Genomic DNA, 144,179 nt, shown 5'->3' with positions numbered 1-144,179 from the left:
TGAATATGAAGGAAAATGATGTTTTAGGTGTTCTGCATGTAGCGAATTGCATGAACAGCATATTAGACCAAACTGTGCATTTCAGCTCAGAAACAGCATTTGAAGCTCAGGAAAATCAGGAAGGCAACATTGACGTAAATTTCATGTTGACACACAAAGTTCTTCTTCAGAATGACTTGAAATGTGATAAATATGAAGGCAGATGATGTTTTCGGTGTTCTGCATGTAGCGAATTGCATGAACAGCATATTTGACCAAACTGTGCATTTCAGCTCAGAAACAGCATTTGAAGCGCAGGAAAACCAGGAAGGCGACATTGACGTGAATTTCATGTTGACACACAAAGTTCTTTTTCAGAATGACTTGAAATGTGATAAATATGAAGGCAGATGATGTTTTCGGTGTTCTGCATGTAGCGAATTGCATGAACAGCATATTTCACCAAACTGTACATTTCAGCACAGCACCACCATTTGAAGCGCAGAAGAGTCATGAAGTTTGATTTAACGTGAAGTTCATGTTGACAAACAAATTTCTTCCTCAGAATGACTTGAACTGTGATAAATATGAAGGAAAATGATGTTTAAGGTGTTCTGGATGTAACAAATTGTAGGGGCAACATATTTGAGCAAAATGTCAATTTGAGCTCAGAAACAGCATTTGAAGAGCAGGAAAATCAGGAAGGCAACATTGACGTGAATTTCATGTTGACTCACAAAGTTCGTCTTCAGAATGACTTGAAATGTGATCGATATGAAGGAAAATGATGTTTTAGGTGTTCTGCATTTAGCGAATTGCATGAACAAAATATTTGACCAAACTGTGCATTTCAGCTCAGAAACAGCATTTGAAGCGCAGAAGAGTCATGAAGTTTGATTTAACGTGACGTTCATGTTGACTCACAAAGTTCCTCTTCAGAATGATTTGAAATGTGATCAGTCGGAAGGCAAATGATGTTTGAGTTGACTTGGTTTGAAGGAATCGCATGAACAAGCATTCACGTGAAGTTCATGTAGACAGACAAATTTGTAACTCAGAATGACTTGAAATGTGATAAATTTGAAGGAAAATTATGTTCAAGGTGTTGTTTAAGTAAGGAATTGCATGAACAGCATATTTGACCAAACTGTGCATTTCAGCTCAGAAACAGCATTTGAAGCGCAGGAAAATCAGGAAGGCAACATTGACGTGAATTTCATGTTGACACACAAATTTCTTCTTCAGAATGATTTCAAATGTGATCAGTAGGAAGGCAAATGATGTTTGAGTTGACTTGGTTTGAAGGAATCGCATGAACAAGCATTCACGTGAAGTCCATGTTGACTCACAAATTTCTTCATCAGTATGACTTGAAATGTGATAAATATGAAGGCAGATGATGTTTAAGGTGTTGTTTATGTAAGGAATTGTATGAACAGCATATTAGACCAAACTGTGCATTTCAGCACAGCACCACCATCTGAAGAGCAGAAGAGTCATGAAGTTTGATTTAACGTGAAGTTCATGTTGACAAACAAATTTCTTCCTCAGAATGACTTGAACTGTGATGAATATGAAGGAAAATGATGTTTTAGGTGTTCTGGATGTAACGAATTGCAGGGACAACATATTTGACCAAACTGTGCATTTCAGCTCAGAAACAGCATTTGAAGAGCAGGAAAATCAGGAAGGCAAAATTGACGTGAATTTCATGTTGACTCACAAAGTTCTTCTTCACAATGACTTGAAATCTGATAAATATGAAGGCAGATGATGTTTAAGGTGTTGTTTATGTAAGGAATTGCATGAACAGCATATTTGACCAAACTGTGCATTTCAGTTCAGAAACAGCATTTGAAGCGCAGAAGAGTCATGAAGTTTGATTTATCGTGAAGTTCATGTTGACTCACAAAGTTCTTCTTCAGAATGACTTGAAATGTGATCAGTAAGAAGGCAGATGATGTTTAAGGTGTTGTTTATGTGAGGAATTGCATGAACAGCATATTTGACCAAACTGTGCATTTCAGCTCAGAAACAGCATTTGAAGCGCAGGAAAATCAGGAAGGCAACATTGACGTGAATTTCATGTTGACTCTCTAAGTTCCTCTTCAGAATGACTTGAAATGTGATCAGTATGAAGGCAGATGATGTTTAAGGTGTTGTTTATGTGAGGAATTGCATGAACAGCATATTTGACCAAACTGTGCATTTCAGCTCAGAAACAGCTGTGCAGGAAAATCAGGAAGGCAACATTGATGTGCAGTTCATGTTGACACACAAAGTTCTTCTTCAGAATGACTTGAAATGTGATCAGTATGAAGGCCGATGATGTTTAAGGTGTTGTTTATGTGAGGACTTGCATGAACAGCATATTTGACCAAACTGTGCATTTCAGCTCAGAAACAGCATTTGAAGCGCAGAAGAGTCATGAAGTTTGATTTAACGTGAAGTTCGTGTTGACAAACAAATTTCTTCCTCAGAATGACTTAAACTGTGATGAATATGAAGGAAAATGATGTTTTAGGTGTTCTGCATTTTGCGAATTTCGTGAACAGCATATTGGACCAAACTGTGCATTTCAGCTCAGAAACAGCATTTGAAGCGCAGGAAAACCAGGAAGGCAACATTGACGTGAAGTTCATGTTGACACACAAAGTACTTCTTCAGAATGACTTGAAATGTGATAAATATCAAGAAAAATGATGTTTTAAGTGTTCTGGAAGTAACGAATTGCAGGGACAACATTATTGGAGCAAAACGTCAATTTGAGCCCAGAAACAGCATTTGAAGAGCAGAAAAGTCATGAAGTTTGATTTAACGTGAAGTTCATGTTGACAAACAAATTTCTTCCTCAGAATGACTTGAACTGTGATGAATATGAAGGCAGATGATGTTTAAGGTGTTGTTTATGTGAGGAATTGCATGAACAGCATATTTGACCAAACTGTGCATTTCAGCTCAGAAACAGCATTTGAAGCGCAGGAAAATCAGGAAGGCGACATTGACGTGAATTTCATGTTGACACACAAAGTTCTTCTTCAAAATGACTTGAAATGTGATAAATATGAAGACAGATGATGTTTTAGGTGTTCTGCATGTAGCGAATTTCATGAACAGCATATTTGACCAAACTGTGCATTTCAGCTCAGAAACAGCAATTGAAGCGCAGGAAAATCAGGAAGGCGACATTGACGTGAATTTCATGTTGACACACAAAGTTCTTCTTCAAAATGACTTGAAATGTGATAAATATGAAGACAGATGATGTTTTAGGTGTTCTGCATGTAGCGAATTGCATGAACAGCATATTTCACCAAACTGTACATTTCAGCACAGCACCACCATTTGAAGCGCAGAAGAGTCATGAAGTTTGATTTAACGTGAAGTTCATGTTGACAAACAAATTTCTTCCTCAGAATGACTTGAACTGTGATAAATATGAAGGAAAATGATGTTTTAGGTGTTCTGGATGTAACGAATTGCAGGGACAACATATTTGAGCAAAATGTCAATTTGAGCTCAGAAACAGCATTTGAAGAGCAGACAAGTCATGAAGGCTACATTAACGCGAATTTCATGTTGACACACAAATTTCTTCTTCAGAATGATTTGAAATGTGATCAGTAGGACGGCAAATGATGTTTGAGTTGACTTGGTTTGAAGGAATGGCATGAACAAGCATTAACGTGAAGTTCATGTTGACAGACAAATTTGTAACTCAGAATGACTTGAAATGTGATAAATATGAAGGAAAATGATGTTCAAGGACTTGTTTATGTAAGGAATTGCATGAACAGCATATTTGACCAAACTGTGCATTTCAGCTCAGAAACAGCATTTGAAGCGTAGGAAAATCAGGAAGGTAACATTGACCTGAATTTCATGTTGACACACAAAGTTGTTCTTCAGAATGACTTGAAATGTGATAGATATGAAGGAAAATGATGATTAAGGTGTTGTTTATGTAAGGAATTGCATGAACAGCATATTTCAAAAAAACTGTGCATTTCAGCACAGCACCACCATTTGAAGCGCAGAAGAGTCATGAAGTTTGATTTAACGTGAAGTTCATGTTGACAAACAAATTTCTTCCTCAGAATGACTTGAACTGTGATAAATATGAAGGAAAATGATGTTTAAGGTGTTCTGGATGCAACAAATTGCAGGGGCAACATATTTGAGCAAAATGTCAATTTGAGCTCAGAAACAGCATTTGAAGAGCAGGAAAATCAGGAAGGCAACATTGACCTGAATTTCATGTTGACTCACAAAGTTCGTCTTCAGAATGACTTGAAATGTGATCGATATGAAGGAAAATGATGTTTTAGGTGTTCTGCATTTAGCGAATTGCACGAACAACATATTTGACCAAACTGTGCATTTCAGCTCAGAAACAGCATTTGAAGCGCAGAAGAGTCATGAAGTTTGATTTAACGTGAAGTTCATGTTGACAAACAAATTTCTTCCTCAGAATGACTTGAACTGTGATAAATATGAAGGAAAATGATTTTTTAGGTGTTCTGGATGTAACGAATTGCAGGGACAACATATTTGACCAAACTGTGCATTTCAGCTCAGAAACAGCATTTGAAGAGCAGGAAAATCAGGAAGGCAAAATTGACGTGAATTTCATGTTGACTCACAAAGTTCTTCTTCACAATGACTTGAAATCTGATAAATATGAAGGCAGATGATGTTTAAGGTGTTGTTTATGTAAGGAATTGCATGAACAGCATATTTGACCAAACTGTGCATTTCAGTTCAGAAACAGCATTTGAAGCGATGAAGAGTCATGAAGTTTGATTTATCGTGAAGTTCATGTTGACTCACAAAGTTCTTCTTCAGAATGACTTGAAATGTGATCAGTAAGAAGGCAGATGATGTTTAAGGTGTTGTTTATGTGAGGAATTGCATGAACAGCATATTTGACCAAACTGTGCATTTCAGCTCAGAAACAGCATTTGAAGCGCAGGAAAATCAGGAAGGCAACATTGACGTGAATTTCATGTTGACTCTCTAAGTTCCTCTTCAGAATGACTTGAAATGTGATCAGTATGAAGGCAGATGATGTTTAAGGTGTTGTTTATGTGAGGAATTGCATGAACAGCATATTTGACCAAACTGTGCATTTCAGCTCAGAAACAGCATTTGAAGTGCAGGAAAATCAGGAAGGCAACATTGATGTGCAGTTCATGTTGACACACAAAGTTCTTCTTCAGAATGACTTGAAATGTGATCAGTATGAAGGCCGATGATGTTTAAGGTGTTGTTTATGTGAGGAATTGCATGAACAGCATATTTGACCAAACTGTGCATTTCAGCTCAGAAACAGCATTTGGAGCGCAGAAGAGTCATGAAGTTTGATTTAACGTGAAGTTCGTGTTGACAAACAAATTTCTTCCTCAGAATGACTTAAACTGTGATGAATATGAAGGAAAATGATGTTTTAGGTGTTCTGCATTTTGCGAATTTCGTGAACAGCATATTGGACCAAACTGTGCATTTCAGCTCAGAAACAGCATTTGAAGCGCAGGAAAATCAGGAAGGTAACATTGACGTGAAGTTCATGTTGACACACAAAGTTGTTCTTCAGAATGACTTGAACTGTGATAAATATGAAGGAAAATGATGTTTAAGGTGTTCTGGATGTAACAAATTGCAGGGGCAACATATTTGAGCAAAATGTCAATTTGAGCTCAGAAACAGCATTTGAAGCGCAGGAAAACCAGGAAGGCAACATTGACGTGAATTTCATGTTGACACACAAAGTTCTTCTTCAGAATGACTTGAAATGTGATAGATATGAAGGAAAATGATGTTTTAGGTGTTCTGCATTTAGCGAATTGCACGAACAACATATTTGACCAAACTGTGCATTTCAGCTCAGAAACAGCATTTGAAGCGCAGAAGAGTGATGAAGTTTGATTTAACGTGAAGTTCATGTTGACTCACAAAGTTCTTCTTCAGAATGACTTGAAATGTGATCAGTATGAAGGCAGATGATGTTTAAGGTGTTGTTTATGTGAGTAATTGCATGAACAGCATATTTGACCAAACTGTGCATTTCAGCTCAGAAACAGCATTTGAAGCGCAGGAAAATCAGGAAGGTAACATTGACGTGAAGTTCATGTTGACACACAAAGTTCTTCTTCAGAATGACTTGAAATGTGATAAATATCAAGAAAAATGATGTTTTAAGTGTTCTGGAAGTAACGAATTGCAGGGACAACATTATTGGAGCAAAACGTCAATTTGAGCTCAGAAACAGCATTTGAAGCGCAGACAAGTCATGAAGTTTGATTTAACGTGAAGTTCATGTTGACAAACAAATTTCTTCCTCAGAATGACTTGAACTGTGATGAATATGAAGGCAGATGATGTTTAAGGTGTTGTTTATGTGAGGAATTGCATGAACAGCATATTTGACCAAACTGTGCATTTCAGCTCAGAAACAGCATTTGAAGCGCAGGAAAATCAGGAAGGCGACATTGACGTGAATTTCATGTTGACACACAAAGTTCTTCTTCAAAATGACTTGAAATGTGATAAATATGAAGACAGATGATGTTTTAGGTGTTCTGCATGTAGCGAATTTCATGAACAGCATATTTGACCAAACTGTGCATTTCAGCTCAGAAACAGCAATTGAAGCGCAGGAAAATCAGGAAGGCGACATTGACGTGAATTTCATGTTGACACACAAAGTTCTTCTTCAAAATGACTTGAAATGTGATAAATATGAAGACAGATGATGTTTTAGGTGTACTGCATGTAGCGAATTGCATGAACAGCATATTTCACCAAACTGTACATTTCAGCACAGCACCACCATTTGAAGCGCAGAAGAGTCATGAAGTTTGATTTAACGTGAAGTTCATGTTGACAAACAAATTTCTTCCTCAGAATGACTTGAACTGTGATAAATATGAAGGAAAATGATGTTTTAGGTGTTCTGGATGTAACGAATTGCAGGGACAACATATTTGAGCAAAATGTCAATTTGAGCTCAGAAACAGCATTTGAAGAGCAGACAAGTCATGAAGGCTACATTAACGCGAATTTCATGTTGACACACAAATTTCTTCTTCAGAATGATTTGAAATGTGATCAGTAGGACGGCAAATGATGTTTGAGTTGACTTGGTTTGAAGGAATTTCATGAACAAGCATTAACGTGAAGTTCATGTTGACAGACAAATTTGTAACTCAGAATGACTTGAAATGTGATAAATATGAAGGAAAATGATGTTCAAGGACTTGTTTATGTAAGGAATTGCATGAACAGCATATTTGACCAAACTGTGCATTTCAGCTCAGAAACAGCATTTGAAGCGTAGGAAAATCAGGAAGGTAACATTGACCTGAATTTCATGTTGACACACAAAGTTGTTCTTCAGAATGACTTGAAATGTGATAGATATGAAGGAAAATGATGATTAAGGTGTTGTTTATGTAAGGAATTGCATGAACAGCATATTTCAAAAAAACTGTGCATTTCAGCACAGCACCACCATTTGAAGCGCAGAAGAGTCATGAAGTTTGATTTAACGTGAAGTTCATGTTGACAAACAAATTTCTTCCTCAGAATGACTTGAACTGTGATAAATATGAAGGAAAATGATGTTTAAGGTGTTCTGGATGCAACAAATTGCAGGGGCAACATATTTGAGCAAAATGTCAATTTGAGCTCAGAAACAGCATTTGAAGAGCAGGAAAATCAGGAAGGCAACATTGACCTGAATTTCATGTTGACTCACAAAGTTCGTCTTCAGAATGACTTGAAATGTGATCGATATGAAGGAAAATGATGTTTAAGGTGTTCTGCATTTAGCGAATTGCACGAACAACATATTTGACCAAACTGTGCATTTCAGCTCAGAAACAGCATTTGAAGCGCAGAAGAGTCATGAAGTTTGATTTAACGTGAAGTTCATGTTGACAAACAAATTTCTTCCTCAGAATGACTTGAACTGTGATAAATATGAAGGAAAATGATTTTTTAGGTGTTCTGGATGTAACGAATTGCAGGGACAACATATTTGACCAAACTGTGCATTTCAGCTCAGAAACAGCATTTGAAGAGCAGGAAAATCAGGAAGGCAAAATTGACGTGAATTTCATGTTGACTCACAAAGTTCTTCTTCACAATGACTTGAAATCTGATAAATATGAAGGCAGATGATGTTTAAGGTGTTGTTTATGTAAGGAATTGCATGAACAGCATATTTGACCAAACTGTGCATTTCAGTTCAGAAACAGCATTTGAAGCGCAGAAGAGTCATGAAGTTTGATTTATCGTGAAGTTCATGTTGACTCACAAAGTTCTTCTTCAGAATGACTTGAAATGTGATCAGTAAGAAGGCAGATGATGTTTAAGGTGTTGTTTATGTGAGGAATTGCATGAACAGCATATTTGACCAAACTGTGCATTTCAGCTCAGAAACAGCATTTGAAGCGCAGGAAAATCAGGAAGGCAACATTGACGTGAATTTCATGTTGACTCTCTAAGTTCCTCTTCAGAATGACTTGAAATGTGATCAGTATGAAGGCCGATGATGTTTAAGGTGTTGTTTATGTGAGGAATTGCATGAACAGCATATTTGACCAAACTGTGCATTTCAGCTCAGAAACAGCATTTGGAGCGCAGAAGAGTCATGAAGTTTGATTTAACGTGAAGTTCGTGTTGACAAACAAATTTCTTCCTCAGAATGACTTAAACTGTGATGAATATGAAGGAAAATGATGTTTTAGGTGTTCTGCATTTTGCGAATTTCGTGAACAGCATATTTGACCAAACTGTGCATTTCAGCTCAGAAACAGCATTTGAAGCGCAGGAAAATCAGGAAGGCGACATTGACGTGAATTTCATGTTGACACACAAAGTTCTTCTTCAAAATGACTTGAAATGTGATAAATATGAAGACAGATGATGTTTTAGGTGTTCTGCATGTAGCGAATTTCATGAACAGCATATTTGACCAAACTGTGCATTTCAGCTCAGAAACAGCAATTGAAGCGCAGGAAAATCAGGAAGGCGACATTGACGTGAATTTCATGTTGACACACAAAGTTCTTCTTCAAAATGACTTGAAATGTGATAAATATGAAGACAGATGATGTTTTAGGTGTACTGCATGTAGCGAATTGCATGAACAGCATATTTCACCAAACTGTACATTTCAGCACAGCACCACCATTTGAAGCGCAGAAGAGTCATGAAGTTTGATTTAACGTGAAGTTCATGTTGACAAACAAATTTCTTCCTCAGAATGACTTGAACTGTGATAAATATGAAGGAAAATGATGTTTTAGGTGTTCTGGATGTAACGAATTGCAGGGACAACATATTTGAGCAAAATGTCAATTTGAGCTCAGAAACAGCATTTGAAGAGCAGACAAGTCATGAAGGCTACATTAACGCGAATTTCATGTTGACACACAAATTTCTTCTTCAGAATGATTTGAAATGTGATCAGTAGGACGGCAAATGATGTTTGAGTTGACTTGGTTTGAAGGAATGGCATGAACAAGCATTAACGTGAAGTTCATGTTGACAGACAAATTTGTAACTCAGAATGACTTGAAATGTGATAAATATGAAGGAAAATGATGTTCAAGGACTTGTTTATGTAAGGAATTGCATGAACAGCATATTTGACCAAACTGTGCATTTCAGCTCAGAAACAGCATTTGAAGCGTAGGAAAATCAGGAAGGTAACATTGACCTGAATTTCATGTTGACACACAAAGTTGTTCTTCAGAATGACTTGAAATGTGATAGATATGAAGGAAAATGATGATTAAGGTGTTGTTTATGTAAGGAATTGCATGAACAGCATATTTCAAAAAAACTGTGCATTTCAGCACAGCACCACCATTTGAAGCGCAGAAGAGTCATGAAGTTTGATTTAACGTGAAGTTCATGTTGACAAACAAATTTCTTCCTCAGAATGACTTGAACTGTGATAAATATGAAGGAAAATGATGTTTAAGGTGTTCTGGATGCAACAAATTGCAGGGGCAACATATTTGAGCAAAATGTCAATTTGAGCTCAGAAACAGCATTTGAAGAGCAGGAAAATCAGGAAGGCAACATTGACCTGAATTTCATGTTGACTCACAAAGTTCGTCTTCAGAATGACTTGAAATGTGATCGATATGAAGGAAAATGATGTTTTAGGTGTTCTGCATTTAGCGAATTGCACGAACAACATATTTGACCAAACTGTGCATTTCAGCTCAGAAACAGCATTTGAAGCGCAGAAGAGTCATGAAGTTTGATTTAACGTGAAGTTCATGTTGACAAACAAATTTCTTCCTCAGAATGACTTGAACTGTGATAAATATGAAGGAAAATGATTTTTTAGGTGTTCTGGATGTAACGAATTGCAGGGACAACATATTTGACCAAACTGTGCATTTCAGCTCAGAAACAGCATTTGAAGAGCAGGAAAATCAGGAAGGCAAAATTGACGTGAATTTCATGTTGACTCACAAAGTTCTTCTTCACAATGACTTGAAATCTGATAAATATGAAGGCAGATGATGTTTAAGGTGTTGTTTATGTAAGGAATTGCATGAACAGCATATTTGACCAAACTGTGCATTTCAGTTCAGAAACAGCATTTGAAGCGCAGAAGAGTCATGAAGTTTGATTTATCGTGAAGTTCATGTTGACTCACAAAGTTCTTCTTCAGAATGACTTGAAATGTGATCAGTAAGAAGGCAGATGATGTTTAAGGTGTTGTTTATGTGAGGAATTGCATGAACAGCATATTTGACCAAACTGTGCATTTCAGCTCAGAAACAGCATTTGAAGCGCAGGAAAATCAGGAAGGCAACATTGACGTGAATTTCATGTTGACTCTCTAAGTTCCTCTTCAGAATGACTTGAAATGTGATCAGTATGAAGGCAGATGATGTTTAAGGTGTTGTTTATGTGAGGAATTGCATGAACAGCATATTTGACCAAACTGTGCATTTCAGCTCAGAAACAGCATTTGAAGTGCAGGAAAATCAGGAAGGCAACATTGATGTGCAGTTCATGTTGACACACAAAGTTCTTCTTCAGAATGACTTGAAATGTGATCAGTATGAAGGCCGATGATGTTTAAGGTGTTGTTTATGTGAGGAATTGCATGAACAGCATATTTGACCAAACTGTGCATTTCAGCTCAGAAACAGCATTTGGAGCGCAGAAGAGTCATGAAGTTTGATTTAACGTGAAGTTCGTGTTGACAAACAAATTTCTTCCTCAGAATGACTTAAACTGTGATGAATATGAAGGAAAATGATGTTTTAGGTGTTCTGCATTTTGCGAATTTCGTGAACAGCATATTGGACCAAACTGTGCATTTCAGCTCAGAAACAGCATTTGAAGCGCAGGAAAATCAGGAAGGTAACATTGACGTGAAGTTCATGTTGACACACAAAGTTGTTCTTCAGAATGACTTGAACTGTGATAAATATGAAGGAAAATGATGTTTAAGGTGTTCTGGATGTAACAAATTGCAGGGGCAACATATTTGAGCAAAATGTCAATTTGAGCTCAGAAACAGCATTTGAAGCGCAGGAAAACCAGGAAGGCAACATTGACGTGAATTTCATGTTGACACACAAAGTTCTTCTTCAGAATGACTTGAAATGTGATAGATATGAAGGAAAATGATGTTTTAGGTGTTCTGCATTTAGCGAATTGCACGAACAACATATTTGACCAAACTGTGCATTTCAGCTCAGAAACAGCATTTGAAGCGCAGAAGAGTGATGAAGTTTGATTTAACGTGAAGTTCATGTTGACTCACAAAGTTCTTCTTCAGAATGACTTGAAATGTGATCAGTATGAAGGCAGATGATGTTTAAGGTGTTGTTTATGTGAGTAATTGCATGAACAGCATATTTGACCAAACTGTGCATTTCAGCTCAGAAACAGCATTTGAAGCGCAGGAAAATCAGGAAGGTAACATTGACGTGAAGTTCATGTTGACACACAAAGTTCTTCTTCAGAATGACTTGAAATGTGATAAATATCAAGAAAAATGATGTTTTAAGTGTTCTGGAAGTAACGAATTGCAGGGACAACATTATTGGAGCAAAACGTCAATTTCAGCACAGCACCACCATTTGAAGCGCAGAAGAGTCATGAAGTTTGATTTAACGTGAAGTTCATGTTGACAAACAAATTTCTTCCTCAGAATGACTTGAACTGTGATAAATATGAAGGAAAATGATGTTTTAGGTGTTCTGGATGTAACGAATTGCAGGGACAACATATTTGAGCAAAATGTCAATTTGAGCTCAGAAACAGCATTTGAAGAGCAGACAAGTCATGAAGGCTACATTAACGCGAATTTCATGTTGACACACAAATTTCTTCTTCAGAATGATTTGAAATGTGATCAGTAGGACGGCAAATGATGTTTGAGTTGACTTGGTTTGAAGGAATTTCATGAACAAGCATTAACGTGAAGTTCATGTTGACAGACAAATTTGTAACTCAGAATGACTTGAAATGTGATAAATATGAAGGAAAATGATGTTCAAGGACTTGTTTATGTAAGGAATTGCATGAACAGCATATTTGACCAAACTGTGCATTTCAGCTCAGAAACAGCATTTGAAGCGTAGGAAAATCAGGAAGGTAACATTGACCTGAATTTCATGTTGACACACAAAGTTGTTCTTCAGAATGACTTGAAATGTGATAGATATGAAGGAAAATGATGATTAAGGTGTTGTTTATGTAAGGAATTGCATGAACAGCATATTTCAAAAAAACTGTGCATTTCAGCACAGCACCACCATTTGAAGCGCAGAAGAGTCATGAAGTTTGATTTAACGTGAAGTTCATGTTGACAAACAAATTTCTTCCTCAGAATGACTTGAACTGTGATAAATATGAAGGAAAATGATGTTTAAGGTGTTCTGGATGCAACAAATTGCAGGGGCAACATATTTGAGCAAAATGTCAATTTGAGCTCAGAAACAGCATTTGAAGAGCAGGAAAATCAGGAAGGCAACATTGACCTGAATTTCATGTTGACTCACAAAGTTCGTCTTCAGAATGACTTGAAATGTGATCGATATGAAGGAAAATGATGTTTTAGGTGTTCTGCATTTAGCGAATTGCACGAACAACATATTTGACCAAACTGTGCATTTCAGCTCAGAAACAGCATTTGAAGCGCAGAAGAGTCATGAAGTTTGATTTAACGTGAAGTTCATGTTGACAAACAAATTTCTTCCTCAGAATGACTTGAACTGTGATAAATATGAAGGAAAATGATTTTTTAGGTGTTCTGGATGTAACGAATTGCAGGGACAACATATTTGACCAAACTGTGCATTTCAGCTCAGAAACAGCATTTGAAGAGCAGGAAAATCAGGAAGGCAAAATTGACGTGAATTTCATGTTGACTCACAAAGTTCTTCTTCACAATGACTTGAAATCTGATAAATATGAAGGCAGATGATGTTTAAGGTGTTGTTTATGTAAGGAATTGCATGAACAGCATATTTGACCAAACTGTGCATTTCAGTTCAGAAACAGCATTTGAAGCGCAGAAGAGTCATGAAGTTTGATTTATCGTGAAGTTCATGTTGACTCACAAAGTTCTTCTTCAGAATGACTTGAAATGTGATCAGTAAGAAGGCAGATGATCTTTAAGGTGTTGTTTATGTGAGGAATTGCATGAACAGCATATTTGACCAAACTGTGCATTTCAGCTCAGAAACAGCATTCGAAGCGCAGGAAAATCAGGAAGGCAACATTGACGTGAATTTCATGTTGACTCTCTAAGTTCCTCTTCAGAATGACTTGAAATGTGATCAGTATGAAGGCAGATGATGTTTAAGGTGTTGTTTATGTGAGGAATTGCATGAACAGCATATTTGACCAAACTGTGCATTTCAGCTCAGAAACAGCATTTGAAGTGCAGGAAAATCAGGAAGGCAACATTGATGTGCAGTTCATGTTGACACACAAAGTTCTTCTTCAGAATGACTTGAAATGTGATCAGTATGAAGGCCGATGATGTTTAAGGTGTTGTTTATGTGAGGAATTGCATGAACAGCATATTTGACCAAACTGTGCATTTCAGCTCAGAAACAGCATTTGAAGCGCAGAAGAGTCATGAAGTTTGATTTAACGTGAAGTTCGTGTTGACAAACAAATTTCTTCCTCAGAATGACTTAAACTGTGATGAATATGAAGGAAAATGATGTTTTAGGTGTTCTGCATTTTGCGAATTTCGTGAACAGCATATTGGACCAAACTGTGCATTTCAGCTCAGAAACAGCATTTGAAGCGCAGGAAAATCAGGAAGGTAACATTGACGTGAAGTTCATGTTGACACACAAAGTTCTTCTTCAGAATGACTTGAAATGTGATAAATATCAAGAAAAATGATGTTTTAAGTGTTCTGGAAGTAACGAATTGCAGGGACAACATTATTGGAGCAAAACGTCAATTTGAGCTCAGAAACAGCATTTGAAGAGCAGAAAAGTCATGAAGTTTGATTTAACGTGAAGTTCATGTTGACAAACAAATTTCTTCCTCAGAATGACTTGAACTGTGATGAATATGAAGGAAAATGATGTTTTAGGTGTTCTGCATGTAGCGAATTGCATGAACAGCATATTAGACCAAACTGTGCATTTCAGCTCAGAAACAGCATTTGAAGCTCAGGAAAATCAGGAAGGCAACATTGACGTAAATTTCATGTTGACACACAAAGTTCTTCTTCAGAATGACTTGAAATGTGATAAATATGAAGGAAAATGATGTTTTAAGTGTTCTGCATGTAGCGAATTTCATGAACAGCATATTTGACCAAACTGTGCATTTCAGCTCAGAAACAGCATTTGAAGCGCAGGAAAATCAGGAAGGCGGCATTGACGTGAATTTCATGTTGACACACAAAGTTCTTCTTCAAAATGACTTGAAATGTGATAAATATGAAGACAGATGATGTTTTAGGTGTACTGCATGTAGCGAATTGCATGAACAGCATATTTCACCAAACTGTACATTTCAGCACAGCACCACCATTTGAAGCGCAGAAGAGTCATGAAGTTTGATTTAACGTGAAGTTCATGTTGACAAACAAATTTCTTCCTCAGAATGACTTGAACTGTGATAAATATGAAGGAAAATGATGTTTTAGGTGTTCTGGATGTAACGAATTGCAGGGACAACATATTTGAGCAAAATGTCAATTTGAGCTCAGAAACAGCATTTGAAGAGCAGACAAGTCATGAAGGCTACATTAACGCGAATTTCATGTTGACACACAAATTTCTTCTTCAGAATGATTTGAAATGTGATCAGTAGGACGGCAAATGATGTTTGAGTTGACTTGGTTTGAAGGAATGGCATGAACAAGCATTCACGTGAAGTTCATGTTGACAGACAAATTTGTAACTCAGAATGACTTGAAATGTGATAAATATGAAGGAAAATGATGTTCAAGGACTTGTTTATGTAAGGAATTGCATGAACAGCATATTTGACCAAACTGTGCATTTCAGCTCAGAAACAGCATTTGAAGCGTAGGAAAATCAGGAAGGTAACATTGACCTGAATTTCATGTTGACACACAAATTTCGTCTTCAGAATGACTTGAAATGTGATAGATATGAAGGAAAATGATGTTTTAGGTGTTCTGCATTTAGCGAATTGCATGAACAACATATTTGACCAAACTGTGCATTTCAGCTCAGAAACAGCATTTGAAGGGCAGAAGAGTCATGAAGTTTGATTTAACGTGAAGTTCGTGTTGACAAACAAATTTCTTCCTCAGAATGACTTCAAATGTGATAAATATGAAGGCAGATGATGATTAAGGTGTTGTTTATGTAAGGAATTGCATGAACAGCATATTTCAAAAAAACTGTGCATTTCAGCACAGCACCACCATTTGAAGCGCAGAAGAGTCATGAAGTTTGATTTAACGTGAAGTTCATGTTGACAAACAAATTTCTTCCTCAGAATGACTTGAACTGTGATAAATATGAAGGAAAATGATGTTTAAGGTGTTCTGGATGTAACAAATTGCAGGGGCAACATATTTGAGCAAAATGTCAATTTGAGCTCAGAAACAGCATTTGAAGAGCAGGAAAATCAGGAAGGCAACATTGACCTGAATTTCATGTTGACTCACAAAGTTCGTCTTCAGAATGACTTGAAATGTGATCGATATGAAGGAAAATGATGTTTTAGGTGTTCTGCATTTAGCGAATTGCACGAACAACATATTTGACCAAACTGTGCATTTCAGCTCAGAAACAGCATTTGAAGCGCAGAAGAGTCATGAAGTTTGATTTAACGTGAAGTTCATGTTGACAAACAAATTTCTTGCTCAGAATGACTTGAACTGTGATAAATATGAAGGAAAATGATTTTTTAGGTGTTCTGGATGTAACGAATTGCAGGGACAACATATTTGACCAAACTGTGCATTTCAGCTCAGAAACAGCATTTGAAGCGCAGGAAAATCAGGAAGGTAACATTGACGTGAAGTTCATGTTGACACACAAAGTTCTTCTTCAGAATGACTTGAAATGTGATAAATATCAAGAAAAATGATGTTTTAAGTGTTCTGGAAGTAACGAATTGCAGGGACAACATTATTGGAGCAAAACGTCAATTTGAGCTCAGAAACAGCATTTGAAGAGCAGAAAAGTCATGAAGTTTGATTTAACGTGAAGTTCATGTTGACAAACAAATTTCTTCCTCAGAATGACTTGAACTGTGATGAATATGAAGGAAAATGATGTTTTAGGTGTTCTGCATGTAGCGAATTCCATGAACAGCATATTAGACCAAACTGTGCATTTCAGCTCAGAAACAGCATTTGAAGCGCAGGAAAATCAGGAAGGCAACAATGACGTGAAGTTCATGTTAACACACAAAGTTCTTTTTCAGAATGACTTGAAATGTGATAAATATGAAGGCAGATGATGTTTTAGGTGTTCTGCATGTAGCGAATTTCATGAACAGCATATTTGACCAAACTGTGCATTTCAGCTCAGAAACAGCATTTGAAGCGCAGGAAAACCAGGAAGGCAACATTGACGTGAAGTTCATGTTGACACACAAAGTTGTTCTTCAGAATGACTTGAAATGTGATAAATATGAAGAAAAGTGATGTTTTAAGTGTTCTGGAAGAAACGAATTGCAGGGAAAACAATATTGGAGCAAAACGTCAATTTGAGCTCAGAAACAGCATTTGAAGCGCAGACAAGTCATGAAGTTTGATTTAACGTGAAGTTCATGTTGACAAACAAATTTCTTCCTCAGAATGACTTGAACTGTGATGAATATGAAGGCAGATGATGTTTAAGGTGTTGTTTATGTGAGGAATTGCATGAACAGCATATTTGACCAAACTGTGCATTTCAGCTCAGAAACAGCATTTGAAGCGCAGGAAAATCAGGAAGGCAAACATTGACGTGAATTTCATCTTGACACACAAAGTTCTTCTTCAGAATGACTTGAAATGTGATAAACATGAAGGAAAATGATGTTTTAGGTGGTCTGCATGTAGCGAATTGCATGAACAGCATATTTGACCAAACTGTGCATTTCAGCTCAGAAACAGCATTTGAAGCGCAGGAAAACCAGGAAGGCAACATTGACGTGAAGTTCATGTTAACACACAAAGTTCTTTTTCAGAATGACTTGAAATGTGATAAATATGAAGGCAGATGATGTTTTAGGTGTTCTGCATGTAGCGAATTTCATGAACAGCATATTTGACCAAACTGTGCATTTCAGCTCAGAAACAGCATTTGAAGCGCAGGAAAATCAGGAAGGCGACATTGACGTGAATTTCATGTTGACACACAAAGTTCTTCTTCAAAATGACTTGAAATGTGATAAATATGAAGACAGATGATGTTTTAGGTGTACTGAATGTAGCGAATTGCATGAACAGCATATTTCACCAAACTGTACATTTAAGCACAGCACCACCATTTGAAGCGCAGAAGAGTCATGAAGTTTGATTTAACGTGAAGTTCATGTTGACAAACAAATTTCTTCCTCAGAATGACTTGAACTGTGATAAATATGAAGGAAAATGATGTTTTAGGTGTTCTGGATGTAACGAATTGTAGGGACAACATATTTGAGCAAAATGTCAATTTGAGCTCAGAAACAGCATTTGAAGAGCAGACAAGTCATGAAGGCTCCATTAACGCGAATTTCATGTTGACACACAAATTTCTTCTTCAGAATGATTTGAAATGTGATCAGTAGGACGGCAAATGATGTTTGAGTTGACTTGGTTTGAAGGAATGGCATGAACAAGCATTCACGTGAAGTTCATGTTGACAGACAAATTTGTAACTCAGAATGACTTGAAATGTGATAAATATGAAGGAAAATGATGTTCAAGGACTTGTTTATGTAAGGAATTGCATGAACAGCATATTTGACCAAACTGTGCATTTCAGCTCAGAAACAGCATTTGAAGCGTAGGAAAATCAGGAAGGTAACATTGACCTGAATTTCATGTTGACACACAAATTTCGTCTTCAGAATGACTTGAAATGTGATAGATATGAAGGAAAATGATGTTTTAGGTGTTCTGCATTTAGCGAATTGCATGAACAACATATTTGACCAAACTGTGCATTTCAGCTCAGAAACAGCATTTGAAGGGCAGAAGAGTCATGAAGTTTGATTGAACGTGAAGTTCGTGTTGACAAACAAATTTCTTCCTCAGAATGACTTCAAATGTGATAAATATGAAGGCAGATGATGATTAAGGTGTTGTTTATGTAAGGAATTGCATGAACAGCATATTTCAAAAAAAACTGTGCATTTCAGCACAGCACCACCATTTGAAGCGCAGAAGAGTCATGAAGTTTGATTTAACGTGAAGTTCATGTTGACTCACAAAGTTCTTCTTCAGAATGACTTGAAATGTGATCAGTAAGAAGGCAGATGATGTTAAAGGTGTTTTTTATGTGAGGAATTGCATGAACAGCATATTTGACCAAACTGTGCATTTCAGCTCAGAAACAGCATTTGAAGCGCAGGAAAATCAGGAAGGCAACATTGACGTGAATTTCATGTTGACTCTCTAAGTTCCTCTTCAGAATGACTTGAAATGTGATCAGTATGAAGGCAGATGATGTTTAAGGTGTTGTTTATGTGAGGAATTGCATGAACAGCATATTTGACCAAACTGTGCATTTCAGCTCAGAAACAGCATTTGAAGCGCAGGAAAATCAGGAAGGTAACATTGACGTGAAGTTCATGTTGACACACAAAGTTCTTCTTCAGAATGAATTGAAATGTGATAAATATCAAGAAAAATGATGTTTTAAGTGTTCTGGAAGTAACGAATTGCAGGGACAACATTATTGGAGCAAAACGTCAATTTGAGCTCAGAAACAGCATTTGAAGAGCAGAAAAGTCATGAAGTTTGATTTAACGTGAAGTTCATGTTGACAAACAAATTTCTTCCTCAGAATGACTTGAACTGTGATGAATATGAAGGAAAATGATGTTTTAGGTGTTCTGCATGTAGCGAATTCCATGAACAGCATATTTGACCAAACTGTGCATTTCAGCTCAGAAACAGCATTTGAAGCGCAGGAAAATCAGGAAGGCAACATTGACGTGAAGTTCATGTTAACACACAAAGTTCTTTTTCAGAATGACTTGAAATGTGATAAATATGAAGGCAGATGATGTTTTAGGTGTTCTGCATGTAGCGAATTTCATGAACAGCATATTTGACCAAACTGTGCATTTCAGCTCAGAAACAGCATTTGAAGCGCAGGAAAACCAGGAAGGCAACATTGACGTGAAGTTCATGTTGACACACAAAGTTGTTCTTCAGAATGACTTGAAATGTGATAAATATGAAGAAAAGTGATGTTTTAAGTGTTCTGGAAGAAACGAATTGCAGGGAAAACAATATTGGAGCAAAACGTCAATTTGAGCTCAGAAACAAGTCATGAAGTTTGATTTAACGTGAAGTTCATGTTGACAAACAAATTTCTTCCTCAGAATGACTTGAACTGTGATGAATATGAAGGCAGATGATGTTTAAGGTGTTGTTTATGTGAGGAATTGCATGAACAGCATATTTGACCAAACTGTGCATTTCAGCTCAGAAACAGCATTTGAAGCGCAGGAAAATCAGGAAGGCAAACATTGACGTGAATTTCATCTTGACACACAAAGTTCTTCTTCAGAATGACTTGAAATGTGATAAACATGAAGGAAAATGATGTTTTAGGTGGTCTGCATGTAGCGAATTGCATGAACAGCATATTTGACCAAACTGTGCATTTCAGCTCAGAAACAGCATTTGAAGCGCAGGAAAATCAGGAACTCAACATTGATGTGAAGTTCATGTTGACATACAAAGTTCTTCTTCACAATGACTTGAAATGTGATCAGTATGAAGGCAGATGATGTTTAAGGTGTTGTTTATGTAAGGAATTGCATGAACAGCATATTAGACCAAACTGTGCATTTCAGCTCAGAAACAGCATTTGAAGCGCAGGAAAATCAGGAAGGCGACATTGACGTGAATTTCATGTTGACACACAAAGTTCTTCTTCAAAATGACTTGAAATGTGATAAATATGAAGACAGATGATGTTTTAGGTGTTCTGCATGTAGCGAATTTCATGAACAGCATATTTGACCAAACTGTGCATTTCAGCTCAGAAACAGCATTTGAAGCGCAGGAAAATCAGGAAGGCGACATTGACGTGAATTTCATGTTGACACACAAAGTTCTTCTTCAAAATGACTTGAAATGTGATAAATATGAAGACAGATGATGTTTTAGGTGTACTGCATGTAGCGAATTGCATGAACAGCATATTTCACCAAACTGTACATTTCAGCACAGCACCACCATTTGAAGCGCAGAAGAGTCATGAAGTTTGATTTAACGTGAAGTTCATGTTGACAAACAAATTTCTTCCTCAGAATGACTTGAACTGTGATAAATATGAAGGAAAATGATGTTTTAGGTGTTCTGGATGTAACGAATTGCAGGGACAACATATTTGAGCAAAATGTCAATTTGAGCTCAGAAACAGCATTTGAAGAGCAGACAAGTCATGAAGGCTACATTAACGCGAATTTCATGTTGACACACAAATTTCTTCTTCAGAATGATTTGAAATGTGATCAGTAGGACGGCAAATGATGTTTGAGTTGACTTGGTTTGAAGGAATGGCATGAACAAGCATTCACGTGAAGTTCGTGTTGACAAACAAATTTCTTCCTCAGAATGACTTCAAATGTGATAAATATGAAGGCAGATGATGATTAAGGTGTTGTTTATGTAAGGAATTGCATGAACAGCATATTTCAAAAAAACTGTGCATTTCAGCACAGCACCACCATTTGAAGCGCAGAAGAGTCATGAAGTTTGATTTAACGTGAAGTTCATGTTGACTCACAAAGTTCCTCTTCAGAATGACTTGAAATGTGATCAGTAAGAAGGCAGATGATGTTTAAGGTGTTGTTTATGTGAGGAATTGCATGAACAGCATATTTGACCAAACTGTGCATTTCAGCTCAGAAACAGCATTTGAAGCGCAGGAAAATCAGGAAGGCAACATTGACGTGAATTTCATGTTGACTCTCTAAGTTCCTCTTGAGAATGACTTGAAATGTGATCAGTATGAAGGCAGATGATGTTTAAGGTGTTGTTTATGTGAGGAATTGCATGAACAGCATATTTGACCAAACTGTGCATTTCAGCTCAGAAACAGCATTTGAAGCGCAGAAGAGTCATGAAGTTTGATTTAACGTGAAGTTCATGTTGACAAACAAATTTCTTCCTCAGAATGACTTAAACTGTGATGAATATGAAGGAAAATGATGTTTTAGGTGTTCTGCATTTTGCGAATTTCGTGAACAGCATATTGGACCAAACTGTGCATTTCAGCTCAGAAACAGCATTTGAAGCGCAGGAAAATCAGGAAGGTAACATTGACGTGAAGTTCATGTTGACACACAAAGTTCTTCTTCAGAATGACTTGAAATGTGATAAATATCAAGAAAAATGATGTTTTAAGTGTTCTGGAAGTAACGAATTGCAGGGACAACATTATTGGAGCAAAACGTCAATTTGAGCTCAGAAACAGCATTTGAAGAGCAGAAAAGTCATGAAGTTTGATTTAACGTGAAGTTCATGTTGACAAACAAATTTCTTCCTCAGAATGACTTGAACTGTGATGAATATGAAGGAAAATGATGTTTTAGGTGTTCTGCATGTAGCGAATTCCATGAACAGCATATTAGACCAAACTGTGCATTTCAGCTCAGAAACAGCATTTGAAGCGCAGGAAAATCAGGAAGGCAACATTGACGTGAAGTTCATGTTAACACACAAAGTTCTTTTTCAGAATGACTTGAAATGTGATAAATATGAAGGCAGATGATGTTTTAGGTGTTCTGCATGTAGCGAATTTCATGAACAGCATATTTGACCAAACTGTGCATTTCAGCTCAGAAACAGCATTTGAAGCGCAGGAAAACCAGGAAGGCAACATTGACGTGAAGTTCATGTTGACACACAAAGTTGTTCTTCAGAATGACTTGAAATGTGATAAATATGAAGAAAAGTGATGTTTTAAGTGTTCTGGAAGAAACGAATTGCAGGGAAAACAATATTGGAGCAAAACGTCAATTTGAGCTCAGAAACAGCATTTGAAGCGCAGACAAGTCATGAAGTTTGATTTAACGTGAAGTTCGTGTTGACAAACAAATTTCTTCCTCAGAATGACTTCAAATGTGATAAATATGAAGGCAGATGATGATTAAGGTGTTGTTTATGTAAGGAATTGCATGAACAGCATATTTCAAAAAAACTGTGCATTTCAGCACAGCACCACCATTTGAAGCGCAGAAGAGTCATGAAGTTTGATTTAACGTGAAGTTCATGTTGACTCACAAAGTTCTTCTTCAGAATGACTTGAAATGTGATCAGTAAGAAGGCAGATGATGTTTAAGGTGTTTTTTATGTGAGGAATTGCATGAACAGCATATTTGACCAAACTGTGCATTTCAGCTCAGAAACAGCATTTGAAGCGCAGGAAAATCAGGAAGGTAACATTGACGTGAAGTTCATGTTGACATACAAAGTTCTTCTTCGGAATGACTTGAAATCTGATAAATATGAAGGAAAATGATGTTTTAAGTGTTCTGGATGTAACGATTTGCGGGGACAACATTATTGGAGCAAAATGTCAATTTGAGCTCAGAAACAGCATTTGAAGCGCAGACAAGTCATGAAGGCTACATTAACGCGAATTTCATGTTGACACACAAATTTCTTCTTCAGAATGATTTCAAATGTGATCAGTGGGAAGGCAAATGATGTTTGAGTTGACTTGGTTTGAAGGAATCGCATGAACAAGCATTCACGTGAAGTCCATGTTGACTCACAAATTTCTTCATCAGTATGACTTGAAATGTGATAAATATGAAGGCAGATGATGTTTAAGGTGTTGTTTATGTAAGGAATTGTATGAACAGCATATTAGACCAAACTGTGCATTTCAGCACAGCACAACCATTTGAAGTGCAGAAGAGTCATGAAGTTTGATTTAACGTGAAGTTCATGTTGACAAACAAATTTCTTCCTCAGAATGACTTGAATGTGATGAATATGAAGGAAAATAATGTTTTTGGTGTTCTGCATTTAGCAAATTGCATGAACAACATATTTGACCAAACTGTGCATTTCAGCTCAGAAACAGCATTTGAAGAGCAGGAAAATCAGGAAGGCAACATTGACGTGAATTTCATGTTGACTCACAAAGTTCTTCTTCACAATGACTTGAAATGTGATCAGTATGAAGGCAGATGATGTTTAAGGTGTTGTTTATGTAAGGAATTGCATGAACAGCATATTAGACCAAACTGTGCATTTCAGCACAGCACAACCATTTGAAGTGCAGACAAGTCATGAAGGCTACATTAACGCGAATTTCATGTTGACACACAAATTTCTTCTTCAGAATGATTTGAAATGTGATCAGTAGGACGGCAAATGATGTTTGAGTTGACTTGGTTTGAAGGAATTGCATGAACAAGCATTCACGTTAAGTTCATGTTGACAGACAAATTTGTAACTCAGAATGACTTGAAATGTGATAAATATGAAGGAAAATGATGTTCAAGGACTTGTTTATGTAAGGAATTGCATGAACAGCATATTTGACCAAACTGTGCATTTCAGCTCAGAAACAGCATTTGAAGCGTAGGAAAATCAGGAAGGTAACATTGACCTGAATTTCATGTTGACACACAAATTTCTTCTTCAGAATGACTTGAAATGTGATAGATATGAAGGAAAATGATGTTTTAGGTGTTCTGCATTTAGCGAATTGCATGAACAACATATTTGACCAAACTGTGCATTTCAGCTCAGAAACAGCATTTGAAGGGCAGAAGAGTCATGAAGTTTGATTTAACGTGAAGTTCGTGTTGACAAACAAATTTCTTCCTCAGAATGACTTCAAATGTGATAAATATGAAGGCAGATGATGATTAAGGTGTTGTTTATGTAAGGAATTGCATGAACAGCATATTTCAAAAAAACTGTGCTTTTCAGCACAGCACCACCATTTGAAGCGCAGAAGGGTCATGAAGTTTGATTTAACGTGAAGTTCATGTTGACAAACAAATTTCTTCCTCAGAATGACTTGAACTGTGATAAATATGAAGGAAAATGATGTTTAAGGTGTTCTGGATGTAACAAATTGCAGGGGCAACATATTTGAGCAAAATGTCAATTTGAGCTCAGAAACAGCATTTGAAGAGCAGGAAAATCAGGAAGGCAACATTGACGTAAATTTCATGTTGACACACAAAGTTCTTCTTCAGAATGACTTGAAATGTGATAGATATGAAGGCAGATGATGTTTTAGGTGTTCTGCATTTTGCGAATTTCGTGAACAGCATATTGGACCAAACTGTGCATTTCAGCTCAGAAACAGCATTTGAAGCGCAGGAAAATCAGGAAGGCAACATTGACGTAAATTTCATGTTGACACACAAAGTTCTTCTTCAGAATGACTTGAACTGTGATAGATATGAAGGCAGATGATGTTTTAGGTGTTCTGCATGTAGCGAATTGCATGAACAGCATATTTGACCAAACTGTGCATTTCAGCTCAGAAACAGCATTTGAAGCGCAGGAAAATCAGGAAGGCAACATTGACGTGAATTTCATGTTGACTCACAAAGTTCTTCTTCAGAATGACTTGAAATGTGATCAGTATGAAGGCAGATAATGTTTAAGGTGTTGTTTATGTAAGGAATTGCATGAACAGCATATTAGACCAAACTGTGCATTTCAGCACAGCACAACCATTTGAAGCGCAGACAAGTCATGAAGGCTACATTAACGCGAATTTCATGTTGACACACAAATTTCTTCTTCAGAATGATTTGAAATGTGATCAGTAGGACGGCAAATGATGTTTGAGTTGACTTGGGTTGAAGGAATGGCATGAACAAGCATTCACGTGAAGTTCATGTTGACAGACAAATTTGTAACTCAGAATGACTTGAAATGTGATAAATATGAAGGAAAATGATGTTCAAGGACTTGTTTATGTAAGGAATTGCATGAACAGCATATTTTACCAAACTGTGCATTTCAGCTCAGAAACAGCATTTGAAGCGTAGGAAAATCAGGAAGGTAACATTGACCTGAATTTCATGTTGACACACAAATTTCTTCTTCAGAATGACTTGAAATGTGATAGATATGAAGGAAAATGATGTTTTAGGTGTTCTGCATTTAGCGAATTGCATGAACAACATATTTGACCAAACTGTTCATTTCAGCTCAGAAACAGCATTTGAAGGGCAGAAGAGTCATGAAGTTTGATTTAACGTGAAGTTCGTGTTGACAAACAAATTTCTTCCTCAGAATGACTTCAAATGTGATAAATATGAAGGCAGATGATGATTAAGGTGTTGTTTATGTAAGGAATTGCATGAACAGCATATTTCAAAAAAACTGTGTATTTTCAGCACAGCACCACCATTTGAAGCGCAGAAGAGTCATGAAGTTTGATTTAACGTGAAGTTCATGTTGACTCACAAAGTTCTTCTTCAGAATGACTTGAAATGTGATCAGTAAGAAGGCAGATGATGTTTAAGGTGTTGTTTATGTGAGGAATTGCATGAACAGCATATTTGACCAAACTGTTCATTTCAGCTCAGAAACAGCATTTGAAGCGCAGGAAAATAAGGAAGGCAACATTGATGTGCAGTTCATGTTGACACACAAAGTTCTTCTTCAGAATGACTTGAAATGTGATCAGTGTGAAGGCCGATGATGTTTAAGGTGTTGTTTATGTGAGGAATTGCATGAACAGCATATTTGACCAAACTGTGCATTTCAGCTCAGAAACAGCATTTGAAGCGCAGAAGAGTCATGAAGTTTGATTTAACGTGAAGTTCATGTTGACAAACAAATTTCTTCCTCAGAATGACTTAAACTGTGATGAATATGAAGGAAGATGATGTTTTAGGTGTTCTGCATTTTGCGAATTTCGTGAACAGCATATTGGACCAAACTGTGCATTTCAGCTCAGAAACAGCATTTGAAGCGCAGGAAAATCAGGAAGGTAACATTGACGTGAAGTTCATGTTAACACACAAAGTTCTTTTTCAGAATGACTTGAAATGTGATAAATATGAAGGCAGATGATGTTTTAGGTGTTCTGCATGTAGCGAATTTCATGAACAGCATATTTGACCAAACTGTTCATTTCAGCTCAGAAACAGCATTTGAAGCGCAGGAAAACCAGGAAGGCAACATTGACGTGAAGTTCATGTTGACACACAAAGTTGTTCTTCAGAATGACTTGAAATGTGATAAATATGAAGAAAAGTGATGTTTTAAGTGTTCTGGAAGAAACGAATTGCAGGGAAAACAATATTGGAGCAAAACGTCAATTTGAGCTCAGAAACAGCATTTGAAGCGCAGACAAGTCATGAAGGCTACATTAACGCGAATTTCATGTTGACACACAAATTTCTTCTTCAGAATGATTTGAAATGTGATCAGTAGGAAGGCAAATGATGTTTGAGTTGACTTGGTTTGAAGGAATCGCATGAACAAGCATTCACGTGAAGTCCATGTTGACTCACAAATTTCTTCATCAGTATGACTTGAAATGTGATAAATATGAAGGCAGATGATGTTTAAGGTGTTGTTTATGTGAGGAATTGCATGAACAGCATATTTGACCAAACTGTGCATTTCAGCTCAGAAACAGCATTTGAAGCGCAGAAGAGTCATGAAGTTTGATTTAACGTGAAGTTCATGTTGACAAACAAATTTCTTCCTCAGAATGACTTGAACTGTGATGAATATGAAGGCAGATGATGTTTAAGGTGTTGTTTATGTGAGGAATTGCATGAACAGCATATTTGACCAAACTGTGCATTTCAGCTCAGAAACAGCATTTGAAGCGCAGGAAAATCAGGAAGGCAAACATTGACGTGAATTTCATCTTGACACACAAAGTTCTTCTTCAGAATGACTTGAAATGTGATAAACATGAAGGAAAATGATGTTTTAGGTGGTCTGCATGTAGCGAATTGCATGAACAGCATATTTGACCAAACTGTGCATTTCAGCTGAGAAACAGCATTTGAAGCGCAGGAAAATCAGGAAGGCAAACATTGACGTGAATTTCATGTTGACACACAAAGTTCTTTTTCAGAATGACTTGAAATGTGATAAATATGAAGGCAGATGATGTTTAAGGTGTTGTTTATGTAAGGAATTGTATGAACAGCATATTAGACCAAACTGTGCATTTCAGCACACCACAACCATTTGAAGTGCAGAAGAGTCATGAAGTTTGATTTAACGTGAAGTTCATGTTGACAAACAAATTTCTTCCTCAGAATGACTTCAAATGTGATAAATATGAAGGCAGATGATGATTAAGGTGTTGTTTATGTAAGGAATTGCATGAACAGCATATTTCAAAAAAACTGTGCATTTCAGCACAGCACCACCATTTGAAGCGCAGAAGAGTCATGAAGTTTGATTTAACGTGAAGTTCATGTTGACTCACAAAGTTCTTCTTCAGAATGACTTGAAATGTGATCAGTAAGAAGGCAGATGATGTTTAAGGTGTTTTTTATGTGAGGAATTGCATGAACAGCATATTTGACCAAACTGTGCATTTCAGCTCAGAAACAGCATTTGAAGCGCAGGAAAATCAGGAAGGCAACATTGACGTGAATTTCATGTTGACTCTCTAAGTTCCTCTTCAGAATGACTTGAAATGTGATCAGTATGAAGGCAGATGATGTTTAAGGTGTTGTTTATGTGAGGAATTGCATGAACAGCATATTTGACCAAACTGTGCATTTCAGCTCAGAAACAGCATTTGAAGCGCAGGAAAATCAGGAAGGCAACATTGACGTGAATTTCATGTTGACTCTCTAAGTTCCTCTTGAGAATGACTTGAAATGTGATCAGTATGAAGGCAGATGATGTTTAAGGTGTTGTTTATGTGAGGAATTGCATGAACAGCATATTTGACCAAACTGTGCATTTCAGCTCAGAAACAGCATTTGAAGCGCAGAAGAGTCATGAAGTTTGATTTAACGTGAAGTTCATGTTGACAAACAAATTTCTTCCTCAGAATGACTTGAACTGTGATGAATATGAAGGAAAATGATGTTTTAGGTGTTCTGCATGTAGCGAATTGCATGAACAACATATTTGACCAAACTGTGCATTTCAGCTCAGAAACAGCATTTGAAGCGCAGAAGAGTCATGAAGTTTGATTTAACGTGAAGTTCATGTTGACTCACAAAGTTCTTCTTCAGAATGACTTGAAATGTGATCAGTAAGAAGGCAGATGATGTTAAAGGTGTTTTTTATGTGAGGAATTGCATGAACAGCATATTTGACCAAACTGTGCATTTCAGCTCAGAAACAGCATTTGAAGCGCAGGAAAATCAGGAAGGCAACATTGACGTGAATTTCATGTTGACTCTCTAAGTTCCTCTTCAGAATGACTTGAAATGTGATCAGTATGAAGGCAGATGATGTTTAAGGTGTTGTTTATGTGAGGAATTGCATGAACAGCATATTTGACCAAACTGTGCATTTCAGCTCAGAAACAGCATTTGAAGCGCAGAAGAGTCATGAAGTTTGATTTAACGTGAAGTTCATGTTGACTCACAAAGTTCTTCTTCAGAATGACTTGAAATGTGATCAGTAAGAAGGCAGATGATGTTTAAGGTGTTTTTTATGTGAGGAATTGCATGAACAGCATATTTGACCAAACTGTGCATTTCAGCTCAGAAACAGCATTTGAAGCGCAGGAAAATCAGGAAGGCAACATTGACGTGAATTTCATGTTGACTCTCTAAGTTCCTCTTCAGAATGACTTGAAATGTGATCAGTATGAAGGCAGATGATGTTTAAGGTGTTGTTTATGTGAGGAATTGCATGAACAGCATATTTGACCAAACTGTGCATTTCAGCTCAGAAACAGCATTTGAAGCGCAGAAGAGTCATGAAGTTTGATTTAACGTGAAGTTCATATTGACAAACAAATTTCTTCCTCAGAATGACTTAAACTGTGATGAATATGAAGGAAAATGATGTTTTAGGTGTTCTGCATTTTGCGAATTTCGTGAACAGCATATTGGACCAAACTGTGCATTTCAGCTCAGAAACAGCATTTGAAGCGCAGGAAAACCAGGAAGGCAACATTGACGTGAAGTTCATGTTGACACACAAAGTTGTTCTTCAGAATGACTTGAAATGTGATAAATATGAAGGCAGATGATGTTTTAGGTGTTCTGCATGTAGCGAATTTCATGAACAGCATATTTGACCAAACTGTGCATTTCAGCTCAGAAACAGCATTTGAAGCGCAGGAAAACCAGGAAGGCAACATTGACGTGAAGTTCATGTTGACACACAAAGTTGTTCTTCAGAATGACTTGAAATGTGATAAATATGAAGAAAAGTGATGTTTTAAGTGTTCTGGAAGAAACGAATTGCAGGGAAAACAATATTGGAGCAAAACGTCAATTTGAGCTCAGAAACAGCATTTGAAGCGCAGACAAGTCATGAAGTTTGATTTAACGTGAAGTTCATGTTGACAAACAAATTTCTTCCTCAGAATGACTTGAACTGTGATGAATATGAAGGCAGATGATGTTTAAGGTGTTGTTTATGTGAGGAATTGCATGAACAGCATATTTGACCAAACTGTGCATTTCAGCTCAGAAACAGCATTTGAAGCGCAGGAAAATCAGGAAGGCAAACATTGACGTGAAGTTCATGTTGACACACAAAGTTCTTCTTCAGAATGACTTGAAATGTGATAAACATGAAGGAAAATGATGTTTTAGGTGGTCTGCATGTAGCGAATTGCATGAACAGCATATTTGACCAAACTGTGCATTTCAGCTCAGAAACAGCATTTGAAGCGCAGGAAAAACAGGAAGGCAAACATTGACGTGAATTTCATGTTGACACACAAAGTTCTTCTTCAGAATGACTTGAAATGTGATAAACATGAAGGAAAATGATGTTTTAGGTGTTCTGCATGTAGCGAATTGCATGAACAGCATATTTGACCAACCTGTGCATTTCAGCTGAGAAACAGCATTTGAAGCGCAGGAAAATCAGGAACTCAACATTGATGTGAAGTTCATGTTGACACACAAAGTTCTTCTTCAGAATGACTTGAAATGTGATCAGTATGAAGGCCGATGATGTTTAAGGTGTTGTTTATGTGAGGAATTGCATGAACAGCATATTTGACCAAACTGTGCATTTCAGCTCAGAAACATCATTTGAAGCGCTGGAAAATCATGAAGGCAACATTGATGTGAAGTTCATGTTGACACACAAAGTTCTTCTTCAGAATGACTTGAAATGTGATCAGTGTGAAGACAGATGATGTTTTACGTGTTCTACATGTAGCGAATTGCATGAACAGCATATTTGACCAAACTGTGCATTTCAGCTCAGAAACAGCATTTGAAGTGCAGGAAAATCAGGAAGGTAACATTGACGTGAAGTTCATGTTGACACACAAAGTTCTTCTTCGGAATGACTTGAAATCTGATAAATATGAAGGAAAATGATGTTTTAAGTGTTCTGGATGTAACGAATTGCAGGGACAACATTATTGGAGCAAAATGTCAATTTGAGCTCAGAAACAGCATTTGAAGCGCAGACAAGTCATGAAGGCTACATTAACGCGAATTTCATGTTGACACACAAATTTCTTCTTCAGAATGATTTCAAATGTGATCAGTAGGAAGGCAAATGATGTTTGAGTTGACTTGGTTTGAAGGAATCGCATGAACAAGCATTCACGTGAAGTCCATGTTGACTCACAAATTTCTTCATCAGTATGACTTGAAATGTGATAAATATGAAGGCAGATGATGTTTAAGGTGTTGTTTATGTAAGGAATTGTATGAACAGCATATTAGACCAAACTGTGCATTTCAGCACAGCACAACCATTTGAAGTGCAGAAGAGTCATGAAGTTTGATTTAACGTGAAGTTCATGTTGACAAACAAATTTCTTCCTCAGAATGACTTGAATGTGATGAATATGAAGGAAAATGATGTTTTTGGTGTTCTGCATTTAGCGAATTGCATGAACAACATATTTGACCAAACTGTGCATTTCAGCTCAGAAACAGCATTTGAAGCGCAGGAAAATCAGGAAGGCAACATTGACGTGAATTTCATGTTGACTCACAAAGTTCTTCTTCAGAATGACTTGAAATGTGATCAGTATGAAGGCAGATGATGTTTAAGGTGTTGTTTATGTAAGGAATTGCATGAACAGCATATTAGACCAAACTGTGCATTTCAGCACAGCACAACCATCTGAAGTGCAGACAAGTCATGAAGGCTACATTAACGCGAATTTCATGTTGACACACAAATTTCTTCTTCAGAATGATTTGAAATGTGATCAGTAGGACGGCAAATGATGTTTGAGTTGACTTGGTTTGAAGGAATGGCATGAACAAGCATTCACGTGAAGTTCATGTTGACAGACAAATTTGTAACTCAGAATGACTTGAAATGTGATAAATATGAAGGAAAATGATGTTCAAGGACTTGTTTATGTAAGGAATTGCATGAACAGCATATTTGACCAAACTGTGCATTTCAGCTCAGAAACAGCATTTGAAGCGTAGGAAAATCAGGAAGGTAACATTGACCTGAATTTCATGTTGACACACAAAGTTCTTCTTCAGAATGACTTGAAATGTGATAGATATGAAGGAAAATGATGTAGCGGTACTACGTTATGATTTATTGCTCTCGTTATCAATAATTGGGGCACCACCCTAGATCTCTAGGGAAAAAATTAATATTAATAAAAAATTAATATTCATAAAAATTTTGATCAATCTCATATCAAAAAGTCTTGAATCCTCGGTTAAATTGACCACATTCTACACAAAGAAACACAAGACTGTAATTTGGTCTATAATGAGGTATTTATTAACTATTCTATGAAAATAATGACAAGTGAACTATGTACAATGTAGATATGGTGTGTGTGTGTGTGTGCGTGCAGGACTACGTGTGTGCGTGGAATGTGGGAGTGTGTGTGCATGTGTGAGGGATGTGGAAGTAGGTGCGAGAGAGAAGGAAATATGGTGAGGATTAGCCAGAGCTAACCTGACGAGGTAATCGGTAATTTGGATTAAGAATTCTAATGATTTGTAAAAGAATAAATTGATTAAATGAATTAATTGACCAAGCGGTTAGTACATCACCCATAGAATGGAATCAGAGCAAACTCAGCTGGAGTTATTGAAGTGAACCGTCATGGGGCTGGGACTTGCGAGGCCTTCAGATTATGCACACGGTCTGGACCGGCAGGTTCGGAACGGTGCGTCGTCGTCGTTGTGGCCACGCCTTGATGTCCTGCCGCAGGTTGATCGGTTCTATGCAAAGACCTGGTCCAACAGGTCTCCGTAGTTCTCAGCTGAGTGCTTAAAAATGATGGTTCTCAGGCTTTAGCCAAGAAAAATGGGTGTTGATGAAAAACGGTCAAAATTAAGAAAAATAAATGCTGGTTCTGAATCGGTTCTTCAGATTAAACGAATAACGAGCAAAATGTCTCCTTAAGTTACAAAAATGTTAAAAGATAAATAGTTAACAAACTTAGATGATGAGGGAATTTCAAAGATAGGAAAAACGCGCTTTAGGTAAGAAAATAATGAGAGAGACTTTGGTCGGCCTCTCAGGAAGAGAGGGGTAAGAGAGAGGGTCGGTAAGAGAGTAAGAGAGAGCGATGATGTGGGCTACGGCTGACTTTATCTGTGGGTCCAGCTAAGGGGAGGACCTGGGCGGAGAGAGAGAACTTTTAGGCGCGAGTCTCTGGTGGAATTTGGAATGTCTTTGTTCTCACAGAGTAGAGAAGAAAGAGGAATCCAGAATGGATTAAAATATGATATTACACGCGCAAAACACGATCTGTCTATCCCACCATATTCAGTTGTGTGAAAGAGACAGGCATGTTCCTAAATGTGTAGATTATTACATATGTTCATATGATGTGAATCATTTCATTCATAACTATATGTTTATGTTTATGACATTAAAAATATATATCACAGTGAAAATATCACAACAAGTCAGAGATTTGGCAACAGGTAAATACAATGGTCATCATTCAACCTAAATGGAGAGGAAATTCAGAGGTTAATAAGGGAATTCAGTCCAAAATCCTGTGGGAGAGGTCAATTAACAAGGCATTTCGATATCTAGGCTTCTGTCAAAGATATAAATATCATTTTTGGATATGATGTACAACATAATCTCACTATAACTTTGGTAATCAGGAAAGAACAAAATAAATCTCAGAAATATGAACTTTGAAGTAATTAGTCTCTTCAGCTAAAGAGTGTGTCTCTCTCTGTTCCAGCCTCCTGCCATAAAGTTTTACGACTTGTTATCTGATCTGTGGAATGCAGAGACGTCTCCGGCTGAGGGTCTCCTAAAGCTGAAAAGGGATTTTAGCATGAAAGTTCATTAAACAAACATCCATAGCATATAATTGAAAGTCATTGTCTTTTAAAAAGAAGAAGTTATTCCAGGGGTTTAAATGTTCACAGGAGCTCCATCCTTCTGTGAATGAAAACCTACAGAAATACAAATGTCTCAATCCTCCTATAGAGATGGGTGTTGGTCAGTGCTGGAGAGAGGGAGAGCTTATCTGAGTTTTGATCAGCTCAGGAATTCCAGGGCCTTTGCAGTCTTGCTACATATTCCCCCACTTTGGAGCGATGTTCGTTGTATCAGACGAACTTCGGTCCAACATCAAGGTCATCCGTGGTGTCAGGATCAAACTCAGATGCTGCTCTGATTCAGGGCTGATGTTTATTAGTATCAGGAACAGGAATCCTAAGGGTTAGTGGGTTAGCTTCTGAAACAGCTTTATTACTGACTAGTAAGGTAAAGTAAAAGAATCAAGATTCTAATAAAGAGTAGATAAGTCCTATGGGCTTAGAGAATAAAAATAAAACAAAGTAAGGTAAATTAAAACAAACCTAAAGCTATATATGCCACTTCTGAAAAATGTAAATCCTTACAGAAGTGTTAGATCATGGTTAAATTGTCATTTAACCGTATGAGAGGTGTAATTGTCAGTAGTAATGAATCCAAGGTGTTCTGTTAGAGTGAGAAGGTAGATGTATGATTTACCTAAAGCTGGTGTCTTGAAACGTGTCAGACAGAAGTATATTTATCTACTGGGTGAGCAGACAACCTGGAAAACAGAGAGTTATGAATTCACAGTACTAGCAGTGATAAGAGACGCGAATCTTATGTTAACGAGAATCAAAACAGAGGCTGCAGTCAGTTGTGCACTTGATACGATGGGTTTAACCCCCACTTGTACCTACGGAGTTTAACGAGGGTGCTAATAAAGATATTAAAGGGTGAACTTGACTGAAGACAAGACACCTGTGGTTGAGAGGACCTCAAGTGATTTTTTTTCTGAGTCTGAAAGGAAGGAAAACAGCTCTGTTTATGTTAGTTTTAGTAAACTGTCTTGGTTTGTTGTGATTATATTTTTTTTTAATTTGGTAATTTCCTGACAATAATTTGATTGTATGGTTGTTTGTTTGTCAAAGTTAGGCTTATGATTGTAAAGTTATTTATTTCCTTTTATCTCTGCTAATTCTACAGTTGAATTTGTAAACTTAGTAATTTATTTCTTTGCCTGTTAATTTTACAATTGGATTCGTAAAATGAAGTTATTTATTTTTGTCTGTTCTACACCTGTTGTTTTTCTCTAGGACGTTTAGTTTTTCCTAATTATCTATTTAGTTCTGGTATGAGATCTGACTGATTTATTGCTTCCCATGCAGTCTTTATGAAGTTTTGGTGCGATTTTTATGTATTCATTTAAAGTGGACGGGTTTTTGTCCCTATCGATTTTGTTTTGATAGATTACAGGATAGATTTTGTCCTTGATCCTGTAGTTGTCAGACCATTGAGGGAGGAGCTTTCGATCGAGCTTACCCCCACTTAGTTTAGTGTTCTCAGGTGGTTGGGCAGAGAGGTAGGACCATGTTTTGTCCCCCACTTGGTGGTTATTTTGCGTGAGGTTTTGGTCACTTACATCAGTCGTATAGTGGGAAGCTGTGTGAGCTGTATCAACACAGGCTTCCTCTGGCTGGAAGAGCAGGTGCAGTAGTAGAATCCTTGGTCTACCTGTCATTATTTTAAGGAGTGGAACTTTGGTCACTTCATGTGGAGTTCCTGTGATGGCTATCAGAAGTAGGAGTTGTCTGGTTTTAAACTTTCTGTGGTTGGCTTTTCCTATCTGACCTGAAGTCTGGTGAACAGTGTGCAGGCTGGGATTTGCCCATGGTGATTCATGGCCGTGTGTCAACGTCACCCCCCTGTGGTTTTGGGTCACCACGAACGAAGGTGAAGAGAGAGGGCCAAAAGCATGAAAAAGTAGGCCGATGAACACCAGAAAAGTGGCGAGGACAGTAGAGAGGAGCCAAAAGTGAGAAGCCGAGGAGAAGTGCAGAGAGCGCAGAGTGTAGGTATTAGCACTCACAAGATCTGGAACCGGGCCCTGTGTGTCACAGTCAAGTGAAGGCAGGGTCATAAGGTCAGAGTCAGCTGCCAGGGAGACCAACACAGGAGAGTGAGTGGCCTGTGGGGCAGCAGAGGGAGGGCGAGTGAGCTCACTGGCCATCAGGGTGGGCGGGTGGGCACAAAATCCTGGGCTGGGCTGACATGTGGAGGCACCTGTCCAAGGAGTGTCCACAGGAATGTTCTGGATGGAGAGAGGAAGACCAGGGTCTAGTGGAAGCTGGAGGTCATGCAGTGCTGCCCTGCTGGTGCACTTGAAACCTGCAGTTTCAGTGACATATTCAGACTGTGGACAGAGGTGGGTTGCAGGAGTGGAGTCATCCACTGTGCAGAGGAAGATGTCATATGGGCTCTGTGGCGTCCGTCGGGTGTCGCCTGTCATGCCTGTGTGCTCTAGGCTGTAACTCTGTGTCACAGTGTCATCAGGAGCTGCGATTGGCAGAGGCTGGTGGACCTGTGCATAGATTACAGAGCGTTTAAAGTCAATCGTGGGTTCAAAGCGGTTGAGGAGGTCCTTCCCCATAAGGAAAGGAGTGTTGTCCAGAGATGACACATACACCGGATGGATCAGGGTCATGTGTCCTATCGTGAGCGTTAATTCAGCCCTAGTGGACAACGTGACCGTCGTCTGTGCATATGGCTGGATGTTTAAGTCACAGAACTGACAATCAGACTTTCTACCTGTCCTGTGCAGTCTGTGCTGTAGTTCCTGGAAAAGAGGGAGTGACATTATTGTGATGTCGGCTCCAGTGTCCAGAAGTGCGTCCTGATCCAGGACACCTTCAATGTTTATCGGTAGGAGAAATTGTCGGCCTGTTCCTCCCTTTTCAGTGAGGTGGCTCAGGAATGTCATAGGACCAGTGAATGCATTGTTCTCAAAATTGTCATCATCAGAGTCTGGTTGGACTTCTGAGAGCGCACTGAGGGGTTCTCGGTCATCACCCCCCTGTTGGGAATCTAGCGTGTCAGTCTCAGGGTCTGAGTCAAAGTCAGGTTCATCAGCTTCCCAGTTTGACATATTTTCTGTGTCATCTGGTTGGCTGGCAGGGTTGTCATATTCATGGTTGGAGTGTTCAGTCATGCATTGTTGTAGGTCTGAGTAGAATTCTTCTCCAGCCGTGGTTGAGGGACTGAAGGACTCCGTGGAGGAAGACACAGATGTTACAGAGTCACGCTCTGACTTCTCTCGTGTTTTCCGGACCTCTTGGAGCAGCTGTTTAAGGTTCTTTACGTCTTCTTGGGAAATGTGAGGGATGTCAGACTCACTTGTTCCACTGACGTGGTTCCGTCTGGGTCTGCCTTTCTCATCATTCCTATGCGAGTAGTTGTCACGGGGTGCACCACGACTGTGATGTCTGTCCCAACGGTTTGACCATCCCCTTCGTGGGTGACCTGGGGGCCGAGTTTGGTCAGGAACAGGTTTCATGTGGTCCTGGCGGTTGCCAGTCCAAGGTGGTTTGACAGGTTTGTGGGCCTGCCTAGGTCCTTGAGGTGAGGACTGTTTCGGTGTTGAGTCAGGCCGCTTAGCTAGTGGTGGATGAGTAATCCGACCACGTGAATTGTGGCCTGAAGTTCTTTCAAGCTCCATCAGTGAGGGAGGGCTGTCAAGACGCAGAACGGTGTTATGTTTTGCTGATCTGGACTGACTCTGTCTCTGTTTAAAGAAGCCTTTTGCAGCCAGCTCACGTAGCTGTCGGCTATCTAAGGAGCGTGGGCAAGCCGACACTCCAAGGTGGTAGCTAGTAGTAGGATGCAGGTGTTCAACAAAGAGAGATTTGAATTGCAAATCTTCCTCCATTCCGGGTTTGTTTTGGGATCCAAAGTAGGCTAGACGTAGCCTGTGGTAATATTGATGGGGATTCTCTGATCGTCCCTGTTTGACCCGAAGGGCAGGTATCAGGCCAGTGTCTGGCATGAGGTCGCGGTATTCCTCTTTCAGGGCCTGACACAGCTTTTCAAAATCAGTTCTGACAGTGAGAGGTTGGCGGTCGATAAAGCTGCTGACATCACGACTGGATGTCATCTTTACCAGACAAATCTTGTCATCTACTGAGGCGAGTGGACGCCTCTTCAAGAAGAAGTTGATGTCAGACACGTAGGTTAGGATGTCATAGTTGGAGTCATTAAAATTTGGTTCAAAACGCTTTATGTGTCTAGCTATGCTGTCTAAATCACGGACTGTGGAACCCTGGGGTAATGGGTTACCTGAGTCCAAGGAAGACTGAGGAAGAGGGGGTGTTACAGCTCCGTCCAGGTGTGCACTGACATCCTGGAGACGGTTGGCCGGCTCCTGTGTAGGCAAACGAGAGGGAGATAAAAACGGTTTTCTCTGAGCTGCTGGAGGAGATGAGGTGTATCTCCCCGGTTCTGTGAGCTCAGCTTCAAGTTCAGCTAGCTCTTTTGGTTCGATCTTTTGAATTTCTAGTGGTTCTGCAGCTCTGAGTTCAGCGTCCTGCAACTGTCGTTCGAGGTTTGCCACATAGCTGCTGTTGTCTTTGATTTGAGATTTGAAGTCATTGTTTTCAAACACAGCTTTCTTTAGAAGGTGTTCGGTTTCTGTATAGTCCTTCTTGGACTGTTCCAGCTCTGTCTCTACAGTTTGAAGCTGGGTTTGTTGGTTAGAAATTGCTTCTTGCAATCGGTCATTTTCTGTCTTTAATTGATGTATTTCTTGGTTTGATTCAGCATTTTTGCTTTGAAGTTGAGTGATTTGGGCTTCCGATTCAGCAACACGTGTCTGGGCTTCTACCCTAGCTTGGTGTTCTTGCCCTATCTTGGTTTTAGTAGTTTGGTTCTGCTTTTTTAATAGTTCATTTTCCTGATTGCGGGCTTTTAGAGTTTTTGTTGTTCTCTCTAAGAGTTGAAAAGTGTTTTGAAGTTGTGCTGACATCACAGCAGCCATTTTCCCTAAGATTTTTGACAAAGTTTTTTTTGTTTGTGTGTTTTTGAGATCGCTTCCGTCAGGAGCTCTGTCATTTTGGTTTCAAGGGTAGAAGGACCAACATTTTGGATTTTTCCTACATATCCAGGTAACATGTCTTCAGTCAAGCCACTTAAAGCGTCATCTAAGCTCATCAGGGGGTCACTGAGGTCAGACGCATCTGGGGCCATGTCTTTTAATGAGAGCAACGGACAAATGTTACAAACAAATCTACAACGAAACAATTTTAGCACAAGTTGGGCTGGAAAAGTTCTGTTTTTGGAATCGGAACAACCATAACAACAAGTGAGATTATTCAAATGCAGTTAGATGTTCTCCAAAAGAAGAGTTTAAATAATTTGGTCAACAGCCTGGATTTATATACATTTGTTTTTGTAAGATTAATTGTTTCAGTGTTCAAGTTTAGAAGCTCAATTATCATAGGTAAAGGAGAACTAATTCAGCATTGGTTAGTTAAAGGCATTCAGTTGTGTAAAACCATTTAACTATGAAAAAGTTTCAAAATAAACATTAAATTGCAAGCTTGATTATGCACATTAAATGTTTACTTAAAATGTGCTCAACTGATTAGTTGATGCAAAAACAACTCACTTAACTTGGTTCAGAATCTGAACTGAAAATCAAAAAGTGAATTAAAATTCAATAGTGGGTTAAAATCAATTGAATAAGTGCATGAAATGTTTAATAATAGCTCTTAACTACAATAGTTCAGTTTTACATTCAAAAATAAGTCATGCTTTTCGATTAAAATGCGTTTCAATGGCTTACATGTATTAGAAATTGCAGAGTTTCTGCTTTAAGAGTAATACTTCAAAACAGCCACAAGATGGTGCCACTGGGCTTGTTCTTAATTTGGTGGTTGAAGACCGGGCTAATGCTAGTTAGCTCGCTGCTAATGCTAGTTAGCTCGGCGGCTAATTGTGCCTTATTTAATAAAATTAGGTCGCTGCGGATCTTAGCAAACAGCAAACGAAGGTTATATTTAACCAAGCAAAGAATGTGTGTTGGGCACGAGACAAATGCTAAATTACCTCAAGCTGCCGAAGCAGAGTTAGCAAGTTCGGTTAGCTACTCCGAACGCTAACTGGGAGGCTTTTGAACAAACTATGCGTTCCGGACGTTTCATCGGTAAGGCATAGCACTGTTCATGAATTTCAGGCCTTATTTTTAATTGTTTTAGTCGACAAATAAACGGTATCAAGATGGATAAAAACTTTTCGAAACAACTCAAAGAGCTCAGGCTAGTTTAGTTAGCAACACAGGGACTGACTGCAGCTTCAGCTGACGTCACGGATCAACAGCGCTCACGGCAAAACAGATTAATAAAACACAAGTGCGTCCACTAATGTTATCAATCCGACGTGATATAAAAACAAAACAGCGTTTCAAGCAGTAAATTACTTACACAATTTGATTAAAGGAAGACATATGCTCACACAGCAGATAAAGAACCAGTGTATGTGAATGAATGGCAGAGGGAGGCTTCAGCTCCCGGTGATTAAATAGTGTTTCTTTGTGCAAAAAGTGGTTTTTAATCGGCCTCGGACGGGGAACCAATATATGTAGCGGTACTACGTTATGATTTATTGCTCTCGTTATCAATAATTGGGACACCACCCTAGATCTCTAGGGAAAAAATTAATATTAATAAAAAAATTAATGTTCATAAAAATTTTGATCAATCTCATATCAAAAAGTCTTGAATCCTCGGTTAAATTGACCACATTCTACACAAAGAAACACAAGACTGTAATTTGGTCTATAATGAGGTATTTATTAACTATTCTATGAAAATAATGACAAGTGAACTATGTACAATGTAGATATGGTGTGTGTGTGTGTGTGCGTGCAGGACTACGTGTATGCGTGGAATGTGGGAGTGTGTGTGCATGTGTGAGGGATGTGGAAGTAGGTGCGAGAGAGAAGGAAATATGGTGAGGATTAGCCAGAGCTAACCTGACGAGGTAATCGGTAATTTGGATTAAGAATTCTAATGATTTGTAAAAGAATAAATTGATTAAATGAATTAATTGACCAAGCGGTTAGTACATCACCCATAGAATGGAATCAGAGCAAACTCAGCTGGAGTTATTGAAGTGAACCGTCATGGGGCTGGGACGTGCGGGGCCTTCAGATTATGCACACGGTCTGGACCGGCAGGTTCGGAACGGTGCGTCGTCGTCGTTGTGGCCACGCCTTGATGTCCTGCCGCAGGTTGATCGGTTCTATGCAAAGACCTGGTCCAACAGGTCTCCGTAGTTCTCAGCTGAGTGCTTAAAAATGATGGTTCTCAGGCTTTAGCCAAGAAAAATGGGTGTTGATGAAAAACGGTCAAAATTAAGAAAAATAAATGCTGGTTCTGAATCGGTTCTTCAGATTAAACGAATAACGAGCAAAATGTCTCCTTAAGTTACAAAAATGTTAAAAGATAAATAGTTAACAAACTTAGATGATGAGGGAATTTCAAAGATAGGAAAAACGCGCTTTAGGTAAGAAAATAATGAGAGAGACTTTGGTCGGCCTCTCAGGAAGAGAGGGGTAAGAGAGAGGGTCGGTAAGAGAGTAAGAGAGAGCGATGATGTGGGCTACGGCTGACTTTATCTGTGGGTCCAGCTAAGGGGAGGACCTGGGCGGAGAGAGAGAACTTTTAGGCGCGAGTCTCTGGTGGAATTTGGAATGTCTTTGTTCTCACAGAGTAGAGAAGAAAGAGGAATCCAGAATGGATTAAAATATGATATTACACGCGCAAAACACGATCTGTCTATCCCACCATATTCAGTTGTGTGAAAGAGACAGGCATGTTCCTAAATGTGTAGATTATTACATATGTTCATATGATGTGAATCATTTCATTCATAACTATATGTTTATGTTTATGACATTAAAAATATATATCACAGTGAAAATATCACAACAAGTCAGAGATTTGGCAACAGGTAAATACAATGGTCATCATTCAACCTAAATGGAGAGGAAATTCAGAGGTTAATAAGGGAATTCAGTCCAAAATCCTGTGGGAGAGGTCAATTAACAAGGCATTTCGATATCTAGGCTTCTGTCAAAGATATAAATATCATTTTTGGATATGATGTACAACATAATCTCACTATAACTTTGGTAATCAGGAAAGAACAAAATAAATCTCAGAAATATGAACTTTGAAGTAATTAGTCTCTTCAGTTAAAGAGTGTGTCTCTCTCTGTTCCAGCCTCCTGCCATAAAGTTTTACGACTTGTTATCTGATCTGTGGAATGCAGAGACGTCTCCGGCTGAGGGTCTCCTAAAGCTGAAAAGGGATTTTAGCATGAAAGTTCATTAAACAAACATCCATAGCATATAATTGAAAGTCATTGTCTTTTAAAAAGAAGAAGTTATTCCAGGGGTTTAAATGTTCACAGGAGCTCCATCCTTCTGTGAATGAAAACCTACAGAAATACAAATGTCTCAATCCTCCTATAGAGATGGGTGTTGGTCAGTGCTGGAGAGAGGGAGAGCTTATCTGAGTTTTGATCAGCTCAGGAATTCCAGGGCCTTTGCAGTCTTGCTACAATGATGTTTTAGGTGTTCTGCATTTAGCGAATTGCATGAACAACATATTTGACCAAACTGTGCATTTCAGCTCAGAAACAGCATTTGAAGGGCAGAAGAGTCATGAAGTTTGATTTAACGTGAAGTTCGTGTTGACAAACAAATTTCTTCCTCAGAATGACTTCAAATGTGATAAATATGAAGGCAGATGATGATTAAGGTGTTGTTTATGTAAGGAATTGCATGAACAGCATATTTCAAAAAAACTGTGCATTTCAGCACAGCACCACCATTTGAAGCGCAGAAGAGTCATGAAGTTTGATTTAACGTGAAGTTCATGTTGACAAACAAATTTCTTCCTCAGAATGACTTGAACTGTGATAAATATGAAGGAAAATGATGTTTAAGGTGTTCTGGATGTAACGAATTGCAGGGGCAACATATTTGAGCAAAATGTCAATTTGAGCTCAGAAACAGCATTTGAAGAGCAGGAAAATCAGGAAGGCAACATTGACGTGAATTTCATGTTGACTCACAAAGTTCTTCTTCAGAATGACTTCAAATGTGATAGATATGAAGGAAAATGATGTTTTAGGTGTTCTGCATTTAGCGAATTGCACGAACAACATATTTGACCAAACTGTGCATTTCAGCTCAGAAACAGCATTTGAAGCGCAGAAGAGTCATGAAGTTTGATTTAACGTGAAGTTCATGTTGACTCACAAAGTTCTTCTTCAGAATGACTTGAAATGTGATCAGTAAGAAGGCAGATGATGTTTAAGGTGTTGTTTATGTGAGGAATTGCATGAACAGCATATTTGACCAAACTGTGCATTTCAGCTCAGAAACAGCATTTGAAGCGCAGGAAAACCAGGAAGGCAACATTGACGTGAAGTTCATGTTGACTCACAAAGTTCTTCTTCACAAAGACTTGAAATGTGATCAGTATGAAGGCAGATGATGTTTTAGGTGTTCTGCATCTAGCGAATTGCATGAACAGCATATTTGACCAAACTATGCATTTCAGGTCAGAAACAGCATTTGAAGAGCTGGAAAATCAGGAAGGCAACATTGATGTGAAGTTCATGTTGACACACAAAGTTCTTCTCCAGAATGACTTGAAATGTGATCAGTGTGAAGGCAGATGATGTTTTAGGTGTTCTGGATGTAACGAATTGCAGGGACAACATTATTGGAGCAAAATGTCAATTTGAGCTCAGAAACAGCATTTGAAGAACAGACAAGTCATGAAGGCTACATTAACGCGAATTTCATGTTGACACACAAATTTCTTCTTCAGAATGATTTGAAATGTGATCAGTAGGAAGCCAAATGACGTTTGAGTTGACTTGGTTGGAAGGAATCGCATGAACAAGCATTCACGTGAAGTTCATGTTGACAGACAAATTTGTTACTCAGAATGACTTGAAATGTGACAAATATGAAGGAAAATGATGTTCAAGGACTTGTTTATGTAAGGAATTGCATGAACAGCATATTTGACCAAACTGTGCATTTCAGCTCAGAAACAGCATGTGAAGCGCAGGAAAATCAGGAAGGCAACATTGACGTGAATTTCATGTTGACTCACAAAGTTCTTCTTCAGAATGACTTCAAATGTGATCAGTATGAAGGCAGATGATGTTTAAGGTGTTGTTTATGTGAGGAATTGCATGAACAGCATATTTGACCAAACTGTGCATTTCAGCTCAGAAACAGCATTTGAAGCGCAGGAAAACCAGGAAGGCAACATTGACGTGAAGTTCATGTTGACTCACAAAGTTCTTCTTCACAAAGACTTGAAATGTGATCAGTATGAAGGCAGATGATGTTTTAGGTGTTCTGCATCTAGCGAATTGCATGAACAGCATATTTGACCAAACTATGCATTTCAGGTCAGAAACAGCATTTGAAGAGCTGGAAAATCAGGAAGGCAACATTGATGTGAAGTTCATGTTGACACACAAAGTTCTTCTCCAGAATGACTTGAAATGTGATCAGTGTGAAGGCAGATGATGTTTTAGGTGTTCTGGATGTAACGAATTGCAGGGACAACATTATTGGAGCAAAATGTCAATTTGAGCTCAGAAACAGCATTTGAAGAACAGACAAGTCATGAAGGCTACATTAACGCGAATTTCATGTTGACACACAAATTTCTTCTTCAGAATGATTTGAAATGTGATCAGTAGGAAGCCAAATGACGTTTGAGTTGACTTGGTTGGAAGGAATCGCATGAACAAGCATTCACGTGAAGTTCATGTTGACAGACAAATTTGTTACTCAGAATGACTTGAAATGTGACAAATATGAAGGAAAATGATGTTCAAGGACTTGTTTATGTAAGGAATTGCATGAACAGCATATTTGACCAAACTGTGCATTTCAGCTCAGAAACAGCATGTGAAGCGCAGGAAAATCAGGAAGGCAACATTGACGTGAATTTCATGTTGACTCACAAAGTTCTTCTTCAGAATGACTTCAAATGTGATCAGTATGAAGGCAGATGATGTTTAAGGTGTTGTTTATGTGAGGAATTGCATGAACAGCATATTTGACCAAACTGTGCATTTCAGCTCAGAAACAGCATTTGAAGCGCTGGAAAATCAGGAAGGTAACATTGATGTGAATTTCATGTTGACTCACAAAGTTCTTCTTCAGAATGACGTGAAATGTGACAAATATGAAGGAAAATGATGTTTTAAGTGTTCTGGATGTAACGAATTGCAGGGACAACATTGTTGCAGCAAAATGTCAATTTGAGCTCAGAAACAGCATTTGAAGAACAGAAGAGTCATGAAGTTTGATTTAACGTGAAGTTCATGTTGACAAACAAATTTCTTCCTCAGAATGACTTCAAATGTGATAAATATGAAGGCAGATGATGATTAAGGTGTTGTTTATGTAAGGAATTGCATGAACAGCATATTTCAAAAAAACTGTGCATTTCAGCACAGCACCACCATTTGAAGCGCAGAAGAGTCATGAAGTTTGATTTAACGTGAAGTTCATGTTGACAAACAAATTTCTTCCTCAGAATGACTTGAACTGTGATAAATATGAAGGAAAATGATGTTTAAGGTGTTCTGGATGTAACGAATTGCAGGGGCAACATATTTGAGCAAAATGTCAATTTGAGCTCAGAAACAGCATTTGAAGAGCAGGAAAATCAGGAAGGCAACATTGACGTGAATTTCATGTTGACTCACAAAGTTCTTCTTCAGAATGACTTGAAATGTGATAGATATGAAGGAAAATGATGTTTTAGGTGTTCTGCATTTAGCGAATTGCACGAACAACATATTTGACCAAAGTGTGCATTTCAGCTCAGAAAAAGCATTTGAAGCACAGAAGAGTCATGAAGTTTGATTTAACGTGAAGTTCATGTTGACTCACAAAGTTCTTCTTCAGAATGACTTGAAATGTGATCAGTATGAAGGCAGATGATGTTTAAGGTGTTTTTTATGTGAGGAATTGCATGAACAGCATATTTGACCAAACTGTGCATTTCAGCTCAGAAACAGCATTTGAACTGCAGGAAAATCAGGAAGGCAACATTGATGTGCAGTTCATGTTGACACACAAAGTTCTTCTTCAGAATGACTTGAAATGTGATCAGTATGAAGGCCGATGATGTTTAAGGTGTTGTTTATGTGAGGAATTGCATGAACAGCATATTTGACCAAACTGTGCATTTCAGCTCAGAAACAGCATTTGAAGCGCAGAAGAGTCATGAAGTTTGATTTAACGTGAAGTTCATGTTGACAAACAAATTTCTTCCTCAGAATGATTTAAACTGTGATGAATATGAAGGAAAATGATGTTTTAGGTGTTCTGCATTTTGCGAATTTCGTGAACAGCATATTGGACCAAACTGTGCATTTCAGCTCAGAAACAGCATTTGAAGCGCAGGAAAATCAGGAAGGTAACATTGACGTGAAGTTCATGTTGACACACAAAGTTCTTCTTCAGAATGACTTGAAATGTGATCAATATGAAGGCAGATGATGTTTAAGGTGTTCTGCATGTAGCGAATTGCATGAACAGCATATTAGACCAAACTGTGCATTTCAGCTCAGAAACAGCATTTGAAGCGCAGGAAAATCAGGAAGGCAACATTGACGTAAATTTCATGTTGACACACAAAGTTCTTCTTCAGAATGACTTGAAATGTGATAAATATGAAGGCAGATGATGTTTTAGGTGTTCTGCATGTAGCGAATTGCATGAACAGCATATTTGACCAAACTGTGCATTTCAGCTCAGAAACAGCATTTGAAGCGCAGGAAAACCAGGAAGGCAACATAGACGTGAAGTTCATGTTGACACACAAAGTTGTTCTTCAGAATGACTTGAAATGTGATAAATATGAAGAAAAATGATGTTTTAAGTGTTCTGGAAGTCATGAATTGCAGGGAAAACAATATTGGAGCAAAACGTCAATTTGAGCTCAGAAACAGCATTTGAAGCGCAGACAAGTCATGAAGTTTGATTTAACGTGAAGTTCATGTTGACAAACAAATTTCTTCCTCAGAATGACTTGACCTGTGATGAATATGAAGGCAGATGATGTTTAAGGTGTTGTTTATGTGAGGAATTGCATGAACAGCATATTTGACCAAACTGTGCATTTCAGCTCAGAAACAGCATTTGAAGCGCAGGAAAATCAGGAAGGCAAACATTGACGTGAATTTCATGTTGACACACAAAGTTCTTCTTCAGAATGACTTGAAATGTGATAAACATGAAGGAAAATGATGTTTTAGGTGTTCTGCATGTAGCGAATTGCATGAACAGCATATTTGACCAAACTGTGCATTTCAGCTGAGAAACAGCATTTGAAGCGCAGGAAAATCAGGAACTCAACATTGATGTGAAGTTCATGTTGACACACAAAGTTCTTCTTCAGAATGACTTGAAATGTGATCAGTATGAAGGCCGATGATGTTTAAGGTGTTGTTTATGTGGGGAATTGCATGAACAGCATATTTGACCAAACTGTGCATTTCAGCTCAGAAACATCATTTGAAGCGCTGGAAAATCATGAAGGCAACATTGATGTGAAGTTCATGTTGACACACAAAGTTCTTCTTCAGAATGACTTGAAATCTGATAAATATGAAGGAAAATGATGTTTTAAGTGTTTTGGATGTAACGATTTGCAGGGACAACATTATTGGAGCAAAATGTCAATTTGAGCTCAGAAACAGCATTTGAAGAGCAGACAAGTCATTAAGGCTACATTAACGCGAATTTCATGTTGACACACAAATTTCTTCTTCAGAATGATTTCAAATGTGATCAGTAGGAAGGCAAATGATGTTTGAGTTGACTTGGTTTGAAGGAATCGCATGAACAAGCATTCACGTGAAGTCCATGTTGACTCACAAAATTCTTCATCAGTATGACTTGAAATGTGATAAATATGAAGGCAGATGATGTTTAAGGTGTTGTTTATGTAAGGAATTGCATGAACAGCATATTAGACCAAACTGTGCATTTCAGCACAGCACAACCATTTGAAGTGCAGAAGAGTCATGAAGTTTGATTTAAGGTGAAGTTCATGTTGACAAACAAATTTCTTCCGCAGAAAGACTTGAACTGTGATAAATATGAAGGAAAATGATGTTTTAGGTGTTCTGGATGTAACGAATTGCAGGGACAACATATTTGACCAAACTGTGCATTTCAGCTCAGAAACAGCATTTGAAGCGCAGGAAAATCAGGAAGGCAACATTGACGTGAATTTCATGTTGACTCACAAAGTTCTTCTCCCCAATTACTTGAAATGTGATAAAGATGAAGGCAGATGATGTTTAAGGTGTTGTTTATGTAAGGAATTGCATGAACAGCATATTTGACCAAACTGTGCATTTCAGCTCAGAAACAGCATTTGAAGCGCAGGAAAATCAGGAAGGCAACATTGACGTGAATTTCATGTTGACTCACAAAGTTCTTCTTCAGAATGACTTGAAATGTGATCAGTATGAAGGCAGATGATGTTTAAGGTGTTGTTTATGTAAGGAATTGCATGAACAGCATATTAGACCAAACTGTGCATTTCAGCACAGCACAACCATTTGAAGTGCAGAAGAGTCATGAAGTTTGATTTAACATGAAGTTCATGTTGACAAACAAATTTGTAACTCAGAATGACTTGAAATGTGATAAATATGAAGGAAAATTATGTTCAAGGTGTAAGTAAGGAATTGCATGAACAGCATATTTGACCAAACTGTGCATTTCAGCTCAGAAACAGCATTTGAAGCGCAGAAGAGTCATGAAGTTTGATTTAACGTGAAGTTCATGTTGACACACAAAGTTCTTCTTCAGAATGACTTGAATGTGATGAATATGAAGGAAAATGATGTTTTAGGTGTTCTGGATGTAACGAATTGCAGGGACAACATAGTTGAGAAAAATGTCAATTTGAGCTCAGAAACAGCATTTGAAGAGCAGGAAAATCAGGAAGGCAACATTGACGTGAATTTCATGTTGACACACAAAGTTCTTCTTCAGAATGACTCGAAATGTGATAAACACGAAGGAAAATGATGTTTTAGGTGTTCTGCATGTAGCGAATTGCATGAACAGCATATTTGACCAAACTGTGCATTTCAGCACAGCACCACCATTTGAAGCGCAGAAGAGTCATGAAGTTTGATTTAACGTGAAGTTCATGTTGACACACAAAGTTCTTCTTCAGAATGACTTGAAATGTGATCAGTGTGAAGGCAGATGATGTTTTAGTTGTTCTGGATGTAACGATTTGCAGGGACAACATTATTGGAGCAAAATGTCAATTTGAGCTCAGAAACAGCATTTGAAGAGCAGACAAGTCATGAAGGCTACATTAACGCGAATTTCATGTTGACACACAAATTTCTTCTTCAGAATGATTTGAAATGTGATCAGTAGGAAGCCAAATGACGTTTGAGTTGACTTGGTTTGAAGGAATCGCATGAACAAGCATTCACGTGAAGTTCATGTTGACAGACAAATTTGTTACTCAGAATGACTTGAAATGTGATAAATATGAAGGAAAATGATGTTCAAGGACTTGTTTATGTAAGGAATTGCATGAACAGCATATTTGACCAAACTGTGCATTTCAGCTCAGAAACAGCATGTGAAGCGCAGGAAAATCAGGAAGGCAACATTGACGTGAATTTCATGTTGACTCACAAAGTTCTTCTTCAGAATGACTTCAAATGTGATCAGTATGAAGGCAGATGATGTTTAAGGTGTTGTTTATGTGAGGAATTGCATGAACAGCATATTTGACCAAACTGTGCATTTCAGCTCAGAAACAGCATTTGAAGCGCTGGAAAATCAGGAACGTAACATTGATGTGAATTTCATGTTGACTCACAAAGTTCTTCTTCAGAATGACGTGAAATGTGACAAATATGAAGGAAAATAATGTTTTAAGTGTTCTGGATGTAACGAATTGCAGGGACAACATTGTTGCAGCAAAATGTCAATTTGAGCTCAGAAACAGCATTTGAAGAACAGACAAGTCATGAAGGCTACATTAACGCGAATTTCATGTTGACACACAAATTTCTTCTTCAGAATGACTTGAAATGTGATCGGTAGGAAGCCAAATGATGTTTGAGTTGACTTGGTTTGAAGGAATCGCATGAACAAGCATTCACGTAAAGTTCATGTTGACAGACAAATTTGTAACTCAGAATGACTTGAAATGTGATAAATATGAAGGAAAATTATGTTCAAGGTGTTGTTTAAGTAAGGAATTGCATGAACAGCATATTTGACCAAACTATGCATTTCAGCTCTGAAACAGGATTTGAAGCGCAGGAAAATCAGGAAGGCAACATTGATGCGAAGTTCATGTTGACACACAAAGTTCTTCTTCAGAATGACTTGAAATGTGATCAGTGTGAAGGCAGATGATGTTTTCAGTGTTCTGGATGTAACGATTTGCAGGGACAACATTATTGGAGCAAAATGTCAATTTGAGTTCAGAAACAGCATTTGAAGAGCAGACAAGTCATTAAGGCTACATTAACGCGAATTTCATGTTGACACACAAATTTCTTCTTCAGAATAATTTCAAATGTGATCAGTAGGAAGGCAAATGATGTTTGAGTTGACTTGGTTTGAAGGAATCGCATGAACAAGCATTCACGTGAAGTCCATGTTGACTCACAAATTTCTTGATCAGTATGACTTGAAATGTGATAAATATGAAGGCAGATGATGTTTAAGGTGTTGTTTATGTAAGGAATTGCATGAACAGCATATTAGACCAAACTGTGCATTTCAGCACAGCACAACCATTTGAAGTGCAGACGAGTCATGAAGTTTGATTTAACGTGAAGTTCATGTTGACAAACAAATTTCTTCCGCAGAAAGACTTGAACTGTGATAAATATGAAGGAAAATGATGTTTTAGGTGTTCTGGATGTAACGAATTGCAGGGACAATATATTTGACCAAACTGTGCATTTCAGCTCAGAAACAGCATTTGAAGCGCAGGAAAATCAGGAAGGCAACATTGACGTGAAGTTCATGTTGACTGACAAAGTTCTTCTTCACAATGACTTGAAATGTGATAAAGATGAAGGCAGATGATGTTTGAGGTGTTGTTTATGTAAGGAATTGCATGAACAGCATATTTGACCAAACTGTGCATTTCAGCTCAGAAACAGCATTTGAAGGGCAGGAAAATCAGGGAGGCAACATTGACCTGAAGTTCATGTTGACACACAAAGTTCTTCTTCAGAATGAATTGAAATGTGATAAATATGAAGGAAAATGATGTTTTAAGTGTTCTGGATGTAACGAATTGCAGGGACAACATTATTGCAGCAAAATGTCAATTTGAGCTCAGAAACAGCATTTGAAGGGCAGACAAGTCATGAAGGCTACATTAACGCGAATTTCATGTTGACACACAAATTTCTTCTTCAGAATGATTTGAAATGTGATCAGTAGGAAGCCAAATGATGTTTGAGTTGACTTGGTTTGAAGGAATCGCATGAACAAGCATTCACGTGAAGTTCATGTTGACAGACAAATTTGTTACTCAGAATGACTTGAACTGTGATAAATATGAAGGAAAATGATGTTTTAGGTGTTCTGGATGTAACGAATTGCAGGGACAACATATTTGAGCAAAATGTCAATTTGAGCTCAGAAACAGCATTTGAAGAGCAGGAAAATCAGGAAGGCAAAATTGACGTGAATTTCATGTTGACTCACAAAGTTCTTCTTCACAATGACTTGAAATGTGATAAATATGAAGGCAGATGATGTTTAAGGTGTTGTTTATGTAAGGAATTGCATGAACAGCATATTTGACCAAACTGTGCATTTCAGCTCAGAAACAGCATTTAAGCGCAGGAAAATCAGGGAGGCAACATTGACCTGAAGTTCATGTTGACACACAACGTTCTTCTTCAGAATGACTTGAAATGTGACAAATATGAAGAAAAACGATGTTTTAAGTGTTTTGGATGTAACGAATTGCAGGGACAACATTATTGGAGCAAAATGTCAATTTGAGCTCAGAAACAGCATTTGAAGAACAGACAAGTCATGAAAGCTACATTAACGCGAATTTCATGTTGACACACAAATTTCTTCTTCAGAATGACTTGAAATGTGATCGGTAGGAAGCCAAATGATGTTTCAGTTGACTTGGTTTGAAGGAATCGCATGAACAAGCATTCACGTAAAGTTCATGTTGACAGACAAATTTGTAACTCAGAATGACTTGAAATGTGATAAATATGAAGGAAAATTATGTTCAAGGTGTTGTTTAAGTAAGGAATTGCATGAACAGCATATTTGACCAAACTATGCATTTCAGCTCTGAAACAGGATTTGAAGCGCAGGAAAATCAGGAAGGCAACATTGACGTGAACTTCATGTTGACTCACAAAGTTCTTCTTCACAATGACTTGAAATGTGATCAGTATGAAGGCAGATGATGTTTTAGGTGTTCTGCATCTCGCGAATTGCATGAACAGCATATTTGACCAAACTGTACATTTCAGCTCTGAAACAGCATTTGAAGTGCTGGAAAATCAGGAAGGCAACATTGACGTGAATTTCATGTTGACACACAAAGTTCTTCTTCAGAATGACTTGAAATGTGATAAATATGAAGGAAAATGATGTTTTAGGTGTTCTGGATGTAACGAATTGCAGGGACAACATATTTGACCAAACTGTGCATTTCAGCTCAGAAACAGCATTTGAAGCGCAGGAAAATCAGGAAGGCAACATTGACGTGAATTTCATGTTGACTCACAAAGTTCTTCTTCCCAATTACTTGAAATGTGATAAATATGAAGGCAGATGATGTTTAAGGTGTTGTTTATGTAAGGAATTGCATGAACAGCATATTTGACCAAACTGTGCATTTCAGCTCAGAAACAGCATTTGAAGCACAGGAAAATCAGGAAGGCAACATTGACGTAAATTTCATGTTGACTCACAAAGTTCTTCTTCAGAATGACTTGAAATGTGATCAGTTTGAAGGCAGATGATGTTTAAGGTGTTGTTTATGTAAGGAATTGCATGAACAGCATATTAGACCAAACTGTGCATTTCAGCACAGCACAACCATTTGAAGTGCAGAAGAGTCATGAAGTTTGATTTAACATGAAGTTCATGTTGACAAACAAATTTGTAACTCAGAATGACTTGAAATGTGATAAATATGAAGGAAAATTATGTTCAAGGTGTAAGTAAGGAATTGCATGAACAGCATATTTGACCAAACTGTGCATTTCAGCTCAGAAACAGCATTTGAAGCGCAGAAGAGTCATGAAGTTTGATTTAACGTGAAGTTCATGTTGACACACAAAGTTCTTCTTCAGAATGACTTGAATGTGATGAATATGAAGGCAGATGATGTTTTAGGTGTTCTGGATGTAACGAATTGCAGGGACAACATAGTTGAGCAAAATGTCAATTTGAGCTCAGAAACAGCATTTGAAGAGCAGGAAAATCAGGAAGGCAACATTGACGTGAATTTCATGTTGACACACAAAGTTCTTCTTCAGAATGACTCGAAATGTGATAAACATGAAGGAAAATGATGTTTTAGGTGTTCTGCATGTAGCGAATTGCATGAACAGCATATTTGACCAAACTGTGCATTTCAGCGCAGCACCACCATTTGAAGCGCAGAAGAGTCATGAAGTTTGATTTAACGTGAAGTTCATGTTGACACACAAAGTTCTTCTTCAGAATGACTTGAAATGTGATCAGTGTGAAGGCAGATGATGTTTTAGTTGTTCTGGATGTAACGATTTGCAGGGACAACATTATTGGAGCAAAATGTCAATTTGAGCTCAGAAACAGCATTTGAAGAGCAGACAAGTCATGAAGGCTACATTAACGCGAATTTCATGTTGACACACAAATTTCTTCTTCAGAATGATTTGAAATGTGATCAGTAGGAAGCCAAATGACGTTTGAGTTGACTTGGTTTGAAGGAATCGCATGAACAAGCATTCACGTGAAGTTCATGTTGACAGACAAATTTGTTACTCAGAATGACTTGAAATGTGATAAATATGAAGGAAAATGATGTTCAAGGACTTCTTTATGTAAGGAATTGCATGAACAGCATATTTGACCAAACTGTGCATTTCAGCTCAGAAACAGCATGTGAAGCGCAGGAAAATCAGGAAGGCAACATTGACGTGAATTTCATGTTGACTCACAAAGTTCTTCTTCAGAATGACTTCAAATGTGATCAGTATGAAGGCAGATGATGTTTAAGGTGTTGTTTATGTGAGGAATTGCATGAACAGCATATTTGACCAAACTGTGCATTTCAGCTCAGAAACAGCATTTGAAGCGCAGGAAAATCAGGAAGGTAACATTGATGTGAATTTCATGTTGACTCACAAAGTTCTTCTTCAGAATGACGTGAAATGTGACAAATATGAAGGAAAATAATGTTTTAAGTGTTCTGGATGTAACGAATTGCAGGGACAACATTGTTGCAGCAAAATGTCAATTTGAGCTCAGAAACAGCATTTGAAGAACAGACAAGTCATGAAGGCTACATTAACGCGAATTTCATGTTGACACACAAATTTCTTCTTCAGAATGACTTGAAATGTGATCGGTAGGAAGCCAAATGATGTTTGAGTTGACTTGGTTTGAAGGAATCGCATGAACAAGCATTCACGCAAAGTTCATGTTGACAGACAAATTTGTAACTCAGAATGACTTGAAATGTGATAAATATGAAGGAAAATTATGTTCAAGGTGTTGTTTAAGTAAGGAATTGCATGAACAGCATATTTGACCAAACTATGCATTTCAGCTCTGAAACAGGATTTGAAGCGCAGGAAAATCAGGAAGGCAACATTGATGCGAAGTTCATGTTGACACACAAAGTTCTTCTTCAGAATGACTTGAAATGTGATCAGTGTGAAGGCAGATGATGTTTTAGGTGTTCTGCATGTAGCGAATTGCATGAACAGCATATTTGACCAAACTGTGCATTTCAGCTCAGAAACAGCATTTGAAGCGCAGGAAAATCAGGAAGGTAACATTGAGGTGAAGTTCATGTTGACACACAAAGTTCTTCTTCAGAATGACTTGAAATCTGATAAATATGAAGGAAAATGATGTTTTCAGTGTTCTGGATGTAACGATTTGCAGGGACAACATTATTGGAGCAAAATGTCAATTTGAGTTCAGAAACAGCATTTGAAGAGCAGACAAGTCATTAAGGCTACATTAACGCGAATTTCATGTTGACACACAAATTTCTTCTTCAGAATGATTTCAAATGTGATCAGTAGGAAGGCAAATGATGTTTGAGTTGACTTGGTTTGAAGGAATCGCATGAACAAGCATTCACGTGAAGTCCATGTTGACTCACAAATTTCTTGATCAGTATGACTTGAAATGTGATAAATATGAAGGCAGATGATGTTTAAGGTGTTGTTTATGTAAGGAATTGCATGAACAGCATATTAGACCAAACTGTGCATTTCAGCACAGCACAACCATTTGAAGTGCAGAAGAGTCATGAAGTTTGATTTAACGTGAAGTTCATGTTGACAAACAAATTTCTTCCTCAGAATGACTTGAGCTGTGATAAATATGAAGGAAAATGATGTTTTAGGTGTTCTGGATGTAACGAATTGCAGGGACAACATATTTGAGCAAAATGTCAATTTGAGCTCAGAAACAGCATTTGAAGAATAGACAAGTCATGAAGGCTACATTAACGCGAATTTCATGTTGACACACAAATTTCTTCTTCAGAATGATTTCAAATGTGATCAGTAGGAAGCCAAATGATGTTTGAGTTGACTTGGTGTGAAGGAATCGCATGAACAAGCATTCACGTGAAGTTCATGTTGACAGACAAATTTGTAACTCAGAATGACTTGAAATGTGATAAATATGAAGGAAAATTATGTTCAAGGTGTTGTTTAAGTAAGGAATTGCATGAACAGCATATTTGACCAAACTATGCATTTCAGCTCAGAAACAGGATTTGAAGCGCAGGAAAATCAGGAAGGCAACATTGACGTGAATTTCATGTTGACTCACAAAGTTCTTCTTCACAATGACTTGAAATGTGAACAGTATGAAGGCAGATGATGTTTTAGGTGTTCTGCCTCGAGCCAATTGCATGAACAGCATATTTGACCAAACTGTGCATTTCAGGTCAGAAACAGCATTTGAAGCGCTGGAAAATCAGGAAGGCAACATTGATGTGAAGTTCATGTTGACACACAAAGTTCTTCTTCAGAATGACTTGAAATCTGATAAATATGAAGGAAAATGATGTTTTAAGTGTTCTGGATGTAACGATTTGCAGGGACAACATTATTGGAGCAAAATGTCAATTTGAGCTCAGAAACAGCATTTGAAGAGCAGACAAGTCATTAAGGCTACATTAACGCGAATTTCATGTTGACACACAAATTTCTTCTTCAGAATGATTTCAAATGTGATCAGTAGGAAGGCAGATGATGTTTAAGGTGTTCTGCATGTAGCGAATTGCATGAACAGCATATTTGACCAAACTGTGCATTTCAGCTCAGAAACAGCATTTGAAGCGCAGGAAAATCAGGAAGATAACATTGACCTGAATTTCATGTTGACACACAAAGTTCTTCTTCAGAATGACTTGAAATGTGATAGATATGAAGGAAAATGATGTTTTAGGTGTTCTGCATTTAGCGAATTGCATGAACAACATATTTGACCAAACTGTGCATTTCAGCTCAGAAACAGCATTTGAAGGGCAGAAGAGTCATGAAGTTTGATTTAACGTGAAGTTCGTGTTGACAAACAAATTTCTTCCTCAGAATGACTTCAAATGTGATAAATATGAAGGCAGATGATGATTAAGGTGTTGTTTATGTAAGGAATTGCATGAACAGCATATTAGACCAAACTGTGCATTTCAGCTCAGAAACAGCATTTGAAGTGCAGGAAAATCAGGGAGGCAACATTGACGTGAATTTCATGTTGACTCACAAAGTTCTTCTTCAGAATGACTTGAAATGTGATCAGTATGAAGGCAGATGATGTTTTACGTGTTCTGCATCGAGCGAATTGCATGAACAGCATATTTGACCAAACTGTGCATTTCAGGTCAGAAACAGTATTTGAAGCGCTGGAAAATCAGGAAGGCAACATTGATGTGAAGTTCATGTTGACACACAAAGTTCTTCTTCAGAATGACTTGAAATGTGATCAGTGTGAAGGCAGATGATGTTTTAGGTGTTCTGCATGTTGCGAATTGCATGAACAGCATATTTGACCAAACTGTGCATTTCAGCTCAGAAACAGCATTTGAAGCGCAGGAAAATCAGGAAGATAACATTGACCTGAATTTCATGTTGACACACAAAGTTCTTCTTCAGAATGACTTGAAATGTGATAGATATGAAGGAAAATGATGTTTTAGGTGTTCTGCATTTAGCGAATTGCATGAACAACATATTTGACCAAACTGTGCATTTCAGCTCAGAAACAGCATTTGAAGCGCAGAAGAGTCATGAAGTTTGATTTAACGTGAAGTTCGTGTTGACAAACAAATTTCTTCCTCAGAATGACTTCAAATGTGATAAATATGAAGGCAGATGATGATTAAGGTGTTGTTTATGTAAGGAATTGCATGAACAGCATATTAGACCAAACTGTGCATTTCAGCTCAGAAACAGCATTTGAAGCGCAGGAAAATCAGGAAGATAACATTGACCTGAATTTCATGTTGACACACAAAGTTCTTCTTCAGAATGACTTGAAATGTGATAGATATGAAGGAAAATGATGTTTTAGGTGTTCTGCATTTAGCGAATTCCATGAACAACATATTTGACCAAACTGTGCATGTCAGCTCAGAAACTGCATTTGAAGCGCAGAAGAGTCATGAAGTTTGATTTAACGTGAAGTTTGTGTTGACAAACAAATTTCTTCCTCAGAATGACTTCAAATGTGATAAATATGAAGGCAGATGATGATTAAGGTGTTGTTTATGTAAGGAATTGCATGAACAGCATATTAGACCAAACTGTGCATTTCAGCTCAGAAACAGCATTTGAAGCGCAGGAAAATCAGGAAGATAACATTGACCTGAATTTCATGTTGACACACAAAGTTCTTCTTCAGAATGACTTGAACTGTGATAAATATGAAGGAAAATGATGTTTTAGGTGTTCTGGATGTAACGAATTGCAGGGACAACATATTTGAGCAAAATGTCAATTTGAGCTCAGAAACAGCATTTGAAGAGCAGGAAAATCAGGAAGGCAACATTGACGTGAATTTCATGTTGACTCACAAAGTTCTTCTTCAGAATGACTTGAAATGTGATAAACATGAAGGAAAATGATGTTTTAGGTGTTCTGCATGTAGCGAATTGCATGAACAGCATATTTCACCAAACTGTGCATTTCAATACAGCACCACCATTTGAAGCGCAGAAGAGTCATGAAGTTTGATTTAACGTGAAGTTCATGTTGACAAACAAATTTCTTCCTCAGAATGACTTGAACTGTGATAAATATGAAGGAAAATGATGTTTTAGGTGTTCTGGATGTAACGAATTGCAGGGACAACATATTTGAGCAAAATGTCAATTTGAGCTCAGAAACAACATTTGAAGAGCAGACAGGTCATGAAGGCTACATTAACGCGAATTTCATGTTGACACACAAATTTCTTCTTCAGAATGATTTCAAATGTGATCAGTAGGAAGGCAAATGATGTTTGAGTTGACTTGGTTTGAAGGAATCGCATGAACAAGCATTCACGTGAAGTCCATGTTGACTCACAAATTTCTTCATCAGTATGACTTGAAATGTGATAAATATGAAGGCAGATGATGTTTAAGGTGTTGTTTATGTAAGGAATTGCATGAACAGCATATTTGACCAAACTGTGCATTTCAGCACAGCACAACCATTTGAAGTGCAGAAGAGTCATGAAGTTTGATTTAACGTGAAGTTCATGTTGACAAACAAATTTCTTCTTCAGAATGATTTGAAATGTGATCAGTAGGAAGGCAAATGATGTTTGAGTTGACTTGGTTTGAAGGAATCGCATGAACAAGCATTCACGTGAAGTTCATGTTGACAGACAGATTTGTTACTCAGAATGACTTGAAATGTGATAAATATGAAGGAAAATGATGTTCAAGGTGTTGTTTATGTAAGGAATTGCATGAACAGCATATTTGACCAAACTGTGCATTTCAGCTCAGAAACAGCATTTGAAGCGCAGGGAAATCAGGAAGGCAACATTGACGTGAATTTCATGTTGACTCACAAATTTCTTCTTCACAATGACTTGAAATGTGATAAATATGAAGGCAGATGATGTTTAAGGTGTTGTTTATGTAAGGAATTGCATGAACAGCATATTTGACCAAACTGTGCATTTCAGCTCAGAAACAGCATTTGAAGCGCAGAAGAGTCATGAAGTTTGATTTAACGTGAAGTTCATGTTGACAAACAAATTTCTTCCTCAGAATGACTTCAAATGTGATAAATATGAAGGCAGATGATGATTAAGGTGTTGTTTATGTAAGGAATTGCATGAACAGCATATTAGACCAAACTGTGCATTTCAGCTCAGAAACAGGATTTGAAGCGAAGGAAAATCAGGAAGGCAACATTGACGTGAATTTCATGTTGACTCACAAAGTTCTTCTTCACAATGACTTGAAATGTGATCAGTATGAAGGCAGATGATGTTTTAGGTGTTCTGCATCTAGCGAATTGCATGAACAGCATATTTGACCAAACTGTGCATTTCAGCACAGCACCACCATTTGAAGCGCAGAAGAGTCATGAAGTTTGATTTAACGTGAAGTTCATGTTGACAAACAAATATCTTCCTCAGAATGACTTGAACTGTGATAAATATGAAGGAAAATGATGTTTTAAGTGTTCTGGATGTAACGAATTGCAGGGACAACATATTTGAGCAAAATGTCAATTTGAGCTCAGAAACAACATTTGAAGAGCAGACAAGTCATGAAGGCTACATTAACGCGAATTTCATGTTGACACACAAATTTCTTCTTCAGAATGATTTCAAATGTGATCAGTAGGAAGGCAAATGATGTTTGAGTTGACTTGGTTTGAAGGAATCGCATGAACAAGCATTCACGTGAAGTCCATGTTGACTCACAAATTTCTTCATCAGTATGACTTGAAATGTGATAAATATGAAGGCAGATGATGTTTAAGGTGTTGTTTATGTAAGGAATTGCATGAACAGCATATTAGACCAAACTGTGCATTTCAGCACAGCACCACCATTTGAAGTGCAGAAGAGTCATGAAGTTTGATTTAACGTGAAGTTCATGTTGACAAACAAATTTCTTCCTCAGAATGACTTGAACTGTGATAAATATGTAGGAAAATTATGTTTTAGGTGTTCTGGATGCAACGAATTGCAGGGACAACATATTTGAGCAAAATGTCAATTTGAGCTCAGAAACAACATTTAAGAGCAGACATGTCATGAAGGCTACATTAACGTGAAGTTCATGTTGACAGACAAATTTGTTACTCAGAATGACTTGAAATGTGATAAATATGAAGGAAAATGATGTTCAAGGTGTTGTTTATGTAAGGAATTGCATGAACAGCATATTTGACCAAACTGTGCATTTCAGCTCAGAAACAGCATTTGAAGCGCAGGAAAATCAGGAAGGCAACATTGACGTGAATTTCATGTTGACTCACAAAGTTCTTCTTCAGAATGACTTGAAATGTGATAGATATGAAGGCAGATGATGTTTAAGGTGTTGTTTATGTAAGGAATTGCATGAACAGCATATTTGACCAAACTGTGCATTTCAGCTCAGAAACAGCATTTGAAGCGCAGGAAAATCAGGAAGATAACATTGACCTGAATTTCATGTTGACACACAAAGTTCTTCTTCAGAATGACTTGAAATGTGATAGATATGAAGGAAAATGATGTTTTAGGTGTTCTGCATTTAGCAAATTGTATGAACAACATATTTGACCAAACTGTGCATTTCAGCTCAGAAACAGCATTTGAAGCGCAGACGAGTCATGAAGTTTGATTTAACGTGAAGTTCGTGTTGACAAACAAATTTCTCCCTCAGAATGACTTCAAATGTGATAAATATGAAGGCAGATGATGATTAAGGTGTTGTTTATGTAAGGAATTGCATGAACAGCATATTAGACCAAACTGTGCATTTCAGCACAGCACCACCATTTGAAGCGCAGAAGAGTCATGAAGTTTGATTTAACGTGAAGTTCATGTTGACAAACAAATTTCTTCCTCAGAATGACTTGAACTGTGATAAATATGAAGGAAAATGATGTTTTAGGTGTTCTGGATGTAACGAATTGCAGGGACAACATATTTGAGCAAAATGTCAATTTGAGCTCAGAAACAGCATTTGAAGAGCAGGAAAATCAGGAAGGCAACATTGACGTGAATTTCATGTTGACTCACAAAGTTCTTCTTCAGAATGACTTGAAATTTAAATAGAGAGAGGAAAAACCTCAAAAATCAATAATTCTGGTTCTCTAAGACATAGAATGCTCAATTTCGGATATCTTTAAAGTGAACGGTTTTCTGTCACTTTGATAAACCTGAAAATTCAAAATACACATCAGAAATATGAATTTGAAAAGGTTCTTTGTCTCAGTTCAGTTCCAGTCTCCCTGTGCTCCAGCCTTCAGCCATAAAGTTTTATGACTGTTATCTGATCTGGTGGAATGTGGAGATGTCTCCGGCTGAGTGTCTCTTAAAGCTGGGAAGGGATTTTAGCATGAAAGTTCATTAAACAAAGCATCCATAGCATAAAAGTGAAAGTCATTGTCTTTCAAAAAGAAAAAGTTATTCCTGGTGTTTAAATGTTCAGCAGGGACTCCCTCTTCCTGTGGATGAAAACACACAGAAATACATATGTCCCAATCTTCCTGTTGGGAGAGAGTTCTGGCTTATCTGAGTTTCATCTGGAATTCCAGTGGCCTTCACTGTATAAATACACAGGAATGGTTGACACTAAGCAATTCTCTTATTGGAAGATGAATAGCTCTTTATTGAGGCATGACAATGTCAAACATGAACTTAGTAGAATTTTCAGTTTCATTGGTTAAATGCTCTGAAGGAAGAAAATTATGGAAAAATTTGGGAACTCCTTAAATTTGAAATTGGTGGATTTTTAAGAAGATATGGAAGTGAGTTAGCCAAATCTAGACATAAAAATGAGGAGAAAGTAATCATAGATATGTCTTTGGCTCGCATTGCACCAGAAAATCTTTCACATGATGAAAAAATAAAATGAATTGAACTTCAAAACACTTTAGATGATATATATATAAGGTTAAAGCAGAGGGTGCTTTTGTTAGATCGAGACTGAAGTGGCTTGAACACGGTGAACAAATTACTTCCTATTTCTTTAAACTGGAAAAAACTCATGCTAAGTACAATGCCATGTCTCAAATGAATATTGATGGAGTTGTGACTGAAAGTAAGAGTAGTATTTCTGAGTTTTGTTATAGCTTCTTTTCCTCACTTTATAAAACCAAGTTTGACAAAGATACAATGGATAGACTGTTTCAATGTGTTGATTTTACAAACTCTATAACGGAGGAAGAGCGGTTGATGTGTGATACCCCTCTTGCACAACAAGAAGTAATGGATTCAATGATGCAACTTAAGAGTAATAAGTCACCTGGAGTTGATGGTATTGTTTCAGAATTTTATAAAGATTTTGCCGATCTTTTGGCCCCATTTCTACCCGTTAAGCTCCAGTGTCCCGCTGGCGGTATACTTACTAATTTGCATAGGAATTTAAAGAATGTCCGAAGGCTGCAAACGCGATTATACAAACACTATACGCCGATGGAAAGCTTAGATTCTCATGAATCCGCCGGTATAAACCACTTTCAGATGTGATTACCACAGTGGGTAACATAAACACATTTGTCCGACAAACAACGAATATCCATCCATCCGTTCTCTATACACGGCTTCAACGTACACAGCGCGACTCACATTTCCGGGTTCATTATTACACACAGATGAAAATATTCCACAAAAAACAGCCATAATCCAACCTTGGACATCCAGACGACACAAGTCAGTAAACTATTTTGTCCAAAATATGTCCTGAAGTCGGTATATAATCCACGAATCGGTCGTTTTCAAGGAAATGCACCTCGCGATGCGCGTCCAATATTCCCTGTACTTCTCGTCATCTTTATATAACTTTATTCTTAAGTTTGTATTCAATCAAATTGGAGGACTCCCGTTTTTGTTGGTTTGCAGCTACCAAATAAACAAGATACCCCTAAAACTATCCAATTATCACTAACAGGTTTTGTTGTCATGGAAAATGGCTTACAAGCACAATTTCTCTCCACATAGGTATTATCTCTGGAATAATGGGGATATACTGCATAAAAATAAAAGCATTATTTTTAACAGCTGGTTTAGTAGCAAAATTTACTTAGTCTCACAGCTTCTGACCTCTAGTGACCTCTGTTTTTTTTTTTCAAGATGGCGCCGTGTCAGCGGCAGCCAGTTACAGCAGCTCCTGTTAACTCTAGGTGTTTTTAGATATTTCTTGTAGTTTTTCACTTTCTTTCTATTCTATTCTTCAGTTGGGTGGATTGCATTTGAACAGCGCAGGAATGGATGTACAGATTGCGCTTCCGCTACTTTTTCTAATCTTTTTTTTTTGGAACTCTCAAGTTTCTCAGCTGGCGAACCATTCAAACACGGAGCCATTGTTTACAGTCGCGACCAGTTGTTGGCGCTGAGCCAGGCAAGACAGCCGCAGTGGGAGAGACCAGACATCCCAGCGGAGCTACGGAGAAGAAGGAGGGGATGCAGGGCAGGAGCAAAAAAGCGGGAGAAGCGGGAGAAGAGGAGACACTACAAGCCGTCCGTTCTGTCCTTCATAATGGGAAATGTACGGTCTCTCCTGAATAAGATGGATGAGTTGGTGGGGCTGACCAAGGAGCTGTGGGAATAGAGGAAGAGCAGCCTATTGATTTTCACCAAGACATGGCTGAATGAATGGACTCCAGACTCAATCCTAACTCTGGATGGCTTTAAACTCGTCAGAGCGGACCTAGACGAGAAGAAGAAGAAGAAGAGCGGTAAGAGAAAGGGAGGGGGTCTGGCGATGTATGTGAACGAGAGGTGGTGTAATTCTGGACACATTAGCGTTAAACAGTGTCTGTGCACTAAGGATGTTGAATTACTGGCGGTCAGTCTGCATCCGTTCTATCTGCCCCGAGCGTTTTCACACGTAATAGCTGTTACTGTGTACATCCCACCATCTGCTGATGCTGCTACAGCCGGTGAACTCATCCACAGTGAAGTGTCCCAGCTGCTCTTATTATCATCTCAGGAGACTTCAATCATGCATCGCTCTCTGCCACTCTCCCCACTTTCACACGTACGTGATGTGCCAGACTAGAAACAGTAAAACTTTGGACCTACTGTATGCTAACATCAAAGATGCATACAGCTCCTCACCCCTCCCTCTGCTGGGCTGCTCAGATCACAACCTGGTGAGACTGCAGCCCATTTACATACCAAGGGTGAAGAAACAACCCCCCATAAGGTATGTGAAGAAGTGGTCTGACGAGGCTTCTGAGGTGCTCAAATCAGCTGCAGGACTGCTTTGAGACTACAGACTGGGATGTGCTGTGTGGCCCACATGGAGAGGATATCGACACACTGACAGACACTATTACTGAATACATTAACTTCTGTGCTGAGAATATCATACAGACCAGGAAAGTACGGTGCTTCTCTAACAGCAAACCCTGGGTGACCTCAGAACTGAAGACCCTGCTGAAGGAGAAGTGGCATCTTTTCATTCCTAACACATTATCCATTCCATATCAATGCTAATATCCAGTTTGTTTTTTCCCCATATTGAAATATGATGCGGGGCTGCAAAGTGGCCGAGTGGTTAGCACTTTTGCCTTGCAGCAAGAAGATCCCCAGTTCAAATCCCGGGGTGGGCCTAGGATCTTTCTACATGGAGTTTGCATGTTCTCCCTGTGCATGCGTGGGTTTTCTCCAGGTAGTCTGGCTTCCTCCCACAGTCCAAAAATATGCTGAGGTTAATTGGTTACTCTAAATTGCCCGTAGGTGTGAATGTGAGAGTGTTTGTTTGTCTGTATGGGAGACCCCAGTGTTTACAAACAGTGACGTCACAAAGCCACGTGATTACCGCGCTGGTTGGCAAGAGGAACCAGAGGAACAATGGCTGACAATAACAATGTGAACTATACTTCTGTGAAATTGTCCGATTATGCTCAATCCTTATCACCTGAGGCCTGACAAAGATACGTGAGTAAGCTGAGATATCAGGGAAACAGTAAAACCTTGCCAGATCCCTACAATTTGAAGACTGGGTGGGTTGACGATCCTTCATTGTGGCCGGACATTTCCTTCACCGACATTTATTTTTACTTGATCGACACCCCTGGGCAGTTCACCCACCCAAAAATGTATAATTATGAATTATAAATAATATATCTTCTGTTAATCTTCAACAAGATGTCAAAGAAACGTCAAGAAGTTGCTGTATTTTTTATCTGTAGTATGGCTTCTATGTAACAGTAACAGACCCACAGCACTGGTGATCTAAAGGACAATTCTAAAAAACGATCGCTAGACGCATACAGAAACAAATATGGTTACAAATATGAGGCTTCTGGCTTAAGATGTTATTGAATATGCTTCATTCGACTTTAGTATACTTTCATCGCCTAAAAAGCGATCAGTAACACATGACAATACTGAACCAAACTGAAAGTGTAGAGATCGCTTCACACGAAGGAACGCTTCGTACGACTAACAACTACACATGATATTACCATTGTGGTAAATACATGTGCAATTTCATTCATGAAAAGCGATAACTTTACGTATTTGTTTCAAACCCGATATCGTTCTCATAGCAAGCCGTTATGTTACTGCTGGTTCTTGCCAACCAGCAGCGGTCTCGTACCACGTGACCATAACAAATGACGACACGCTGGCTTTTCCCATATGTAGCCCTGAGACAGACTGGTGACTTGTCCAGGGTGTCCCCTGCCTTCGCCCGAGTCAGCTGGGATAGGCTCCAGCACCCCCCGCAACCGTAGTGAGGATAAAGCGGTGTACAGAGAATGGATGGATGGATGTTTGCAAAGACGATATTGGGGTCTATAGCCATTTTGAAAAGGCTCTAAGTAAGGTTCCTGACTTAGTTGGATTATGTTCATTTTTTCATTTCATATTATAGAATAACGTTACTTTTAAACCGACAACTAAATCAGACAAATATGGTTTTACAGTGCTGACATGTTTCAACTGCATCTGCAGTCTTCTTCAGAGCGTCATCCTATGTGTAGTGACGTGTCCTTGTCCTAGCAGTTCCATGAACTGGGATGAGGAGACCTACACCCTCTCGCATACCTGGGATTCCATCCTCCAGAGACCACCGGATGGCAGGGGGCATGGCCGGTCTGACAGGTTCTGACAGATCTGTCAGATCAGTCATCACAAGCCAGATGACGCTTTGAAGAAGACTGCAGAAGACAGCCGCAGTGGGAGAGACCAGACATCCCCTGGTGCTGACAAACTCAAAGACTCATTCTGTTTGAAACATGTCAGCATGGTAAAAACCACTTATCCGTTATTTATACACCACTGGGCCAACCCGGTCTCACGGGGATTCGTGAAACTGTCACGTAAGTTTTAGTTTCGGTTTCGTGCGCACCAACACGATTTCGTCATGTTTTTCGTGCCGCTCACCACGAAATGTTTTTCGCTGTGGTAATCACATCTGAAAGTGGTTTATACCGGGGGATTCATGACGATCTAAGCTGTCCATCGGCGTATACTGCTTGTGTGATCGCGTTTGCGGCCGCCGGCCGCCGGACATTCTTGAAATTCCTATGCAAATTGGTAAGTGTACCACCGGCTTATGGTTAGGTTATGGTTATGGTTATGGTTAGGGTTATGTTTAGGAACGATGTCATGCAAAATATAGCGTTGGATTCGCCACGGTTTTACATTAAAAATATAATATACACATTCTTTTGAAATACGTTCTGAGTGGCACGAAAAGTCCGCCGTTTAAAATACATTGGTGCGCATTTCGTGGTGAGCGGCACGAAAAACATGACGAAATCGTGTTGGTGCGCACGAAACCGAAACTAAAACTTACGTGACAGTTTCACGAATCCTCGTGAGATCGGGCTCACTGGGCGCATGTGGTGTATAGATAGGATAGGCTGGATAGGACTTGTCCGTCAGTCTAGCCTTCTTTAACCCTTACCTCAGGTTAAGTCTGGTCCAGCTCTCCATTTAAAGGGTTAGATTCTATCTGCCTATTAGAATTTCACCTAACAGGATTCAGCAGAATAATTAAGCTGGAGTCGAGGGACACTCGCCTAGGTTCTGACTGCCTTACATTCAAACGTCTCACCCCTCTTATCTGATAAATGCTCTCTCACTAAGCAGCCCTTCTAAGTAGTAGAATCGATTTATCAATCACGTTTGTTAGCGGCAGCTTCCCTCTAAGGACTGCATGCACTTGGTGCTATTCCTAGGTTGGTTTTAGAGGTTTGGAAGAAACTAACCTCAGGGGTAATGTTTAAACACTCTCAAATTGGACTAAGTAACCTTTAAGAACCATTAGATTTAATGCACACAATCAGCTTAACTTTTTACCACTATGCAGAATTAGTGGTTCATAATAATTTCATTAGGCTTCTCTTTGAATGCAATATAGCGTTTTATTAAGCAGAATTAGCAGGGGCACAGCATCAATTCATGATTGAACAATTAATTATTCCTGATTACTAAAAATTATACTAAAGTAACTAAATTGAGCGTACCTGACAATCTTCTCTAATTAGTAAATTTAGGAGAGAGAGCGAGCAGCGTGGCCACTACTGTATCACCCAGTCTTGACTTGCGTCTGGGAGAATTCCTCAGTTATCCAGTAGACTCAGTATGATGTCTTCTTAGCGGACAAAAAGATTTCTTCCCTCAGCAGGAGGAGCGGAGGAGTCCCGTAAGCCAATCGTGGTCTGGCAGTTATCTCTGGAGGCAGCTGGAACGTTAGTGCTTACGCCTCAGCTGTCTTCTTCTGTTGGATGGTGGTGGTGGAGAACCCTTGTCTTTCCAGGCTGTAGTGGGTCACTGGGTCTCCCAGCCCCGGGGAAGGGAACAGACCTGTGCTGTTGCCTCCTTCGCCTCTCTGGATGTAGTCGGTTCTTCCCTCTGTTGGTCTCGTCTGGATAACAGCAAACCTCTTAGGACTCTCCGTCTGGCAGAGTGTGGTCCTCACGTATTGATCAAAGTCAGAAAAAGACTTTGCTTCTAACGATGATCTCAGCGATCTCTGGAGCCTAAGTCCTGCGTTGTCTTCGCGTCTCTAGGGTAATAGATGCGGTGAAGAATCTTCAGAACTCCGGCCAAGTTCCCCTTTGCAGCTCCGGCGAACGACTCCCGTTCAGTGCTTGTAGCACTGCTCCTTTATACTCTCTCTCCTACACACATCTCTAACTAGGTACGCCCCTTGACACTTTCTAACTCTTGCAATCACTTGTTATCACATACATCAGTAATACAGAAGTCATGTTTTTGCAGCAAATACACAGCATCCACATTCTGTTGTTAACACACACACATTTCAACAGGCCCTCCTGGGTTTCCCCAAACTTCCCCTTTTTCTGAGGAGGTTGCTGTGTCATGGTGACTGCTGCTTCTGCACTTCTGCTTTCTCAAGGCCTGCACACACACAGAGCTTGAACAGGGATTACTTTACACAGAATCACTCTTTAAATCATTCTTCTTAGTCTAAACATAATAAATCAGCTGAATCATCACTTTATTCAAATCAACACTAGAATATATGTATTTCTTAGCAAGCATAATCATATGGTTAACATGTTTCTTTGTTAGATCTTTATTTGTCTGCTTCAAAACCTTTGTTACCTTAAGGCCTAAGTGGGCCTGAGTGCTCTCTGAGACCTCAACATCTGCATCTCACTTGACAGACTGGACAGGTGGCCTGTCTGTCGCAGGGCTACATACACAAAAAATCACATGCATTCACACCTTCGGGCAATATAAAATAATAAATTAACCTCAGCATACTTTCGGACTGTGTAAGGAAGCTGGACAACCCGGATGAATGCACAGGGAGAACATGCAAACTCCATGCAGAAAGATCCTGGGAAAGCCAGGACGTGAACCAGGGATCTTCTAGCTGCACGGTGAAATTGCTAACTACTACGTCACTGTGCAGTCCAGGTAAAACCATGCTTTCCTTATTTAGTTGTCGGGTTAAAAGTAACGCTATTTTACCTCCCTAACTTGTTCAAGTCAGTGATTTGTTTTTTCAGGCCTTTCCTGAGCTCTTCTGGTCAGGGGCATCACCCCAGGAGATGCACAGGATGTGAGCGAATGTTTAGTTTCACAAACAGCTAACATAAACTGAGAAATTGCTTTTCCACTTTTTGGACAGATATATATTTATTCAGAGATACTTTACTGTGTAAATGTTTTAGGCCATGGTGGCCATGACTTTTGCTCACAACACAATAATTCAGGGCTGCCAACTTGTGACCAGACCTTAGAGTGGGATTTGGTTTATGCTGGATGCTGACGGGGGGCCTAGTGGCCCTCCCCCAGAAAATTTTGAAAGTTATTGATCCTATTTCCTGCATTCTGGTGTATTTTAAGAGCATTTTGTTAAAATCTTATTAGAGAGATAAGGTTAAGGGATAATAAAAAACACTGAGCTTAAAACCCCCCAGAAAAAAACAGCAACGGCAAGCAGTATTGAAAATGGTTCTTCTTGTAAAATATGTATGCAAGTTCTGTGTGCGCAACACATTTCAGTATTTTCCATAAACATATGCATAATTGAAATAACTCCAGCAACCACTTTGTAACTTTTGTCTTGAAGGATTCTAATGCATACACTCAACAGATTCAAGTTCACCACATCAGCCAACTAAACAATAAAAAATACTTTAGCAAAAACAAATGTAGGATTTCTTGATGTATGTTTGTAAAAGTTTTCTCCACCAATTATAACTAAGATTATAATAATGTTTTTCCACCAATACTAATGAAGGGTTACTGTTTGCTCAAATGGGATTAATGGTTTTATACAAAATTATTATATAGTCTACCTGATATACGACCAGCGAAGTATTTAGATTAGACAAATATAATAATTAGCCTATGAAACACTTCTTGTTGCGCTGTCAAGAAGAGCTTCAGGAATTGTAAGGGGGATTATTTAGCTTGAGAGGTTATGTATGAAATTGCGGTAGCTGGAATCTATACAAGTTAGGGACCAAAATGTGAACAACAAAACAATTAAGGCACTGAACTTATATTTATGTACATTTATTAAACTAAACTAAACAATAACAACAATAACGCACATTAAGACGAACAACAACAACACAAAACAAATAAGATGGTGAGATGTGAATGATGGGAAAAGGAAGGAAGGAAAAGGAAGGAAGAGAACACAATATTTCAACTGGGATTAATATTACACTTGAAATATGATGTTCTGAGGGAAAAGGGATAAATAGACCATACCTGAAAGCAGTCGTCAATTTGATATTAGGCTAATTTATTCGCCTTTGAATTTTATCTTTGGAAAGATAATTTGAGAAAGTTGCACCAAGTTCCAGTGATTGAAAGGTACTTGCATGCCGTGAGGATGATGCTGCTGCTGCCTCAGTGGATGGTCCGGTTGGCCTTTGTTGATGTGGGTTGGAACAACGGTGGACAGAGTGGAGCCTCAGAGTCTGGAGAACTCTTGAGTTGGAAGCCTCTGACGACAAAGGAGAGTTCTTTCTTGGAACAGAGGATTCTGATGGTGCAGGAGGACTCTTGACTGTGATGGTAAAAGGGGACTCCAAGTAGGAAAAGAGACTCCAAGTGGTAAAACAGACTCGGGGTGGTAAAAGAGGTCTCGGGGTGGTAAAAAGAGACTCTACATGGTAAAACAGACTCAAAATGGTGCTTTCAGATGTGGTCTTTTAAAGTGTGCATTTGCATATCATTAACTCAGCAGGGGTCTGGCACATCCTCCATCAGTGAGGGCTGATGTCCAGATGTCCCTCACAGAGCTACATTTTCAGGTGATTTCTGTAACTTTCCAAAATATTGAAATTTGGTGAACAGGATGTATCTTGGTGCATTACTGACAGATAGCTGATTAAAATGATACCAAACATGATCATATGTGACTGGCAGACATGTTGAAATTATGACATTGATATCAAAACAAATAAAACAGGATTCAAGACAAGGCAAGATATAGGTTGACCATAAAGTTATTAGAAAGTTCACTTGTTCGGTAAAACGAATGTACATGAACCAGATAACTGTCATGAAGTCCAATGTATTCTCTATCAGCATAAATTAACTAAGGTTATAGTATTATCCCATAATGGTGTATAATAATGTGACCTTAATTATTTATTTATTTATGACATATTTGGGCCGGGCTAATTTGGCTTGTATATCTCTCTCTTGGCCATCTCCACTTTCCAATCGTTACTTTCCTAAATAAAAGCTCAAGTTAAATAAATCTTATATTTTGCACCTAATCATATGTGAATGAGCTCAGCTGCTGTTTCACTGTGTGCATCTGATGCTGGAGCTGATGCTCCAGAAGGAAGTCACCCCAAAGATGGTCAAAAAAAAAAGAGTGCACACCTAACTCTATGAACAACCAGAACCTTCAAAGTGCGTTTCAGACTAACTGGCTAGCTAAGTAGCAGCGTCTCATGCTGCCTCCTGTATCGAGAGCAACCTAGGTTGCAGGGAAAACGTGGACTGGTTTTCAGTGATGCGGTTGTGCTCTATATGAACAAGTGGAATGGATTGGATAGCGACGCACTGGGTCGGACTCTCCACCTTCCACTATGAAGTGAAGGGAAACTAAGATTTATGATCATATTTAAGTTAATAATGACTGGTTATGTGATTATTTATTTAAACTCATATTCTGGTCTGAAGCCTAAAATAGGCCTAATGACACCACTGCTTCTGGCCATGCTGTTGTAGTGTATGTGGCTGATTCTGTTGAGTGCATAGACTACCTGTAGAGGCCATATTTTTTCCCTACCTTTTATTAATCCTCAGAGGGAAATTCTGTTTTTCTCAAATCCCCCTAATTGGTGGGGTCAGAGCGCAGGGTCAGCCATGGTACAGCGCCCCTGGAGAGGAACGGGTAAGGGCCTGACAGTAGCCACATCGCGGTTTGAACCTCTGGCCCTCAGATCAGTAGTCCAGACCATTGTGCCACCACTGCCATGATATATGGCCAATACAGGTGTATACAAACTCCTGTTCACAACTGTAAGTCAATGGAGAAAGACAAAACAGCCAGAGGAAGTGCTGGCTCATAAACCATGCTGCAGAATAGTGCTAATTTTCCAGTCGGATTAAAATATGACAAAAAGTAAAAAGAGTGCAGCAAACTTCAATTCACACACAATGGAGACAACTTTTATGTATTTCTCTTGCTCTTTTTTCTACTATTTTTATAAAACAGAGCTTTATGAGAGCAAACAGTATAAAGTCGGTTGTTAAGAAGCAGACAACGAATTTTAGGTTTTAAAGTTTCAGTGTCTTTGTGTTCTGAGACACACTTAACTGATGTAGTAAAAATGGCCTACAAATGTAAACAGGGACATAAACTGTGTACCATTAATAAATTCACATTACTTCTCATTAATAGACACAGTTTTATTAAGAGAGGTGCCTTTGGCAGTGGTTTCAGTCACAACTGCAGGCACCAGTTCAAATATGATTACCCAAAAAATATTCACCAAGTTTCAACACACATTGTTGAGAAGATTACATTCCATTTTACTGACATCTTTTCACTCTCAGTGAAATGTGTAGACTATAATTTCCTGCAGTTTTGCATACCAGGGTATGATGAGGTATGAACAGCCTAAGATAAAGTGAACAACTTGGTAAAATGGCTTGATACTATAACTTTTGATATTTTATCTCTTCAGCAGTACAGAGGATACTTTTTCCATGTGCTTTTATATGGCTTTCTACTCTTTTCTATTCAGGTGTTTTGTATTTTACACATTTTACCACAAACCAGATTCCTGCAGCTGAAACTGGAATTTTCTTATTTTCCTTTAACTTTCTTTGGCATTCCAATTTCAAGAAAAAATGCGAACATTTAATTGCATCCATGTTTAAAATTGCTAAAAATGATTAATGGCAAGCCCAAAAGAGATGCATCTTTATCGTGATGGTGGAGCTTTCTCAGGTAAGGTCTCGGTCATGTAGGTATGCGGCTGCGCAGGTACTCCAATATTGCATCCGTTCCTCCGGCCACAATTGCTGTTCTAGGTGTGCGGAAAGGATTCCCCTCCAGACTGAGACACCTGAAGGACAAGACACATTTTCAATTATTGTGTTGGGGGTATTTCAGAATGATTTTTAAAAAAAATCAACTTTGACTATTTTTAAAGCTTAAAAAAAAAACATATGTTCCTGTTTTTTAAATTGTATTGTGCTTAACTACATTCTCTGTGCTTTGAATAAGTACTCAAACTGCACATAAAACTCAGTTGAATGACTTCACTCTAAGGGGTAAGTTGAACTATCAACCAAAGAACAAATGAATGGTGCAGTTTGAAGGAAATTAAACCAAGTACGTCAGTTGAATATAGCTACTGGTGATGTGCTGCAGTGATGGAGTTCAGGCACAAACACACTTCGGGATGAGACAGAAGAGCTGTGCAACCTGTACTTCTTACCTAAGGCTAGTACAAAGGCCCAGTTTGGGAGGGACGTTCAGTAGGTCATTGTTTGACAGATCCAGTGTTGACAGATGAACCAGTTTTATCAGACGACAAGGGTCCACTTCACCCACCTGGTTATTACCCAGCAAAATGGTCTCTAAGGAAAAGATCTGATAAAGGACTTCAGGGAAGGACTCAAACCTGTGATCAGTACAATAAAACAAAGAAATTTCTTGTTTAATCCAATTTCTTCCACAGTCCCACAGTGCCCCCTACCGACAGCAGAGAACACAATAATGTCAAAATGAATCCCATTTATTAATTGTGAATCATTGTGTTATTCAGGTTGAAAAAGGTGAAATTTGTGATATTCCTTACCATATGTATGACATGTTATCATATCTTCACTGTGACATATATTTTTAGTATCTAGAGCACATTCACATATAGTTTGTTGAATTAAATAACTCATATTTGTTAGCCGGTATAGTCAGGAATATGTCTACCTTTGATTGTGTTAAAGTATGTTTTAAGGACCACGGTGAGAGATAAACAGATCGTGTTTGCGCGTTTAATATATTTTAATCCACTCTTGGCCATCTCTCTTCTCCCCCTCCCCGGAAGACAGGGGAGTGATCGGGTTACGAGTAAGTCAGGATACAAAATAAATATCTCAAAAACTCAAATTTTAAAATTTAACTATGTACCATCTCAAAACATTTAAAAAAATATTTCTTTAATTGGAAAATGAAGTCAATTCGATACTTAGGAATAGAAGTCACACAAAACTTTCAAGATTTAAATAATCAAAATTATGCACTAGTTCAAGAAAGTACATTAAATGACATAGAAAGATGGGCTACTTTGCCCTTAAAGTTCCAGAATCGAGATAGTAAAAATGAACATTTTGCCAAGATTCCTGTTTTTATTCCAAGCCCTACCAGTAGATGTCACTCAAACTCAATTTACAGCATGGGATAAACAAATATCCAGGTCAATTTGGGAGGGCAAGAGACCTAGGGTCAAATATGATACTCTCCTGCTTCCCAAAGAGAAAGGAGGAATGGCAATGCCAAAATCGAAAGAATACTATCAGACAGCACAATTAAGATACATATACTGTTGGTGTAATCCAAATTATAGTAGTAAGTGGAATGATATTGAGAAGGGAATTCTAGAAAAGCCAATTCAAAACCTCCTCGGTGCCAGAGAAACCTATGAAAAAAATAAAATATTTTTAGATTCAATAACTAATCATACATTCAATGTTTGGTTTAGAATGCTCAAGAAACATAAAATCCAAAAACAAACTAAAAAGTTAAAATGGATAGCGTATGATATTAAATTTGTGCCTGCGATATTTGACCAAAGTTAGAAATATTGGATAACTAGGGGAGTTACAGCTTCGTGTGTTCTGGAGAATAATGGGAAGCTGGAGAGATTCCATAACCTGAAACAAAATTACCAACTTGGAAAACATGATTTTTTTTCGCTATCTTCAAATGAGACTATTATAAAAAAAGAACTCCAGGTAGATTCCTCCACAGAAGAGAGCGATATGGTTCAAATAATGACCAAAGCACACAAAGGTAGCAATGTTAGGACAATCTCAATTCTATATAAAGCAGACAAACATAAACTAAAAATGTTAAGACAAAATGGGAAAAAGAATTCAATATAATAATCAAAGAGAGAGATTGGCTGAACATGTGGAAACTTCATCACATGACAACTAGTTCTTGGACGTGGAGAGAGTTTGCCTGGAAAAATCTCATACAATTTTTTATTACGCCAAAGCTAAAAAGTGAACAATTACAGATACACAGAAATGCTGGAGAGAATGTGGAGGATTAGATGTCGACCATTCACACATTTTTTGGAAATGTCCGAAACTTTTAGAATTTAGGAAAATCATCTATAATGTCCTAAGAAAAGTACTTGGTTTATACAATCTCTAAGAAACCTGAATTCTTTTATTTATGTAATTTTGGTGATGGTAATGCTCATGACTGTGATGAATATTTGATAAAGATAATGTTAATTGCTGCAAAAAAATGTATAACAAGGAAATGGGGACAAAATACTGTCCTATCAAAGAAACAATGGATAGCCACAATTGAGGACACATTCATCATGGAAAAACGAACCCATCGATTGAGACTACAAGAACCACAAATGGACAAAAAATGGAAAAAATGGTCATTGTATATAAAAAATAATTAAGACTGTGCAACCCAGACATTTTGTTTTTTTTTGTTTTGTTTTTTGTTATTGATGTATTGTAAAATTTAATAAAACATAAGTGGAAAAAAAAAAGGAATCGCGCCGAAAGTATATCCATGCCTCCTGCCCGAACCAACTGATAAATATGGACTGCGCCTTTGTTCAGTCTCTCTTCACTTCCTGAATTACTGAGAAACCTGCCGCTGGCAATTCAATATTCTTCTCTAAAGACGTGATCGTTTCTTTATCTTCTGAAGCTTCTTTGTTCCAGAGTTGGGCCTCTGGTAACTAGTTATCCTTTCGCTTTTGTAATTGAGAATAGATTTTTGCTTACTTTCAACGCAAGCCGAAATCATTCTTTGTTTTACCCGTAATTTTTGATAACCAATCAGATCCCATTTCACGATTTTTTCCAAGTTTGCGGTGGCTCCAGTCAACATCCGTCCTTTTAACTTGGCTAACGCCTGCTGAAATAGAACAGGAGCCATTATTTTTAATCAAGTGACTTCATCAACTCTGGAAGAAGAGTTCGCGGTGTCAATCACTTCAACGGTCTGCTGGTCCAGACCCACTTGCTCCGAACTGATCTCCAATGCAGGACGGTCAACGTTGCCACAGTGACGACACAGCGCTTGGGAAGCAAAGACGTCCCGTCACGCTGTGAGGCGTCATCCACCGGCGACTTCTTCGTCCCAGCATACTGACGGTTCTACTGACAGTAAGAGACCAGCTGAGCTTCTCTGTTTATGATTTGGGTTGATGTCACTAACCACTTGATTACTTAAATTCAGCCACTCCGTTTATTCTTTTACAAATCGGTCGTAGTCCAAATTATCGTTTTACTGAGTCAGGTCGTCCGCTATCTGGCTTCTGTCACCATAATCCTCATCTTTTAATATGCTGATTTGAATCTGACCACACACACACACACAATCCCACATACGCACGCACACACCCGTATTCACGCACATACATACACATCACATTTCTCACTGTACATAGCACCTGTATTGTTTGGTAGAATAGTAAATAAATGTTTTCCATTTAGACCAATCCACCGTCTTGTGCGTTTCTGTGTGTGAGAACTGAGGTCAATTTCAGCCAAGAATTCTAGGCTTTCAGATATCAGACTGATTAACTGTATCTCAACCGGAATCTCCTTGAGATTCTTCATAAATTAATAATTTCCCTGGATATCCTGGGTGGGGCCCCTTCTTATTTAATGAGTGCAAATATAATCGCTTCCGTAGTTTCCCTACAATTCCCAAAAAAACATGACGAAATCGTGTTGGTGCACACGAAACCGAAACTAAAACTTACGTGACAGTTTCACGAATCCTCGTGAGATCGGGCTCTCTATTTCCACCTGCTATCTCCACCCTCTCATCCCCACTCTCATCCCGGTTCTGTCAGGGTTTTTTATGTCCTTCCCAGTATAGGGGAGGTATTTTTTCCTTCCCATTGTTGTCAAGTTTTGCTAAATGGGAATCCAAAGGAAACTTTGGTTTTGTTGGGCTCTTTGTCTAAATTTTTTAAGGTCTTCACCTTCTATGTGCAGTGCTTTGAGATGAGATGTTGTGAATTGGGACTATAAAATAAAATGCAAAGACAAATGAACAACCAAGTTTGTGATACAAAATGTTCAATATATGTAGTGATAATAAAGAGGAATTTCCTATTATTTTAATTATACAGCTCGATAGCAGAACTGATAACATCAAACCTCAATAATTATACCTCAAGGACCAGTTGAACACTGGGTGTCAGAACTAAACTGTAGTTTGGGCTGTGAGACAAAGAAAGGTGTGGCCAGTTGTGTGACTGAAGTTTCAGCTGTAGCATTTTTATGTAAACATCCAGCCACTGTCACAAGGGTAAATCTGCCTCAATTCACCCAATGTGCCACACCTGACAGTTTTCAATTTGACAGATATTTTTAAAGTGGTGAATACTGATTGAGTTGACCATGTGTAAAATCTGGGATCATAGGTGACATTAGTTGTTGAGTTTGAAATTCTTAAGGGGTCATGTCAATTTTTGCACCATTTTCTTCCCACCACTCTGTACAGCATTGTTTGAAGTGCCATAACTTGGGAAATAATGTATCTGGAGTCCATTTCGTGGGCTCATTGATATGTACATATGGTAAAACTTTGCTTCTGGTCAAAAAATTTTAATGTTTCTGTCTAGTCTAATATTCAATCAATCATAAAACCTGCATCATACACCATAGGAGGCTGACTTTGTCCTGTATTGCACCAATACAAGCTTTAAAAATGTAGAGTACAGGTCAAGTTAATCTTTATTATCCCTGAGGTTCAATTTGTCCTGCAGTCTTCACAAAATAGACCAAAGATGTGACAATAAAATGAAACAAGATGTAATTAAAACAAATAAAATAATTAAATCCTAATCAGTCATACACAAAATATGATCTGAAAAAATAAATACAGAACTAAATTAAAATAAACAAAATTATTTAAAATTAAACGATGCTGTTTAAAAGGACAATGGCAGCAAGGACAAATTAGTTTATACTTAGACCTACACCTGTAGAGACTGTACCTATGACCAGAAGGGAACAACCTAAACGTGCCACACAGAGGAAGGCTGCTGTCTGCCAGGACTGACTGGGCAGTTTTAAAAGGTCTGTCTTTGTAAAGCGATGAGGCCAGGTCAGTCCCACTGACTTTTCTATTAACTTTTACAATTCCTTACAACCTGTTCTTGTTTGTCAGGGTAAGTGACTCAAATCAGCAGATAAAATCAAAAGTTAAAACAGATTAAACAAAAGCAGAATAAAACATTTTCATAAAAGAGGTGCTGACAATAAACTTTCTAAGTCTGCGATAAAATTGCAAGCACTGGTGAGCCTTTTTACAGACAACCTTAGTGTTGGAATCAAAGGTTAGTTTGTTGTTGATTATAGCTCCCCAAGTACTTTTTTGCTGGACAACTTCAACAGCCTGGTCGAGGATAAAAACAGGTGGAACAGGTGGAAGGTTCTTTCTAAAATCGATGAGCATTTCTTTTGTTTTTGACGTATTTATACTCAGAAAGACTGTTTACACCAATCTCTGAAATCACTGGACTATAGCCGATGACATCATAACTGAGAAGAGCTGCGATGATGGAGCCATCTGCAAACAAAATAATGTGTCTGTCCAGTTACAGGAATGCTTTATGAGAAAAAAATTGTTGCAGTAAGATTTTTGTATTTATGGCCAGTACTAGGACAATCATTGAGCAGTTATGATAGGTCAAATGACTCCACTAGTTGTCCCAACTGGAAGAGTTATACGATATTGTTACTGGGCTAAAAAAAAAAAAAAAAGATAAGATAATCCTTTATTGATCTCCAGAGGGGAAATTCAAGTATTGCAGCAGCACAAGGCAAATACAAGGATACAAGGGTAGTAGCATGCATTGGGTTCAAGAATTACACATAGTTTTAGGACAAACCAAGGGTGACATATAATAAACAAAGCAAAAAGGGGAAACAATAAACTGACCAGTAGCAGCAAACAGTATGAGGTATTCACAATGTCAAAAAATGTCATCCAGGACAACTGAGCTATGCAGTGCAGTGAAGTAAAGTGACAGTGATATTAAAGTGACAGTGTGAAGGGTAACAAGAGTTAAATACAGTAATCAGTAATCAACAGGAGTTATGTACAGTAATTCCAGGGGGGTCAGTGCAGTGATGTACTGTGGCCTCCGCTGCTGCTAAGGAGTCTGATGGCGGTGGGCACAAAGGAGTGCCTGAAGCGCTCAGTTCTGCTTCTGGGTGGGATGATGCTCTGGCTGAACGAGCTGCCCATGTCCCACAGCTCGTCGTGGAGAGGGTGAGAGGGGTTGTCCAAGATTGCCCTGATTTTGTCCATGATCCTCCTCTCTGCCACGGTCTCCAGATTGCCCAATTGAAGGCCCACAACAGAACGGGCATTCTTCACCAGGTTGTTAAGCCTGTTGACCTCACCAGTCCTGATGCCACCCCACCAGCACACCATGGCAAAGAAGAGTGCGCTGGCCACCACAGACTGGTAGAAGGTCTTCAGGACCCTGCTGCAGACGCCAAACGACCTGAGTCTCCTCAGGAAGAACAACCTGCTCTGTCCCTTCCTGAAGAGGGCGTCCGTGTTGTGGGACCAGTCCAGTTTGTTAATGTGAACCCCAAGGTACCGATATGAGTCCACTCTATCCACTTCCTCCCCCTGGATGATGATGGGGGCAGGGGACCTCCTGCTCCTCCGGTAGTCCACAACCACCTCCTTGGTTTTGCCGATATTGAGCTTCAGGTTGTTGCTGTCACACCATGTGACGAAGCTCTCAATCGGTCCTCTGTACTCCCCCTCGTCATCATCAGTAATGCATCGAACAATGGAGGAGTCATCGGAAAACTTCTGGAGGTGACAGGAAACAGAGTTGAACTGGAAATCAGAGGTCAAGAGGGTGAAGAGGAAGGGTGCCAGGACGGTTCCTTGGGGTACTCCTGTGCTGCTTGTAACCACCTCAGAGGTGCAGCCATCCACCCTGACATACTGCGGCCGGCCTGTGAGGTAGTCCAGGATCCAAGTTTGGTGTCGGGGTGCAGTTGCATCTCCAGCAGTCTTTCCCCCAGGAGGCAGGGCCTGATGGTATTGAAGGCACTGGAGAAGTCAAAGAACATGACTGTTGCGGTGCCCCCAGGCCTCTCCAAATGTGACAGGGCCCTGTGGGTGAGGTAGATGATAGCATCCTCCACGCCGATGTGCTGCTGGTATGCAAACTGCAGGGGGTTCAAGAAAGCAGAGAGCAGAGTCCTTAGGTGTTGAAGAACCAGCCTCTCAAAAGTCTTCATGACATGCGACGTCAGTGCCACAAGTCTGTAGTCATTGAAAGCGCTGGGATGTCCTTTCTTAGGTACCGGGACGATGAAGGAGGTCTTCCACAGGTTGGGCACCTTCATCAACCTCAGGGAGAGGTTAAAGAGGTGCTGAAAGACTCCAGCAAGCTGCCCGACACACGCTCTGAGGACCATGGGGCTGATGTTGTCCGGCCCACTGGCTTTGTTGGTGCGGAGTTTGGAGAGCTCCCTCTGTACCTGGCTGGATGTGAATGTGAGGCAGGGAGAGAGGGAGGGGGAAGGGTGCTGGGTGGTGTCAGTGTCCAAGGCGAGTGGGTGGAGGGGTGGGGGTGAACTGTCTGTAGGAGCCACTAGCCCGCTGAGGGAGGGGGGCGGAGATGTGTCCATGATGGAGGAGGGGGTACAGGCAGAGTCTCCAGTCGAGGTGTGAGTAGGGGCTGGGTTGGGGTGGGGTGTGAAGACCCACATGACGAGACGTGCTAGTTTTCGTTCAAGAGACGAGACTGGACGAAAACGTTAATGAATGGTTGCTAAGATGTCCAAAAATGCACAACGTTTCTGCCTGTTGTGCTGTAATGTGTCTATTGAAAGTTACAAATTGTTAGCGATGCAGCTGCGCCTGTGTGCTGTACTTGTACAATGACTGGCCACGCAGGCACAGCGCACCTCACACACAGATTTTCGATGGACCATGGCAGCGTCAGGTAATAACATGTGTAATGTATCGCTGACCACTTTCTTCACAAGCCACACAATACCTAACATTTTCAAACATAAAAGGAATCGGACATTCAAATCACATAACTTGAATGCAGGTGAAGTAAAGTTTGAAAATGTTTAAAGCCGCATCGGCCCGAATACGGGCCGCTGAAGTTTATCTGCATAAGCATTTTTAGCTGCAAATGCGATGATACAAACACTATACACCCATAGAAAGCTTAGATTCTCATGAATCCGCCAGTATAAACCACTTTCAGATGTGATTACCACAGCGGGTAATATAAACACATTTCTCCAACAAACAACAAAACATTTAAAGGGCAGAACTCACCTTTGGACGCTCTTTTACTGGTCAAAGATGAAAATAATTCACAAAACCCAGCCAGAATCCAAGCTTAAGCATCCAGACAACACTATCAAGTATAATATTTTTTTCCAAAACATGTCTTGAAATAAGTAAATAATCTACAAATAGCTCGGCTCTGTGTGCACGCACGCGGTGCATGGTGGCGCTGCTCGTTTCATATTAACTGTATTTATGTCCAGATTTTTATGAAGCATAGAGAAATCCACGCTGTTTTGGAGTCGAAATGGCGGCTGAACTGTATCCTTTTGGTTTACGCCGCATTTCAACCAATCAACTGACTCTGACTTGCCTCCGAGGCCTAAACAGCCAACCGTGGCAGAGACTGACAGATCTGGACCTACCTCAATTTTGTCAGTAAATTCTGAGCAAATCACGTCGGAGAAAGCTTTTGACTGACAGGCCTGGTAGCCAATGAACCTGCTGAATAGCAGAATATAACTACAGCCTCTGCGAGCAGGGTTGTGTGACTTTTCACACGTCGGCTCCGGCTGCAGCTGCAGCTTGTCTCCCCCCCTCCCAACTGGAGCTGCTCTGAAGCGCTTTTTTTGAGATCTTTATGAGTTTTTGGAGTGAAAATAATGTGAAAACGGGCTGAAAAACGAACAGAATTACAGAATTAACTCTTTATGACACCGAGTCCGAAATGCGTAGTTTATCTGTTTTGAAAAGCGTAATTAGTTACAGATATGCGTAATAGGACACTGAATTGCGGAATTTATTACGCCGAATGTGGGAGGTAAACAGGTCTGAGATTAACTGGTGTTCCGATCAACTGGTGATATTCAGTGAGCGAGACAGCTGTTAGGCTGTTACAACGGGAATACATATCATAGGTGACTGCACGATGCCTGTTCAAAACACACAGACGTCAATAAACTGTTAAGAAATGTTCTTGTTGTCAGCTTTAACATCGTCGTTATTGCTCTGTTTGGACTCACGGCTGTTCAGTCTACCAATAAAATACTCGGTTTAATGAGGACTTCCACCTAACGGAGTGGAAATATCGCTTCACTGCGGCAGAGTGTGATGATCTCCATCAGATTAACTGGTGACAGTCTGTGTCCTCAGTCCGACAAATACAGCAAGAGAAATTCTAATACCGTTTTCAAAGCTTACTGCGATAAACCAGTTGGACCTGAGTTGTTCTACTTTTAAACAGATTTTAAGTAAAAAAATGACATCATATAAACCATCTGACCACATTCTAACCAGAGATTTCACATTCCAGCCCTCAGAACTCGATATGCTTCATCTAATTTTTCCCGTTATTCGGGATTTTTTTATTTTACTGGGGCATTGCAAGTTAATCAACATTGTATTCTATAGAATCAATGCATTGTAAATTAAATGCACTGACTTTACAGAACACAAAATTAAAGTATTTTTTATTTATAAAGACATAGAACAATAATAGAGACGATTATATTTATTCTACAAAACCTTAACGAGTCCACCCTTGAACTATATAGCTGCTGTTTCAAACAAGATCTCACAACTCAAGACGTGAAACAATAAAATAAGAATGAATAAAAACAGACCAAATAAGATCATCTTGCTGAATTGTTCCACACTAGGTTCCATCTGCGGATTCCCTCTTAGACTAAAAACTGCCTCTTCACTGAACACCTTTACACTTCTATATAATTATGACTACCAATAGCTGTGAATAAATGTTATTTTTTTTCCTTTTTATTAGCTTTATTTGACAGGTAAGTAGAGAGAAGTCTGAACATGAATGTCCTGTGAATTTTGCTAAATTGCTGCATTTCAAATCCAATATGCAGCAATTTAGCAAATTGTAGCTACAATGCGATCTAAACCTGCCAATACTGTATCAATATATTAATGTTATACTGCAACACTTCGGCATTCTGTTATCACCCGGCTTGGTGAACTTCTTGTTAAAATAACGTGTACATCGTGTGCTGGTCTCCTGTCTGCTGCTTTGACAGGAGTAAACAGTAAACTGCAGTAAACAGTGATCGCAGCTCAACTCGTCCCAACCACGTTTATGTAGTTTTTCTTTCATGTAGCCTGACAGCGCATGACTTTTAAAATGAGAACGCCTCTTATTTTCAGTTATTTTGTCAAGACCGAAATGTATAGAACAGCAGAAATCTCGTTTTATAGACGAAGTGGTCCTCACTGTTTATTTCCTGGTCAGTAGGTAAGGGGTCCTGAAAAGCCACACCTACAAAACATTTGTCTCAGAAACCCTGCTATCACCAGTTGATCAGAACACCAGTTAATCTTGAACACCGGGCAGCAAATTTGATGCGTTGGCATTGTGACTCATGTTGGGGTGACTGTCTGAAACTTAAAATGTGATCTCTGTGTGTTTACTTTGTCTTTTTAACAGTTATTATCAGTTAGTTTTTTGATTGCTTAGGTTTTAAGCAATGAAATACTGACATATGATATCTTAGAAGGATACTCGCACACGTTATTATTGAGAACTGAGAGGTGGTAATATATATATATATATATATATATATATATATATATGAGTGTGTGTGTGTGTGTGTGTGTGTATATGTATATATATACATTTGCATGTGTGTGTATTTAATGTGTATTTAAGATATTATACGTTCACGTACATGTGCTTGTTTTGTATTCACCTGCAGACCTTTATGGGACATGTACTTTCTATACAGACATAGAGTAACAGTATTCCCCTTTGTTTTTCCTCATCCAGATCCTGGAGACCATAACCCCTAAAGAGAGACCTGGTTGTCCAAAGGACAACAGGGCACAGTCATCTATCCAGGCAGCCTTTGCTGCAGGATCCAAATATAAGTCAGACTCACTGGCACAATGAGCCAAAGAACAGGCCATCGCTCTTTGGATTGGACATACTGGTCTACCTGCTAGCACAGCTGAGGATGAAGATTTCATCCTCATGATGGAGACCTTTGATAAGAGGCTGATAATACCCAAAAGAACAAAAATAAACAACTTAGTTGACAAAATTTATGGGGATGAAAAACAAAAGTACAAAGACAGGCTTGCCAAAGCACGCAAAGTAACAATTGGGCTGGATATAAGGACCAAAAAAGGACTTACAGCATCATTTCTGGCAATTAGTGTTTGCTATTTTTGCAAACAAAGCACAGCACATATTGCTGAGACTTGACCAGATTGCACACCCACACACTGTGGAGTGTATAAAAACCTGTGTTTACCAATGCGCAGAGGACCGGGGAATACCACAACACAAAATTCTGACAGTCATAACTGATAATGGAAGCAATATGTTTGCAGCATTCAAAACTAATCAACAGGATGGTCCCACCAGCTCTGAAGATGAATCCATTGAGACAAGTGACATCGATGACTCTGATGTGGATGTAGCGGACCAAACATAAATTGTTCGTTTGCTCTTAATTCACATTTTCAGTATGTCAGTTACATTGAGCTATACTAAGTTATAGTCACGTTTGATAAATGTTGATTGTATTGCATAGTGTTTATAAAGCCTTTCTTTTTCTGTTTTTTCTCTTATCTACCTAGGTTTGGAGGCATAGATAGGACCCCCTGTGTTGTTCACACACTGCAACTTGTGGTGAACATTATCCAGAAAGATGCAAGTGTCAGGCGACTGCTGGGCAAAGTTATAGGGCTCGTCAAGATGTTCCGCAAGTCATCGGTGGCCACTGAGCGACTGCTGGAGCTGTGTCAACTAACTCTGGTCAAAGATTGCCCTACTAGATGGTCCAGCACATATTTGATGATATCACGCCTTCTCCAGATCAAGGACTCAGTAGTTCAGGTCGCAGATAGGATGAGCTGGGACTATCTACTGCCGAGTTGCAGAGGCTGACTGCTCTAAGAGATTTACTCCTCCCCTTTGCTGAGCATACCCAGATGCTCCAGAGTGACACGCAGTCTTCATCGGTTGTGGTGCCTGCCCTTCTGGACCTGCAGGGTCACCTGTCTGAGTTCCCCCATGCCCAAGGTTCTAGCTTCAAGGACCTAGCTCCCTTGGCAAGGAAGATGAAGACAGACATGGACAAGCGGTTCAGCTGCTTTCTTGATCACACTGACTAATTTTTCACCACTCACTGCTGCTGCATGTTTTCTTGACCCGGCAGTTGCACCTGAAGCACTCCTTGAAAATTATGATGCACAAATTGAGGTGCTTCTGGGAAAAGTAGAAGATTACATTGCTCAATTGGTGCCACCAGTAATACGGGAAGAGGAGGCTGAAGACGAGGAGCCAGTGGAGGGCGACCAAGAATCGAAAGAGGAACCACAGAGAAAGCGGTCCAGATTCAAATTCTTGTCAAAAGCAGGCTGGCCATCCTGGCCTAGCCTCTCAAAGCCATGTGTCAAGGAGGAAATTAAGAAATTCAAGGAACAGTTATCACAGCCTGTAAATGAAGAGACTGCTCTTGAATTTTGGGCTGCACGGGGAGATTCTGTTTATCCGAGCCTGAAACCTATCGCCTTAGATCTTCTTGCAATGCCAGCATCTCAGACATTTGCTGAGAGGGTCTTTAGTGTTACAGGTGACCTCAGTCGTGGTCGTCGAAACAGAGCAAAGGCCATTTTAGAGCGAAGCGTCTTCCTCAAACTGAATTGAGGTCGATAGGCTAGATTTGTTAACAGCAAGCTGTTCCTACTATTACCACAGATGGAGATATGCCACTGTGATTGTGATCGCACCTCCTGTGAGACTGCACTAGGGGTAGAGGCCCCCTCTATTGATGTTGCTAAATGTTGTTTCTATTTGTTCCTGCTTTAAAGACCCAAAACAGTGTTTACATTTTTTTTTAGCATTCAGGGGTTAACCATTTTACTTTATGTTCCAAAATTTCAAGTGGCAGGTTTGTTTCATATTTGATGGTATAACTTGAAGCCTACATCACTGTACCTAATTTATTACTTTTTTTCAGACTGTCATGTGTGTTACTGTTGTTACTGTACTATACATACTGTAGAATGTGCAGGGATTTTTGTCCATTGCTTTAATGTATAAATGAGTTTGTTCTGTCTCATTTTTGCTCAGAAATTCTAAAAAATAAACCCTCAAGTCCTGAAGAAGGAATATCTTTGTTGGCTTTTTTGTAGTAATGAACATTGATTCCACTGTCATTTTGTCAGTGAGGTTAATAATACGTAATTTGTTAAAAGGCTAATACGTCTAGACTAAAACCTTTTGAGTTTTCGTTGACTAAAATTGGACTAAAACTATCACTTATAGAAATGACTAAATTGTGACAAAATAGAATAAGGATTTCGTCCAAAAGACTAAGACTAAATCTAAATTGGCTGCCAAAAACAACACTGTTGCACACACATCAGAACTGGCGAAAAATTTCATATTTTTTAGGGCATGTGGAGGTGTGTGGCAAAATGGCTCCATAGCGCCCCCTACAAAATTTTAAAAAGTGGTATTAGGCCAACTCAGAGGACATTTGGCTACAAAATTTGGGAGGCATATGCAGCACATCAGGAAACACAAAAAAGTCAATCGCAGCCATGCTCTAAACCAAACAAGAAGTGCGCCATCATGTGTTAACTGTACAGAATCTATGATGAACTCCTCCTAGGGGGAAAGTCTTAGCGATCTGAAATTTTGCCAGTACATACAGCAGGCCTTCCTGAGAAAAAGTTATTAAAATCTTCCTCCATAGTCAAAGGGTGTGGTCGTGGCGGCCTATAGAAATTTGATCCTTCACCATGAAACAGGAAATGCTGTTTAACTCTCATGAACATGCTCCAATCTGAATGAAACTTTACATGTATGATCAGAGACCTGCCCTGATGACATTCATATAGCAACATTCATTCACAGTCACAACGCCACCTTGTGGTATCAAGAATTTGACATTTTTTACACTTTCATGCACTATTCTTAGCCTGCTGCTCAGATTCACCTCAGACGTGGTGACATAAGCCTGAACACATTGATGATGAATCCCAGAAAAAATGGTGACGTGTCATAAAAAGGCGTGTCTGTGGCGGAGCAGCGAAATTTGATGTTTCGCCATGAAAATTTAAGTATTCATATATCAGCTGCAAAAGATCTTATCTGCCCCAAACTTCATGTGCTGGACACGAGGACCACTCTGAAGACATCCACACTCAAAAATTTAGGAAAAGTCGTAGCGCCACCAATTGGTAACAAGAAGTTTAGAAATTACATTTGCACACACCATTGCTCCAAACTTTTTCATATAATTCTGACAATTGGTCAGCTGATTCTTCACCCTCTGACAATGCCAGTGTGAAGATTTTGACATTTGATAAAAGGCTGTTGCCGTGGTAACGTGTTGTTGTTGTGACAAACAAAGTACTTTATGACAGGATTAGAATGCTCAACAGCTCACCAAAATTTCCACACACATCACTGTCGTCTCAAGAAATAACACTGTATGCATCTTTGCAGGGCTTGTGCTATAGTGCCCCCGGTAGTATGTTTAATAAACAGCCCCCACAGCACATTTCATCTACATTCACAAAATTTGGGAGGCATATAGAGCACATCAGAACGCACAAAAAAGCCTCTTGGAGCCATCTCCTAAACCCCACAGGAAGTCCACCATTCTGAATTAAGTGGAAAAATTTTCTCTATTTTTTTTTTATTTTTGAGAGTGAACTCCTCCTAGGGTTTAACTCCTACAGACCTCAAATTTTGCCAGGATATATAACATGATCTCCTGATCAAAAGTTTTTAAAGATTCTTCCAGAGTCAAAAGGTGTGGACATGGCGACCTCCAGAATTTTGATGTTTCGCCATGAAACCAAGTGCTATCTAACTATCCTCTGCATGCTCCAATCTACCTCAAACTTTACATGTGTAATCAGACTCCAATCCTGATCACATCCATAGGCCAACATACACTCTCAGTAGCAGCACCACCTGTTGGATGGACAGTAAATGCTGTGTAACTAGCCTCTTCGTGTTCCAATCAGCCTGAAACTTTACATGACTGATCAGAGTCCAACCCTCATCACACCCACTGTTTGAAATACACTGTGAGTCGCAGCGCCACCTTGTGGACAGACAGGAAATACTTTATAACTGCTCTGAACATGCTCCAATCTGGTTGTAATTTTACATGTATGATCAGACTCTGGTCCAGATGCCATTCAGAGGTCGACATACACTCTCAGTCACAGCGCCACCTGGTGGACTTGCGTGGATTCCCCGACCAGCATGGATGCGAGGACCCGTCCATCGCTGCTTGCAGCTTTAATTTTTTTTTTTTCTCCCAGCAAATGAATTACCTTTTTGGCGGCCTTATCATATCCCAAAACGCGTGAAATTTGGCATGCACATCAGGACTGGCGAAAAATGTGTTATTTTATGGGAGTTGCGCATGTGTGTGGAAAAATGGCTCTATAGCACGCCCTGCAAAATTGAAAAAGTGGTCATTAGGCCAACTGCCACAATGTTTCATTTACAGCTACAATATTTGGTGGGCATATGCAGCACATCAGGACACACCAAAAAGTCAATGACAGCCACACCCTAAACCCAACAGGAAGTCGGCCATGTTGAATTTGCTGTAAATATTTGAAAATTAATAGCTCCTAGGGGGTAAGTCTGAGAGACCTGAAATTTGGCCAGTATATGCACCAGACCTTCCTGATGAAAAGTTATCACAATGGTGGCCAGAAGCCAAAAGGTGTGGCCATGGCGGAGCCTCAAAAAACTGATCCTTTGCCATGAAACAGGAAGTGGTGTCTAATTCTTCTCACCATTCTCCAATCTGCCTGAAACTTTACATGTATGATGACAGTCCTGTCCTGATGTCATCCACATAGGGATATTCATTGACAGTCATAGCGGCACCTTGTGGTTTCAGGAAATAGACATTGTTTACACTTTCATGCCCTATTCTTACCCAGTTGATCATATTCACCTCAAATGTGGTGACAACAGGCTGAACATGTTGATGGTGAAGTACATGAAAACGGTGACTTGTCATCATGACTTTTCTCAGTTTTGACAGTGAATACCTCCTAGGGGATAATTCCAGGAGACCTGAAATTTTGTCAGTCCACACAGCAGGACTTGGTGATGAAAAGTTATCAAAAGTTTAACCAGAAGCCAATTGGTGTGGCCATGGTGACCACCACAGTTTTGATGCTTCGCCATGAAACAGCTGCTGTATAACCATCCTCTGCATGCTCCAATGTGACTCAAACTTTACATGTGTGATCAGAGTCCAATCCTGATCACATCTATAGGCCAACATACACTCAGTCGTGGCGCAACCTGTTGGATGGACAGGAAATGCTTTATAAGTAGCCTGTACATGTTCCAATCAGCCTGAAACTTTACATGACTGATCACAGTCCAACCCTCATCACATCCACTGTTTGAAATACACTCTCAGCCGCAGCGCCACATGGTGGATGGACAGGAAATGCTATATAACTGCTGTGAACATGCTCCAATCCGGCTGAAATTTTACATGTGATATCAGACTCTGGCTCAGATGCGATTCAGAAGCCGACAAAAACTCTCAGTCACAGCATCACCTGGTGGACGTGCGTGGATTCATCGACCAGTGTGGATGCAAGGATCCGTCCATCGCTGCTTGCAGCTTTATGGTAAATGGCCAGGATGTCCTCTAGTCATGGGTGATCAAAAGTTATCAAAACGCTCCACAAAAGCCTGAGGGCATGGAAATGGCGACCCATGGAATGCAGCCATTTTGAATGCCTCGCCATGAAACAGGAAGTGCTGTCTAACTAGTCTGTACATTCTCCATACTGCTTGAAACTTTACATGTGTGATCAGAGTCCGGTCCCAATCCATAGGTCGATATACACTCCGAGTCATAGCGCCACCTGGCGGCCATTTTGAATGCCTCACCATGAAACAGGTGCTGTCTAACTAGCCTGTACATGCTACAATCTCTCTCAAATTTTACAAGTGTCATCAGAGTACGTTCACAGTCACATACATAGGCCAATATACACTGACAGTAATAGTGCCACCTGGCGGCCATTTTGAATGCCTCGCCACGAAACAGGAACTGCTGTCTAACTGGCCTGTATGTGGTCTAAGCTGCTTCAAATTTTACAAGTGTTATCAGAGTCCAGCCCTAATCACATCCATGTGACAACTGGTGGCCATTTTGGAAGTCTCCCCATAAAACAGGAAGTGCTGTGTAAGTAGCCTGTGCATGGTCCAATCTGCATCAAATTTTACAAGTGTCATCAGAGTCTGGCCCTAATCACATCCATGTGACACCTGGTGGCCATTTTGGATTTCTCACCATGAAACAGGAAGTGCTGTGTAATTAACCTGTATGTGGTCCAATCTTGCTGAAAATTTACACTCTCAGTTTTAGCAGCACCTGGTGGACATGCGTGGGCCAGCCGGGTCGCTCGGATGCGAGGACCCGACCAACACTGCTTGCAGCTTTAATTTCAACATGTTTTTCTCAAAAAAGCATGCCTCTGACTAGCACCATACTCTACATTTTTAAAGCTGCTATTGGTACCTATCAGAGAAAAACAAATTAGCCTGTTATGGTGAAAAGTATCGACTTTATGGTTGGTGGATTTTTGACCAAATTTACATTGTCAAGTGATTGGTTTCTATTGTTCTATCAAAGCAGGATTGTACCATTGTTATGCTCATTGTTATGTACATATGTACCATATGTACATAACAATGAGCCTGCAAATTTTCAGCACTCTAGTTACATTATGGGCTGCACAGTAGGTAGTGGTTAGCACTTTCGCCGTGCAGCAAGAAGATCCCCGGTTCAAATCCCGGCCTGGGCCTGGGATCTTTCGGCATGGAGTTTGCATGTTCTCCCTGTGCATGCGTGGGTTTTCTCTGGGCACTCCGGCTTCCTCCCACAGTCCAAAAATATGCTGAGGTTAATCGATTACTCTAAATTGCCCGTAGGTGTGAATGTGAGTGTGATTGTTCGTCTGTATATGTAGCCCTGCGACAGACTGGCGACCTGTCCAGGGTGTCCCCTGCCTTTGCCCGAGTCAGCTGAGACAGGCTCCAGCACCCCCTGCAACCCTAGTGAGGATAAAGCGGTGTATAGAGAATGAATGAATGAATGAATGAATGGATGGATGGATGGATGGATAGTTACATTATTTTTCAAGTTACATCCTTTCAAACATTTTACCACAGACTGGGGCAAAGAAAGCAATGCAAATGACATTCAGATTTTTTGGAATGACCCATTAGGTGACTGCACTAGGCACATGTGGGTGTGACTTCAGTATGTTCATATACTGCATGTGACTTAGAAAAAGGGGACATTTCACAAAAGAAATCTGCAGTACTTGATGTGCGTTGGGTAATTATATAGTAACTTCTGGTCCTTGAAAACAAATTGCAAAAATCAATAAGGAATTAATGCGAAGATGAATAGTACCATGAATACTGAGTTACCTGTTGTAATTAAGGATAATGGAGCGCAGTTTAGTCAAGTTCTTCATCTCAGGTGGTAGATCCCTTAGTTGGTTATTCCTGAAAAAAAGGGACACATGAACGATTAACACCTGTCCTGTTCCCAAGTCCTTGTCAGAAAGGCAATCTGGACCATTGGCTTAATCTGTTAAAGTTATGACTTACTGGCATTCAAAGCATATCATCCTTTATGTAAATGTTTTGAAATGGCTTTATTTAAACGTAACAAGACCGGTGCAGACAAGATTGCAATGCTTGCATGGTATTTGAGTCTTGGTGTCAGCAAATGATCTGTGGTACTGTTGGGGTGATGATTTGTTGGGGGGTGGGGGGCAATATCGAGTGATGTGATGGTTTTCACAAATTATTTTACAATTTCTTGTTGGCTGAATTGATTAGCATGATGAGTGCAAAGAGGGCACACGTCACTATCACCTTCTCACTAATCTTGTAAACTCTGAGGGTCATATATTACAATTTACTAGATAAAGTCTGGAATTCTGTGGGTATTCTCCTTTCCAAACTGACAAGACCCAAGCAGAGTTAAAAATGGCAAAACATTAGGTTGGCACACATTTGATTCTTATTTTATGCATGTAAAGAGCAGTAATCACAAATAAAAGCAAAAATATGCTGTCAGTGTGCCAGACAGCACAGGACACCCCAAACAGTCTTGTTTCTACCCGTTTCCAGGTCCTGATGGTTAAGAGTTATTTTGGTGGCACAAGGGAGACTTGTACAATATAACGCAGTTGGCATTAATGTTGTGGCTGATTAGTGTAGTCCATTTAACACACAGTGTCCAAATTGCAAAAATTCAAAGGTAATTGGACATTCATGTACACTAGATGTTTCTTGAGTCATTCTCTATCATTTCAATATCAGTTCATTCCTACGAGAGCTTACACTTGCATAAGAGTCCCTTCTCAGGTTCTGGTGAAGCTGTTGTAAATAAGAGGAGTAACTAGGTGGTCATGGAAGTCAATAGGATGCAAATAAGGCTAAAGTAAAGCACTGCCTAATCTGTCACATTGCTGTGGCTTGGACATGTTTGTCTGTCAATTGGAACTGCCATCATTTCAGTGATTTCGCATGACCCTCAACATATGGCAAAAGCAGTCAAAGAGCTTTTCACGGTAAAGAACTCCTGTCACTCTGAGTGTGGTACACTTGCTGAAGATCACACTAAATGACCCCCAGCAAAGAAGAGCAGAGTGTAGCTGCAGTCAACATCTGGTGGAGCATCTTCGGAGAAGATACAAAGCATGTGGCAATGTCTCTTGGTCAAAGACTTTATATAGTCATTGGCTGCTCAGGATTTTTCACAAAATACCAAAAAAGTTTGGTTTAACTTTGTCTATCTGTACATTTATTTTTGAATTTCTAAACTTTGGGCACAGTGTGTTAATAGAACAATAAGATCCCACACAGTTTGTCTAACTGATCGAAACCCGCTCATATTTAACGGTGAGACTTCATACTTTAAAGTAGCATCTGTGATTGTGTTTCAAAGTCAATGTGCGCAAAACTGTCCAAATAGTGATGAAGTCTGGACTGTGTCACTACAGACCAAATAATTTTTGGGTTTTGAACTGTTTGACACAACAACATGTCTGAAAATGTCACTCCTGACTTTGGAAAACTGTGAAAGCCATTATTTTAGACTGTTTTTCAGCCTTTTACTGTGAATTTGATTATTCAAATTAATAATGGGTAGATTAATGAATAAGTCTTCAAATGGAAATATACTGAAGTCTAGATTTGCTGATCTGTCTCTGTGTGTATACCTGAGATCAATATGTGTCAGTTGTAGTAATTTGGTGATGTCAGGAGAACAGTAGGTCAGTCTGTTGAAACCCAGATTGATGTCTGATAGAGAAGAGTGGAACTCCACCAGTCTGCACACAGCAAACAGTAAGGTTAGTCTGGGAACAATCTTTATGAAAATTATACAGTTTGTAATTACTGTCATACAGGGATAATGTGTGATTGTGTGTACCTGGGAGGAATGGAAGTCAGCTGGTTCTTGCTGAAGTTGGCAGTGGAAACACCTTGATCTGCTGCAGCATCAAACAGCTCATCTGGAATACTACCTGCCTGCTTGTCACTAAACACAAACACACAATTTTAGACTGGAGTGATTCTACATTTTGTGTCACTACAGTGTAGAAAACAAGTTTAACCTCTTAAAAATAAAGCAACATTTTGTAAGTACTGAATCAAAGTACTGTGACATCGTGCTGAAGCCAGTTTTGTTATACGTATGGGGATAACAATCATTTAAACTTTATTACAATTAATTTCTATTTTAAATCAGTGAAGCTAACATGACTCTACAACTTCTACTGAGATGGGAACACAATGACACCTCTAAGAAAATTTAGATAAGTCAAGAAATGTGTGCAGTCACATGGTCAGACAAGGTAAAACTGTTTATGCAGATCATTAAAGCCACATTAAAGATCATACAGTAAACAAGTGCACTTGAAATTAACCAAATAAACTGTGAAAGGAGATTTTTCTGATCAGATTATTAAACATAAAACCTGAGTAACAGTTCACAAATTCATAGAAGCCCAGCGCATAAAACCTTCCAACAGCTCAATCCTGAACAGGGGAGACAGTGTGGGGAATGGATGGAGGTCATTCAGCCGCAATTCTCTGAATGTCTCACGCCTGACCATCTACAATTTGAATGATACTTGTTCCAAAGTGGTAAATATTTATTGAGGTGATGTGTGTAAAATCTGGGGTCATATGTGGCATTGGTTTTTGAGTTAAAAATTCTTTAAGAAGGGATGTGGTCATGTCAATTTTTGTGCCATGTTTTGTGTGGAGCAAGTGCCATAACTTGAGAAATAATGTAGCTGGAGTCCTGAAATTTTGCAGGCTTATTGGCATGTACATGTGGTCTTAGGGGTACAACTCGGCTTTTATAGAATAATGCAAATCAGTTGTAAAATGGTGCAAATTTGGTCAAAAGATTTAAAATTTTCTGTCTTGTCCAATATTCCACTAACAATGAAACCTCCATTGTTCACCCTCGGAGGCAAATTTTTCTTCCTGTGATGAGCACCAATAGGAGCTTTAAAATACAGAGCATAGTGCCAGTCACAGGCATGCTGTATAAGAAAAAATAATTGAAATTACATTTTTTACATTTATGTCCAATATTAGAACTAGGGTTTAAATTGGAATCCCGATGTCCGGTAATGGAAAACTGGAAAAAGTCAGGAATGTACTCATTTCATTTTTCACGTGCTGCATGTACAAAAGAACCAAAATTGAGACAAGTACGATCAAACACTTTCCCAGGGGTGTCCTGTAAGTTGTTTCCCAATTGTGGAATTGTTAGATTCTATTTCTGACTATGAAGTAGCATCAATGTGCCATTATATTCAGTTGATAAAACAAATCACTTGGGATAAGTTACAAATAAACACTCTGTTACATCCCGTATACATTTGGCCAGCCTTGTAAGAAATGGCCTTTCGACAAAATGAGTCACTTGCTTGGGCCTGCTTCATGTGCCAAGGTGGAGATAAAGCTAACTGCAAGAAATGTTCTAAGATCTTGTCGATGACAGGTGGTTCAACAGGAGGGCATGATGTGGACATAAAGTGATCCAGCAAGGAGCCTAAAGCATCAACCTCACAAAATTCATAAGACCCAATTTCAATGCTGAGTTCAAACTTTGTAACGGCAACAAGAAACATACTCCCAATTTGGAATGGTTGTTGCTAGAGGTACGGACCCGTACCCGTAGCCTGTGGACTACGGATACGGCACTTGCCATTTGCCAATCAGATACGCGAGACCTGGTCACATGACTCCCGGTAGACGCTAGCGGTATGGACCCGTAGCATCGGTACTACAGGTACGGACCCTAAACCTGACCCTAACACTAACCCTAACCTTAACCTTTGCTTACCTTTCAACAGTTTGCAGTGGTTAGCAGCTTCTTGACTCGCGAGACTCGCGTACGGGTCCGTATCTGTCTGGCAAATGGAAAGTGCCGTATCTGTAGCCCACAGGCTACGGGTACGGGTCCGTATCTGTAGACACTACCATTTGGAATTCCTATACCAGGCACTGCTAAATGCACCACCAACTGCAGTTGAATCAGAGCGAAGATTCTCCTCTGCAGGGAATTTTGTAACCAAAATCTGATCAAGACGTGGGGTTAAGGCTTTGAACGACCTTGTTTTCCTTCAGAACTACTTCCAGTAGGAAGAACAAGACAAAGAAGAGCTAGATAAAATTGCTGTTGTCCTCCTCAAACCATTCCTGAATAGTTTTTTTGCTGTAAGGCATGGCACATTATCCTGCTAAAAGAGGTCATTTTCATCAGGGAATACCATTTCCACAAAAAGGTGTACATTGTCTGCCACAATAATTTGATAGGTGGCATGTGTCATAGATTCATCCACATCGATGGCAGGACCCAAGGTTTCCCAGCAGAACATTGCCCAAAGCATCACACTGCCTATGATGGCTTGTTCTTCCAATAGTGCATTCTGCTGTTATGTGTTCCCCAGATAAGTGACGCACACACACCTAGCCATCCACATGATGAAAAAGTGATTCATCAGACTAGGCCACCTTCTTCCATTGTCCCATGGTCCAGTTCTGATGCTCATGTGCCGTTGGTGCTTTCAGTGGTGCACAGGGGTCAGCACCCTGACTGGCCCGCGGCTATGAAGCCCCACACGCAACAAACTAAGATCCACTGTGATTTCAGACACCTTTCTATCAGAGTCAGTCTTAACTTCTTCCGCTGTTCCTTCCTGGGACCACTTTTGATAGATACCGACTACTGCAGATTGGGAACATCCCACAAAAGCTGCAGTTTTGGGAGATGCTTTGACCCAGTTGTCTAGCCATCACAATTTGGCCCATGTAAAATTGGCTCAAATACACACGTGGACAAAATTGTTGGTACCCCTCAGTTAAAGAAGGAAAAACCCACAATTCTCACTGAAATCACTTGAAACTCACAAAAGTAACAATAAATAAAAATTTATTGAAAATTAAATAATCAAAATCAGCCATCACTTTTGAATTGTTGATTAACATAATTATTGAAAAAAACAAACTAATGAAATAGGGCTGGACAAAAATGATGGTACCCATAACTTAATATTTTGTTGCACAACCTTTTGAGGCAATCACTGCAATTAAACGATTTCTGTATTTGTCAATGAGCGTTCTGCAGCTGTCAACAGGTATTTTGGCCCACTCCTCATGAGCAAACAGCTCCAGTTGTCTCAGGTTTGATGGGTGTCTTCTCCAAATGGCATGTTTCAGCTCCTTCCACATATGTTCAATGGGATTCAGATCTGGGCTCATAGAAGGCCACTTTAGAATAGTCCAACGCTTTTCTCTCAGCCATTCTTGGGTGTTTTTGGCTGTGTGTTTTGGATCGTTGTCCTGTTGGAAGACCCATGACCTGCGACTGAGACCAAGCTTTCTGACACTAGGCAGCACATTTCTCTCCAGAATGCCTTGATAGTCTTCAGATTTCATCGTACCTTGCACACTTTCAAGACACCCTGTGCCAGATGCAGCAAAGCAGCCCCAAAACATTACTGAGCCTCCTCCATGTTTCACCGTAGGGACAGTGTTCTTTTCTTCGTATGCTTGGTTTTTGAGTCTATGAACATAGAGTTGATGTGCCTTACCAAAAAGCTCCAGTTTGGTCTCATCTGTCCAAAGGACATTCTCCCAGAAGCTTTGTGGCTTGTCAACATGCATTTTGGCAAATTCCAGTCTCGCTTTTTTATGAGTTTTTTTCAGCAGTGGTGTCCTCCTTGGTCGTCTCCCATGAAGTCCACTTTGGCTCAAACAACGACGAATGGTGCGATCTGACACTGATGTACCTTGACCTTGGAGTTCACCTTTAATTTCTTTGGAGGTTGCTCTGGGCTCTTTGGATACAATCCGAACGATCCGTCTCTTCAATTTGTCATCAATTTTCCTCTTGCGGCCACGTCCAGGGAGGTTGGCTACTGTCCCGTGGGTCTTGAACTTCTGAATAATATGAGCCACTGTTGTCACAGGAACTTCAAGCTGTTTAGAGATGGTCTTATAGCCTTTACCTTTAAGATGTTTGTCTATAATTTTTTTTCGGATGTCCTGGGACAATTCTCTCCTTCGCTTTCTGTTGTCCATGTTCAGTGTGGTACACACCTTTTCACCAAACAGCAGGGTGACTACTTGTCTCCCTTTAAATAGGCAGACTGACTGATTATGAGTTTGGAAACACCTGTGATGTCAATTAAATGACACACCTGAGTTAATCATGTCACTCTGGTCAAATAGTTTTCAATCTTTTATAGAGGTACCATCATTTTTGTCCAGGCCCGTTTCATTATCAATTCAAAAGTAATGGCTGTTTTTGATTATTTAATTTTCAATAAATTTTTATTTATTGTTACTTTTGTGAGTTTCAAGTGATTTCAGTGAGAATTGTGGGTTTTTCCTTCTTTAACTGAGGGGTACCAACAATTTTGTCCACGTGTGTACTTATCCTTTCCTCCACATCAACTTTGAGGGCAAAATATTCACCTGCTGCCTAATATATCCAACCCAGTAACAGTTGCCATGATGAAAACACAACCAGTGTTATTCACTTTACCCGTCAGTGGTCACAATGTTATGTGTGATTAGTGTATCTATATTTACACACTCCCCTCCAAACGAATTGGAACAGTGAGGCCAATTCCTTTATTTTTGCTGTAGACTGAAAAAATCTGGGTTTGACATCAAACGATGAATAGGAGACAACATTTCAGCTTTTCTTTCCAGGTATTTATACAGTGGTATGCAAAAGTTTGGGCACCACTGATAATTTTCAAGATTTTCCTTTATAAATCACTGGTTGTTCGGATCAGCAATTTCTGTTAAATACAGTGAACCCTCACTATAACGTGGTTCACCTTTCACGGCTTCGCTGTTTCACGGATTTTTTTAGTGCAGTTTTTTTATGCTTTTTTTAAACAGTGCATTGTGTTCTGCATCCTGATTGGCTAAGGGACGGACCAACGTGAACAGTCTCTGCGCCTCGTCTCCTCTGCCATACAGGCCAGCACTGCCTGCTGTGGAGTGCTGGATCATTTCTCTCCTTGGTCTCCATGTAGTGAGATACCCTGAAAGACGGAGCTGACGGAGCAGCCTTATGCTTTTCCCCCGTGGTCCCCAGCCGTCTCTGGCCACCGCAGCCGCGCTCCCCAGGAGAAGAGCGCCGGTGCGAGCCTTCCCCACCCCCGACTGCTCCAATTGATTCAGCCGGCCCGCTCTCTGAGGCAAGAGTACCGCCGCAGCGTGCACCTGGCTGCAGCTGCAGCGCTCCCCCAAGTGCAGTATTGTATAACTGTAAAAAAATAAAGCTGACTACTTCACGGATTTCGCCTATCGCGGGTTCTTTTTGGAACGTAACCCCCGCGATAAACGAGGGTTCACTGTATATCATATAGCAGATGAACACAGTGATATTTGAGAATTGAAATGAAGTTTAAAGGATTTACAGAAAGTGTGCAATAATTATTGAAACAAAATGTTTCAACAGCAGTGTTTAGGGTTGTTGACTTGTTTAAGTGTCCATTATTGCACACTTTCTGTAAATCCTATAAACTTAATTTCACTTCTCAAATGTCACTGTGTTCGTCTGCTATATGATATATTTAACCACGCCTGACGTACGTCAGCGGGGTTACTGCATTCGCTTCGGTATCTAGCTGGGTAAGTATGTACAGTGCCTTGCGAAAGTATTCGGCCCCCTTGAACTTTTCAACCTTTCGCCACATTTCAGGCTTCAAACATAAAGATATAACATTTTAATTTTTTGTCAAGAATCAACAACAATTGGGACACAATCGTGAAGTGGAATGAAATTTATTGGATATTTTATACTTTTTTAACAAATAAAAAACTGAAAAGTGGGGCGTGCAATATTATTCGGCCCCTTTACTTTCAGTGCAGCAAACGCACTCCAGAAGTTCAGTGAGGATCTCTGAATGATCTAATGTTGTCCTAAATGACTGATGATGATAAATAGAATCCACCTGTGTGTAATCAAGTCTCCGTATAAATGCACCTGCTCTGTGATAGTCTCAGGGTTTTGTTTAAAGTGCAGAGAGCATCATGAAGACCAAGGAACACACCAGGCAGGTCCCAGATACTGTTGTGGAGAAGTTTAAAGCCGGATTTGGATACATAAAGATTTCCCAAGCTTTAAACATCGCAAGGAGCACTGTGCAAGCAATCATATTGAAATGGAAAGAGTATCAGACCACTGCAAATCTACCAAGACCCGGCCGTCCCTCTAAACTTTCACCTCGAACAAGGAGAAGACTGATCAGAGATGCAGCCAAGAGGCCCATGATCACTCTGGATGAACTGCAGAGATCTACAGCTGAGGTGGGAGAGTCTGTCCATAGGACAACAATCAGTCGTACACTGCACAAATCTGGCCTTTATGGAAGAGTGGCAAGAAGAAAGCCATTTCTCAAAGATATCCATAAAAAATCTTGTTTAAAGTTTGCCACAAGCCACCTGGGAGACACACTAAACACGTGGAAGAAGGTGCTCTGGTCAGATGAAACCAAAATGGAACTTTTTGGCCACAATGCAAAACGATATGTTTGGCGTAAAAGCAACACAGCTCATCACCCTGAACACACCATCCCCACTGTCAAACATGGTGGTGGCAGCCTCATGGTTTGGGCCTGCTTTTCTTCAGCAGGGACAGGGAAGATGGTTAAAATTGATGGGAAGATGAATGGAGCCAAATACAGGACCATTCTGGAAGAAAACCTGTTGGAGTCTGCAAAAGACCTGAGACTGGGACGGAGATTTATCTTCCAACAGGACAATGATCCAAAACATAAAGTCAAATCTACAATGGAATGGTTCACAAATAAACATATCCAGGTGTTAGAGTGGCCAAGTCAAAGTCCACACCTGAATCCAATTGAGAATGTGAGCGGATATGCAGACAAAAAAAAAAAGGGAAAAAAAAGAATGGCCAAGTCAAAGTCCAGACCTGAATCCAATCGAGAATCTGTGGGCAGAGCTGAAGACTGCTGTTCACAAACGCTCTCTATCCAACCTCACTGAGCTCGAGCTGTTTTGCAAGGAAGAATGGGCAAGAATTTCAGTCTCTCGATGTGCAAAACTGATAGAGACATACCCCAAGCGACTTGCAGCTGTAATTGCAGCAAAAGGTGGCGCTACAAAGTATTAATCCAAGGGGGCCGAATAATATTGCACGCCCCACTTTTCAGGTTTTTATTTGTTAAAAAAGTTTAAAATATCCAATAAATTTCATTCCACTTCACGATTGTGTCCCACTTGTTGTTGATTCTTGACAAAAAATTAAAATGTTATATCTTTATGTTTGAAGCCTGAAATGTGGCGAAAGGTTGAAAAGTTCAAGGGGGCCGAATACTTTCACAAGGCACTGTGTGTGTGTGTGTGTGTGTGTGTGTGTGTGTGTGTGTGTGTGTGTGTGTGTGTGTGTGTGTGTGTGTGTGTGTGTGTGTGTGTGTGTGTGTGTGTGTGTCTGGTCAGATATCTCTGCAAGTGCTGAAGTCAGGATAATCAAACTTGGCACTGAAGATCAGTCTAAGGTCCCCTGCTCAGTTGTGGAGTTAGAGGTCAGCAGATCAAGTAGGAAGGGATATACGTAGGATGATCAAAATTGATAATGATCAAAATTGATAGAGTATCATGCATGGACGTGGTTCTGCCATCTACTGAGGGCTCGTCTAGTTAACTGAAATTGCTGATCCAAACAACCAGTGATTTATAAAGGAAAATCTTGAAAATTATCGGGGGTGCTCAAACTTTTGCATACCACTGTATTTGGATCTGATACACAACTTAGTCACAGTCACTGACATCACCAAACTTTTTCATTCTTCTATTGTGATGTTTGTCCAGGCTTTCAGTTGTTGTTTGTTTTGGGGTGTTACTACCATCAGTCCAATATTTTTGCTAACATGAAAAATAGGTGGATTCAAACAAAAGTTGCCATCTTCTAAGTTGTGCATCAGATCCAGATGTAAACACCTGGAAATAAGATGTCTTGTCTCATATTCATCGTTTGATGTCAAACCCAAATGTTTTCAGTGTACAGCAAAAATGCTTCCACTTTGACACAGGACTTTCTGATACTGCCTTGCAGTGACGTACACAGATAGACACCAGGTGGTGCAAGATCACCTGCCCCTTGCCCTCAGTATCAAGCAGGGGCCCTCCATGTCTCAACTTGTTTTTTTTAATTTAAACATCAAACAAACACACAAACGTACGCACACACAGAGGCGTGCGCATATGCACACACACGACCCTTGCCATGCCACGACTCGCCCCGGCCCATCTTGTAACGTGAACATAGGTAGCAGACATGCGCCTGGCAGCAGCTGCACCTCCACCCTGACTGTAATCATCAACCAGGCAACACGAAAATGAATCAAGTGTATTGTTAACATGCCTCAATTGGAAAGCCACACGGTGCATTTATTTGTCTTTGCTGTGAAGTAGCCTGTCTTATGCAGCGCTAAACAATCGTGTCTAAATTAGCCAACTACCCGCCTGCTTAACAAGCTCGATGCTACTCATACTAATAATCAATTAAGCGACATAATGTGATAACGATGACCACACAACCAATGTTATTTGGTGAATTGGTACAGCATATGATCAGTATACTATAACTGAATATTAAGCTTGTGTAGGTTTAGTGTTAGCCTACATTAGGCAGAGCCAACACTTGCTGTGACTTATTTGCTAAATGAGAAAAAAAAGTAGCTTTCTGCCTTTTACACTCGCGCGCGCGCGGACCGGAGCGCGGTGGGAAGCGGCAAGTTATACCATTACACTTTTTGAAGGTAGTCACCTTTAACAACTAACATTTCAAAAAGAACAAAACATACATAATACTACCATTGGAATGACTACTAATACTTGTATCCCAATTTAAAGTACTGAAAAGCAAAAAACGATTTTGACATTACCCATGCCATTTTGAGTAAGAATATCTCAGCAACTACAAATATAACCCTGCTGCTTTTTTGTACAGTGATAGAAGACAGAATGAACTGTCTTGTAGAAAAATTTGGGGTTTCTGGTACCTGTCCCACACTGAGATTTTTGCCACCAAAAATGGCCAATTAAAAATCTTGTCCAAGTTTGGGAGCTCTTATTTTCCAAAGTGAGGTACCTAGAAAGCTCCAGTTTGCTAAGTTATCACACATGTTTGTGTAGAATGGAACCCAGGGGTGTTAGAACACTTCTGTGCAGTATTTCTAGTACTTCTAAGGTCCCAAACCCCACTCCTGAGTAGGTATCTCTTAATTTTTAGCATTTTTAGCAAGCCCCCATGGCCTGCAGAGTGTAGGGAAACACCTGGGGATGTTTGTGGGGCACTAGCTACAAAAGTGCTTAACAAATTTATTAGACCATTACCCAGTGTAAAGTGTTCGCCACCGCTGCCCTAAATTTTGTTATAGCAGTATTACTGATTAACAAAATATTTTTTTATGTTTCTATATTGGTTAATCTGTCAGTAGGTGCAAGCTCTCTAATCAAAATGATGTATTTAATGCTAAAATATAATTACTGAATGAATTTTTGAAATTATTGGTTTACAGAAAAGCAGAAAAAAATTTATAAAGCACATTATTATTTTTGATTGAGATGCAAAATTACAGTTATGTGCCTGCATCCTTGAACAGAAAAATTGTTTTAGTGGTTGTATGTTATTCTTGATTAATTTCTGACTTCTCAGACAATTCCAGTGTGGTGTCTTAAACTTGGGTATAAAAACATGAATTCAGTTTGAAAATCCTCACTCCTGTTCAACACAGTGAAGCATAGGAAACTCACTGACAAAGACAGAGTTTGAAGTAAAGCACTTCATGATGCTCTGTGGTCTTTTAGACAAATAGGGCAAGACGGTTCTAAATTGGCCTAAGTCCTATTTAAATGAATGGGACAATTTTGTGTCTACAGGTAATTACACATCTGAGCAGATGAAAATAGTATGTGGAGTACTTAAGGGATCCATTGTGGGGCCTTTGTTATTCAACATCTACATGCTCCCCTTGGGTCAGATAATTAAAAATAACAAAATAAATTACCATATGCAGATGACACACAAATTTACGCCATTACATTACCAGGGGATTTTAGACCCATATAAGCAAAGAGTAGATGCATCCAACAAGTCAAAGAGTGGATGTGTCAGAATTTTGTTCAGTTAAACAAAGAAAAAACTGAAATACTGCTTTTTGGAGCCAAGAAAGAAAGGATAAAGGTTACTGCTCAGCTCCAATCTCTTACAATGACATGTACAAACCAAGCCAGAAACTTTGGTGTAGTCATCGACTCAGACCTCAGTTTCAGCAGCTCAGGGTTTCCCTCAGTGCCTTATAGGCCTGGCGGGTCGCCAGGCTTTTCTTGCACCCCCCACCAGGCTAAGCGTCGCTTATTTATTGTAAATATGTTTTTTATGCACAAAACAGTGATACCAAAGATGGTCTATAGAGCTTTTAACTGCATCTGGTGATACGGTTGAAAGTGGCGACATCTTATGGTCGATACGTGAACACATAGGGGGTCAGAGGTCAACCACTGCCTGTCTTTACCTGTCTGCACGCTAACAACTTGTACGCGACATGTCACGGAGAAAGGGTCAAAAAACGTTGGACACTTTCTTTTTCCGAAGTCGGAAGAGCACAGGAGGAGACGATGAGGCCACTCGTTCATCCCCAGGCCTAGGGGGGTGCGTCCACGGTGAGCCGACCGAGCCGCGACTCAATGATGAGGCAGAGCCGGTGCGAGTTAGCACGGATGTTAGCACGCCATCAGAGCAGCCTTCTGCGAGCCGCGATGATAAACATCAAACTAGCAGATTTAATCCAAAATGGTTAGCTGACCCTAAATTTAGTTGATGGCTCTACAAGACCGAGTATGGTAAGCATGTTTTGTACTATATTAAAATATTAACAATATTATGCTCGCTAATTTCATGCTGGTTTAACAAATTTTGCTATTACATTCAGCACTAGATACGCTTCATTTAATAGCTGTGGATTTTTTTTGGTGTCGTTCTTAGGTATGTTTTGTCTGGTGTGTCGCAACCACCGCCAGCGGGCAACGCAAGGATCCTCAACCAGTCTTCATTGAAGCTCCTTGTACAACTTATAGGCAAGATGTGCTAAACACACATATTAGGTCTCTACACCATCGCACTAGCATTGAGATGGCAGCAAGCAAAAGCAAAAGTAACCAATAAATAATGTAAATACAGTACACTTACTAAAATGAAATATCTATTATGAAATAACTAATAGCTTTCACATTTTTCATGTTCTAGACTTGTCAATCACTGAAGCCTTTGAACCAGTGATTAACATGGAGCATGAGGTGATAATTGGTGGGTTTAAATGCCTGTACTGGCTGCTAAAACATGAAACTGCCCACCATACAAATTATGGAGCCTTGCTTGATCTTGCCAATTACTTGGCTGTGACTACTTCTCCAAACTTCATGTAAATTATTTAAATGTATATTCTGTGGTGCTGACAAAGTTTTCAAAACACTATAAATGTTGTGTTATATTACTCTGTCTTTTTTTAGATTGACAAGAGGACCAATTATAGATCCCACAAAATTGTTTTTTGAGATGTTGGAGATCCTGGCCAGTGTTGTGGAAAAACCAATTCTAGAGGCCATCTGACTCTCTACTGCCATTGGCCTTGAGGTGGATGAGTCCACGGATATGTCCATGACCAGGCAACTGGATATACATATTAGGTACTACTACGGTACTACTAATTTTACAATGAATGTAAATCTGACCTTATGTTGGAGAAATGAAAATAATATTAATAAAACATTTTTTAGGTACCTGGACAGAGAAGGCCATCTTTTTTGTCAGTTTCTTGACACGGTGCCACTAAATGATGGGAAGGCAGATACCATTGCAGAGGCCATCCGTGAGGTGATCAAAGTCAAAGCCATACCAACAGACCAAATTTTTAGTTTGGGGACAGATGGTGCTGCTGTAATGACAGGTAAGAACTGAAAATAATTTTAAGTTGAGGTATAGCTACAATTTATCTTTAACTAAGTACTGATTATTGTAATATCTATCTTTAACGATGCCAGAATGGTGTTGCCAAACAGCTGACAGATTCCTGGCCACAGCTAGTGTCTGTGCAGCACACCGCCTTGCTCTTGCGTGCAAAGATGCTGCAGACAATGTGCCATTCATGAAAACGTTCCGAGGGCACCTTCAAGACCTGCACATTTATTTTAGAAACAGTGCCAATCGCACAGCTGTGCTGAAAGCAGCTTCCAGTGTTTTAGGAGTGGACAACCTGAAAATAACTAAGCAATCTAATAATTTTTTTTGAGACAAACTGTTTGCAAAAATGGGCTATACAAATTGCCTTTTCCTGCCTTGCCTTTTCTACATTTTAAGATAATTTTCCACACCACTATCTTTGATTTTATGTGTCCTCTTCATGTGTTCTTTGGACATTAGGAAGTGAAGGACACAAGATGGCTGTCCCAAGACACAGCCATTTCAACTCTTCAGAGGAATCTGGCAGCTGTGCTGGCAGCTCTTGCTGAACAAGCAGAGATGAAGGACCCTGTAGCAAGGGGCCTTTATACATACTGTGCAACATATAGGTTTGTGGCTGCTGTCCACCTCCAGGCAGATGTCCTTCCCCACCTGACATGGCTTTCAAAGCTTTTCCAAAAGGAAAAAATCAATTTTTTGGCTATCAAGAAACGCGTAAGTTGATTTTAAATACACTTGTTTATGGAAAACTATGAAAAGCAAAAACAATATAGCTTTAATATATTCATTTAAAATTTTAGGTGCCTGTTACAATTGAGGCCATTAAATTGCCATCAAGGAGGCAGGAGACAAGCAGCCTCCAGGGTCACATCTCAGTGGGTTGGAAGACAGAGTGAAAAGCCTCAACATACAGGCTGAGGAGGAGAGGAGACGCCACAGGGGTGATCATTTTGACCTCACCTCTTTTTGGACCCGTTTTTGCACTCAGGTATTGAATATTCAATGTTTCAAGTTACAAACCTAAAAAATAGAATATGAAATTTTACTAATTTAAAAAAAAAATCATATTTTCAAAAGGTAATGGAGCCATACTTGGACCATCTCATTGAGCACCTTGAGAGGAGATTCCCACAGATGAACATCCTAGGTGCATTTAACATACTCAGCCCACAAGCAGTGGAGAGGGGAGATGATGACTTTCAAGGGAACTTACAACTGCTTGCCCAAAAATTTCCAACTGTGGATGGCGGAGCAGCACTGCAAGAATGGACCAGATTCAAGGTTCATGTGTGCCAGGGTATCTTTAAAGTAAGCAGCAGATGTGAAATGTTGAAGGGATTTCTTAGAAATGTTTATTTTTTTAACTTCTGGTTTCCTAACAATTTTTACTCTTTGCTTTATCCTACTAGGGTAAGTCACAGCTGGAGGTAATGCAGGAGCTGGCCTCTGACTTTGATGAGCTGAAGCTCCTGTACCCAAACCTGGCCCAGCTCTCTGCCATTGCACTGACAATTCCTGTGTCAAGTGTCAACTGTGAGAGAGATTTCTCTGCTTATGAACAGGGTGAGTATTTTTTCACTTTTCTCCTAGCAGTTTAAGTAGGTACACATTTGTTTAATGTCAGTTATGTGATTATTTTTTCAATAGATCAAGACACCTCAGGAACAGGCTGCAGGGGAAAAGACTAACTACCTGCCTCCGCATCAAAATAAATGGTCCCTCTGTGGCTGAGCTTGACTACAATAAGGCTCTGGAAGAGTTCTTTGAAAAGCCCAGACAGATTGCTTGCACTGATCCAACCTGCACCATGTGCAGCACAAAGTAGACAAGGTCACACAGTCCAGCATATATCTCTTCAGCCTCTGAGTTCCCTGTTTTTATCCCTTGGCCATGTTTGCACTTTTTTATTTATGTTAATTTATTTTACTTTTAAATGTGAACAGCAATGGCTTGTTTTAAGATTCACTAGGATTTAACTTAAGTGAAAACGATTGATATTATTTATTTTAATTGTATTTTTTTGTGTTTGTTAAAAATGTATTTTAAGATTGTTCATTTTTGTAAGACTCTACATTTAAGTATTGTTAATAAACGGCTTACAATAACACAAAATAGTCATAATTTCAAAATTTCTGTCAACTTTTAACTTTTTTTTTTTAAACATAAACACGGTGGGCTTCTCTAGCAGCCCAACCACCAGGCTTAGCAAGTTTTCTGGGGGAAACCCTGGCAGCCACATAAAGACAATCACAAAATCAGCCTACTATCACCTTAAGAATATTTCAAGGATTAAATGACTAACATCTCAGCAGGAATTAGAAAAACTGGTCCATGCATTTATCTTTATTAGACTATACTATTGTAACAGTGTGTTTACAGGACCCCCTACAAAGTCCAGAGGTTTAACCTTTATTATAGAATACAGGGGAGAAAGAAACAGGAAACCAGAGAAAAGTGAGAGCAAGACATGCAGCAAATGGCCATGGGTCTGAACACATGACCTCTGCATCGGGGACTATCGCCCCTGCTTATACGTCATCCGCTCAACCAGTTGAGCTACTGGGGCACCCAAAAATAATTGTGTTTTCTCATTTTTATGACACCTTGTCTAATAAAATTGTTCAGCACTGTACATTATGCTGGTACACATAAGTGTATGACCCTACCTTCCATTCATTACATTTATCTGCCTCTTGATTGTAAATACATCGATCCAAAAGATTAACAATTGACTATTTGTTACCTCTGGAAGTCTCCATATCTTTACATTATGTTTCGGAAATACTAACCTGTACGCCAATACCTTGAGACTTTTAATGTTATGTACATTGACCATGGCCTGGCTGGGTAATGTCAGAGCTGTGTGTTCTCCCTCTGCGCTCTTAGGTTCCTCTACAACACACACACACAGCAAGAAAAAATTACAAGTCAAAATTCACACTATACACACACACACACAAACGACAAAGACAGAGACATACACGCACACACACGCACGCACACACACACACGAATGACACACGCGCGCACACACACCCACAAATGACACAGACAGAGACACACACACACCCACAAATGACACAGAGACACATGCACACACACGCACCCACAAATGACAGAGACACATGCACACACACGCACCCACAAATGACACAGACACATGCACACACACGCACCCACAAATGACACAGACAGAGACACATACACACATGCAAATGACACAGAGACACATACACACACGCAAATGACACAGAAAGAGACACACACACACACACGTTTGTACTTCTACCTTAGTGAGGACATCGATAGGCGTAATGCATTTCCTAGAGCCTTACCCTAACCTTAACCATCACAACTGATTGCCTAAACTTAATCCTTACCCTAACCCTAACAAAACCTCAATTCATACCTGTTCTCTAAAAACAAGTCTTCACCCTCAAACATGGCTGTTTCAAAGTGAGGACTGGCCAAAATGTCCTCACTTTGTAAAAATGTCCTCACTTTGATAGTTAAATGCAAAAAATGGTACTCACCATGTAGCAAGTACAAGTACGTACATACGTACACACACACACACACACACACACACACACACACACACACACACACACAGTGTATTCCTATCCTTGTGGGGACCTACCATTGACTCCCATTCATATCTAACCCCTAACCCAGACCAAAACTATGTGTAACACTAAAGAAACGTTTTTGCACTTTTACTTTTTTCAGTAACAACAACATGGCCAAGAAAACAGTTTCCCCTCATGGAGACCCAAATGAGGTCCCCACAAATGACATTTCTTTTGGTTTTCCTATGGTTGTGAGGACATTAGGTCCCCACAACCCCTATAATTACCCGCCCACACACACACCACACACACACAGTATTCAGACCACAAGATGAAACCAGTACAGAGTAAAGTCTGTATGGACTGCAGATTTTAGGGCTGAAACAATTTTAAAACTCCAAATTAGACAAGTAAGATATGGTGAAGATGTCCATAAGGTTTATTTGCTTTCACGTTACATACAATTCCCAGGGAGAACCTTACGACTTGTTTAATCCATCAAAACCCATAAGTACAGTACGGTACATAAGAGGGAAGTTATTGAATTGTATTACTACTAAAAACTTGCCTAAAATTACAAAAAATATATATTTTATATCAAACCAAGAGTTATACTATGACCAGAAGGAGCCAGTTTATGGCTGTGGTATATTTGGTGACACTACAGTGCATTAGAGTTAAATTATTGAATTTTTACTATACAAATTCCTTAAAGTTCTGAAAAAAATATTTTATATCAAAGAAAGAGTATGACCAGCAGGATTCAGTTGCTGGCTGCACTAAATTTACTGACACTACAGTGTATAAGAGTGAAGTTATTGACTATTTGTGTCTCTCTTCGCTGTTGCAGCAGTTATAATTTGCAGACGGTCCCTGTTCACTCGTTGCGCAGCCGGCTGCACATTGACACCAATGTTATTTCTGCAGCTTGAAAGACAGCTAATTTTTGATAAAATTGTGCTCGTTGACAATGAGTACATTGTCTACCTTACAACGATGGGAAAGAGGCATCGTTGATGTTTTGACAATGTATATCTAATGAGTAACTGATGCCAGAAGTCCGAATTTGTGAATATCTTTCCGACTTTACTAAACTGTTTCGTTCCTGATGTCGCCGTGATTTGCTTGGCTTTGTGCTGTCATTTGTTAGCATTTCACCACAAATAACACAATTCTGCCTTGTACGTCAAAAATAAACTAAATTAAGGCAACTCTTGAGGTATAGCCGGAGTTTTTTTTTCAGGTACTGATGAATCTTCACGAGTTTTGCGTTTTTGAAGCATCGTTCCCGTTAGTACTTTTCTAAAAGCACACAAAAATAATGAATCGGGATGAGCTAGTGAGCCAACCTGAAGAAAGCATGGATTACAAGTTGAGAGGTGAAGGAGGAGTGGCCATCCAAGCAGCAAAGGATTTTTGAAAAAAATAGCAAATAAATTTGTTTTAAAATTGTTTTATAGGTAGACTTGTGATGACACAGTAAGTCTATTACTCTGATTTTATCCAGAATGTGAAAATCTATTTTTCATAACCTCACAGCCACAGAGTAGACAAAGCTTCACGCCCCTCTCTGATTTCTGGCGTCCCTCCTAGGGCGCGTGGACCCCAGGTAGGGAACCACTTTGTTAGGCTGTGAATTAAGAGATGCGGATACCATTCTAATATGGTACTTCTTTTCAATGCTGCTAACATGCATACAGGAAAAGAAGCTTTCAACCTTTCTCTGCTGCAACAGTTGCAATCAGACTAACCTTACAGTTCATCGCAAGGAAGTGAAAATTTGTTGTCACTATGTCAGTGATTGTGAACTGCAGTGTACATGTTTTTAATGGAACTGTTTCAGCCCTTTAGGTACAGCATTTCAAACCATTTCCAGTAAGCACAAAAAGTGCACTCTACCTTTAATTCTTCCTTTTAAATATTTCAGAAGTTCATTGGTTCCTTTCTGTGACACAGACAAGAGACAAGTTTACAAAGCAGTTACTATGAATGATCTCTTCTAATCAACTATAGGTAAAGATTACTATGGCAACATGTCACTAAGATTATTATACATAGTACCATTTATGAACTTTCCAAGGCAGCATCTATGTTCAATGTTTGAGAATACTGTGATTTCAGATGTAGTGTTCGTACAGGCTAAGCATCCATGCTTCATATCATTCTTGCTTCTTCCATCTATTTTGCTATGCACACTTGTGTTCGTATTTCCAGTGTGTCACCTACGGTCAGAAGGTCTCTCCTGATTCCTCGCAAGGGGTTTCCCTCTAACAGCAACACCTTCAGATTGGGCAGCAGGCTGAGAGATGGTGGAAGACTGACAAAGATAGATTCCGATTAATTTGAAAATCTGGTGGTAGATATCATATCAAATCTTACGTGCGTGCGTGCGTGCGTGCGTGCGTCTGCTCTTCTGGAAGACTCAACAGTGATATATGTTAGTTTAAACTGAAAGTAGATTTTTTTTTATTAATATATCCCTTAGCATAGACAAATATTTAAAATTAAGATAATTAGAAAAGAAAGGTGTAAGGGCATATAAATATGCTCCTGGGCAATCCCTGTGAACAGTGAAGACCAGAGTCTGCAAACAGAGGTTATGCTTACACTGACTGGATAGTTCAATCATGTGTTGAGTGCTCATCGGCATAAACAATTTACTGCTATAGAGGATCACGTTGTCATGATGACCTACATGGTAATGTCATTGTTCGTGAGGTCGAGGCGTGCGAGTGTGGTCAGGAAAGTGATCTGTTCAGGGAGGATTTTGATCTTGTTGTCTCTGAGTTCTAGCAGTGATAATGCTGTCAGGCTGGCCAGCTGCTCGGTCTCCAAATTCTCAATCTGGTTGTTCCCAACATACAGTTCCTAAATATGCACACACAGATACACACACACAATACAAAAAATGTGATTATCTGATTTTACATTACATCTTACATAACTACACTGCCTGGGTGCTGTACATGCTTAATTGACATATTATTCTCAGAGGAAAGTGTGTGAAAAACAACACAAAGATCAGGAAATATGGTCATGACTATCAGCTTTACCCACACCACAAATGAGCATTACATCAGGGGAAACCCAAATGCTGCTGTGATTACCTTGAGAGCAGGTGCAGGGAGCTGTGGCAAGTGGCAGAGCATGTTGTGTCTAAGGTAAAGTTGTTCCAGTTTCAGCATCTTTGATAGGCTAGCAGAAACATCAGTCAGCTGGTTATTGCTGCAGTCCAACAGCTTAACATCTGCCAAATCAAGATGGTTGAATAAGAATTCAGTCCAACATACAGGCAGCAGGTGAGAGTTTGTGATATGTTTATGTTTTTCTTATGATGAAGTAGTGCATAGTTCCAATGGCCATGTGGCAACTTTGCAGAAAAACCATTATGTTATCTATTCTCAAAAGAATAGCCAAATTATTCAAACTGCAGATTTTGATGCAGTGTCAAATATAGGAAAAGACTGTGCAAGCATCCATTCGTTCAATAGCCATTCCCATGTGACTATTCTGTCTCAGTGGGTCAAACTAAAGCTAGTAGACAATCAGAGTAATGAGGAGTCATATGAAACAGCTTGTGGACAACATTTTGCAGGGCAATTAGCATAATTTCAATACAGCATTCAAAAGAAAGCAGAGTTTGACAAGTATCATTTTAAACATTTGTTTCCAGTCTAAGAGAAACACAAAATAGCCAATAAAATTGAACATATTTAATTTCTTTTCAATAATAGCAAAATGTTCTATCAACAAATGAATACTTCGTCTTTGCTTAGAATGTGTAAGGTCACCTTACGATGTGAGCTACTATGAGATGACATATGTTGTGAATGTACACAATATAAACCAAATTGAACTCAGTTGTATACAGGTACATTAAGGAAGACCTGAAATAAAGCCATATCTATAATAAAAGCCTCTTTCATATAATGCCTTCTTCTTTCTACTATTGAGGTAAATAAAGGCCCTTATTTCATTATTTACAGGACAACTAGTGTGGGAAAAGTGGTCATGTAAAGATGCAGGGAGACAAACACACAGAATAGCTGGTCTTACTTGTGAGCTGTGCTAGGCTGTCAGGCAGAGAGGTAAGCTTGTTGTGACACAGGATTACTTTCTGTAGACTGGTGAGACAGCCAACACTAGAGGGCAGGCCCTTTAGATGGTTGCTGGACAGGTCCTTCAGTCAATCACACCAGATGGGAAACCTTAATCAGTCAATCACACAACACAGTAGAAAGCTCCACATATTTACAGTATATCACAGAAGTGAGGAGACCCCATGAAAAATTATTTGAATGTTGAATGATTCACACTGTATCTTCTCTCAATAACTAAATTAATTTTAAGTGAAACATCTTCATCTTCTGAACAATCAAAAACAAATGCTTTGGAAACTCCAAATGGAAAATACAGGTTCCAAAGTAGAAGCCTGATACAGCAAAAGTGAATACACCGGTAGTCACTGACACACAAGTTTAAAAAAAACCTGAGATCATTGAAACTAAACTGAGTACACATTAGTCTAGCTGCAAGAACATAGTTTTAAAAAATTACACGTGAACATCACAACTGTCTCAGTTTTGATCTTTGGGCTGTATATGTCTGCATGTCTGCATGATGTCTCCACATGGGAAAGTAAGAAATTTAAAAATATGATGTTTTTCTTCACAAAGAAAAATAGATGCAGGAAGAGTGATGACCAACTAAAATCAATCTAAATACAGCTGAAGCAGTTATTAGGAGGAACAGAGGGAGCCATAGTATCGTTAATCAGAGCTATAGTGGTTGACTTGGGATCAATGACAGTGAGCTTAATAGATGGCACCATGAATGCCTGTGGATATACCTAAATACCAGTTGACAAGATGACTCCCTGCCTGCAGAAGCTTAGCAGAAGAGGAATAATATAGTTTGATAATCATTCAAAGCACAAAATCACACAAGAATTATTTAGAAGAACAAAGTTAAAACTATGACCTAGAAGAGTAGAGTATGTTCTATGATTTGAATCCAATACAAAACCTTTGGGGTATGTTATCAGATTACAAAAAATATTTTATATCAAACCAAGAGTTGTACTACGACCAGAAGGAGCCAGTTTATGGCTGCAGTATATTTGGTGACACTACAGTGCATAAGAGTTAAATTATTGAATTTTTTACTATACAAATTCCTTAAAGTTCTGAAAAAAAATGTTTTATATCAAACCAAGAGTTGTAGTATGACCAGCAGGATTCAGTTGCTGGCTGCACTAAATTTGCTGACACTACAGTGTATAAGAGTGAAGTTATTGACTATTTGTGTCTCTCTTCACTGTTGCAGCAGTGATCTGTCATCACTGTCTAACTAGCAATATAATTATTTTAAGTGACACAATTTAGCAGCACTTGACATTGCAATGATACTGCACAGTAGGGCTGGCTGGGGGATACCAAAATTAATATTCGGATACCGGCGAACGAATATTCGGATATTCGGGTCCAGCCCTACTGCACAGTAGTGTATTCAGTTGTCTAACACCGTACACTGCATAAATTATGTGTTAGTTACCAGCTCTGTCAGTTTCTCTAGTTGTCCAAGTTCCTCCGGCAGGCTCTCCAGGAGATTGTGCTGCAATGTGAGGCTACAAAGGTTCTTCAGAGTACATATTTCCACTGGCAGTGACAACAGTTGATTATGGCTGGCCACATGGAACAAATACAAAATAGGTTTTACAGAAGTGATAGTCTTCTCTCACACACATCGTGTTTTCAGTCTACTGAGCAAATGGCAACAGTGGGTTCTTTGAATCAAACACGTCTGGCTTTTGATAAAAACTTTTTTTTCTCCCTAAGCATCACGGAATTCTCAACAAAATTTTTCTTTCATCTATTTAACTTACGTGTAAAGCAAAAATATGTATAATGGCAAGGAAAATGCGATGTGTGTCTCTACCTGAGTCGCAGTTGCTGCAGTTCCTGCAGTTCTCCTAAAGCACTGGGTAAATTGCTCAAGTGGTTGTCATGGAGCTGCCAAAAAAAATTGCATCATCGTTTAGCACCTAATTAAAGCAACAAAAAAAATGTGGTAAATTAAAAGATCCCGTTGTCTATTTTCATCCATATCTAGATGTAATTAAAAGTACTCTGTTTAATCTGGTTTACTCAGTTGGTTTGCCAATTCGTACATAGCACTTTCTTACTGTGAAGTAAGGTTAGGAGTGAGGAAATGACATGAGTCACGACTGGATTTGTTGCACAGGTGGCATCCTATCACAGTTCCAGGCTGGAATTCACTGAGCTCCTGACAGCGACCCATTCTTTCACAAGTGTTTGTAAAAGTAGTCTGCATGCCTAGGAGCTTGATTTTATACACCTGTGGCCATGGAAGTGATTGGAACACCAGATTCTGATTATTTGGATGGGTGAGCGAATATTTTTGGCAATATAGTGTATTTCTGAATTTTCCTTTTCAATACAGTCAAAACATTATCTTTGTAACAATTACACTATAGTTGTAATTGAAACAAAATAAAGGAAATGTGAAATGTAACAAACTACATGCTCAACATTACTTACATCGAGTGTTATGAGTCCAGACAGTAGTCTGATGTCTTCTGACAAGTCTGTAAGCTGATTGGATGAAAGCAGCAGTTTTGTGAGGTCAGTCTGTTCCCACCAGCGATCTGATGCTCCGAAGGACACATTATGCTGGGCCTCCTCTGGTGTGTCAATATTGAGACGATACACCTTCTGAGGGACTGCACATATCCCAACAATAACCATAATGCAGACAGGCAGGCAGGCAGGCAGGCAGGCACGCACGCACGCACACACACACAAATGGGTTAAAAAAAAAGGGGACAATAAAGGTCAAACAAACAATAACATCAAACAATTTTTGAAATCAACTTTGATTCTTGCATAAAAGATGCAATGTAACTTAGAAAACAAATCTTCAAGGGAAAAAAAATCATTCCAGTTCCCTCAAAGGAGGTACATCTGGCAATGGTTTTGCACTGCAGAAGAGTTCCGCATGATTTGGGATTGGAGGCAGCTGAATTTTTCTTGTATCGCAGAAATATACCTAAACCTTGCAAAAGAACTTGTCGCAATCCACAAATTAACTTCTTTCTCTTTGATGAAAATTTGTACCTACACCTCAAGGGGATTGCATGGTGTCAGTATTTAGGATTATTGGGGGATATGGTAACTCCAATTATCCAGTATTTCTCCCAATAATTCCTTTGTCAAGCAAATATTCCTTCAATTAACAACACAAGGCTCATCCACCAGGACAACACACCCCACTGAGGTCCCACCCCTATAACCCATAGGGCCCAAAGAGTCTACTGTCAACGTCTTGGTGACAGACGTTGACAGCAGATATGGATATAGGACATCTTCAGATGTCCTATATCCATGTCCTGATAAGTCATAATTGTTTGGGGGTGAGCTACATAATATTAGGTAGGTGATTTCAATATTGCGGCTGGTTGGTGTACATTGCACATGTTGATCTGTTGTGGAAAGGGCTAGTGAATCATGTTTAAGAATTTTGTGAGTTATCTAAACTATATGATTCGAGCCATAAAATTCAAGACAGAAACAGATGGAACTGAGGTTCCCTTTTTGATCACTTGAGACTACAACTCACAAAGTGACTACCTTTACACAAAACCAGCTGACAATATTGCATTACATGAGACACCACCAGCTAAGTCTAGCTCTTAAATGGAGAGTCACTAATACGAGTCCAACACACTTTAGCCCCTTCCAGACATGCAACACTGGTGGATTATTCAATCTGTTAGAATGACAGCATTCTGTCATTTAGCCCCTTGTACACATAGGTCACTTATCCATTAGTGTTCCTCACTAATGGATAAGTGACCCAGAAGACCCATATTGCTGGAGAGCACCAGGGTACACAATGTTTCTTATTCATATGAAACTAGTCAATACACCAAGTGATGTATAAAACATAATAATGCAATAACAGACTTCCTCCCGGGCCACCAGCCATGACGGTCACACAGTAGAAGGCTCCCGACAGAACCCGTGAAATATTGCCAAATGCCCCATTTTTTAAGTGAGGATATAGCATAAAAGGAATCGTAAAAACGGGTTAAGACACTACTGCCAACATTTCTGTTTTGGAGACGTACCGGAACAAAGTTTTATCCCCGACAATTAAGGTTTGCTAGCATCTACTAGCATAGTAGCTTAACAAAAATGGCGAATGTTGAAATTCTGCAAGAACTAAGACAATTTTGCCAGGAAAACAGGCAGAAATTTGAAGACCTGAGTAATGACTTGTCTGGTCTCACTAAAAGGCTAGACGAGGCCGAAAGTCGGATCGAAAATGTTGAAGACCGGATGCAAGCATCGGAAGAAGCAGCCACAGAGATGCTAAAGCTATATGTGAGGCTAGATGCTAAACTTAGGGAAACAGAGAGCCATAATAGACATGAAAATTTGAGGATTTATGGAGTGCCTGAGGAGGCTGAAAAGGGCTCTGCTAATATGCTCTCTTTTGTCGACAAACTTCTTTGTGAGGGTCTCCAGCTACCTGAGGACGGGGATGATTTGCAAATACAAAGGGTGCATCGTTCACTAGGTCCTAAACCATCACCTGGGGCACCTCCTCGCTCCATCGTGGTCAACTTTTTGAGCTTTAGAGTAAAAGAGATGCTGCTACACAAAGCTTGGGAATCAAAGGGATTCGAGTGGAAAGACAACCATGTTAATCTCGACCATGACTACCCGCCATCCATCATTGCCAGACGAAAGGAATATGCCGAGATTCGGAAGATTCTGAAACAAAACCAAGTGAAGTTCCAAACATTATTCCTTGCCCGGCTACAGGTGAGGCATGATGATGGCACTAAAATATACAAATCAGCAGCGGAGGCAACAGATGACCTTGTGAAAAAAGGCTACGAGATTACAACAAAGCCAGCACCAACACCGACATCAATAATGGAACGGATAAAACAACTTTCATGGACTCGAATGAATCGGGGCGGGACCAGAGCAACACAACACGACTCCTCACGGGACACCAGCTACAAGGATAAGCTTCATGCATTCCGGAGAACCATTCCAGGTGCAACAGCGGACTAAACAGGATTGAGGCACTAAATAGGAATCCTCCAAGAATTGCTGGTTTTATTGACAGAGGAGCAGTGGGGTGAGTTGAATGACTTGATAATAAATGGGTTCAGTTGACAGAGCTTTCAGGATACTGTGGACCAACAAGGACCCCCCTTCTCTGAGCCAAGATGAAGGGGTTTTGCCTTAGAGCGCCCTCTTGGGCTTGTCAGGATCGAATACCTAGACCCCTATGTAGGAAGTCACATTTAGTTATTTTAGACTATTGGATTTTTTTCTGTATTTTCACTGAATGTGTGTTTTTGTTTTTGTTTGTTCTTACACTCTGCTGTTCCGTGCAGAGTAGGGAGGAGAACCAGTATTATTGTTGGTGTTCGTTACCATTATTAAATTTACATGTCTAACAGACCTTTAAAGTTGATGTCAATTAACATAAATGACATACTCAACCCAATTAAGAGGTCAAAAATGTTCACACAGCTGAAAAGGGACAAAATCCAAATAGCTTTCATACAAGAATCCCACTTAAGTGACACTGAACACGCTAAATTGAACAGAATGGGGTACACAAAAGTATATTTCTCCTCGCACAGTTCTGGAAAACCTAGAGGAGTGGCAATTCTGCTGTGCAGTGCGGTGAATTTTGCATTTATATCTGAACTCAAAGATAAAGAAGGAAGATACATTATGATAATAAGTAAAATTGATGGAACTTTAGTGAGCTTGTTCAATGTTTACATTCCATCAGGTACACACGTGGACAAAATTGTTGGTACCCCTCAGTTAAAGAAGGAAAAACCCACAATTCTCACTGAAATCACTTGAAACTCACAAAAGTAACAATAAATAAAAATTTATTGAAAATTAAATAATCAAAATCAGCCATCACTTTTGAATTGTTGATTAACATAATTATTGAAAAAAACAAACTAATGAAATAGGGCTGGACAAAAATGATGGTACCCATAACTTAATATTTTGTTGCACAACCTTTTGAGGCAATCACTGCAATTAAACGATTTCTGTATTTGTCAATGAGCGTTCTGCAGCTGTCAACAGGTATTTTGGCCCACTCCTCATGAGCAAACAGCTCCAGTTGTCTCAGGTTTGATGGGTGTCTTCTCCAAATGGCATGTTTCAGCTCCTTCCACATATGTTCAATGGGATTCAGATCTGGGCTCATAGAAGGCCACTTTAGAATAGTCCAACGCTTTTCTCTCAGCCATTCTTGGGTGTTTTTGGCTGTGTGTTTTGGATCGTTGTCCTGTTGGAAGACCCATGACCTGCGACTGAGACCAAGCTTTCTGACACTAGGCAGCACATTTCTCTCCAGAATGCCTCGATAGTCTTCAGATTTCATCGTACCTTGCACACTTTCAAGACACCCTGTGCCAGATGCAGCAAAGCAGCCCCAAAACATTACTGAGCCTCCTCCATGTTTCACCGTAGGGACAGTGTTCTTTTCTTCGTATGCTTGGTTTTTGAGTCTATGAACATAGAGTTGATGTGCCTTACCAAAAAGCTCCAGTTTGGTCTCATCTGTCCAAAGGACATTCTCCCAGAAGCTTTGTGGCTTGTCAACATGCATTTTTGCAAATTCCGGTCTCGCTTTTTTATGAGTTTTTTTCAGCAGTGGTGTCCTCCTTGGTCGTCTCCCATGAAGTCCACTTTGGCTCAAACAACGACGAATGGTGCGATCTGACACTGATGTACCTTGGCCTTGGAGTTCACCTTTAATTTCTTTGGAGGTTGCTCTGGGCTCTTTGGATACAATCCGAACGATCCGTCTCTTCAATTTGTCATCAATTTTCCTCTTGCGGCCACGTCCAGGGAGGTTGGCTACTGTCCCGTGGGTCTTGAACTTCTGAATAATATGAGCCACTGTTGTCACAGGAACTTCAAGCTGTTTAGAGATGGTCTTATAGCCTTTACCTTTAAGATGTTTGTCTATAATTTTTTTTCGGATGTCCTGGGACAATTCTCTCCTTCGCTTTCTGTTGTCCATGTTCAGTGTGGTACACACCTTTTCACCAAACAGCAGGGTGACTACTTGTCTCCCTTTAAATAGGCAGACTGACTGATTATGAGTTTGGAAACACCTGTGATGTCAATTAAATGACACACCTGAGTTAATCATGTCACTCTGGTCAAATAGTTTTCAATCTTTTATAGAGGTACCATCATTTTTGTCCAGGCCTGTTTCATTAGTTTGTTTTTTTAAATAATTATGTTAATCAACAATTCAAAAGTAATGGCTGTTTTTGATTATTTAATTTTCAATAAATTTTTATTTATTGTTACTTTTGTGAGTTTCAAGTGATTTCAGTGAGAATTGTGGGTTTTTCCTTCTTTAACTGAGGGGTACCAACAATTTTGTCCACGTGTGTAGCAACTGGTCCTTCTACAAACAGGTATTTGAAACCATGTGGGGGGGATTTTAACATTCGATTAAACCCAAAAGTTGACAGCTCAAACGGTAAACCTGACAATAAAAAGATTTATAAGAAAATTAACAATTTTATGAAAGATGTAGGAATTGTAGACATATGGAGGGAAAATAATCAGACAAGTCGTGAATACACTCATTACCCGGGGGCACATAATGTTTACTCCAGAATAGACTTGTTCTTGATGTTTAAAAATGATGCGTTTCACCTGGTAAATTGTCACATTGGTACATGTACGCTCTCAGACCACAGTCCTGTATATCTGTCCCTTGATCTTAATGGTAAAGTCAAATCTACTCTTTGGAAATTAAATGCTGGTATACTGAATGACAAAGAAATTAAGAATAAATTACAGTTTGAAATTGAGTCCTATCTAGAATACAATGATAATCAGGAGGTTTCTTCAGTTATATTATGGGATGCTCTAAAGGCAGTGTGCCGGGGGAAAATTATTGCAATTTCTTCTACGATAAAGAAGCGCAGAAGACAAAAATTATTAGATCTTGAGAATAAACTTAAAAAATTACAAAAAGAACACTCTGTTTCTTCACAAGAGTCAGTAAAATTAGAAATGCTTGCAGTAAAGAAAGCGATAGATGAAAGGATATTCAAAAAAAGTTGCTTTTCACCAAACAACAATATTACGATACTGGTGGGAAACTAAGCATTAAAACTATTGTCATACAGATTAAGGAAACAGCAAGCAGAGAGAACAATTTTTAAGATTAAACATCCCGAAACAAACCAAATTGAAACTAAACCAGGAAAAATAGTTTTTCGAAGAGTACTAGCAAAAATTATATACTCAACAACAATTAAGCAGTACAAATGAAATTGATACCTTCTTATCTTCATTAAACTTACCTAAAGTCTCAAATGATCAGAACAAGAAACTAACATCCAAAATAACTAAGGAAGAAATTGTATAAGCAATTAAGAGATTAAAAAATGGAAAGGCCTCAGGTGCAGACAGATTTAATTCTGAATGGTACAAGATTACGCAGGATAAGTTGGTACCAACGTTAGTGAAAACTTTTAACTGTGTGCTTGAAACTAAAACTATCCCTCCCTCCTGGAGAGAGGCTACTATCTTTATAATTCCCAAAGAGAATAAGGATAAACTTGACTGTGGAAACTATCGACCGGTGAGTGTACTCAATATCAACTACAAATTATTTACTTTCCATATTGTGTAAACGTTTAGAGGTCATTTTACCTGAACTTATCAATAAAGACCAGACAGGTTTTATTAGACAAAGACAGGCGCAGGACAATATTAGAAAGGTGCTTTTGATCATGAAACATGTCAGGCAACATAATTTGAAAACTCTTTTAATAGGTTTAGACGCACAAAGGCGTTCGATTCAGTACGATGGGAATTCTTATATTAAGTATTGGCCGTATTTGGCTTTCACTCGGACATAATACGGACATTCTCCGCACTGTACAGCAAACCCATTGCGAGGATTAAAATAAACGGGGACCTATCCAAACCAATTTCTTTAGAAAGAGGAACCCGCCAAGGCTGTGGAGCATCAGCTTTACTTTTTTTCTTTATTTATCGAGCCCCTAGCTCAATGGTTGAGGCAGAGTACAGAAATTAAGGGTGTTACTTTAAAATCAGAGGAGCAAAGATTGGCTCTATTCGCGGATGACATATTAATATTTCTGACGGACCCCACCCAGTCGCTTCCCAAATTAATGAAAATATTGGATGAATATGGCTCTTTTTCAGGCTATAAAATCAATATCAGCAAAACTAAGGTTTTAAAGTTTAATTGCAATCCACCTACAAAAATTAAAAGTGCATACAAATGGAAATGGGATGCCAATAGTATTAAATATTTGGGAATTGTACTGACAAAAGATCCATGTGAAATGTTTCAGGCCAATTACGGGCCTCTAATTTCAAAAATAAGATCAGATTTCCAAAGATGGAATGATGTCACTTTTTTGGGTCTACATTCTCGGGTAGAATCAATTGGAATGAATATCCTCCCTCGTTTCCTTTACCTCTTTCAATGCCTCCTAATTCAGATAGTCCAAAAACATTTTGATGAGTGGGACAGACAACTGGCAAAATATATTTGGGAAAATAAAAGAGCAAGGATAAAATATCAGACAATGCAATTAACAAAAGAGAAAGGGGGAATAGGCCTTCCCTGCCTTCGGGAATATTACTACGCTGCACAAATTAGACCTTTAATCGGATTGTGTTCACCCACTTATTTGGCAGGATGGAAAGATTTTGAAGGGACTGTTATAAAGGACATACCAATTATGGCATTGTTAGCTGACAAAAAACTGCAAACTAATGCCAGCTTTACGAATGACCCTATGTATGAATCTCTCTTGAATTCGTGAAATAGAGTTATGCAAATTTGTAACTTGGAAAATCTGTCCCGAATCCTCAGGTGGTGTGCGTACGACTCTGACTTCAAGCCAAATGCGCTTGACAAAAGATTTAAAAGTTGGGTCTCAAAGGGACTAACTCGCTATTATTCTTTTGTCCACAAGGGGGCCTTTATAAGTTTTGAATTCCTAGAAAACAAATTTGGATTAGGCCAGGATGATTTCTATAGATACTTACAGGTAAGACACTATTTTTGATCAAAATATAAAAACATCATGGGATGAAGGTAACTTGGGGTTCTTGCAGACTTTTCTAACATTAATTACAACATTTCCTCAAAAGAAAATAATATGTAAAGTATATAAAGCCATTCAACAAGGTAAACATGCCAATACGGACTACATTAAGAGAAGATGGGTAAAGGAAGGAAACATGGAAATTTCAAGTGAAAGTTGGACGAACTTATGTAGACTGCAATGGGTCACTGCGGGTTCCAACACGTGGAGAGAGTTTTTTGGAAGAACCTTACCAGGTTTTTTACTATACCTATTCAGAAGAGACAGGGTTATGGTGATCTCTGTTGGAGATCCTGTGGGTCCTCAGGGGCTAATCATTTCCATATTTTTTGGGATTGTCCGGTGATAACACTTTATTGGACACAGGTATGTGAGCATATTAATCAAGTTTTTGGGAGTAAAATACCCTGTAACTTTGGAAATGTGTATTTGGGCAATGTGAATGTAATAGATTGGAGAAAGAAGGAAGAAATGTTGCTCTGGATACTATTGGCAGCAAGTAAGAAAGCTGTAACAAGGAAATGGTTAAAACTGGACCCGCCGACAACTGAAGACTGGATTAGCACAATTCAAGAAATCTATACCATGGAAAAGCTTTCTTTTGCCCTCAGGACTCAAAGGGGCAGGTTCTACTGTATACTATCTGGTCAAAGTGGACTGAGTATGTGAAGCCCATAAGGTCGGACTTTCAGTAAAGTAATAATATGTAAAGGTGTGGAAATAATATGCAAGTGTGTGGTAACCATATTTTTGTAAAGGTAATCCTCCCATACATGTTCAGTTCAAAAATGTTAAAAATAAAAATTTAAAAAAAAAATGCAATAACAGACTAAAACTAAACATATAGCAGCTGGTCAAAGCATTCAAAGAATAATTAACAGCCCAGTTTATTCGTGACTTCTTAAACAGTGAAACTGAAAGTTCTGGGTTTCAACCTGAGGATGGCAGAGATGGGACATAATATTAAACTGCAGCTGATAAACTGAGACTCAGTGTGACAGTTCATCTGTTTGAGGGTTAGGGTTACCAAAACAGTTCATAATAGTTCACAGCTGCAGTTGGCCCTTTCTCCATGTAGGGATCACTTACAGTTAAACCTAAATCATTAAGTTAATACTGCTGTTCTGTGAATAAACGTGAGCAGCTCTCTTTCTTTGGAGACACTCGTGGACTATACAGCTGTCTGATCCCCCCCAGACTACCTGTCAATCCCTCCAGACCAGACTGTCAATTAAGTAGCATCGCACCTTCATGTCACTAAAACTTTGATGCTTTATAAAAATTTCAATATGGAATTATTTTCAGATTGGCCACCTGATCTCTGCATTTGGCCATGAAAATTAAAATCTAAAAAAAAGAAAGAAAAAAGAATAATGAACAGGAGAAAAACTGTCTTTCATGATTTAGTTTTTGCTGAGTAAAGTTGGGTTCTATTTGGAGCCAGAGCTTTGTGGAGACAGCCCCTGTCGGACATAGACGTATTGCTGGATTTTGACAGGATGGCTCAATTTTTCAGGGCCGGTGTTCAAGATTAAAGGGGAACTTCGGTTTTTTTTCAACCTGGGGTCTGTTTTCATATGTCATTTCATACATGTGAGTGATGGAGAAATGATTTTCGACATAGCTCCAGTATTTAGCCAGGCAGGCAGCTTCGCAGCTCAGCTCTAGCGAAAAGTATGGGGCAACTGGCCCCCCCGCATCAAAGTCCGCCCTAACGTGCTTTTTTTCCCCACACTGACCAGCTCGGGTAGTCTCAACGAGTGTCCCACAACATACTAGAGATGAGAAGTGAACGGATTACCGAAGATTTTACGTCGAAGTGCATCAACTGGAGTTTTAGGGTCCATTTGTAAAATGTTTAGCCACAACTTTAGCATTTCCTTCGCCGAGTACTGTAGTCTGTGAAAGCTGCACGAAGTGTAGCGCACCATTCTGTTGCCACAACTCGGAAATGCACACTGACGACCCATTAGTTTTACCAGGTTTAGAAAAAACTAACTGTTCTGTAATCCGACACGAAATCGCTCCACTCGTCTCTCTTCACCTGAGGCAAACAGCTGTTTCCCCCACCGGTGTTTTGGAGAGAGCTATCACGCGATTTCGGAACGAGATTTGTTTTCTAGCGTCCCGAGATTTGGATACAGACCACAACAAATAGCGATCGCCAAGTAATGTGGAGGTTTTCGTTCACTTCTCATCTCTAGTATGTTGTGGACTCGTTGAGACTATCCGAGCTGGTCAGTGTGGGGGAAAAAAAGCACGTTAGGGCGGACTTAACGCCGGGGAGGGGGGGGGGGGGGGGGGGGTGTAGTTGCCCCATACTTTTCGCTAGCTGAGCTGTGAAGCTGCCTGCCTGACTAAATACTGGAGCTACGTCGAACATTCATTTCTCCATCACTCACATGTATGAAATGACATATGAAAACAGACCCCAGGTTGAAAAAAACAAAGTTCCCCTTTAACTGGTGTTCCGATAACTCAGGGTTTCTGAGACAGATGTTTCATAGGCGTGGCTTTTCAGGACCCCTTACCTACTGACTAGGAAATAAACAATGGGACAACTTCATCTACAAAATGAGATTTCTGGTGTTCTATACATTTCGGTCTTGACAAAATAACTGGAAATAAGAGGCGTTCTCAGTTTAAAAGTCATGCGCTCTCAGGCTACATGAAAGAAAAACTTCGTCACAGCGGATGGAACATAGACTGTGGAATCAATGGAGCTGCGATCTCTGTTTACTGTTAAAACCTGTTAAAGCAGCAGACAGGAGACCAGCATATGGTGTACACGTTATTTAACAAGACGCTCACCCAGCCGAGTGATAACAGAATGCCGAAGTGTTGCAGTATAACATTAATATATTGATACAGTATTGGCAGGTTTAGATCACATTGTAGCTACACTGTCTTATTTAAATAAAACAAACGTCAAAATTTTACTAAAACAGTCCATCAGTATTTAACGTATTGGATTTGAAATGCAGCAATTTAGCAAAATACACAGGACATTCATGTTCAAACCAGCAGCAGAACTTTGTTGTGTCATACTACTCTAAACTGACATGTCAATGAGAAAAGACACCAATTCCTTTCAGTATATCACACTGTCAAATAAGGCTAATAAAAAGGAAAAAATAACATATATTCACAGCTATTGGTAGTCATAAGTATATATAAGTGTAAAGGTGTTCAGTGAAGAGGCAGTTTTTAGTCTGAGAAGGAATCTGCAGATGGAACCTAGCATGGAACAATTCAGCAAGATGATCTTATTTGGTCTGTTTTTATTCATTCTTATTTTATTGTTTCCTGTCTTGAGTTGTGAGATCTTGTTTGAAACAGCAGCTAGCTATATAGTTCAAGGGTGGGCTCGTTAAGGTTTTGTAGAATAAATATAATCGTCTCTATTATTGTTCTACGTCTTTAGAAATTAAAAAAAAACTTTAATTTTGTGTTCTGTACAGTCAGTGCATTTAATTTACAATCTATTGATTCTATAGAATACAATGTTGATTAACTTGCCATGTCCCAGTAAAATAAATAAATCCTGAATAACGGGGGAAAAATTAGATGAAGCATATCGACGTTCTGAAGGCTGGAATGTGAAATCTCTGATTAGAATATGGTCTGATAGGGAGATGCCAGTGTTACAAACAGTGACGTCACGAAGTCACGTGATTACCGCGCTGGTTGGCGAAAGGAACCAGAGGAACAATGGCTGATGCGAACTATCCTTCTGTGAAATTGTCCGATTATGCTCAATCCTTATCACCTGAGGCCTGACAAAGATACGTGAGTAAGCTGAGATATCAGGGAAACAGTAAAACCTTGCCAGATCCCTACAATTTGAAGACTGGGTGGGTTGACGATCCTTCATTGTGGCCGGACATTTCCTTCACCTACATTTATTTTTACTTGATTGACACCGCTGGGCAGTTCACCCACCCAAAAATATATAATTACGAATTAAAAATAATATATCTTCTGTTAATCTTCAACAAGATGTCAAAGAAACGTCAAGAAGTTGCTGTATTTTTTGTCTGCAGTATGGCTTCTATGTAACAGTAACAGACCCACAGCATTGGTGATGGAAAATAGGACAATTCTAAAAAACGATCGCTAGACGCATACAGAAACAAATATGGTTACAAATAGGAGGCTGCTGGCTTAAGGAGATGTTATTGAATATGCTTCAATCGACTTTAGTATACTTTCATCACCTAAAAAGCGATCGGTAACACATGATAACAGTGAACCAAACCGAAAGTGTAGAGATCGCTTCACGCGAAGGATGCGACACTAAATCAATATCTTTTGGTAAATAAGCTCAAAGTTGGACATACTAAACATGCTAAACTGTTGAATAGTTTACCTGAAGAAAAGTGGGAGCCACAAACACGATCTCTGCTGCTTACTGGGGTACAATTTTTCCTGTTGATGGCTGAAGCCACCGCCGTCTTCTCTCTCCTGAAATCGGTATTCGGTGAAATTCCAAGCTTGATCCCTTCTCAAAACGCTTCATACAACCAACAACTACACATGCTATTACCATTGTGGTAAATACATGTGCAATTTCATTCATGAAAAGCGATAACTTCACGTATTTGTTTCAAACCCGATACCGTTCTCGTAGCAAGCCGTTATGTTACTGCCAGTTCTTGCCCATAGATATATACAAACACTAGATGGCTCATGAGCGCTGTCAGCCTATGGGGAGCAACGTCGCCACATGGCGGCCATCTTGGGACAGGGCTGCTCGATCACTCATAACATTAAAGTCAATGGAGCATGGATTTTAAAATCACTGTAGATTGCTCAATTTTCAACCGATTTTACAACAGCTTGGTTTGTTATAAACGTCAGAGATGTACTTGTTTTACTGCTTACATAAGAATAATTAAAACCATTGAATTCATATAATAATGAACACAGATATCAGCTTTTTTCAGCATAAATGGATGTAAATGTAATTTTAATATTTAACATTGCACTTTTTTTATTACTATCAGCTTTCTAATGCACAGATAAAAACAAAGCTCAACCAAAATCAATGCACAACAAAAAGAGATGATGTCTTTTCTTTTCATGAAACCGGTGCCTACATTACCCACAATGCATTTCGGCTGCAGGCTAACTAATCCAGGCATAGATGTATACAAACAATAAGTCTAAGGTCTCAATCAAAGTCTCTTAACAAGCAAATAAATACAACCACAACCACAAAGAATGTAATTTCGCCTGAAGATTAGGTTCTCAAAAAACGTTGGTCTCAGGAAAACCTAATAATTGAAAATCAGATTGTGAGTAACACCATCTTCAATGTGAGTAGCCAGGCAGAAAAGACACACAACTATGCCGCATTTTTCAAAACGAAAAGCTGCGATTTCGGAATTGAGCCTGAATCATAGCCACGTTAATAAGGTTTGTAATAAACTAAACCGTTTGTAAATCAATCAAGAATTGAGCGAGTTATGAGTGTTAAAGTGAGGAAATCATCCACCTTAACATTGACTACAGTACAGTGCGTCAGAGCAGTCCCCTGTCCTAAGATGGCCGCCAAGTGACGCCGCCGCCGACTCCGTCTCGAGACATCTAGGCTGAATCCCAAACCGCCCCCTACACACTATCCCTACACACTACTCCTCCGTTTGCGCGTTCTCGCGGAGGGTCCTTCATATTAAGGGCCGTCCCAAACCGCGTAGTGCGGAGGGAGAGTGGACTGTTCAGCCCTTAAATAGCGAGTCTGCATCGATGCTCACTCTGGACAACTTTTTCAGGAAGTGCAACGTCGAAATGGAGGAGGAAACAAACATATAGATGTGAGTTCCACATGCGTCCATTATTTCTCCCACGCCTTTTTCACACTGACAGAACATCACAAAAAGAGTGATGTAAAAAGATAAATCAAAAGAAACACATCTTCTTCTCTGCTGACGTTTGATTTAATTGTGCACCCCCTGACACCTTAAAATTTGAACACAACTGACAGAATTCATTTATTCATTCATTCATTTGTTGGATTTGAAATGCCAGATAATAGAATTGGAAAAAATGTGAGTGAAAAAAAGTGGGATGCTTTCGTCTTCTGGAAGCAGCAGCGATCCTTGTTAGTTGCAACCTGCCACAGCGCTACAGCCATGACAGGCGTCTTTGTGTTACCATGGCGATGACGTCTTCCATTTTCCGGTGAGGCGTCAGGGCGTCCCATTCCCGACGATCGTATTTATACCCTCTCAGGTGCCCTCCACAGCTGCGAGTGTGACTTCTTTTGGAGTGACACTCGGTAGTGGAGGGGGAGTGTGTAGGGGGCGGTTTGGGATTCAGCCCTAGCGTTTGTATATATCTATGGTTCTTGCCAACCAGTAGCAGTCTTGTACCACGTGACCATAGCAAATGACGACACGCTGGCGTCTCCCTATGATGTCACTGTTTTACTTAAAATCTGCTTAAAAGTAGAACAACTCAGGTCAAATTGGTTTATCGCAGTAAGCTTTGAAAACGGTATTAGAACTTCTCTTCCTGTTTCTGTCTGACCGTCGGACTGAGGACACAGACTGTCACCAGTTAATCTGGTGTAGATCGTCACACTCCGCAGCGAAGCGATATTTCCACTCCGTTAGGTGGAAGTCCTCATTAAACCGAGTATTTTATTGGTAGACTGAACAGCCGTGAGTCCAAACAGAGCAATAACGACAATGTTAAAAGCTGTTTAACATAGCTGTTAAAGCTGACAACAAGAACATTTCGGAACAGTTTATTGACGTCTGTGTGTTTTGAACAGGCATCGGTACAGTCACCTATGCTATGTATTGCCGTTGTAACAGCTGCCTCGCTCACTGAATATCACCAGTTGATCGGAACACCAATTAATCTTGAACACTGGTTGCTACGTTTATCTTTCTCAAACAGTCTATGGTTAACAGAGACAGCTCTAGAAATGGCTCATCTGGAAGCAGTGGCAATGAGAGGGCAGGATTATAAAGAGTTTGAACGAAATAACTACTGGTTAGTTAAGTACTGGCTGTTTATAACCACAAAACACGATGCAAATGGCTTTTCGTCATATGTGATCTTCAACTTCCATATAGAAATACTTTTTAAACGCTACATGACAAAATTCCTTTTGAATGGCACTAACCAAGCGTTAGACCTTTCGTTTTGTATGGGAGGAGAATAGTCCCTGTACAGACACAATGCAAGCTGCTGCTGTGAGCTAGTAAGATGAGAACGTTACCCTCAGTTAGCCCTCGGCCACATAGGTTCAGCTGCCCGCTTTTCCTCGCTGCCTTCAACAGACTATAAGGTACAGTCGTTTCTGTGTTCTCCGTCCTGAAGCCCGCCAGAGAGTCCATCTTATCCGCTCTTCTAAATCGGGACATTTTCCACCTGAAATGAAGTCAGCCTCTGCAGCACCGAGACACTGTTTCCCTCCACACCGCTCCTTGTACAACAATGGCGTTCGAACTGAAGGGTGTGCGTGGATACTTCCGGTCAAAACTTCCGGTTATTTTTGAGAAGGAGAGCGGGAGATAGTGAGCAAGAGCGCATATATATATATATATATATATATATATATATATATATATATATATATATATATATATATATAAACACTAGATGTCTCATGAGCGCTGTCAGCCTACGGGCAGCAACGTCGCCACATGGCGGCCATCTTGGGACAGGGCTGCTCGATCACTCATAACATTAAAGTCAATGGAGCATGGATTTTAAAATCACTGTAGATTGCTCAATTTTCAATCGATTTTACAACAGCTTGGTTTGTTATAAACGTCAGAGATGTACTTGTTTTACTGCTTACATAAGAATAATTAAAACCATTGAATTCATATAAAAATTATATTAAGTAGATAGGTAATGAAGAAATAGATACACACATATACTGTCATTCTTTAATATTTACAATATTCAAATAGACATAATAAATAAATGATGATGAACAAATAACAAAAAAGTAATGCTAAAATGAAAAAATAATGAGATTTGAACAAAAAAAATAAAGAAAGAAAAATAATAACAAGGTTCCCACTCTTTTCAATAAATCATTTTCCAGGATTTTTGCAGTGTCCCATAACCAACTGAAGTTACAACAATGGAGTGGGCAATTTCTAAGTTAATCTCGCCTTCTTAAAAAAACAAGATGAAAGGTTGATGACCAATAGCTCTAACTAGCTGCACAGTATCATGTTAAGCTTTTGAATTTATTTATTTCTAAATCTCAGGCATGAAAATTGTCTGCTAGCTGTCTTTTTAGTCAAAGGTTATTTAGTGTCTTACTATTCTTAATTTATGGTTTATACTTATATTGTAATCTTCACAATTTTATCCTGCTGGTTTGAGGATTATAGCGAGGACCTTCCACTTCTCTAAACTTCAGGCTGCCACTGCAAAAAATAAAAAATGAACACAGATATCATCTTTTTTCAGCATAAATGGATGTAAATGTAATTTTATTATTTAGCATTGCACTTCTTTATTACTATCAGCTTTCTAATGCACAGATAAAAACAAAGCTCAACCAAAATCAATGCACAACAAACAGAGATGTTGTCTTTTCTTTTCATGAAACCGGTGCCTATATTACCCACAATGCATTTCGGCTGCAGGCTAACTAATCCAGGCATAGATGTATACAAACAATAAGTCTAAGGTCTCAATCAAAGTCTCTTAACAAGCAAATAAATACAACCACAACCACAAAGAATGTAATTTCGCCTAAAGATTCGGTTTTCAAAAAACGTTGGTCTCAGGAAAACCTAATAATTGAAAATCAGATAGTGAGTAACACCATCTTCAATGTGAGTAGCCAGGCAGAAAAGACACACAACTATGCTGCATTTTTCAAAACGAAAAGCTGCGATTTCGGAATTGAGCCTGAATCATAGCCACGTTAATAAGGTTTGTAATAAACTAAACCGTTTGTAAATCAATCAAGAATTGAGCGAGTTATGAGTGTTAAAGTGAGGAAATCATCCACCTTACCATTGACTACGGTACAGTGCGCCACAGCAGTCCCCTGTCCTAAGATGGCCGCCAAGTGACGACGCCACCGACTCCGTCTTGAGACATCTAGTGTTTGTATATATCTATGTATACAAACACTAGATGGCTCGTGAGCGTATTCAATCAAATTGGAGGACTCCCTTTTTTGTTGGTTTGCAGCTATCAAATAGACCCCTTCAGAGCCTACGTCATCAACAAGCTGCGTGCGCATCATGGAGCCGGAAGTACTGCTTCATATCATTTACCTGGCATTGTTCGCATCACATGAAGTAGCAAAACTAAAAGCTAACACTGAACTATCGGCATCATAATGTTAGGTTGTTGTGTTTTTGGTTGTATGAACCGAAATACTCAAGAAGGACTTAAGTTCTACCGCATACCAAGGGGCTCTCGGCTAGGGTTGCCAACTTTCTCACAACTAAATAAGGGACAGGTGCACAGTGCCACTAAAAAGCATCCTCTCAACTCTCTATCGTAACTATCAGGTAGTGATACTCCTTCCTGTTCAGTGCTAAAGTTATTGATCTGCATAAGCAGTACATGGCTAATTGAATATTCATGAGATAAGCACGGTGGAGCCGGTTAGCATTCTAAAGGCTATCCAGGCTAGCAGCGGTGAAGATGTAAAGCTGATGGAGGGATAAAAAACAAAGGGACAGCACAAAACTACCAACAAACGGAGGACAACACTTAACTATTACTGGACCAGAGGACAAAACCTAACTATTACTGGACCGGAGGAGCCATTTTTCACGGCTGGATGTTTAAGTTTAAGATGAACAGCGGCTGCAGCTAAATTCATTGGCTTATGAAGAGCATAAGATCGTCAATGGGTGAGTGACACAGTTAATTTAAAATGCAGAGTTTGTGTTGGTATTTTGTTTGGAGGATATGTGGCTGTGAGCTGCTAATCAGAGTTTAAAGGCTATGGGCTAACTGGGAGTTTACTCAGGCTTGGTTACTTAATGTGTGAAATGAAACCATAGACAGATATGAGGCAGATTGTCATGCGGAATGATCTATTCTATCCAACTTGCAAGCAAATAGATGGAATTATGACTTTTCCAGTCATTTTGGAGTTGTGTTTGTGTGTGATCTGTGTTCACAGACGGGCTGTAGAAACAGCACGGTCAGCTCAGGCTGAGGTTTGGTTTGTTATCGTCTTAAACTCTGGTAAACTAAAATATGTGGCTCCAGCCTTGTTTTTGTGAGACATGATGCTGGATCAGTGTTCGTGTTTCTGTTTTGTTGCTGTTAATTATGCCCGGTAGTTGTTATTGACTGAATTCTGGAGTGTGGTCAACTGCCAGAGTGTAGCGTGAGCTCTAGACCTATATATTTGACGGTACTCTTGTGGTTCTGTAACGTTTTGATTACTAGCATATCTGCCGCTGTCTCAGCAGGCAGCATTTAGGAGTAGACGCACTGTTACACCACAGTAATGGTGGCGCCCACAAACACGGGACATTTGAGATCCCGTATGACACAAATCAATTTAGCCCAATTTACGGGATGTCCCGGCTAATACGGGACAGTTGGCAACCCTACTCTCGGCCGTTAAACTGAGCAACTGAAGGTGGCTGTGGCTCCAGGCTATCAAGCGAGTGGATTGGACGGAGGATACCATCAACAATGCATGTGTGTGCTCTGTTGTGGCAAATAAAGCGAAATCAGTGCAAAATATACTGACAAGTTGTCGGTTCCCACACGATTAGAGCCACTAATGAAAGCCCTGTCAACTGTTGTGACAGGGGGACATAAACAATAATGTGGCTGGAGTCGCCGCCATACAGGTACAGTTTGCTGTGTGTATGTAGTTCTCTACTTTGTTGATGATCACCCATCCCTCATACATCGTAGTCTTCTGCCCTTGCCTTTGGCTGGGTAGGATTTCAGACATCAAAACACAAAACTCTGAGTCAGTGTCCTTGTATAAATTGCATAATCATAGGCCTCTATAGATTTGTATGCTCGCAGCTTCTCTCTAGTGTACATGCTAGGTTTGTCAACTAAATATAAATAAATATCAGGCCACTGAATATTGGGCCACTTACTAACGTCATAGTCCTATTTGGTAAGTGTACAGGGATGTGGGAGCCTCTTGCCATTTGTTAAAGTGAGTTTTTCAAAGTATTTTTCACAATCTTTTACTGATAATGCACCCGCATGGCTTGACAAGCCACTGCGAGCCGCCACACTTCTGGCTCCAGGGTGCGCGCGCAGCCCTCTTTATTTACCAACAGTAAATGGGTCTATAAACAGGATACCCCTAAAACTATCCAATTATCACAAACAGGTTTAGTTGTCGTGGAAAATGGCTTACAAGCACAATTTCTGTCCACATAGATATTATCTCTGGAATAATGGGGACAGGGCCGGCCGCTGGCATAAACACTCTATGCCGTTGTTTATAGCCACATCCACGAGAGGGGGCCACACCACAATAAGTGTGTGATTCGCATTTTGTCCCTGTCTTCATGGGCGTAACGAACGCGGGGTACGCGTGGGACATGTCCCCCACACTTTCCACATCTGTCCCCTCTGTCCCCCCGCACTTTTTTCAGCCGTTACAACAGCTAAACCCGTTATTAGCATCCAGTACCGTGTTTTCCCGAGTCGTCTTTGAATGCACCATGAGCGCATGCTAACGCAGGTGTTCCACAGGAGACGTGCTGCTGTGCTGAGCTGTGCTGAGCAGTGCTGAACGTGCGTCTGGAGTAATGTTTAGCAAACCAGCCAGAGCCAGCAAGAAGCAAAAAACTTTACACAGTTTTTTCCAAACAAACCGTGTAAGTTGTGTGACCTTGTTGGATGCAAACAATGTTAGACTTGTTAGCTAAATGATGACAAGGTAAAACGTGGCAATATATCAATATGTTAAGCTAGTTAACAATAATTCAAATGTGGTTGCCTCTGTTACATTACTTGCTAATTAGTTTATTCTTGGAATAAACCCAGTCCTCTTTCGTTTCTGGGCAGAAGATGTGCTCACAATTGCTCTCCATGTATTTAAGTCTTTTGGTCCCAAAAGAGGATAGTCAGGGAGGAGAAAAATGAATATGGTATCAATTTACAACTATTTTTTACTCCTTCTCTTTCTAATTCTATCTCAGAATTTTGATTTTCAGATATTTTAATGATTATTTCCTTAACAAAGAGCAGAGTCAGGCAGGAGATGGACCAGAGGCGGCGACCAGCAGTAATGTTGACCATGCAGGGTCTGCAGAGGTGAAAAAAAATATATAAGTGGCTGAGAAAAAAATATGTATCTATGGGTTAAAGTGATTTTAAGGTTAACTTCTACTGCAATTTTTACTCTTCCTAATGCTATTTCAGAATTTTTCTTACCACATTTTTTTATGTTTATTGCCATAACAGAAAGAGCAGAGTCAGGGAGGAGATGGATCAGAGGCCAGCAGCAGGGACAAGGATGTTGGGTCTTTACAGGTAAGGAGAGATTATAACTTCCTGAAAATAAGATATCTATTGCAGGGAGAAACCAGGCAGTACTGATCATTTCATGTTCAGTGTTTGGCACCTTTGGCTACTCGTCCAGTAGATGTTCAAGGGACATTGTTGTCAACTCAACTAGAGTTTGGCCACTAAAACTTTAGATTTTATAGTTTAAAGTTTTATACTTTATAGTTTAAAGAACTAGCCTAGTTGGTCCCCTGGTATTGCACTGTGGCTGTTAAGGATTATGTGGTTCTTTAGCCACTAAGGACGGTGCAATTAAATGTAAGAGAATGATAAATTGCTCTGAAAAATTTGTCCCCCTCACTTCTGAGATGGTGGTTAGGCCCATGCCTGTCTTTATTCCAATAAAACATAAATCATCATGGTAACATATCAATTTAAACTGGCTTATTAGAAAACTATACGGGAAAAATACAGGAAAGAAAAAATAAACCAGCAGTCAGTTGGTGACTCCATGCTTTGTGCGTAAGTTAGGCTACTGTGACACCAACGGCACCGTTTCAAACTTGATCGATTACACTGGTCTGGAGAAGCCACAGATGGAAAAGCAGTAGTACTGGAGATGGCATCATGGCTCCAAAAAGGAAGTTCAGGAGTGGGCTGAATATTTGCTGTTAATCATGTGCATGTGTGTTTTAACCCAATTACAAGCTGTGCACGTGATTTGGTTGTTGCCCTGTGCATGTTTTGGGGCCACAAAAAAAAATCTTGCTTAGGGCCACCAAAGTCCTAGGGCCGGCCCTGAATGGGGATATACTGCATAAAAATAAAAGTATCTTTCTTAATAGCGAGTTTAGTAACAAAATTTACTTAGTCTCACAGCTTCTGACCTCTAGTGGCCAATTTATTAATTACACTGAATTCTGTGAAAAGTATATATTCCCTTCAACACCTGGGGCCTGTTTCACGAAGCAGGTTCACTGAAAACTCTGAGTTTCTTAACCCTGAAATGAGGGAAACTCAGAGTTTTCCGTTTCACGAAGCGAGGTAACTTAACCCTGAGACGGAGGGATAACTCGAGCCTGTTTCACAAAGAGGGGTAACTTAAACTCTCGGTCAGTTACCGCAGTAACAGACTGTATGACTTGAACCTGGTCGGCAGCAGTTTTATCTGAGAAAACCTCGAGTTTCTCTCCGTCTCCGCCCTCTTTCAGCCACACACACTGTTTCATTTCCTCATTCATTCAGTCAGTAAGCGAGCGAGTTTTGGCGTAGAACAGCTTTTATTAACGATCCAGTGGATAAAGGAGCAGCATTACTGTATAGATAATTAAATATTCGTCGGTAGATTGTTATCAGACCGCGCATAAATGTTCTCGCATTTCCGGACAATTATCGGTTTGAGCGGTACCGTTTTGTAATAATTTCAAGTCCATAATCTACATAAACAACCTAATCCGTCCTTACATTTACATTACCAGCTGCAGTCATGCTCTCACATCCAGCAGATATTGTGTGTTGCGCTGCGGTTCTTTGCAAATGGAAGTTTTTATATAATGTCGGAGATGCAGAGTAAGGCAACTGTATGGAGGACATTCAGAAAAGTGTTCCTGATCCTGAAACAACTTTTACCATCATTGTAGTATTCCCTGGACATAAACCTGTCAGAGCATCAAGGAGGAGTTCCACAGGATTGCAGGTGAATGATGTAGACATCTGTTAAATTCATTTTTAAATCATATTCTGTTCATGACATTGTGCTGCAACCTCAGACTGGGATTAGTCATTTTAATTTATTTTAGGATTTCCCAGTGTGATTGGCTGCATAGATGCGCACACATCCCCATCACATCTTGAATAGGAAGTCCATTCACACCATAAATGTTCAGGTGGGCTACAGGTAGACTGACTGCTGTTTCTAAATTCTAAAGACTGCATCATAGTTCAACATCTGTCATTCTCTGCACTGTCCAGATCATATGTGATGCTGCATACATCATTTCTAATGTGGAGGCCAAGTGGTCTGGGTCTGTTCATGACTCCAGGATTTATGGAGAATCTAACCTGAGCAACAGACTGCAGCATGGTCAGCAGCCTAAAGATTTTCACAATAGAATTCTCTTGTCTCCCTCCTTTAATATGCTCTGATGTATCCACTATACATTACAGGAGAGTTTGATGGCCTTCTGCTGGGTGACAGGGGTTACCATGCCAAGCCAGGCTAATGACCTCATACCCTGACCCTGAACCAGGCCCCCAACAGAACTTCAACCGGACTCACTGCAGGACCAGAGCCCGGGTGGAGATGACCATGGGCCTGCTGAAAGCCCGTTTCCAGCACCCACGTCACCTCAGGGTGACCCCTGAGAGGGCCTGTGATATTACTGTGGCATGTGTTGTTCTTCATATTACCACTATTTGAGGAGAGCAACACCCTGCCCTACAAACTGAAGACCCAGATGATGACCCCATCCACCTGCAGCTATCCAGGACAGCAGAGCAGTCAGAGACACCATATGCAATAATCACTTCAGAGTTTAAGTCACCATCATCACCACCACAGCAAATAAAGACATGATACACATTTCATTTGGTCTTTCCTACAATTAAAGAGATAGTTCAGTTAATGTTCCAGTAGTTAACATAATTCACCTATGGCCATCACCCACCTCTAACTTGTGCTCCAGTTTTTCAATGTCCAGATCTGCCCTCCTAATCTGTTTTTTGGATTTTTCTCAGCAAATGCAGTTTGTAAATCTGTTTTACTGATAACTGGGAATACATAGAGGACATTAAATTATACAGTTACACATGAATTCCACAGAATGAACCTCTGGTGTTTCCTGAACATCCATCTCACTGTGTCAGTCTGTGCAGTGGAAGTTGAAGAACCATCCTGCTGCTGTCCAGCCATGCTCTGTTAAGAAAAATGAGAATGTGCAATACTTCAGTGTAGGTTAAATGTCACACTCTATATTCCACCCAAAATCTGAATGGGAAGAGAACTATTAGTAACATACCTCTGTATGCCTTTCTGGATCCCCCTCTGTAAAGGCAGCAGGCACAGTTTCATCCTCTTCATCCTAGATCAGTGACATGTTTCAGTACACCTAAACTACCATTTGGATAAATCTTTCGAGTGTTGCCTACTTAAAATTACAAGGTATGTTGTGGGGTGAAGGGGCCAAAAGACAAAAAAAAGACACAAAAGAGAACTAAATAATCATATATATATATATATATATATATATATATATATATATATATGTATATATATATATATATATACCGGGCTTTGCAAAAGTTCTGTTACACTCGGTTTCATGATCTTCAGAGACGTTTACATGTCGGAGTGAAAAATTCCATTAAATAAACTGAAAGTTCTACCTTATAGGTAGAACTTTAAGTTAGGTGTCACCAATTTTCTTTCTTCAGGATCACCACTGACCAAAGACCTCGTTATTCGACTATTTCCTGCAGTGTTTACCGGTTTGGGACAACATAAGTCAATACAAGCATCTTTCATTGTGGATGTGACCATACCTCCAGTTCCCCAGAAGCCCAGGAAAATTCCATACAACCTGGAGAAAAAGGTAATGGAAGAGGAAGATCGGCTGTTGGAAGCAGATGTTCTGGAGAAGGTCCCAGATTAGGTGCCAACAACATGGTGCACCAATCCAGTTGTCGTGCCAAAACCACACAAGCCGGGTCAGGTCCGGTACTGTTCAAACATGAGAGTGCCAAACACTGCAATTAAGCGTCCAATCGCAGAGGCATTGACCGTCGAGGACGTTAAGATAAAGCTGGCAGGTTCACGGCTGTTCAGTAAGCTGGATATGAACGAAGCGTACCACCAGCTAACCCTGGAGGAAAATAGCAGACATCTCACCACATTCTATGGCACAAGAGGCAGATTGCATTACAAGAGACTGAACTATGGCACTATATCGGCACAGGACATTTTCGACAAAGCGATGGATGACACCATCCAGGGGCTGGACGGAGTTATCCACATCAGAGATGACGTCATCGTACATGGACAAGACAGGCAGGAACATGATTGCAGACTCATGAAGTTCCTGGAGAGAATGCAGGAATGCGGGCTGACGCTAAGCCCACATAAATGTGTCATTGCTGCCCCAGAGATTGAGTTTTTCGGTGTCATGTTCAGAAACGGAGGAACAAGCCCAGCACCATCTAAAGTCGAAGCTATCCAAGGCATGAGAAGACCCGAGTCAGTCACAGAGGTGAAATCTTTATTGGGGATGGCTCAGTACTCCTCACAGTACATACCCCACTATTTAGAAATCACTGCGTCACTACGGGAGCTCACAAAGGGTGCTTCTGAATGGACGTGAGAGGAAGCACATGAGACGGCCTTCAACAGGCTGAAACAAAGTTTGTCGGAAGAGTTTACTCTGGGATTTTACGAGGTCGGACTGGAGACAAAACCGTTTGTGGACGTAGGACCAAATGGCCTCGGACTGGTGCTTGCCCAGAAGAAACCAAGCGGGTGGAAGGCTGTGGCTTGCCACAGCAGAAGTCTCACTGACGTGGAGAAGCGCTATTCCCAGATGGAGCGGGAAGCACTAGCAGTGAGATGGGCATGTGAAAGGTGTTACCTACATCTAATCGGCAGCAGGTTTACGGTGATAACCGATCATCAGCCGCTGTTGCCAATGTTCAACAACCCACATAGCCGCCCACCAATGAGAATCGAGCGCTGGCTCACATACCTCCAGCAATTTGATTTTGCGCTGGAATATCAAGCTGGACATAAGAACATTGCTGATTATCTTTCTCGTCATGCATTGCCAGCCAGCAAGGAGGAGGAAAAGGACAGCCAGTACAGAGAAGAGGTTGTCAGAGTGTTAGTTCAAGACACTGTACCTCGAGCTCTGGATTTACAGGAGATCCAACAGGCTACAGCAGAGGATGAGGAGATGCAACAACTGAAACAGTGCATCACTGAGGGTCATCACGCTCGTGTAAAGTCCACACCAGACCTGAACAAATATACCAAAGTATTCCCCGAGCTCAGCATCGCACATAATGTTATTGTTCGTGGCAACAGGATTTTAATCCCCCAAAAGTTACAGCCACGAGTGTTGGACATATGCCACGAGTCACATCTGGGGATTGTCCGAAGCAAGCAACTACTCCAAAGTAAAGTTTGGTTCCCGGGCATTGACAAGCAAATGGAGAGAAAAATTGCTAACTGTATCCCATGCCAAGCAGTCGACACCAAGTACCGGAGAGATCCACTGCAGATGTCAGAGCTGCCAAAGAACCCATGGCAGAATGTCGCTGCGGATTTCTGCGGCCCATTTCCCTCAGGCGAGATGCTCCTGGTTGTCATCGATGAGCGATCACGCTATCCGTGCTGCGAGGTCGTTCGGAGCACATCTGCGTCAGAGACGATCCGGGCTCTGGAGAAAATTTTTGCCAAACACGGTGTTCCAGACATCTTGAAAAGTGACAACGGCCCGCCGTTCCGCAGTGTTGAATTTGCTCATTTCTGTGTAGAGAAAGGAGTAAAGCATCAAAAGGTTACGCCCAGGTAGTCTGAAGCAAATGGACTGGTCGAGCGATTCATGAAATGTATCGGCAAAGTGGCTCGTATTGCAAGCTCAGAGGTGTGGGGAATATTCATTTTACATATCTATTAAACTATCATGTTTTTATTGCTTTCTGCTTATTACTTATAATCATTTTAATTACTCTTTTGCTTATCAGTTACAGTCATCATTTTATTACTTTTTACTTATCACTTATAATCATCATTTTATTACTTTTTACTTATTGCTTATGATCATCATTTTATCACTTTTACTTACAATCATCATATTAATCACTTTTGCTTATTACTCATGATCATCATGTTATTACTTTTATTCATTACTTACAATCATCATTTAATTACTCTTTTACTTATTACTTACATTCATCATTAACCTTCGTTGATCATATTATGTGTGTCTGCAACTTGTATTAACCCTATAATCAAATGTAATAAAGTGCTTATGAATGCATGTTTGAGTTCTAGCTCATAACCTGGAAAAGTGTTGATCTAAGCAGGTTGTGCAGGTTTCAACATCTAACTTAAAGGAAAGTGTGTTTAAGGTAAATGCTTGATGCTCCACTTGACTAAAGGCTTGTGGTTACAACTGACCTTTCAAAGAGCTGAGGGGAAAACTCTCCCCCTCGCTTCAAACTAACAAACTGAAATAAGAATAGCATCTAGGATGGCAGTTTAGCGAGGACAGGTGACAGTTTTAAATTAAAAATAAAGAACATCCGTTAAAACTATGCAATACCTGGAAGAAAGAGGGGGGTCTGCGGTTACAGAGATGTGCAGGTTGTCACGTACTCACAGAGGACAGAGACAGGGCAAAAGGTTCAAACAACAGCTAGATGTTTAAACAAGAATAAAAGTTAAAGTATTAAACCATAAAACAGTATTGGGGAATTAAGATTAAAATATAATGTTCATAAGAAAAATACTTAAAAGAAAATGTAATCAACAATGTCTTAAATTAACAGTAAATTGGGGACAGGCATAGAAATCCTATATTAACCTATGAGGATCCTAGAGTAAAATAGGGATAAAATCAGATTAATCTGCCTTATACAAATAATTAAATTATTGATATTGTTGTATTATTATGAAATATAAATTTAATAAGCTGAATTAATAAAACTCAAAGCTCAGCATAATTGAGCAAGAAGCTCAGACCTGTTGTCTGCAGAAAGCTGAGTTGTAGTCTGTGTAAAACTCACAGGAAGTCACACCTCAGGCAGGCACATACACACACATGCAAAGTACTCTCAATACAGGGTGAAGACGGCTGTGGTTGGACGAAGACTGAAGACATCCGGCAGTGTGAACCAATCAGAAGACAACAGCTTCTTAGTTAAAAACTCATGTAATAGTTTAGAATTCGCTCTTTGTTGTGAACAGCTGCATGCAGAGGAATATTGTCTTAGTTTAAGTCAGTCTGATGCCAGCTAGATCAACATGGAGTCTGCATGCATGTATTTTCTGTACTATCCAATGCGTTTTTACTAAATATTCTTAAATGAATATTTTGACTCTGGGTCATCCTTGTCTCCGAGTGTTTTTTCCTCATTAACAGTACCAAAGAATCCGCTTTCTGACAGAGGGTAAAGACTTTATCCGGGAAATCTATTGATTCCTTGCGGATTACAGAGTCACACCACATCCCAGCACAGGCGTTAGTCTGGTTATAGCGCTGACGGGTCAGATGGTTAAAATCAAGCTTCCCTCCATCCCCGAAGCATCTCAAAAAGCTGACAATGGAGAAATGGAGATGCGCCACCAAGAAGAGCGTCGCAAACAGAAGCTTTATGCGGACATAAGACGACGTACTATGGAACACAACATCCAGGAGGGAGATTTAGTGCTGTTGCGACAGGACCGGTGCAACA

At 39.5% G+C, this 144,179-nt stretch overlaps 1 protein-coding gene across 3 annotated transcripts; it reads right to left on the bottom strand.

Moving 5' to 3' along the window:
• Window positions 1-72,845: 72,845 nt before the first annotated feature.
• lrrc40 (leucine rich repeat containing 40) lies at window positions 72,846-131,776 on the bottom strand. 3 transcript variants are annotated; one of them, XM_051947297.1, is made up of 15 exons: window positions 131,527-131,775; window positions 116,665-116,846; window positions 116,042-116,115; window positions 115,658-115,787; window positions 114,161-114,284; window positions 113,212-113,351; window positions 112,800-112,972; window positions 112,331-112,421; window positions 112,004-112,049; window positions 109,325-109,427; window positions 94,440-94,547; window positions 94,228-94,338; window positions 92,423-92,500; window positions 73,898-74,083; window positions 72,846-73,522 (listed from the first exon to the last, which is right to left on the bottom strand). In XM_051947297.1, exons 1-15 carry the CDS (start codon window positions 131,669-131,671, stop codon window positions 73,417-73,419), a joined length of 1,797 nt encoding a protein of 598 aa, XP_051803257.1. In that variant the 5' UTR covers window positions 131,672-131,775; the 3' UTR covers window positions 72,846-73,416. The 3 variants fall into 3 exon arrangements, with proteins under 3 accessions (XP_051803257.1, XP_051803259.1, XP_051803258.1); XM_051947298.1 differs by lacking the exons at window positions 72,846-73,522; window positions 73,898-74,083 and adding an exon at window positions 91,665-92,041 and having other exon boundaries at window positions 131,527-131,776; XM_051947299.1 differs by lacking the exons at window positions 116,042-116,115; window positions 116,665-116,846; window positions 131,527-131,775 and having other exon boundaries at window positions 113,212-113,299; window positions 114,161-114,312; window positions 115,658-115,782.
• Window positions 131,777-144,179: the final 12,403 nt, after the last annotated feature.

Source organism: Acanthochromis polyacanthus, chromosome 4 (assembly GCF_021347895.1).
Source record: "Acanthochromis polyacanthus isolate Apoly-LR-REF ecotype Palm Island chromosome 4, KAUST_Apoly_ChrSc, whole genome shotgun sequence".
Lineage (NCBI taxonomy): Eukaryota > Metazoa > Chordata > Actinopteri > Pomacentridae > Acanthochromis > Acanthochromis polyacanthus.
Note: the sequence above shows the minus strand (reverse complement) of the source record. Positions and strands in the feature narration are given on the sequence as shown.

Coding starts and splice junctions, on each gene's coding strand:
- lrrc40 (XM_051947297.1), bottom strand. CDS start 131,671: ATGTCCCGATTTAGAAGAGCGGATAAGATGGACTCTCTGGCGGGCTTC. Junction 112,973..113,211: donor TCCCTGCACCTGCTCTCAAG/GTAATCACAGCA, acceptor GTGCATATTTAG/GAACTGTATGTTGGGAACAA. Junction 94,548..109,324: donor CTCAAGGTATTGGCGTACAG/GTTAGTATTTCC, acceptor GTTTGTGTTTAG/TGACAAGCAGGCAGGTAGTA.